The sequence below is a fragment of the Ostrea edulis genome, chromosome 6 (assembly GCF_947568905.1).
Source record: "Ostrea edulis chromosome 6, xbOstEdul1.1, whole genome shotgun sequence".
In the NCBI taxonomy this organism is placed as follows: domain Eukaryota; kingdom Metazoa; phylum Mollusca; class Bivalvia; order Ostreida; family Ostreidae; genus Ostrea; species Ostrea edulis.
Window position 1 is genome coordinate 41,578,590 of NC_079169.1, and position 144,179 is coordinate 41,722,768.

General features: G+C 35.7%; 3 protein-coding genes and 2 long non-coding RNA genes across 5 annotated transcripts; 1 reads left to right on the forward strand and 4 right to left on the reverse strand.

Moving 5' to 3' along the window:
* Positions 1–14,434: 14,434 nt before the first annotated feature.
* Positions 14,435–114,313, reverse strand: LOC125683150 (mucin-5AC-like). Its single transcript, XM_048923987.2, has 8 exons — positions 114,122–114,313; positions 95,570–95,737; positions 95,294–95,464; positions 86,672–86,842; positions 38,533–38,673; positions 38,278–38,420; positions 38,032–38,134; positions 14,435–16,022 (listed from the first exon to the last, which is right to left on the reverse strand). Exons 1-8 carry the CDS (start codon positions 114,186–114,188, stop codon positions 14,671–14,673), a joined length of 2,316 nt encoding a protein of 771 aa, XP_048779944.1. The 5' UTR covers positions 114,189–114,313; the 3' UTR covers positions 14,435–14,670.
* On the reverse strand, positions 31,811–37,577 carry LOC130046785 (uncharacterized). The gene is made up of 2 exons (XR_008795789.1): positions 35,037–37,577; positions 31,811–34,177 (listed from the first exon to the last, which is right to left on the reverse strand). It is a non-coding gene; the product is annotated as an uncharacterized LOC130046785 (long non-coding RNA).
* Positions 47,148–48,092, reverse strand: LOC130046784 (uncharacterized). Its single transcript, XR_008795788.1, has 2 exons — positions 47,675–48,092; positions 47,148–47,448 (listed from the first exon to the last, which is right to left on the reverse strand). It is a non-coding gene; the product is annotated as an uncharacterized LOC130046784 (long non-coding RNA).
* On the forward strand, positions 95,873–109,800 carry LOC125683174 (uncharacterized). The gene is made up of 2 exons (XM_048924035.2): positions 95,873–96,865; positions 109,314–109,800. Exons 1-2 carry the CDS (start codon positions 96,611–96,613, stop codon positions 109,401–109,403), a joined length of 345 nt encoding a protein of 114 aa, XP_048779992.1. The 5' UTR covers positions 95,873–96,610; the 3' UTR covers positions 109,404–109,800.
* A 13,020-nt stretch (positions 114,314–127,333) lies between the features above and the next one.
* LOC125647163 (THAP domain-containing protein 10-like) lies at positions 127,334–128,979 on the reverse strand. Its single transcript, XM_048873848.1, has 2 exons — positions 128,599–128,979; positions 127,334–127,432 (listed from the first exon to the last, which is right to left on the reverse strand). The coding sequence occupies exons 1-2, from the start codon at positions 128,977–128,979 to the stop codon at positions 127,334–127,336; spliced, it is 480 nt and encodes a 159-aa protein (XP_048729805.1).
* Between the last annotated feature and the right edge of the window lie 15,200 nt (positions 128,980–144,179).

A 144,179-nucleotide genomic window follows, 5' to 3' on the forward strand; every position in this document is an offset into this window, starting at 1 on the left:
ATATCACGTTATTTCGTTAGTCAAAAGTACCATATTTGAGATATTACTTGCAAATATGACATTGTTTTTATGTTTCCACTTTAGTAAAACATTTCTTTCGACAGTATTTTGTATTTCCCACATTTACATATTAAAAGAGAAGCCGCTTTTAATGCATTGCATCGTCTTCTTTGCTGACTGTAGGTCTACTCTGTCCCACTTTAACATTCAAAGTTCCACTAAATGCACCTCCCACACAGAAGAGTTCGTATCTCGAATCTGGCGTATTAGGATGTGATTGAGTTCATGGGCCTGATTCTAACACTAATTAGGATGTGATTCAGTTCACGGGCCTGATTCTAACGCTAATTAAAATGTGATCGGGTTCATGGGCCTGATTCTAACACAAATTAGGATGTGATTGAGTTCACGGGCCTGATTCTAACACTAATTAGGATATGATCTTGTTCACGGGTCTGATTCTAACACTAATTAGGATATGATCCAGTTCACGGACCTCATTCTAAGACTAATCAGCATGTAATTGAGTTCACAGACCTGATTCTAACACTAATTAGGTTGTGATTCAGTTCATGGGCCTGATTCTAACACTAATTAGGATATGATCCAGTTCACGGGCCTGATTCTAACACTAATTAAAATGTGATTGAGTTCACGGGTCTGATTCTAACACTAATCAGCATGTGATTGAGTTCACGGGCCTGATTCTAACACTAAATAGCATATGATTGAGTTCACGGGCCTGATTGTAACACTAATTAGGATACGATCCAGTTCACGGGCCTGATTTTAACACTATTTAAAATGTGATTGAGTTCACGAACCTGATTCTAACACTAATTAGCATGTGATTGAGTTCACGGGCCTGATTCTAACACTAATCACCATGTGATTGAGTTCACGGGCCTGATTCTAACACTAATTAGGATGTGATTGAGTCACGGTCCTGACTCTAACACTTATTAGGATATGCTCCAGTTCACGCGGCTGACTCTAACACTAATTAGGATGTGATTAAGATAACGGGCCTCTAATTAGGGTTATAGCATTATTATTTATTTCCACAAATCACATTTTCATACAACTCTTTATAGTGAAATGTTGCACACTTCTATTTTAATTTAAATCGTATCATTGATCATTCATCCATAACTTAGACTTTTGAAATAGTTTATTTTAACAAGTTTTTTTTTTTTACAATAACTATCGGAAAAGACTCTAACAAAATTTATCTTCCTATCATGCATAAATCTAAATAAATCATTTATTTTGCAAAATCTGATGACATCACAGGTGGGTGGAATTACTTTAAGTCATGTTTAGTGCTGTGTGTATATAAACATGCACACATATACATAATTATATCTTCCCTCTTCCAGGGGGAGACATATTGTATTTGTACTTTCTGTCCGTCCTTCGTTCTGTTACAAAATCTTGTGAACGCTTCTCCATCTATATGGCTTATCAGATAGACTGTTAGTCCCCGAGGGTCTCTACAGCCCAGTAGCTAAGTACTTCGTTACTAGCTTGAAAATACGGATGTATATTTAATTGCTGTTATAAAATTTAGAAATTCATTTCAAAATTAAGGATTATCTCCCTCATGCATAGCTCTTATCCTTGGACGAATTTGGCTCCACTTTTTTGGCACGCTGTTTTTGGCTATATTTAGCTCTAAAGCTTCATAGTAACTGTTATTTCGGATTTCAAACATTTCGGTTGAGCATCACTGAAGAGACATTATTTGTCGAAATGCGCATCTGGTGCATCAAAATTGGTACCGTATAAGTTTTACACTTGAAACTTTGTACAATGCTTCATTGTCATTTACAGATGTGAATATTGTTGGGACGGGAGGATCCAATTGTTTTCCTAAGAGTTATAGTGGATCTAAGAGGGGTGGAAGATGTAAAATAGTTTATGAACTCTTCTCCTCCCATATGGCTTATTGGATAGACTTGAAACTTTGTGCAATGCTTAATTGTCATTTGTAGATGTGCATATTGTCGGAATGGGAGGATCCAAAGTTTTTCCTAAAAGATATAGTGGATCTAAAAGGGGTGGAGGATGTTAAAATACCTTGTGAACACTTCTCCTATATGGCTTATCTGATAGACTTGAGAATTTGTACCATGCTTCAATGCCATTTGTAGATGTGCATGTTGTAGGGACAAGAGGATCCAATTGTTATCCTTAAAGTTAAAGTGGATCTGAAGGGTGTAGGATATAAAATAGTTTGTGAACGCTTCTCCTATATGGCTTATCAGAGTTCATGTCTATCTTCCTGCCCATGCTTTCTCCTCCATACTATTCAATACATTAAGGGGGATGTTTCCTATATTTTAAGAATTAATTGGTTGATTGACAACAAACTTGGTACACTGGTACAGCATATAGAAGGAGTAGATGACCCCTATTGATTCTTAGGTCACATGGTCAGTCCACTCTTGACATAGGAAGATATTGTCTGCTCAATATTTTGAATTGGTGATACTACTATCAATTAAATGAGGCACGGGTATAACCCTTTCAATGTTGCAACTTGGGGGGGGGGGGGGGGGCATATGTGTTTTAGAAACATCTCTTGTGTTGTATTATATGAATTACAGGTTTCAGTGTGCTCAGTTTAGAGAATAGCATAAAAGTATTTGATAATTAAATATCTTGCAGATTGACAGTTTACCCCATGCACTGACAGGAATGATAAACTGTGATATTCATAAATGGTGAGCATTTATATTTTTAGCTCACCTGAGCCAAGGCTCTAGTGAGCTTTTCTGATCAAAATTTGCCCGTTGTCTGTCGTCGTCGGTGTCATAAACTTTTTACATTATCGACTTCTCAAGAACCGCTGGGCCAATTTCAAGCAAACTTCCCACAAAGCATCCTTGAGTGAAGGGCTTTCACGTTTGTTCAAAAGAAGGGCCATGTCCCTTTCAAATGGGAGATAATCACAAAAATGCAAAAATAGGGTGGGGTCATTTAAAAATCTTCTAATCAAGAGCCACTGGGCCAGAAAAGCTGAAATTTACATGACAGCATCCTGACAAAGTACAAATTCAAGTTTATTAAAATCATGGCCCCTGGGGATTGGATGGGGCCACAATAGGGGATCAAAGTTTTACATACAAATATATCGGAAAAATCTTTAAAAATCTTCTCAAGAACCACTGAGCCAGAAAAGCCGAGATTTACATGAAAGCTTCCTGACATAATGCAGATTCAAGTTTGTTCAAATCATGGCCCCCAGGTGTTGGATGGTGCCACAATAGGGGATCAAAGTTTTACATACAAAGATATAAGAACCACTGAGCCAGAAAAGCTGATATTGACATGAAAGCTTCCTGACATATTTGAGATTTCAGTTTGTGAAAATTATGGCTCCCAGGGGTAGGATGGGGTCACATGGGGGATCAAAGTTTTGCATACAAATATATAGGGAAAATCTTTAGATATGAGCCATAGTGACTCAGGTGAGCGATGTGGCCCTTAGGCCTCTTGTTTATATGTGGCTGTGGTAGACAATTTTCAGTTCATCCTAGCTCCAAATTATTCAAATCTATTGGCCAGGGGTTGTGGGGAAACATGATTTACATCTACATCCTTACTTCTGAAAACAATGTCCACTTCAAAACCATGTATTAACAAGACAACAGTATTTTTTCAAGTGAGGAAGAAGACCATGAAAGACACCACCAGTTTATAAAAAAATCCGTTCAATAAATATATTTAACTTTACTGCTTTGGGGAAAGTATATTGATATATTGGTAAGAAAGTAATTTTCTAAAGAATCAGCAGCTCACATTTTGATTACTTTGATATGATAGGAATTAGTCAATATATATTTTGGGTATGGATCCAAAATACACATCTTTATGAAGTTGAATGAACATGTTTGCTCAATTTTTACACAAGTAGTGCATCATATAGCATATTAAAGCTTTCTAATCCGGCTCTTTTATTTTATTTTTAAGGAACTGGAACACGTTCTAAATATAATCAGGGACAGCAAGGCTCGTCATGGGTAAAGATACTCCCATTTAATATTGATACTTTTCATATCCAAGCATGTATATGGCTAGGTTGTATAATGTTTGCTATAATTATCTAAATTATGTCCTTCCTACCATCCATTGTTCTGTGTGTTGATTTCTCACCACTCTGCAAGAAAGGGCATCCATGTCTATATCATAGACGATCCTACATGTAGTTGCAATTGAATCATAAATTATTCCCAAAGAGTTCATGATTTCATCATATGTTTTGAATGTAATCTTTTTTCAATATTTATTTCAGATCAATCATTACCAAATACAGAACACTGCAAGGCTTGCAAAATGAAGACCTCAGTAAAAAAATTTCTAAATTATCCACTGTAAGGCTACTTATATCCAGAATTTAAACATATCATCCTTGAAACAATAAAAACTAATTTAATATAGTATATTTATGTATGTTATGCTTTTTCAACCTTTAATTTTTCTAAAGACAGTATAGATTATTATGAATGCACAATATTTAAAGTTTAAATTTTCATAGGATTTTGTTTGTTTTCCAGAATGGCAGCTCACTACCTGCCCCTAGTGATGTTAAAAGAGGCTGTTGTTCTCATTTGTTCCAAAACGGGAATGCCATATGAGGAGGCCAAAAGAATATCCACCTCCACTGAGTGTGCACTCACAAAACGAATAAATTATTATTATTTCTTTTGTTTGTAATTGTCTTATCACTTCCGGTGACGACCGGAAGTAACGGCCGACGTTCTTAACCCCCAACTGCACGCCTACAAAGTGAGATCTATCAACTCTGAAAATTTGGTGACTCTATCTTTTACCGTTTCTGAGAAAAACGCTGGACAAAATCTCTTCTAAAAAAACGGAAATTGGACATATGTAAAGACCGGAAGTAAATTTTGAAAAATTGAAAACAAACACCTGGGGGTATTTTCATTCTCTATCATCCCTGAAAATTTCAAGAAAATCCATCCAGCCATCTCTGAGAAATCGTGCCGACAAAAACAGGGGAAAAAATAATAACGAGCTATAACTGTGTTGGGATGCCAACACAAATGTCTCCGAACACCTCCCCATGTCAGAAATGCTTTTTGATGTCAGATATGTACTCAGGATTCTCAAAAAACCTTAAAAACTGAATTTGGTTGAAATCCGACGGACTTGATGTTTGGTCGCCATTTTCTTCAATGGCGGCCATTTTGAAACATTTGAAAATTGATTGGAAGGAAATACTGATGCTAGAAATGAATTGTGGACCCTCCATTTACCCCAGAACCCAAATATTGTAGAGATTGTAACACTTTGAAATATTTCGGTATATGGCGGCCAGTTTGAAAATGGCGGCTCAAAAGAAAAATTTGATGGTGGAAATGGACTCGGGGTGACCATATTACAGTACCCGCAACGTTATTCTTGACATTCCTATCGTGCTCTATCGTGCGTGTATCCTATCGTATCGTGCGTGTATCCTATCGTATCGTGCGTGTATCCTATCCTATCGTGTATCAGGTTTTCCGTTTTCTATCGTGTTTTGCGTTTATCAGGTCTATCGTGTATCGTGTTTTGCGTGTATCAGGTTTTCCGTTTATCGTGAAAATCGTTTATCGTGTAGCTTCGGAAACTATCGGGATCGTATATAAAATCTAATGAAAAAGTACGATACTTTCCGAAACCTTTATTCGTTTTGTTAAAGAAGCTATTTTTAGGAATCGAGGAAAGACGGTATATTTGAAGGAGAACATAAAGTTGTCGATTTTAAGGCAGAAGAAGATATATTTGTCTGTCCAGAGAGAGAGTGAAAATTTATCACAATTTAATTCTAAGTAGTCTGGAAAGTAGGACAGTAAACCGAGCACAGTAAATCTGAAAGCTCCTTCTGAAGTTCATAAACATTTGTTTGTCTAGAAACAGTTATTTGTAATTAACACTAACAGAAAAATAGGGAGTTCCGATTTGAAAGGAAAAATCAGTAAATTACATTGTTTATCACATACATGTATATTTTAATAATGGTTCTTTTTCTTCCGATTTTTTTCCCACGTGTATGCTACTTATATAGCAACTGCTGAACTTGTGCGCGTTCTTATATCTGATTTTGTGTATCACCCGTGTTTTGACAGCTAACATTCTCAGGGACATTGTATTTCACACATTTAGAAGATTAAGTTTTAAAAGGGTGCAAGGGTGTTGCATCCCCCAAAATTCTGCTCAACTGGGCACGATTCCGCTGTCATCGTTGTTTTTGTTTTTTTTTATATACCTTGTACATGTACACATGTACCAATACTCGTACGTGTAGATACTGGAAATTTATGTTGGTTTTGATGATTATTTGAATTTTTTTTACACACTAAGCGTTTCAAAATTGCGAATTTAAAACAAGCCGGGTTTTGTTTATGTTTTTTAAACAGTATATTTATGTTTTGTTAACAAAATATCAATTCAAATAAATATGTTCCAATTACTTATGACTATCAATTATCAATCATAGTGTAAAAATATCTAACAGGTGTAGTGCGGTTGATTTTTTTTAAAGCGGTCGTTATGAAAATAACTTGAGATGTTGAATGAGCCGTGAACTTAGAGCTTGATGCAAAATAACCCCCTCCTCGCTACACGCACAATATTACTTGGTTTTATTTCATACTCAAGGTAATATACATTAGCATAAGAGAGCTACTGAAGCATGATATCACTACATTATACAATGTATTACATTTAGTTAATTCCCTGTATAATCTATATATTAAACATTAGGTGACAATATTAGTTTTAAAATCATTGGCTGATAAAATTCATATAGATATCAAATAATGAATTCAATGCCGTATATATTTTATTATTTTTTTTAAATTTTAGCTGTGATGGCATTAAAAAAAAAAAAACAAAAAACGTATGACCGTGGATTAAAGAAATTATATGGTACAAAACCGATCAATATTTTAAACAAATGTTACCGCGACGGGGACAGGTAGCTGATAGTCATCCCGCGATGAGAACGCGGTTTTCCTGAGTTACCTATAGATTACCGCGTTAGATTTTTTTCCATCGCGAGAACGCGGGAAACAAGAAATCCGCTTTGTCCGTAATGTAGGTATATAATGAACATTGAAATCCTTCAATATTATTATCAACATAATGTAAACATAATGTAATTATGTTGTAGGTATCAAAATTTCGTTCCGTCTAAACCGTTCCTAAATTTATAACATTTCTATCAGGTTTTCCGTTTATCGTGAAGATCGTTTATCGTGTTTTGCGTTTATCAGGTCTATCGTGAAGATCGTTTATCAGGTTCTGCGTTTATCAGGTTTATCGTGTATCCTATCGTATCGTGCGTGTATCCTATCGTATCGTGCGTGTATCCTATCCTATCGTGCGTGTATCGTGTTCTATCGTTTATCATGTCAAGAATAACGTTGCGGGTACTGTACCCTAGAAATCGAATTTGGTTGAAATCCGACAACCTTGAGTTTTTGACGTTTTTTGGCCGCCATCTTGAGACGGCGGCCATTTTGAAAATTTGAAAAGTTGAATGCACCCCTCCTAGTGACCTACTATCAGCTCACAAAGTTTGAAGTGGATCTGTCGAAGCACTTTCACAAAATCGGTCGGACAAATTTCTCACTAAAGAAGAGGAAAAATAAGCAGAAAAGAATAATTAGAATAACGAGCTATAACTGTGTTGGGATGCCACACAAATGTCTCCGAACACCTCCCCATGTCAGAAATCCTTTTTGATGCCAGATCATGATTCTCAAAAAACCATAAAAACTAAATTTGGTTAAAATCCGACGGACTTGATTTTTTGGCCGTCATTTGTATATGGTGGCCATTTTGGAAATGGCGGCTCAAAAAAAATATTGATGGTGGAAATGGACTCCGGGTCATCAAAATACCCTAGAAATAGAATTTGGTTGAAATCCGACAACCTTCACTTTTTGACGTTTTTTGGCCGCCATTTTGAAACGGCGGCCATTTTGGAAATTTGAAAAGTTGATTGCACCCCTCCTAATGACCCTTTATCAGCTCACAAAGTTTGAAGTGGATCAGTCAAAGCATGTTCATAAAATCGCGCGGACAAATTTCTCACTAAAGATGAGGAAAAATAAGAAGAAAATAATAATAATAACGAGCTATAACTGTGTTGGGATGCCAACACAAATGTCTCCGAACACCTCCCCATGTCAGAAATGTTTTTTGATGCCAGATCAGGATTCTCAAAAAACCCTAGAAACTAAATTTGGTTGAAATCCGACGGATTTGATTTTTTGGCCGCCATTTTCTTCAATGGCGGCCATTTTGGAAAATCTGAAAATAGATTGAAAGGAAATACTGATGCTAGAAATGAATTGTGGACCCTCCATTTACCCCAGAACCCAAATGTTGTACAGATTTTAACACTTTCAAATATTTCAGTATATGGCGGCCATTTTGAAAATGGCGGCTCAAAATTCTTTTTGATGGTGGAAATCGACTCTGGGCCACTAAAGTACCCTAGAAATCGAATTTGGTTGAAATCCGACAACCTTGAGTTTTTGACGTTTTTTGGCCGCCATCTTGAAACGGCGGCCATTTTGAAAATTTGAAAAGTTGATTGCACCCCTCCTAATGACCCTTTATCAGCTCACAAAGTTTGAAGTGGATCAGTGGAAGCATGTTCATAAAATCGAGCGGACAAATTTCTCACTAAAGAAGAGGAAAAATAAGAAGAAAATAATAACTAGACACTCATTACTAGTAATGAGTAGGTCTTCCGTTAGACCACTTCCGGTTAAGAGCTTTCTATTCCTACAAAAACCATTTAAATGTATCAGAAAATGTGCCTTAACAATGAATGAGAAATGTATTATCGAAATTTTTACTCCTTTCTCGTAACTTCCGGTGACGACCGGAAGTACTATTCAGATGCGTTTTCCTATAAATGAGAGCGACTCTTTACTGTTGATATTCCCTGAGAATTTCACGTCTCTATCTGAAAGAGTTCTCAACAAAAAGAAGTAGACTAAAGAAAGAAAAAGTAGTAGGTTACTACCGACCGGAAGTCAATTTTGAAAAACAAAATTATCAAAACTTTAGAAGTTGATACTTTTATTAAGACATGTGAAAATGATATGGAAGACTTCAAATATAAGCGAGATTTATGGGGACAAAGAGACGAAAAGTAAAAAGTCATTTTATCAAGAAACCGGAAGTAGTCGATTTGACTACCGACAGAGTCAATATTCTTTTGACACTTTGAAAGAGACTTAATAAACTAGTATAGGTTTCAATTTAAAAGAAAAAGTTTGAAATTTACGATTATTTCAATCACTTCCGGTGACGACAGGAAGTGGCGGTCAACACCCTATTGCATGCTTACAAACAGAGATTGATCATCCCTGAATATTTGATGAACCTATCTTTTACCCTTTCCAAGAAAAATGCTGGACAAAATCTCGTTTGAGAAACAGAAAATCGGCCATATTTTCCTACCGGAAGTGAATTTTGGAAAAACAAAAATAACCACAGGAAAGTCATTTCATATGACATTATTCCTGAAAATTTCAAGAAAATCTATCCAGCCATCTCTGAGAAATCACTCGAAGAAATCGGAAAATCGTCATTTTTTTCAAATACTTCCGGTATAGACCGGAAGTGACGGACGAAAAAATTGAAAGTATGTGTACAATGGCCTAACGCTAGTTGATAAAGCCTATAAGTTTCAAGCGTCTATATATTTTCGTTATTAAGAAACTGAAAAAACAAAGTTTGAATTTGTCCACCCCCTATCTCACGACCTGAAGTGAATTTTCGAAAAATATTTGACTTTACTTTAGATATTTATAGTGTCTACAATATATGTTAAATACAAGTCAAAACACTTGTTTAGTAAACGAGATTTAAGGCATTGAAAAAGGAGAATTTGAAAAGTTTTTCCTTAATTACCGGAAGTGGACGTTTCGACTTCTGGTTGGGTCAACGGTTTTCAATACTCCTAAAGTCACCTGATAAAGTGGTATAGGTTTCGATTCAACAGCTACAACTTTAATTTTTCGATTCTTTTTATCACTTCCGGTGACGAACAGAAGTGACGGCCGATATTCTGAACCCCCAACTGCACGCCTACAAAGTGAGATCTATCAACTCTGAAAATTTGGTGACTCTATCTTCTACCGCTTCTGAGAAAAACGCTGGACAACGAAAACAGCTAATAAGCCGTATTTGCCGAACGGAAGTGAATTTTGAAAAAATGAAAAAAAGATGTCCGAGATATTTTCATTCTCTATCATCCCTGAAAATTTCAAGAAAATCCATCCAGCTATCTCTGAGAAATCGAGGGGAAAAATAATAATAATAATAATAATAAACAGTACAATCACTAGAAGGTCTTCCGTTGGAAACTGAAGACCTTAATAAGAAACAGTAGAAGCACTATAAGGTCTTCCGTTCTTCACGGAAGACCTTAATAATAATAATAATAAGAAACAGTAGAATCACTATAAGGTCTTCCGTGAAGAACGGAAGACCTTAATAAGAAACAGTAGAATCACTATAAGGTCTTACGTGAAGAACGGAAGACCTTAATAATAGAGGAAAAGAAACATAAGAATCACTATAAGGTCTTCCGTTGAGACGGAAGACCTTAATAAGAAAAGTGAAAAATCAACAATAGAATAATAGAAGGGTCTTCCGCTGAAGACGGAAGACCCTAATAATAAGAAAAGTGAAAAATCGACAATAGAATAATAGAAGGGTCTTCCGCTGAAGACGGAAGACCCTAATAATAAACAGTAGAATCACTAGAAGGTCTTCCGTTGGTAACGGAAGACCTTAATAAACAGTAGAATCACTATAAGGTCTTCCGTCTGGAACGGAAGACCTTAATAATAAGAAACGGAGCAAAAACAATATGTCTCCGACACTTTGTGTTCGGAGACATAATAATAAGAAACGGAGCAAAAACAATATGTCTCCGACACTTTGTGTTCGGAGACATAATAAGAAACGGAGCAAAAACAATATGTCTCCGACACTTTGTGTTCGGAGACATAATAAGAATAATAAGAAGCGGAGCAAAAACAATATGTCTCCGACACTTTGTGTTCGGAGACATAATAATAACAAAGTACATGTACTAACTCAGCTAAGGTGAACAATAAACAATGCCCGTGCCGAGCTGAATCTGTATACAAAATAAATTGCGAATCGGCTCTTAATTTCCAATGAAATTCCTAAATTCTAGTCCCAGTTATTGAATAATCCAAAATGCCAAAAGTGCTTGTCTAACCAGAGCTTAACATCGTCTAAATTCACATTGTATTCATAATCAGAATTAATTTTCTGGTACATTCTTAAAAGACACAGTTCGTCATCTTTCTACTACGTGATAAACATCGAACTCTAGAGCAATCTAGGTCACAGGTGTCACTGAAGTGCAGGTATATCACAACAATAGGATACTTTATATAGTTTATAAGATATCTTATAAAATTATAAGATATCTTATAAAGTTTAAGAAATATTTTATAAAACATATAAGGTATCTTATATGTTTTACAAGATATCTTATAAAATCTATAAAATATATGAGATATATTATAAAATTTCTTCTATAAGATACCTTATAAAAGATATAAAATATCTTATAAGAGTTAATGAGATATCTGAAATAAAAAACGTTAATAAGACATCTTATAAAGTTTACGAGATATATTATATACTATATAAGATATCTCGTGTAAAAACATATTAGGATATTTCATATCTTTTATAAGATGTCTTATAGGATTTATGAGATATCTTTGAAGAGGAATAAATGTAAAATCGGTGTGCCATAAGGATGGTATGTAAGAGTATTGTGTTGCTAAAATGTTGCGACTCGCGTGTTTGCAAAATAAATTCACATCAAATTCCATTTAGAAATGCCCAGGTTTTTTGTTTGTTGGCTTTGATTCGTACTTGACTTGTGTCACAAATCAGGGCCGTAAATTAACCTTCAATTTGGAGGAGGCAGGAAATTTAGGCGGGGGTCTGGGGGCCGCCCAGGCCCCCAGACGCTGAGCACATTTTGTGCACACTGAACACGTTTCGTGCAAAATCCTTGGTTCTAGGGCCTTCTAAGATGTTACTTGACTAACTCATTCTAAAAGAAAGATTTGGAATGCTTTTTAAGGGAGGTATCATGTTCTTAGTTATTGGAAACAACATAAATTCTAATGAACTTTAAATTTTAATTTTTTTTGGCTCAAAAGTTGGAGGAGGCAGCTGCCTCCACCGCCTCCATGTAATTTACGGCCCTGCAAATGTGTACACGTATGTGCACGTGTAATGCAAAACAAACTTTATTACACGTGAATGCATACACATACGCACGCATATACACACATGCATGTATATACACATGTATGCACATGCATGCACGCATACACACGCGCACACACCGTCACTCAAATACACACAAACACGTATGAAGAAACACACAAGTGAAAACAGACCCTTTGTTGCAAAACAAAAGCAAAGTTGGGGTTTGGGACAGGGGGCTTGGGTGGCGACCATTCGTGCTCGGATATGGTCTAAAATTGACGACCATTCGTGTCTACCCTAACGGCACATTCGGTCGCCGGGCGACGATACGTGTGGCATGTTTGGTCGCTGGCGACGAAACGTGCGGCACGAATGGTCGTCGGCGACCAAACGTGGCGCACGTATAGTCGCCGGGCGACCGAACGTGGCATGGCGACCAAACGTGCCGTAACAGCTCTATACCTCTATCCAAGATTGCGCCTTTATCTTATTCGTAGTATTAAGTCTTTTCATTGTCAACTGAAGAGTGAATTCCTTGAAAATAAATCATTGGCATTTGGGTTTAAATAAAAATGAAATAATTACTATGGATTAGAAAGTTCAATTTTAAACTTATGCAGGAGATCTTGCTCCAACATTTTCTCCTTCTGTAATCTGCATTTCATCTTATATTTATGAACAGAAAAACTTACAAAGGGTATTAGAATATTGAGAGAGATTGTTTTTTCGCTGATTGCATTATGATATCCCAGTACAATAGTTTTCCATGTAATACAAGACTTCATGAATGTGCTAATTTTCTCTATAATAATTAACAATTTTGCATTCATACAAAAGATGTTTTATGTTTTCATCTACATCTCAGCTTCACAGCTACAGCTTCACACGATGGAGACACATCTTTGTTCCGTTTACTTACATGTACATTATTGTTCAAAGTACCATTAAGTAGTTTATAGTTAAATTCTTATATTCAGTATTGGCAAGAATAAAAGCGACTTTTACAAGAATGTAAGAATGATACTTTTAACAGCAAAAAAAAAAAAAAAAAAAAAAAAAAAAAACAATTTTCAAAATTACCTTCATATTGCTTTATTAACTATTTTTGTTTTCATGGGAAATATAAGTGCATAACCATTTCATCTATTAATTATCATCTAAAAAATCTTTCTAATTTCGAGTATGATGTTTTATTTGTGGAGATGTGGTGCAGATTCTTCTTTATATCACCTCATTATTCATTTCATGTGAAGAATTGTATGTATCCTTATGTGCAATGTATTAGAATAATTGTTCATTTTCCCTGGATTGGGGGTTGCCATCTTAATGCAAAGGATGTACAACCTGAGACAGATCATCCCAGTAAAGTAGCAGAAGATGGTTCAGTATAGGGCATCTTGTAATGTGTACAACCAAAGACAGACCCCTTTGTATGGTAGTGCCAGGCTCCATATGATAGCTGTGTATTATATTTTCTGATACATGAGGAAGAGCGTACTACTCACTATAAGATACCGTGTTATTCAGCTTGACGTACATTCTTACAATGGTCGTTTCGTTGGTTCATTGGTGGTAAATTAATCTGGTAGCGAAGCATGGGAAGTGTACATACCAACGACAGATCACATTTCTATGATTATTTATGTACAGTATATAATTATATAATAGATTTTATATCTAAGGGTTGTATAAAGTTTTTTTCTTATCTAGACCCAATCATATTGAATGGAGAATCTTCACACGGACACCTAACTTTTTCAAGCGTTTTTGAAAATGAAAATATTTTACTTTCTTTTCCAGATTCACCAAATTAAATTACAAACATTTTAAAAGACAACAAAGAAACAAAACATAAAATAAATAGATGATTTCTTTAAAAGGGGGGGGGGGGTAAAAAGACATACACCCCCCAAACCAAGAGAAAAAACTCCCAAGGAAATCAAAGATCATGAATTCTGATTAACTATCAATCAGAGATGGAATTAATTACTGGTGCAATATGTCACCTCGCTCAAATACTTTCTCCAAATAAAATACTAATAATCGGGATCGAGATGCCGTAAATCGTCAATAACTTAAACGTTTTCCGGTCAAAATATCACTTAAAAGCAAGTACTTGTGACAAATATTGCAATATTATTTTATAATCATGTTTATTTAAGCAGTATACACACAAATACACACTTAAATTGCATTAGATGTGGAAATTTTACCAGCGTACTCTAAAGTACTCTATTTAGTAGCACCCTTTCTATCCTGACTTTTTACATCAAAACACCAGTTTATGTGACGTTCTGTCTAAAATACATCCAAAGACGAACATGGGTGCTATAGGGTTATAAAGAATCAAGTATCTAGAACTGAGATCATTCACCACTCTTGAGAACCCGTTCCAGTGATTGGCATCATTTCGTCACACTCCTGTTCCTTTCTGCGTCTTCTTCTGACCCACAGATAACTTCCCACAATAACAATCACGAGTCCTATCGCTACCCCCACCCCAAGTCCAATCATTAGTGGTCTGACGGGTGGATCGTCAGAGGCAGATTGTTGACCAATAACTATTACGTTAGGTATATCAGTGCTGTTTGTCGAGTGCGTGGTAATTATTACTTCATTTATAGTGTTGTTAGAATTAAAACCTTGTCGTGCTGTCAAAGAGAAGGATGTGCTGAATGCATTGTAGTCTATTGTTGTTTTTGACATTGAAGTACGAATCGTTTGAGGAGTTACCATAGCATATGTTGTTTTGTCTTTATTTGTTTTTTCAGTCAAAACATGTTTTGGACTCATTGTGGTTATTTCAGCGATGGACAGATTTGTCGTTTTGATTGGGGATTTCATGGTAAATGTTGATAAAGATGTTGCGATGGAGGTTTTCTGTTTCATTGTAGAGTTCGATGACGTTGATTCTGAAACTGTTGATCTTGTGGTAGAATTTGAATACGTTGATGTTGTGGTTATTGGTGTCGTAATAGAGTTTGATGACGTTGAGGTTGTGAATGTTGCTGACGTGGTAGAGCTTAATGACGTTGATGCTATGGTTGAAGTCATATAAGATAATGCTTGATTTATAGTAGTACTACTACTGGTTTGTTTTTCTGTGTGTAATATTGTAGTGTCGGTTACGACAGACTGATTTGTTGTTGTCTTTTTCTTTGGTAGTATCGTATGGGATTCTGTGGTTAGTATCGGTTTAGTTATTTTATTAGATTTCGTCACTTTATTCTGACCTGAGTTTTGTGTTGAATGACTATATGCAGTGGTAGCTCCAGAAGAAACATATGTCAAATTTGTAGGGACTGCTGTTCGTTCCGGAATACGGCTAGTCAGCAGTGAATATTTGCTTGTTTCAACATGATATTCTTTAGTAACGCTAGATATCCTAGCAATCGTTTCGCTGTGAGATGTAGACCGCTTTTTTGTGCTAATTGTTCTCGATAATGGTGTATAAGTGAGAAGGTCCTCTGAAGTTTTATGTATAGTAATTTTTCCATTCATATCTGTTGTTGTGACATGAGATGGGCTTCTATAATCAGTTATGGGTTTGCTAGTTACATGAACAGTTTTCTCCTCCTCAGAGGATCCCAATGAACTAGCTTCAGTTGTGTCGTCTATTGGTTGTTCGGCTTGATTTGTTCGGGAATTTAATGATGATTTGGTATTAGTTCTGACGTCCATCCAAGTCGTTGTAACTGCTGTTGATTCATTTGCAGTGGTATCTGTAAATTGAATTAGTCAAATAAAACATAGTAAATCTCAACTAACATATTCAGTTATGATGAAATCTCAATTATAAGAATCCAGTGTGGATCCAGGTTAGAATAGGTCCTCAGTACCTATTTGCTTGTCGTAAGAGGCGACTAAATGGGATGAAAACACAACAATGGAGGCCCAGTGTCACAGCAAGTGTGGCACGATAAAGATCTCTCCCTGCTCAAAGGCCTAAGCGCCGAACGTAGACCTAAATTTGTTCACCGGCAATGGTGACGTCTCCATATGAGTGAAAAATTCTCAAGAGAGATGTTAAACAATATAGAATCAATTGATCAATCAATTATGAGGAATAATTGAAAAGTAAGAAAAACCAGCTATAAGGATCTCGGTTAGGAGGAACTCGGTATCCCTCTCCCTCTCATGACAAAATGTCTTTACCGCACATGTATTTACACATAATACAGCGTACTTACAGCGAGGGGTGGGTTACGTATCCAGCAGCGATCATTCATGATCTTATTAAGTTAACGTGTCTTGTATTGATTCATTGTTATTCAACTAACAGAGATTTGGTGACCACAGCACTACTATCCTAAATAGATTTAGAGAGATAATAATGAGATGACCTTTACATGTAAATCCATTCAGTTAGTTATTTCATATAGATGAAATGAATCTGGTAATTCCTCTTACTAGGACTATGAACTTCACCTTAGTTTTCATTGGTCCTGTTTCAATCTTTACCCCCCCCCTACCCCCCCCCTACCCCCCCCCCCCCACACACACACCTGTATCTCTTCGGTTTCAACACATATCTGTAGGATACCAGTACATGTACTAACTTTCATTTTCTATAAATCAGTCCCAAATGAGACAAGCCTTTTAATCACACCGGACTCGTTCGCTCTATAATTTGATGTGATACATAAATGTATACTATACCAGGTGTAGAACTAAAATAAAATTCAATTATCATAAGAATACCTAGTTCGATTAAAAGCAAGTTCGATTTAAAAATGCTATGCTTGGGAAAACTGTTGAAGAAAATATTTTATCCCTTTGGTCCCCCGCCGCAACGCGGAAGGGGACATAGACATACCGGTGTCTGTCCCACTTGACTTTTTGGACGCAACTCCTCCAAAACCGCTCAACGAATTTTGTTCAAAATTTGTAGGATTGTTAGTCACCATAAGTAGTTCATCACATTGCGCTGCCATTTTTATTCGACAAATTTTACAGGAGTTGTGGAACTTTTGTGGTTCAACTTTTTTGCGGCGGCGGGGGAGATATGGCTACGCGTAGCAATCTTGTTATATGTTGGGGTTTTTTTTTTGGGGGGGGGGGGGTCTTATTCATTGGATAGGCTCATTACATCTTTTCGTATAGCCATAACAAAGTAGGGGGAGTAATAAAATTTGAAAAGGATTAAATCATAATTAAAGTCTTCTTAAATTGTTTAACGTCCCTCTCGAGAATATTTCACCCACATGGAGATCTCACCATTGCCGGTAAAGGGCTTCAAAATTTAGGCTTATGCTCGGCGCTTACGATCTTTCAGCAGGGAGGGATCTTTATCGTGCTACACCTGCTGTGACACGGGAGCTCAGTTTTTGCGGTCTCATCCGAAGGACCGCCCCATTTAGTTGCCTCTTACGACAAACAGGGGGTGCTGAGGACCTATTCTAACCCGGATCCCCACGGGATCGGGAGGGGGTAAGACAATGACAATGCCGGGAAAAGGGGGTGGTACCCATAGGCACTTGTTTAATATTTTTCATAAGTTACATTGGTTTTAGATTACATAGATGTATGATTTAGTATGTTCAAAGTATATGAAACGGTGCATTCTTCTCGTTTTCTACGTAATTTCTGCTTCCTTTGGTTCACAATATACAACATGCTGATCTCCTCATAACATTATTGCATATAATATTTTCCGTACCGCGTTTTAGCAACACCCCGTACCAACTGCTTATGTGTGATTTAGATTCTCTCATGAAAGGCAAAGATGTTTGATGATGTTTGGCGCCCATTCAATTTTTTTTCACTCATATTGAGACGTCACCGCCTGTAGGTGAAGTACTTTAGCCCTATGCTTAACACTCATGGCCATACCAGATACAGGTAGTTTATTGCCAAATAATGGGCCACTAGGGGCATAAACATTTTAAACATTGCAATTAAGTACAATATGTTTGAACGACAACTAAAGGTGACAAGGGACGATGCATAGGGAACATACTGTTATATAGATAAAAATATTGTTATTGTATCTATATCCATTCGCATACACCTTTCAATCATAAAAATGTAAATCACAAAAAGGTAAACAGATTTGCTCCACCTCGTACCAAAAGTTGGGTTTCAAGAATATTCATACATTTGTAAAACCTTAATGCACATGTAATACATATACCTGTACATACTAAGATAAGTTTATTCCAATTTTGGGCCCAGAGGGCATAACAGTAAGACAGTTTATAAAGAAGGAAATTCAAAAAAGAAAGAAAGTTTACAACATTAACTACAGGTTACATAGACTGCAAACTGCTCTCGTACATGAACTATTCACAATACATGTACAAGTTTATTAATTTGGAAACAAACACAAGGATTCTTGGATTTTCATTATTCATTAACCATATAAAAAAGTCTTGTAGACAACTGAAATTAGAACATTCTTCATTTATTGTCTTTAACATCGCTAGTCTTTCAAAATTAAACTTATCAAAACACAATAGAAAATGCATTTCGTCACCCACAGCACCTTAATGCTGTTTAGGTTCTTGAAATGAGAATACCAGGTTGTAGGGTCCATATGTTGTTGACATATTTGCTTTCATCTTCTTGAAGATCATTAATTAGTTTCCAGTATTGTTTTGGGTCATTGTTATGAAGGTTTTCTATTTGATTTAAAATTGACTGCCTGTAATCTTTTCGAGTCTTTCTTAATGTTTTTGTGTAAATTCTATACAGTTTGTAGTAGTGGTTTTTAACTAGGATATGAAGAATAAACTTTACCATAGTTAATAAGATTGTGCTTCAAAGATCTAAGGTCCTTATTAAACCACTTTTTATTTTTTGGGTTGTTGTGTGATTTTGCTTTTTTTTTCTGATCAGAGATTGAGAAGAGGTACTTATCAAAATGTCCGAAAAATTGTTAGCTATTCTATCAACCATTTCCTGTGATTTGGTAGGAGTATTGCATGTTTGATAGAATTCACGTAATCGGGATTGAATTTCAGAAGTGTTCAAAGCATTTGAAAAAATTCTGGTGAATCATTAGTCGAATGAAAATTTGGCAATAAAGTATGTGTATTCATCCGGTCAGAACTCTTTTCAATTTTAAATCTAGCTGCTATAGCCCAAGACAATTTGCAATGGGTGTCAGATAATGTAGGTATAAACTCAAACACTATAAAATACAAAATATTCAGTATCTGTTAAGATACTATTGCAATATCAACAGTACTGGATACAGTTGGAGTAAAACAAGTGAAATTTCCAAACATGTCATCAAAAATTCTTCCATTTAAAAATCTTAATTGATGTCCAATACACATATAAATTACATCTCTACCTCTTCATACCATTGGCTGTTGTTTATAGTGCCAACGCCTTCGAGACACAAACTTCATTTTCAAGGTCATAACCGAAAGACCCCGTAATACTCACTTCTAAATGGCGAGCGTTTGGCGATGGAGCAATCATAACTTATGTTTACGTTAAGCTCGACAAGGAGAAATACGGAATATTGGAACCATTATTTCGTCTCCGATTCCGTCCCGCTTTTAATATTGAGTATGTCCAACGAGATCACGTTCAGTAAGCAAGCTGTTACTTACTTACTATCAGATATAGTGAGTTCAGGCACATTTTAGCGTTGTTTCTGAAAGTTGAGGGCTGGGGAACAAACGGAGAGAGAAAAGGGTGCCGTTATATGAAAAATACGTAAGGGGGGGGGGGGGTAGCTTCAGTACATGGATGAGTTCAATTCATCGATTAAACCTTGCATTCCCACTACCATTCACTGTTACTATATTTTAAAGTAAATTGATCTTTGCATGTACTAATAACAAATGTTGTATGTGATAATTTATTTTAAAGTGATGTCAAGAAAACGGGGAGGAGGTCGCATTTACACGTAAGGTCAAATACATTTCATGTAAATGATGTTCTTATTATGTTACACATTTTAAATGTTGCACAAAATTCAATCTCATGAAATAATCATTCTGTCCATGTTCAGGGATGAGGTTAAATTTATATATTACTATAATGTATCTATTTTAACTTCAGTAATTCTACAAGATCCCTCAAATATTTAGATAGCTTTCATAGTTATGGATTTTTAAATCGTATGTACAATACCCCCAAAGAAATCCTTAAGATTGTTTCATCTACAAGATATTGAAGGTAGCTGACTACTCCAAGGCTTATACCTTTTATGACACAACGTCACTAGTTAGCAATTTGAGTGTTTTGTGAAATTGTTTTTATCGATCGATTTGGGTGTCTATCATCATGGCTCAGTGAATAAAACATTTGTCTGGTGAACCATAGATCCTGAGTTCAAATCCGCCATAGGCTGATTTTCATATTTAATGAAATAAATTGTTTTAAAACCATGGTATTTTTTATCTAAAATTGCATATTGTTTGCCTTTTTGACATATACACTTATGATATATCATCATATCCTTCATGATTAAATAATTGTGCTGATTTGAAAAACTCTTTCAAGTTATAGTGAGCCACCTCCTTGAAAGAAGATGGGCGTATTGCTTTGCACATATTGGTCAGTTGGTTCATAGACAAACATGATGTTAGAAAACACTTTTCTTTATTCTTCCCAAGGAAGGCCAATGTATCTTAGTACATAACCCCTATTCAATTCACTTGGTAAAAGGGGTTAGAGTAGCATAAATGTCTTTTATAAACTTTTTTTTTCTTATGAGAGACTTGTAGTCAGAAACTTGTGATGATGAGTACTTATTGTTTCTTAGTAAATACATATATACAAATGTAACTTCCCAATTGTCAATCTCCAAAATCATTGCTTATGAACTGTATAATAATTTTTAAGATACACATTTTTATCTACTACATGATTTAACGATCAGGGGATCAGATTCATGTGGTCAAATGTGTGGATTATTTCAAAATTGTGCATTTTAGTATAGTTTTGGTGTATAATTACTATGATTTGTATAAGATACTTTGAATTACCAATTTCAAAATTTGTATTTATCAAAATTATTTTAAAATGATAATTTTTCCCTTTGGTATTGATATAATTGTTGGTATGGTATATGAAATGCATTATGTAATGGATTTCATCGACTTAGTCAGATTTCCTAATGATAGTCTCCTCGCATCCCTTGTCGAAATAGACAGTATTACTTGCCGAGCTCAATATTTTTATGAGTTGGTCATATATGACAGGACTTTTACTAAAGGAACACAAACCCCTCAAACTTGGCCTACCTTGGAAGACTGGTGGCTCTCAACATAGTAAATATCCTGAATCAGCTATTTTCTTAGGGGTACCCATGATAAAAGCATCGGTACTCGATCATGATAAAATATGTTCACCTCATTTTTAGTTTGATTTATAGCATAGAAGAGGTACTTTTTTAGTCTGTCCAGAATTGGACTGCCTATCTCAGTTATCTAGATTTCGGGTATCGAAAATAGCTGAAAAAGCTGTATTTTGGCTTGATAATGGAGACCAATATGCCTGGAATAGGTGACGATGTATAAAAAGAACATGGATGGATATTTCATTGAAATATTTTGTAAATGGAGATAGCACCAATAGGTGATTCTCTATGCGAAATATCACAAGGATTGGTTAGATGTGATTCTGGACTGTTTTGCATGGTTTTATCGGAGACAAGCACTTAAATGCTGATAGTCAATGGGTCGAATGAATATGAGTTACCGTACCTATACTGGATTCCTAAACTACATAAAAACCCTTACAAACAAAGATACATTGCTGGATCCAGTAAGTGCTCTACCAAGCCCCTATCTTTGCTCCTCACGAAAATGTTAACAGCTGTGAAGGAGAAACTTCAAACTTACTGTGCGACTACATATGCCAGAAGTGGTGTTAATCAAATGTGGATTCTAAAAAATTCTAAAGAACTTTTAGTAAACTTGAAATCACAGAATTTCCCCCAAATCAATAGCATTAAAACCTATGACTTTTCAACACTATACACGACCATTCCTCACGATAAATTAAAGACTAGACTTTTTGACATCATAGACAGTTGCTTCTTCAACAAAAACGGAAAACGGAAATATTCATATCTAGTGATCAGTCATTCAAAAACTTGCTTTGTTAAACACCACTCTGATTCCACGCACAAGTACTCTGAAGTTGAAATAAAAAATATGCTAGAGTTCCTCATGGACAATATCTTCGTGGTCTTTGGTGATCAGGTCTTCCAACAATCTGTTGGAATTCCCATGGGCACGAATTGTGCTCCTTTGTTAGCTGACCTGTTTTTATATTCATATGAAGCAGAATTTATTCAAAAACTTCTACGTGAGAAGAAAAAATCTCTCGCTGTGACCTTCAATTCGACTTTTAGATATATCGATGACGTTTTGTCTATTAACAATGATAGCTTTCATTCATATGTCGATTTGATATATCCCTGTGAGCTCGAAATAAAGGACACCACAGAGTCGTCCACTTCTGCTTCATACTTAGATATTTTATTGAAAGTAGACATTAACGGCAAACTGACAACTCAACTGTATGACAAACGGGATGATTTCAGCTTCTCCATCGTCAACTTCCCACATTTATGTAGCAATATTCCATTATCACCTGCATATGGTGTTTATATATCTCAACTGATTCGATATGCAAGAACTTGTTCTGGGTATAGTCAGTTTTTAAATCGAGGTAAGCTACTGACAAACAAGTTGATGGTACAGGGATTTCAACAGTCTCGATTGAAGTCAGCATTTCGCAAATTCTATGGTGGTTATAACGATCTAGTTCGTCAATACAACCTCGCATTGGGTCAAATGCTGTCTGACGTGTTTCATACCGATTGTTAAGCCGTTCTTGGCACACTGATTTTGACTGCGGATAACTCCGTTTACCTGATCAGGATATGGGGCTCACGGCGGGTGTGACCGGTCAACAGGGGATGCTTACTCCTCCTAGGCACCTGATCCCACCTCTGGTGTGTCCAGGGGTCCGTGTTTGCCCAACTATCTATTTTGTATTGCTTGTAGGAGTTATGAGATTGATCACTGTTCGTTATCTTCACCTTGCATTGTAACTCGAATCAAAATGTATAAGTTCAGTAGATGATTTACTTAAGCGAAATATCTGAAAATTGATGGCAATATCCCTCTGTCATACCTATAGTCGTAAATTCGTTAGATATCTAACACAAACACAGAGTTCCTTATAGTATTCACACAAATGTGGAAATTTGAGGGTATCTTTAATCAAAATATAAATGTAGCTGATATAAAAATGGATGGTATATCCAATGAATGAAGGTCTGAATTCAATCCATTTCATTTTCAAAAGAAACACTTTGCCGGAAAAGTTTATTCATATTTTGCATTGCAAAGTTAAGTAATTGGGGAAAATTGAGCATGAAGTTTGGAATTTCATTCGACTCCTCGCCATCTTTAGAAATAAGCCCGATAGATAAATAAGTAGCTGTCTACTAGTAGTAAGCTTTTCTCTTTTTAAGTAGCCAGTTATTTGTAGCTGGTTACTAGTAGCTAACTATACCTATTTAAAATATGAACTTGATATCTTGAATAGATTCCGAGAACAGTCGGGGACAAACTGACACACTAAAATCGGAAAAAAAATCCAATATCTTACGTAATAAGTGACGTAATTAAATTCGAAAAAAAACAAGTTCATGTAAATATCTATCATCCCTAAAATTTTCACGAAAATCGGCCGACGGATATCCGAGATTTTACTTAAGGTTAATTAAGGTTTCATTTCTCATTCAGGAAAGTCTTTAATTCTCTTCATCAGACTCTATCTCATAGTCGACTGCATTTCCGGTGAAGGGGTCTCCGTGGCCGAGTGGTTAGAGCATCGCGTTCAAATTCGCACGGTCTCTCACCTCTGGTCGGCGCGGGTTTGAATTCTGTTCGTGCCGGTAAGTGAGAAAGTTTCCTAATTTACTTCTCTCTCCTCTGGTCGGCGCGGGTTCGAATCCTGTTCGTGCCGATAAGTTCTCTCACCTCTGGTCGGCGCGGGTTCGAATCCTGTTCGTGCCGGTAAGTGAGAAAGTTTCCTAATTTACTTCTCGGAAGGTCGGTGGAGGCCAGGTACATTGTATCTGGGTTCCCTCTTCCACCAATAAAAACTGGGCGCTACCAGATAACTGAAAAATTGTTGAGGGTGGCGGAAAACAACAAAAATCAAACAAACAAACATTTCCGGTGATGTTTGGTTTTTGGTCGTCATACAGTAGTTCTTGATCCTTCCAATGTTTGTCTTTTATATTCTTGAAGATGTTGACTCTTGGTGCGTTGACTATCGACTCGGGTAAGTTATTCCATGTTTTTGCAACTCTTATGGTGAACGAGTTTTCCCACAGTTCTGTTTTTGCTCTTTGTTTGTCAAGATGTTTTCCCATACCCCTCTTATAGTTGACATATATTTCCATAGTTTTACGAACGGTGTTGTCTCTCGATCATATTTCCCATTGTAAAGTTCGATCATATATCTGCGTACTCTCATGAAGCTAAGTGTTGGAAATTTCAGTAACCCGGTAATTGTTTTGTGGCTCTTCTTTGTATATTTTCAATCATATACAGGTGCTTTATCTTATATGGATGCAAAACCCAGCTTGCAAATTCCAAGTGTGTTGTTGATATTCCTGGCTTACGACTCAGAATGTACATTTTCTCCATCTTATATAGTTTTTCTACGAATTTTCCCCAGTTCTTGTTTATTTGGTCATGTGGATGAGTACTGTAGTCTAGTCGTTGTTTGGTATCATTGTTGAAGTCAGAGTAGTTTCCTTTGCCGTAGCACATTATTGTCCTTTTGTTAATTTTCAGTTTCGCATAACATTTGTAATTAAAGTGCATGACACAATGATCAATCTTTCCCAATGGGTTCAGGTATTCAAGGTCACTGACCATGTTTGCATCATTTGTTAATATAAGATTAAGTACGTGCGGCGTATCAGATCCTCACCATCGTGGTTTTTTTACGTGTTGATGTAAGAAATTGTCTTCAACACATTGTAGGAATTTGTATCGGTCAGATTCGGTGTTGCCACTATTTGTATTGCATGCTCTCCAGTCTATATCTGGGTAGTTTATATCTCCCATCAGTAAAATGTGTGTGAACTGTTTCTTTGTAACATCGACTTGTTTGCCAATAGCCTACCTCGATTTGGAAACTGATCATACGCAGAACAAGCTCTTGCGTATCGAATCAGTTGAGAGATATAAATACCATATGCAGGGGATAATGGACTATCTATGTTTATGTTAAAATTTATTCATGTTGATATGTTATATTCGTTTGTCATGTCCAGCATTGTCACATACCATGAGAATGTTTCTTTTAGACACGTCATGTAAAGTAAACACTCTACATTTTTTTACTAATAAAATATGTTGCATTTATTGGTTTGTTTCAGTACTCTCCAAAAGAAGGAAATAAAGATTAAATGAATGAATGAAAATGGATAGGAGCCACAGATCGGGTGGACTCCGTTGGGTTGGGCGTTTGAAATTTAAGGAAACTTTCTAGTTTTGGAATGGGCAAGAATGGTATTTATTAACTAGTCGTTTTAATAGATTGTATTAATCCATTTTAACGAATTAAAATCCGAGTTAGAGAACTCTAAACTGTATGATTTCAAACTATTTAAAATTCTCCAATTCGTTATACTAAATTAAATACTAATTTGATATGATAAGATTTATAGACTTAAAGGGAAAGGCAACCCTAACCACATAGTTGCTTTTATGAATAAAGTATCACTTACTGATATCGTAATTAACAGTCTTTAGCAACAAAAATCCTTACTTAACAATTAAATCAATATTAATCTATCATGTATTTTAAATTACCCGTCGCTAAGAGAGTGGCCATTGAAGTTTGAGTTATGACGTAACACTGTCTATTCCGGTTTATTTCATCAGCAGCACTGTAAACATGACAAGTCACGAACAGTTAAGTTTGGAGCCGTATAGATTTGAGCCCGTTCTTTCGCAAGAAGAAATTGATAAAAGAAGTCGTTCAGTCGAGCCGCAGACAAGGCAGACGGTAAACGTTCTTCATACAAATGTCATGATCCTCAACTTGTCATTACGCAAATGATGGATCCACAGTTTACGTAGTCTTTTCTTTTTAAATGACTTGGTCATAACCTTTTTTCACATCTCCCCTTCGCATTAGTGTAATTAACTGCTTGCCAGGAAGGCATCAACCTATTTATTCGTAAGATCTACCACATGCACATCTTTGATGATCTCACAGGTGTTTGGGTTCAGTATAAGCTACATGAGTTGATTTAATTAATTTTTTATTGAAAATATTTCTAATGCATGTCAACGCCTTGCAAACCCATAAGTTCAAAATACATGTAATTAAAAATAAGCCCTTTTGAAAAAAAAAATACCCTCACTGGTTAAAATCGCGGGAATTTCAATTTTTGACGTTTTCAAATTAGTACTGAAGCTTATCTAGGCCATATATCAACAGAATTGTACGACAAATCTTTATCATATGATTAATCCTATCATTTATCATGTAAAAATCTTTAAGGTTGCCTTTCCCTTTAACTATAAATCCATTTATTTTAGCCAGACTTGGATATATTTTATTTCTGGGGATTTTTTTCGGAAACACTATTCCAGAATCCTACCGGAAATAAGTTGGCAAATACAATAACATTTCCTTTTATGACGAGGCAATTTCGGGAGAAAGGTTAGAGAAAAGTCGAGACAAAATTTTAATTTTTTATAAGATTCAGAAGCTACGGAAAATAAGTTAAATTGTAGAAAAACATGCCAAAAGAAAAATCAACAAGGGCGAAAAAGAAGAAGGGAGCTGAAGTTATGAGAAAGGGACGGACGAATAAAAATGTGGAAGGAACAGTTGAAGTTCAAGAGCAGACGACAATGGAGACATCAACAATTAATGGATTTGAGGGAGAATTAGATGTATCACCCAGAGATGAACCATCGGGATTCCGCATGGAGAATTCCAGGTAAACTATTCGAGGTACACAGGGCATAGATATACCAAATATGGTCAACAGTTACAACAATGTCATTGGACTTAATGTTTCACAAGAACTAAAAACAAAATAGTCAGTGGTCAGTATGTAGAATTGGCAAAACTGTTGATTAATTCTAATGAGCCACAAAAACAAACAATTGTAATGGTGAATGGGGAATTACAAACATCCGAAACATTTTTTTTTTTTTTAAATCAACAACATTGAACAATGGACGGATGCATTTATAATTTTTTGCAGTAATTATTTGGAAGCACATCCGGCAAAAACTTCAGAAATTTTGAAATACATGAATGATGTTGGGTTAGCAGCATCAAGGTAAGGAAATCTTGGATTTAAAGAGTATGACCAACAATTCAGATTAAAAATGGCAAAGAACCCTACAAAACCATGGGATGAGGTTGATTCAGAATTATGGTTGATGTTTGTTTTACCTGCTGTTAAAACAGAGTCAGAGTATACAATGCTACAATTACAACTACCAAGGTTCATGCTTCAGATCACCCTGTGCATATTTACGTGTATGTATCAAGTGTGGGGGTCAACATCCTAGCAACATTTGTCAATCAAAAAACATCAGCACACAAGGGAAACGTTTTAGTAATTTTCGTGGACAGGGAAATTACAGATTTTCAAGGGGTCAGTACCAAAATACAAGAGGAAGAGGGGGGTATCAATTCAGAGGTCAAAGGGGAGCTTTCTAATGTATGGAAGCTTGGGACCACCCCTATAAAGATAAACAATTTAGAATCATTGTTACACAGTTATCTTCAAAAACATATAGCTTTAGAACTTTTGCAAGGATTTAAATTTGGATTCAGATTAGAGTACAAAGGACCAAGAATAGGGAGTGAATCAGATAATCTTACATCAGTCAAAAAACACCCTGAGAGAGTAAACGAAAAAATAGATAATGAAGTGGAAAAAGAAAGGATAGGGGGGTCATATTCAAATAAACCAATATCAAATTTAAAAATATCGCCAATAGGCATTGTGCCAAAAAAGAGGGAATGTGGCGATTAATTACACATTTATCTTTTCCAGAAAATAATGGTGTTGATCATTACATAGATCCCAAAGAATGTACAGTAGCTTGTACATCTTTAGATCAGGTTTTAGAAACAGTAGCTAGGTTGGGACCAGGAACATTGTTGGCTAAGATGGATATCAAATCTGCATTTAGACTATTGATAATCCATCCTGGTGATTTTGATTTGCTACGTTTCAAATTTCAAGGAAAATATTACATTGACAAATGTTTACCAATGGATTGTGCAATGTCATGTAAGCTGTTTGAAAAGTTTTCAACATTTTTACACTGGCAACTCCAGAAACAGACAGGTATTGGCACGATTTATCATTATTTGGATGATTTCTTATTTATATTGAAGAGTAGGTACTCAAGAATGTTCACATTTAATAGAAGAGTTTCAGAATTTGTGCAGTTTGGTGGGTGTATCGTTAGCAAATGAAAAAACAGTAGGGCCATCTACCAGCATTATATTTTTAGGTTTAGAAATAAACACGGTTGATATGGTTGTAAAAATTCCTCTAGAAAAGGTAAAACAGTTGAAATCTATGCTAAATATGGCCCTCATTAAAAATTCATTACAGTTACAAGAGGTACAAAGCATAGTTGGAAGCTTAACTTTTTTCAGCAAAGGTGTGCCAAATCCAAGAGGATTCAACAGGAGGTTTTATGATGCTACTTGTAAAATTTATACGGTACCAATTTTGATGCACCAGATGCGCATTTCGACAAATAATGTCTCTTCAGTGATGCTCAACCGAAATGTTTGAAATCCGAAATAACAATGAAGTTTTAGAGCTATTATAGCCAAAACCAGCGTGCCAAAAAAGGTGGAGTCAAATTCGTCTAAGGATAAGAGCTATGCATGAGGGAGATAATCCTTAATTTTGAAATGAATTTCTAAATTTTATAACCGCAATTAAATATATTTTCAAGCTAGTAACGAAGTACTTATCTACTGGACTGTAGAGACCCTCGGGGTTGTGGGATGACCAAAGCTCATCATTATATAAAAATCACAAATGAGTTTAGGGAAGATGTTAAAACTTGGTTACTTTTTTTTTTTTTTTTTTTTTTTTAGAACAGTTCAATGGTGTTGGACTCTTGCATGAGAGTGAGTGGCTGAGTAATGAAAATATGGAATTGTTTACAGATAGTACAGGCAATCCAGATTTGGGATGTGGTGCATACTGGGAAGGTAGATGGGTTTTCTGGCCTTGGCCAACAGAACGGGAATTAGATATGTTTAAATAAATGTCATTTTTGGAGCTGGTGCCCACTGTATTAGCTATTTACATATGGGGCGAAATGCTCTTTAAGAACAAGAGGATCATAATGTACATTGACAACAATACACTGGTGTCAATTATTACCAAACAAACATCAAAATAAAAAAGAATCATGTTTTTGATAAGAAAGTTGGTCCTTATACTGTTAAAAAACATAGTGTTCAAAGCAAAACATATAGCAGGTACACAAAATAGTATCACAGATACACTGTCACGTAAACAATTTAAAACATTTCAGGAATTGGCTCCACAAGCAAACAAGATACCAGAAAAAATATCAGTAGAATTCAGCAGTTGATGTTAGAAATGAAGTAAACAACTTGTTACATTTAGCAACAGCCCAAAATACTCAGGAAACATACAATCAGGGACTAATATGCTTTGAGGATTTCCAGGATTCCCTAAACCTTAGCAAAATATTGGCCCCTACATTAGAGCAAATAGTTCTATTTATAGGTTATATGTCAGCAAAACAGCTCTAAGTGGCAACAGCTACAACTTACATTTCAGCCATTTCTTACAAACTAAAAATTCAAAACGATAGAGATGAAACTCAAAGCTTTCTGGTTAAGAAACTCTTAGAAGGATTAAGAAGAAAGGTCAAGAAAATGACGCAGACTGCCAATCACATCAAATATATTAAATCAAATACTACAAAGTTTGTACTTGGTTTGTACAAACTACCATGAATGCAAACTGTTTCAAGCCGCCTACACTTTAGCATTTTTTGGTTTCTTTAGAGTTGGAGAAATGACAGTAAAAAACCAAAAAGATCTGGGCCATGCGATTGATAATGAAGACATAACAATGTTTACAGAAGAAAATAAAATGCAAATAAAACTAAAGCATTCCAACGTGGATCAAATAGGGGAAGGAGAAACAATTACTATTCAAAATAGCCAATTTGGGTCTCAAATAGAACCAATTAAGATTATTCAAGAACATATAGCAATACGACCTTCAGTGCAGGGGAAGTTGTTCGGTCATTTTAGTGGACAACCACTAACTAGATACCAATTTACGGCAGTTTTAAATAAAGTTTTGTCGATAATAGGGTTAGAAGGTAAAATATACAAGTCTCATTCATTTAGAATTGGGGCAGCAACCAGTGCAGTAATGTGTGGCATGTCAGAGGAAGAAATCGGTAAAGCAGGAAGATGGGAATCTAAAGCATACAAAACTTATGTTAGGATGTAATCATAATATGAATGTAGGTGTGATCCTTAAGACTGTCATATGTTTATATGAAAATGATTTCAAGTCATATAATTATATAATCTTATCATGTCTTTATATATATAGAACAACAGGTATGGGTAGTGGGTCATCAATAGTCAAAAGAGCATTTTTAGCAGCTAGAATCAGACCAGGTGGAATTAACTTGGGACTAATGGATGTATTAAATGTGTCTATTTGGTGGCAAGGAAAAGGGGGTATAGGATGGTATGAAATGTACATCAAGATCAAAACATTGTTGAAAGTTGCTGACCCTCCTGATTACATTATTTTACATTGTGGTGGTAATAATATTGGGTACACACCAGTCAAACAACTTATACAAGATATGAAAGGTACAATTGACAACATTTGGAAACTTTTCCCCAATACAAACCCTTACCAAAATATAAGCCCTCTGGCACACAGTTGCTGCAAATTTGCAGCGCATTTGCGGCAAGTTTGCTGCAACTAGTTGCGGCACATTTGCCGCAAGTATACTTTTCGTATGCAAATTTTTCCTCTGGCACACAGTTTGTGGCACAGTTGCGGCACACACTTGCTGCACACTTCTGGCACAGTGTGCGGCATATTTGCCGCAAGTATACTTTTCGTATGCAAATTTTCCTCTGGCACACAGTTTGCAGCAAACTTGCGGCAAACACTTGCTGCACACTTCTGGCACACAGTGTGCGGCATATTTGCCGCAAGTATACTTTTCGTATGCAAATTTTCCTCTGGCACACAGTTTGCAGCAAACTTGCGGCACACACTTGCTGCACACTTCTGGCACAAAGTGTGCGGCATATTTGCCGCAAGTATACTTTTCGCATGCAAATTTTTCCTCTGGCACACAGTTTGCGGCAAACTTGCGGCACACTCTTGCTGCAGACTTCTGGCACAGTTTGCGGCAAACTTGCGACACACTTCTGGCACTGTCTGCTCGAAATTAAGGGATGTTATATAAACTGTCATTACAAAACAAAAACACAATAACAATTCAATTAATATAATTTCAAGAACAATGACATATCAAGTAATTAACATATTCAAAAATACTAATTAAAAAAAAATTATTCAAAAACAAAAATGACTGGGTTCTTGTAAAATATGTTCTCCATCATAGGAACAACAGTAGAAACATATACTGGGGAAATGACAAATTAAAGGTAGAATTTTTCAACAACAAAAAAGAGAAAAAAAAAAAGAGAAGCATTTTTAAAATGTTACATGAATATCTTCAATGTTTTTAAAACATCTATAATGTACAGGGTCTGGAAAATGTTAAGTAAAAGCTGAGTTGGTTACATAAAGTACCATGCTTAAAAAATGACTAAGTTCAACTTCACCATGCACATGTAAATTTTTCAAAGAATGCCTGATCACTTCCGAAAAGACACATGCACATTTACAATGCTTCCATAACAGCTGTTCAAGGTCTGAAGAATGTCAAATAAATGCTGTAAGAGGAGTTGATTACAAAAAATAAGTACCATCTATTCAGGAAATGCTTAAAAAATGACAAAGTTCAACTAAATGTAATTTTTTTGAAAAAAGTCTGATCACTTTCAAAAAGACACATGCACATCTTCAATGTGTCCATAACTACTGTACAAAGTTTGAGGAATATCAATTTAGATGTGCACGAGTTGATCACACAAAATAGGTACCATCTATTCAAGAAATGCATAAAAATGACCAAGTTCAACTACACATAATTTTTTTTTTAAAAAGTCTAATCATTTTCAAAAAGATGCATGCACATCTTCAATGTGTTCATAACAACTGTACAAAGTTTAAGGAATGTCAAGTTAGAGGTGCATGAAGATTTGATTACACAAAATAGTCACCATCTATTCAAGAAATGCTTAAAAATGACTAAGTTCAACTACATATACATTTTTTTTTAAATGTCTGATCACTTTCAAAAACACACATGCACATTTCCAATGTGTTCAAAACAAATGTACACAGTTTGAGGAATGTCAAGTTAGAGGTATACGAGGAGTTGATTACACAAAATAGGTACTGTCGATTAAAGAAATGCTTAAAAATGACGAAGTTCAACTACATGTAAATTTTTCAAAAAATGTCTGATCACTTTCAAAAAGGCACATGCACATCTTCAATGTATCCCTAACAACTGTACAAAGTTTAAGGAACATCAAGTCAGAGGTGTGAAAGGAGTTGATTACACAAAGTAGGTACTATTACAGGGACGCTACTGTCGCTTGCCCACCACTGAGTAATTCACCATTTTATAAACTGTTTGCACATTGTGCAACCCAACCAAAAATATAAAATATAATTATAACAAGATGTGAGAGAAAACTTAAAGAAACTGCAACAACTTCTAATCTACAAATATTGCATTGTGCAATGTTAAAAAGTTCTCGGTGAAGTCCCACCCTGGCCATGAGAGTACATTTTATTTGGAAACTGCTGCATAAAGAATTTCTTTCAAGATCCAAGAGAAAAATATCAACCCACAGTGGCACTTTTCTGACATAAGGTCAGGTTGTGATTTAAATAGATTTGTGAATTTTGGCCGTTTTAGATCAATCATGTCAAATGAAAGCTTTTAGAAAATAAAATCCTTCTTAAACTAGCAAGTGCTATATAAATGATGCTATAAATGCTAGAATTGTGTATACAATTAAGACAAAGGAGTTGACATGATCTTCTGTACATGTAATTAAGAAGGTCTATCATTTGCATAACATGACTGTGCATCAATAACAACAGGTTTCGGCAACATTTGCAGACAAGAATGAAATATATTCAAAATTCACACATGTAAACTATGCACTTTTCCTCAGAAAAATCTGGAGACACTCTACATTAATTTTAAAATCAGTACTGTGAAGGACTTTATATTCTGATAAATTAATACAGACTTGTGGGCATTTAATTATTAGGGAGAACACTAAACATTTACACAAGTTTCTCCATCATAGATGAATGAGAGAATAATAGGACTATCTCCATGCTGTGTGCACCTTAGAATAAAAAACATGATTGAATTCTGGACCTTCTTCTAATCTTCCACTTGTTCAGTACTTGGTCATCACAATCACATATTGTCCGCAACAGCTCTACTGTCCCATCCATTTGTTGTGATAAACTGTAAATAGTTTTTTGGTTAAGACAGAGTACCTTTACTCACAAATACATGTAGCAGTCTCATCAGATTCACTTGGCAAGTGTGTATAAATCGAAATGTCATTCTTTTTTTCATTAGTGATTTATACACATTAATCCAGGCCTGCATGTTGGAACTCTAAGATATGGCAAGTTGAAGACAGCCTATCAACACACCATCACAACTTCTGAATCTGCATGACTATCATGAAATATATTCTGAAAAAGATATAAAATTTTAAATAATTACGAGATACCATTGGTCCTCCTATATATAAGTTTGCAAGGCATCTAACATAGGAGGAATCATTCTGGGGTGTGTACATGTAATTACCGTCACCCGACACCTGGGGCCACCGATTTTCAAAGCCGAGCAATAATCAATGTTGCGTTACAGCCCATTGGGCTAATAAATGCAATATCTGATGTACAACTGTTAATATCATGCTGACCCAACTTTACGTACAAATTAACTTTATTGCCAAGACGAGACCTTCAATCCATTTTAATAACGTATTAAATGCATTGATGTAGAGACAAAATTGAGATTCCGGAGGTCACATCCCTGATCATAATGCAGTTTAATTTTTCTAACTGGACATCTGGGTTCAAATCATAAGCATTTGAATAAAAAAAAAATCAACCATTCATTAAAAAACACCATTTACTTAATAAACTAATTAAATTTTGCAAATATCACCCGAGTAGAAAGTAAACAAAAAATAGCATAAGTATTACGGAAATAGGCCTAATTATTTGTTTGTTTTCCGGCCTTCCCCCCCTCTCTCCGTTTTTTTTAAAGTGCCTATATGGTCCTGTCCAAATGTATAAGAAAAAAATCCGCGAGGGCTACGATAATGCAACTAGAAGGAGTCGAATCTCATACAAAGGAAATTTAAAAAAAAAAAAAAAAATTCCACATAATTTCAAAGAATTGAATGAAGCATGTAAATTTATGAACGTAAACACCGACTTGCAAGATTTGACGCAACAACATACAATATGAGCGATGGTCAGTTTCGTTTTGAACAATATATTAGAGAGTTTATAACTATAAGATACACAGTAATTCACTTACTCAATGACTGGAAGATTCTCCTCAGAATATCTGCATCAACTGATTCAACTCCTGTTCTCGATTCATGTTCAAAATGTTGTTTACCGGTATAACATTATGGCGCCTGTCAATATCAACTTTCGCGCTCAGCATATATTGTGTGAATCCCACACCCGACGCATTGAACCCGATCTCTATTTACGATGCATAGAGCCGTAAAGCCCCATGAAGACCTACTTTGGTATACAGCTTAGATTATTCTAACTTAGTATAAATTAGCATTCCACAAACCAGAATAACGTACCTGGATAAAATCCTGATATGTAAATTATACATATAAAGGTGGATTTTTACCACTCTCATTTGATTAATTTCAACTCACAAACCCAGTATCTGAACTGTAATCAACAGATATACATGTAAATAAAGAAAAGAAATCTCTCTCTCTCTCTCTCTCTCTCTCTCTCTCTCTCTCTCTCTCTCTCTCCATTTATTTAGATATAAAAAAAAAAAATTCTTCACATTTTTTTTCTAATTAACTATTACCCTTTGAACATCTACAATTCACACGATGCTATATCAAAGGAAAACCATTGTAAAGTACTATGCAACCCTGTCAATGTAGTTCATGCTAGAAGGTTTTTTAATTTTTACATGAATGTTTTGAATTCCGCACCAAAAGTAGAGTGCTATAACTACATTTAATTTTTACATGAATGTTTTGAATTGCGCACCAAAAGTAGAGTGCTATAACTACATTTAATTTATGTAATATGCAATACTAAATTGTATACATAGTCTAATATCACAGGTACATATCAAATATATACTTGTATTTACATATATGTAAATGAACTGTTAGTAATTAGTTTATTGTCATTATATATCTCATATTGTGTAACATGATTGTATGCCAACATGCTTGGTGAATCAATAAATAATTGAAATAATTAGATTAAAATTCAGATACCTGTGCACTTACATCTTACTTTAAAGGGGCATTAGCTGTGAAAGTGATGGCAACTATTTTTTTCTCAAAATCTCTCGATGATATTGAAATACATATTGATGACTAATAAGAACATTTATTTTTTATTATGTACAAAAACAAGAAAATTAATCCTAATAAAACTATGTTAGATAACCGCTTTTAATGTAAAGAAATATATATACGGAAGAAGTATTCACTGCACCCCAATTAAATCATTTCTCAAATATAAACAAAATTAACAAATATGCAAAGGTAACTAGAGAATAATTATACTGTGTCGCAAGACAATAATATTCAATCACCAAAATCACATATTCTTTTTCAAGATGTTAAAAGGTGTTTGAAATAATTAAATACAAGTGTAATTATTACTTTAATATATAATATCTATTATAGGGCAACTTTCATTGAATTCAATATTTGGTGACAAAATGACCGCTAATTCCCATTAAGACAAGAAGATCGATTGAAGGGGGTGCGAGAAATGTTGCATATGTTCTATTATAGAAAATGTTGTGATGGATATATTGATATGGCTCTTTTATTCTAAATATTCAAGAAAAAGTCGTGAACTTTGGTACCCTTACTGTTTCAGTTCTAAAATTTTAAGAAAAAAGTTGTGAACTTCTGGCACACGATTCTGAAAACCAAAGAAAAAGTTGTGGTGCACTTCTGGCACACAGTTTTGATTCTGAATACCAAAGAAAAAGTTGTGGTGCACTTCTGGCACACTGTTTCATTTAGGAAAAGTTGTGGTGCACTTTTGGCACACTGTGCCACTAGTGGCACACTGTGTACTGCTAGTGGCACACTGTATGCCGCTAGCGGCATTAGCTGCACACTTCTGGCAAACAGCTCTGGCACACTGATTTGTTTGCCGCAAACTTGCAGCAAACTTGCGGCAAATTTGCAGCAAACTTTACATTTTGGTAAGGGAAGCTAGTATGGTCATAAATATTGCCTAGAAAGATCAAATAGCATAGAAAAAATGAATAATTCTGCTAAAAAAATCAACAGTTCAGTGTTGGCTTATATAGTAAGGAATGTGGGATGTTATATCAAGTATTTGGGTATCAAACATGTAAACACAAAGCTTTTTGAGGCAGATGGGGTCCATATATGAAATATAGGCAATGAAATTTTTCTCAACAATATTAGTGCAGGGTTAGAACAATTTACAACGAATGGATGGCAAGTGTATCCAAAGTTATACTAGAACTTTTGGACGGGGTATTTTGTGGCAAGGTCTTGGCTCCAGGAATTAGCCCCCCCCCCCCCGCCCTTGGTGGCGGTGGCTTCAATGGTTAATATTGTAACCATTTCTGCCATGTGGAAGAATGTTCGTCTGGTTCCTGTGAATGGACATTGAATGATTTGATTGGACAATATTGTATGTATTGAATTATTTGGTGACAATTTTGTCACACATATATATATGATAGACTTTGATTGCCGCTCACCGGAATCATAGTCATATGGTTTTTTGTTTAATTGAAAATTTACATTTTAATGATTGATGTTTGGGGGTGATTGCAAATCGTCTCATTGCCGTCAACTGGAATGAGAAGATCTGCTAAATTTGTTACTTGATTTTATGATATAACATTAGGCAATGATATGTTTTTGGATAATACCATTTGGGTGTCAATACACAGGTGTAATTTTCATGGTAAAATTTTAATGTAAAACTTTAAAATTGTACTCTAAACTGTATGATTTCAAACTATTTAAAATTCTGCAATTCGTTATACTAAATTATATACTAATTTGATATAACAGATTTTATATACTCTTTTTTCGAGATTGACCATTGGATATAACCATTTCTAAAATTTGGGATTTATTTTTAACAAATTCAACAGATTTGATACATTTTAACGGACTTACAATTTTAATATAACAAATTGAGTTTGTAATAACGAATTCTGGAAGTCGTTATTTTAAATTCAAAAATATTTTTGATAGAGTGTAGGTCCTAAAGGGCTTCCGTACTTACACATGAAGTTGTGTGAAAGTAATAATTACCGTCGGTGCAGTTGTCGGTGCAGTCGGTGCAGTTGTTGATGGAGAGGTCGTCAATTGCTATGTCCCCACGGAAGTCCTCCCCTCTAGTTCCAGTTATGACTATCTGAAATAGTTAATAGTCAGTCCTATACTGTATATTTTGTTATTTATCAAGCCAATACGAATGTAACAATAATAAATCGAAAAAGTGTACAGAATCACGCCCAGAAAAATGAAATAATTGAATAGAAAAAAGACTAAAATAACCTGGAAAAAGGAAATCCTCTTTCCGATTGGTAGTGACCCCTTATGCCAAAAATCTCCTTGGTTTCCAGCAATGTTCCACATATTGATAGGGTTCACAATGTTATCACCAGAATCATCGATTCCAATAGTAAGTGTCCCAACATCTAAAACGTGATTATTAAATGATAGCTTTACTACAAGTTCTAAAACATTCACAAACTACTATTCTTCTACCTGGACAAAGCATGAGCTTTAATATATAGATATCTTAGTTACTTTTTTCTCCATCTGGTCCATGCATGTGATACCAAAATTCTAGGCAAAGACCGTCTCGTGCTGGTGCATAGTAAGGCGACAGTAGACGGGTAAAATTCCCACGCTGTCTAGGCTTAGACGCTTCCATAAACAGATAGTGACCTATGGTAAAGAGAAATATCTTAAAGCTGACATGAAGTCTTAGATATAGTAGAATTTTGGGTGTCCGTCACATTTCTCTGCTTATCCGTTATATTAGATATTAATAGTTTATTAATATATGCAACAGGGATCGCATGGTATATAAAGGGATGAGTCTTGCTACGCTTCAATTCGCGTTAGTTTTCCGATTTACCTGTGCGAATAGCTATAGGTATAGGGTGAATATATCAAGAACGATTGACATCCCGTCTTAGAACCCTATGCACCGCTCAAAATTACAATAAAAATATCGTACATTAGTAAAGTATTCCAAACGTTTTGGATAAATCAATGTAAAGTAAAAACCTTTCTTTACATGCATGTACGTATAGTTGTAGTAAACATGTGAAAATTATACAATAAACTTAGAGAAATATTTTATTTATGGAATGGAATAAGAAAAGGGCATGGAATTTACACAATTCATTATTCACACTCACTTCAAGCAAAGGGGAATACACTAGTACTATTTAAGAAATTAGATATCATTTTTAGTGTTATTGGGATATGGCATGAAGTTGGTCAAGTGATCAAATCCTACAACACTCAAAAATGATATTTTATTTCTTATATCTATATTTGATTTGTGTTCTTACCGAGCTACCATGCTTATGTAGCAGATGACCGAAATAACGATCGTACAACACAAAATATAGTTCATTAGAGTTTTATCGAATAAATAATTAGGAACAATATCTAAGAGAATATAAGATATAGGTATTTAATTTCGAAGGTTAAAAAAGAGGAACCAGGTGTAAAATAAAGGTAATATAGAGCGTAAAGTAAACTGAATTGAAGACGAGAAGAGCGGAATAAACTACATGTACATCCGTGATGTGATTTGGTCGTGTTCAGCGATGGAGAAACTGAGGCGGTGGTCTACTTGAAGTTGAAAATAATTAATTTTTCGAGTCTCAAAATCAGCCTCGCTCATGCCAAGTCATGGCCGTTCACGAATGCTGTTGCCTGGAAACAACAGGTTATCATCATCATAAAATCCTATAAATACAACTTGTCTCAATTTCTTCGCTTCCAATATCAACTTCATCGTATGAATTCGCAGAAGTCGCAGTTTTAGACCTAGTTCTAGTAATTGCAGACATTATTTAAAATGAAACAACTGAACGGTTTGCTTAATGTTTCTGTTTTATTAATAGATGAAATTCTTGTTTTGTTTACAAAATAAACTCTGTATAAATATTCTGATGCGGTTTTTAAAATGTGTTTCTGTTATGAATGTCATTGCAGTGGCGGATCCAGGATTTCCGAATGGAGGGGGCGGGGTGTGTTTGGAAGTAGAGTAATTAGCCATAATACTCAGCCATTTGTGGGTGTCAATTTGAACCTTTACTCACACTATTTATTTTTGTTTAATTTGTGGTGAAAGGGGGGGGGGCTGTAAATCCCCCACTGCAGAGGTCAGGTGAAAGTACCTGACTTGTATTCATACGAAAGAAAAGACTGATCACGTGACACACATGTTACAAGAAATTGAATGTCAATTTCATTAATATTGTCAGACAAGGAAGTGCATTGGCAAATGTAAATATTGAAAATCATGCCCATGACATGCACGCTCGCCATGAAAACTTGTCGATTGCGGACGACTATCACCCTGGATCTGCTCGCAATATCTGTAAAGGACCGCAGACGTACGTGTACACTTGTTGAAAATACCTTCAGTAGTATCAAAATTCGCTTTATCATGATTATGACTGTTAGTCCCCAAGGGCCTCTACAGCCCAGTAGCTAAGTACTTCGTCACTAGCTTGAAAATACGGATGTATATTTAATTGCTGGGATAAAATTTAGAAATTCATTTCAAAATTAAGGATTATCTCCCTCATGCATAGTCCTTGGACGAATTTGGCTCCACTTTTTGGCACTCTGGTTTTCCTTTTAGCTCTTACAATTTTATTGTTATTTCGAATTTCCAAAATGAAGAGAATTATTTGTCGAAATGCGCATCTGGTGCCTCAAAATTGGTACCGTATAAGTTTTATATGAAACAAAACTTCATTTGTATTCCTACAGTAAACACGTTGTCACTTCGTTTTACAGACTATGACACACTTAGCCCGTGTCGATCAACTGTCTTCAATCAGGGGAGATATCAGAGTAGACGATTTACAGGATTGCACATGGATCCTTACTTTCTGATTTACTGGTCAGAAATGCAAAGAATCTGAGAGAATTGATGGAGGATAGATGGGTCAAGTTAACGTTAAGCTCTTAGTCAGGTTTTTGCAAGTTTTGGAAGGAATCAACGGCATGTTCATAGGTAGGACTCATGGTTGTTGCCATGTAGGAGATTCTCCGAGACAATAGGGCGAATTTAGAAGAATTGCAGATAGGATGCTTCTTTTTATTACCTTCATTGTGTGTAAGAGAAAATAAATACGAACTGACAGATAGTTTTTGTAGAATTTTAATGAAGACTCGCAGTGGTACCCTGACATGAACATAATTTTTCGAGCCTCTAAACCAGCTTTGTTCATGCCGAGTCATTGCCGTGATGACAGTTGCCCGGATACAACAGATTGTCATCATCCTAACGTACATAGGCATATAACTCTGCTTCCAGTTTTTCGATTCCAATATCAAAGTTATCTTATGAATTCGCCATGTTGCAGAAGATGCACTTTAGGCATAGTTGTAGACGGTATTTGAAACTGTTTAAAATGAAACAACTGAACGGTATGTTTAATGTTTCTGTTTTATCAATTGATGAAATTCTTGTCTGTTTATAAACTAAACTCTGTATAAATATCCTGATGCGTTTGTTTCTGTGATGATGTCATTGCAGTGGCGGATCCAGGATTTTCGAAAAAAGGGGGGTTACTTGTGAAAGTAAGATATTAGCCAAAATACTCAGCCATTTTGGGTGCCAATCTGGAATTTTACTCGCGCTATTTCTATTTTTTAAATTTGTGGCGAAAAGGGGTTGGGCCTTTAAATCCCCCACTGCATTGCATAAGAAAGAAACCAGGTGAAAGTCCCTGACATTTGAAGAGGTGATTGTATTCATACGCAAGAAAAGACTGATCACGTGACCAACTACATGTTACAAGGAATTGAAAGTAATTTCCATTAGTACTGTCATATAAGAGAGAGAGAGAGAGAGAGAGAGAGAGAGAGTGTGTGTGTGTATTTATATATATATATATATATATATATATATATATAAAGCACTAAATAATCACAACTAGGTACTGAAAATTTTCGCCCCAGCCCGGGGTCGAACCAGCGACCTGCGGCACCCACCGCCTAGCAAGACTGTCAAACCAGTGCGTAAGTCCACTCGGCCACAACGACTTCCCTAGAAGGGGTAAACCTAAGGTTGGGTGTTATAATTGTTTGTTTGTGCTTATATATATATATATATATATATATATATATATATATATATATATATATATATATATATATGTGTGTGTGTGTGTGTGTGTGTGTGTTATGTTATTTGTATGAATTAGACGAGCACATGGTAACAACACAGAGCGGCCATTGTGAACCACTTTTATTGCAGACAGACAGTATTCATACGCGGTTAACAGTCATAACGAAACCAAATAATGAACATAATAAATTTCAGGATATAACATTTTCTCCCCTCTTAAGATTGATATGGAAACATTTATGGATCAATAACATTTCAAACTTCATACTGGCCAAAAATATCCAACGTTAAAGTGTCACTGATTCAGTCCTCAGTATGTTTTTTAAAACACATATCACTAAAAAGAGTACATTATATCTACACAGGCAAATAAAAAGTAACAAAGCCCAATGTATGACTAGAAATTAAAATAAAACAGCCCCTAAACATAGTACAAGTTATATTTACACGTACATCAGGTATTGGTCTTCTGAAAACCAAGGTATAAAAATCTTCAAAGATTTTTGGCTTTCGGATACGAACGGGGTATCGTTTCTCCTATGCAACAGTTGTAGCTTTTCATGGTGTACGCGCAACTTTAGGCGTTTTCATAGGTGCAACATCGTATTTAACAGGTTGTGATGATATGTACTCTGGTACATCTGTCTCGCGATAGTCATTATCCACGTAAGAAGCACTTGAATTACTCGACTGAGTTGACTGTGAAATTTCAATATTTGGCGTCATCATCTGAACTTGCGATTCAATGATCTGGTCCGCATGTCTCCTCCAATGAATCATTGGGTCGACTTGTACACGATACGACACTGGCCCAGATCTTTGTGCGATAATTCCAGGAATCCATTTGTCCTTTCTGCGATAATCTCTCATCATTCACGATTGTCCAGGTTCAAATTCTCTATTATGTGTACTTCTCTGCGCACACATCTCCTGTTGCTTCTGTTTAACATGCGACTCGACATTTGGTCTCATCAGCTGAATTTTTGTTCTCAATTCTCTCCCCATCATTGGTTTAGCCGGAGTTTCGTTTGTCGTACAATGTGGAGTATTCCTTTAAGCTAACAAAAAGTATGCCAGTTTTTTCTTTATGCTGCCTAAGTCATTTCTGCTGCACTTCATGGGTTGTTTGAATGTTTGTACGAAGCGTTCTGCAAGTCCATTGCTGGATGGGTGGTATGGTGAAGTCTTGATATGCATGGGATCAATTCCATTGGCATTCACAAAATCTTCGAACTCCTTTGGTGTGAACTGTGGTCCATTGTCACTCACAAGCGTTGCCGGAAGTCCGTTTCTTGAGAAAAGTGTTCTCAGAATGTAAATAATGAGCGCTGATGTGGTAGTACTCATTTTGATCATCTCTGGCCACTTAGAATGTGCATCCACCATTATCAGGAACATAGCTCCCAGGATAGGTCCAGCAAAATTTATATGCACCCTATCCCAGGGTTTAGTTGGCCATTCCCATGCATTCAACAGTGCTCCTTTTCGTGTATTCAGATTCTGATGGCATCCATGACACTTCTTGGCCACATTCTCAATGTCCCAATCGATTCCTGGCCACCAACAATAACTTCTGGCCAGAGTTTTCATCTTAACGACACCAAGATGTCCTTCATGTATTTGAGATAATACTTGCTCTCTGGGTTTGGTAGGTATTATCACTCTCACACCCCACATCACACAACCATGATGTATTGACAGTTTATTTAGACGTAGATATAATGGTGCTAAGTTCCCCCTTTATCTGTCGAGGTCCAATCACTCTTCACACATCACATGACACGTCCTAGAATTGCCTCATTCCGAGTTTCCTGTTGGATACTTTTACTGAACACCGGTAAACACTCAATCTGCGTAAAGTGAAATGCGTCAACGAAGTAAATGGTTAAGTCAGACTCTGTACTTTTCAAAGGTCATCTCGACATTGAATCTGCATCAGCGTGTTTGGAGGTTTTCCTATATTCAATGTCATAGGTGTACGCAGACAAAAACAGTGAATAACGTTGCCATCTTGATAAAGCCGTGACTGGTACACCTTTCTGCGGATTGAAAATATGAATCAATGGCTGGTGATCTGTAATCAGTTTAGATTTTCTTCCAACTAGGTAAGAGTGAAACTTCTTGATTCCCCAGATAATTCCATGGGCTTCTTTATCAATTTGGGAGCAGTTTTTCTCTGCTGGCGCAAGATTACGAGAGGCCAATGCGATTGGCTTCTCAGTTCCATCTGGTAACTCATGCGAAATAACTGCACGAAGTCCATATGGTGATGCATCACAAGCTAATGAAATGGGTAGACATGGACTGTAATATGTCAACACCACATCTGAAGCAACCAAGTCATTGACCTTGTTGAAAGACTCCTCAGAGGCTTCAGTACATTCCCATCGATAATCCTTCTGCAACAACTTGTATAAGGGTTCAAGTATAGTTGCCAAATCAGGTAGGAATTTTCCATGATAATTCACCAATCCTAGAAAAGATCTAAGCTGTGACACGTTTGAGGGCGACGGTGCCTTAACAATAGCGTCGATCGTCTCTGGTGTCTTGTGTAGACCATGTCTATCAATGATGTGTCCACAGAATGGGATGTTTTCTTTAAAGAATTCACACTTCTTTAAGTTCGCACGCAACCCGTATTCACTAAGTTTTGTAGATGCTCTTCATTAGATTTTCCTGTGATCAGGATACATTGCGTTCCAGGAACCCCCTACAGAATCTGCTCAATCGTTCATTGTCAGATTGCTGGTGCTGATGAATTTCCGAAAGCTATCCGGTTATAGCGATATAACCCACGGTGCGTGTTGAAGGTCAATAGTTCTTTGCATTCTTCGTCCATTGGAAGTTGTAGGTATACCAGCTTCAAGTCCATCTTAGAGAAATATCATCCTCCATTCATATTGTCGTCAATTTTTGGTAGTGGGTGTTGGTCAACATTCAGTACTGGGTTCAATGTCACTTTGAAATCGCGGCAGATTCTTACACTTCCGTTTTTCTTCAATACGGGTACGATTGGGGTTGCCCACTCACTTTGTTGAATTTTCGTAAAAGTTCCTTCTGTTTCTAACCTATCGAGTTCTTCCTCAACTTTCGCTCGTAATGAAAATGGTACAGTCCTAGTTTTGATGTACTTTGGTTTGTTTTCTTTGAGCGACAAATTTGCTGTGATACCCTTTACAGTTCGAACATCATCATTGAACACATACTTGTATTTGTCCAGAATTTTTTTGATGTTCGTCACCTTAAAAGAGTGCATGGCGTGTGTCTTTTTAATCACTTCATTCCAGTGGAATTTTTTTTAGCCAATCTCTGCCAAGAAAAGCTGGTCCTCCTTTTTGAATCACGTACAATGGTAATGTAAACGAGCTATAACTGTGTTGGGATGCCAACACAAATGTCTCCGAACACCTCCCCATGTCAGAAATGCTTTTTCATGCCAGATATGCACTCAGGATTCTCCAAAAATCCTAGAAACTAAATTTGATTGAAATCCGACGGACTTGTTTTTTGGCCGTCATTTTCTTCAATGGCGGCCATTTTGAAACATTTCAAAAATTCATTGGAAGGAAATACTGATGCTAGAAATGAACTGTGGAACCTCAATTTACCCCAGAACCCAAATGTTGTACAGATTTTAACACTTTCAAATATTTCGGTATATAGCGGCCATTTTGAAAATGGCGGCTCAAAAAAAAATTTGATGGTGGAAATGGACTCGGGGTCACCAAATTACCCCAAAAATAGAATTTGGTTGAAATCTGACAACCTTGAATTTTGACGTTTTTTGGCCGCCATCTTGAAACGGCGGCCATTTTGAAAATTTGAAAAGATGATTGCACCCCTCCTAGTGACCCCCTATCAGGTCACAAAGTTTGAAGTGGATCTGTCGAAGCACTTTCACAAAATCGGTCGGACAAATTTCTCACTAAAGAAGAGGAATAATAAGAATAAGAAAAAGAAAACTAGAAACTTGTTGCCATGGCAACAAGAAGGTCTTCCGTTCCTTTCGTGTCCAGTAGATAACCTTAAATTCTTCATTTGTTATCAAGTGGGAAAAAAATATTCGAGTAATCTGGGGGATTGAACCCGGGTCGCCCGCATGAAAATCCACTACACTAACCATTAGACTAGTGAGGACCTCGCTTCAAAATGAAAATTACAAATATCTAAAGTTTGGTTTGATCAATTTAAAAACAAATATCATATTCAGCATTCTATAAAGAGTCTCTATTTATCTTACCTTTATCAAAGAAAAACATGAAAAAACAAAAACGTTGAAAAAATCCATTTTTTAAATTCCCTTCCGGTAGCGACCGGAAGTGATGACGACGTACGAAATAGTGATTCTGCAAATTTATAAGTCATGTTCTATCATCTCTAATAAGTCTCCAGTTCAAATCTTTAGCCGTTCCTGAGATCACTCGCGGACAAAGTTCCATTTGAAAATCAGGAAATTGTCCATAACTTGAAACCGAAATGGAATTTTCCCTATTTTTTTGGTGATAAACAAAGTTCATAATAAAGCGCATTTTTCCTGAAAGTTTCACTGAAAACCACTGTATAGTTTTCGAGAAAACTCATGCACAAAATTTGGTCAAAAAAAATAAATAATAATAATAACTAGAAACTCATTACTAGTAATGAGTAGGTCTTCCGTCTGTTCACTTCCGGTAAAGAGTTTTCTGATCCTACAAAAACCATTCAAATATATCAGAGAATGTACTTTAACAATAAATGAGAAGTGTATTATCGAATTTTTTTACTCATTTCTTGTAACTTCCGGTGACGACCGGAAGTACTATTCAGATGTGTTTTCCTATGAATGACAGCATACATGCCAACTTTTAAAAATCCCCATGGGGGATATTGCGCGCGACGACCTTTTTTCAAAGCTCAAAATTCACGACATTTTAGCATGAAAATAAATATTTGTCCTTTCAAATAAAATATCAATCAAATCATTGTTAATGTATCATATATTAACACAACATCAAATGTGTTTGACCATTAACTATATAAAAAAAACTTTGAAAGATATACATTAATATTTTATTAAAATCATCTATTCAGCAAAAAATCTTCTCCAACAAGTCACATACATAATATCAAATAATATTTAAGGTTGCATCCTTTTACACCATACAATAAACATTGGCCGGTCTATATATCAAAATTTAAATTAAAGCACATGCATTTAGGTACGACTGCAAAGGCGATCTTGCTTGTCTGTAAACATGGGCTTGCAGAGACTGGTGGAATAATCTGCATTGCAACCAAAAAAGGAGTCATCTACCCTGGTATGAAGTTTGCGAACAAAACCTTTGCACCCATGACATCTGAAATAATTACCAGGAAAAAAAACCACATCAAAATATTCCGTTTTACTTATAAATTAAGGCTACTTGCTAAATAAAAAATTCAGTACAGACTTGTGTGAATTACGCATCACAAAGTATATTTAATGAATACTACACTATATAGACTATATAATACATCGCTATAGACGGATAGATTTGGATAGCTTATATTATTATAGTTGGAAAAAATATATACTTGACGTACCTTATTGCAAATTTTGGATGCTGTCAGCGAGAGGCGGAATGTCCGATTGTTTTGGTGGTGACACTAGCATCGTTGTCATTCACGTTGGTGTAAAGGTTAGGTCAATTTGAAATCCGTCTTCCCGATTAATTACTATCAAAACATGCTTCGTACTGTCCAATAAACACCCCGACACAGTCAGACCAACCCGACACCATGCGACACAGGTAAACAGCAATGGCTGACTATTGTCCCGATTTCTGATTGGCCAGTTCAGAAATGACGCGGGATTTCCAATTCTGGTCACGAGATTTCACGATTATCCCGCTTTCAAACTCGTTTTCAATCGTGAAATTGGAAATTTTGGTCGGAAAAAATTTCAAATCGGGATTTTAGGTTAATTTTGCTTTCCCGATCGGGAAAGCGGGACCGGAGGGTAAAATCGGGAAGATCCCGCCTAAATCGGGAAAGTTGGCATGTATGTGACAGTGACTCTTTACTGTCTATATTCCCTGAAAATTTCACGTCTTTATCTGAAGAGTTCTCAACAAAAAGAAGTAGACTAAAGAAAGAAAAAGTAGTAGGTAACTACCGACCGGAAGTCAATTTTGAAAAACGAAATTGTCAAAACTCTAGAAGTTGATACTATTCTTAAGACATGTGAAAATCATATCAAACACTTCAAATATAAGCGAGATTTGTGGGGACAAAGAGACGAAAAGTAAAAAAGTATTTTATCAAGAAACCGGAAGTAGTCGTTTTGACTACCGACGGGGTCAATATTCTTTTGACATTTTGAAAGAGATTTAATAAACTAGTATAAGTTTCAATTTAAAAGAAAAAGTTTGAAATTTACGATTATTTCAATCACTTCCGGTGACGACAGGAAGTGACGGTCGACATGCTCAACACCCTATTGCATGCTTACTAATAGAGATTGATCATCCCTGAATATTTGATGAACCTATCTTTTACCCTTTCCAAGAAAAATGCTGGACAAAATCTCGTTTGAGAAACAGAAAATCAGTCATATTTTCCTACCGGAAGGGAATTTTGTAAAAACAAAAAGAACCGCAGGAAAGTCATTTCATTAGACATTATTCCTGAAAATTTCAAGAAAATCTATCCAGCCATCTCTGAGAAATCACTCGAAGAAATCGGAAAATCGTCATTTTTTTCAAGTACTTCCGGTATACAGCGGAAGTGACGGACGAAGAAATTGAAAGTATGTGTACAATGACCTATGCTAGTTGATCAACCCTACAAGTTTCAAGCGTCTATATATTTTCGTTATTGAGAAACTGAAAAAACAAAGTTTGAATTTGTCCACCCCCTATCTCACGACCGGAAGTGAATTTTCGAAAAATATTTGACGTTACTTTAGACATTTATAGTGTCTACAATATATGTTAAATACAAGTCAAACACTTGTTTTGTAAACAAGATTTAAGGCATTGAAAAAGGAGAATTTGAAATGTTTTTCCTTAATTACCGGAAGTCGACGTTTCCACTTCCGGTGGGGTCAACGGTTTTCAATACTCCAAAAGATACATGATAAAATGGTATAGGTTTCGATTCAACAACTACAACTTTAATTTTTCGATTCTTCTTATCACTTCCAGTGACGACCGGAAGTGACGGCCGACATTTTTAACCCCCAACTGCACGCCTACAAACTGAGATCTATCAACTCTGAAAATTTGGTGACTCTATCTTTTACCGTTTCTGAGAAAAACGATGGACAAAATCTCTTCTTAAAAAAAGGAAATTGGACATATCTAACGACCGGAAGTGAATTTTGAAAAAATGAAAAACATGCCTGGGGGTATTTTCATTCTCTATCATCCCTGAAAATTTCAAGAAAATCCATCTAGCCATCTCTGATAAATCGTGTCGACAAAAAAAGGGGAAAATAATAATAATGATAATAATAATAACGAGCTATAACTGTGTTGGGATGCCAACACAAATGTCTCCGAACACCTCCTCATGTCAGAAATGCTTTTTGATGTCAGATATGCACTAAGGATTCTTAAAAAACCCTAAAAACTAAATTTGGTTGAAATCCGACGGACTTGATTTTTGGCCGCCATTTCCTTCAATGGCAGCCATTTTGAAACATTTGAAAATTGATTGGAAGGAAATACTGATGCTAGAAATGAATTGTGGACCCTCCATTTACCCCAGAACCCAAATGTTGTACAGATTTTAACACTTTCAAATATTTCGGTATATGGCGGCCATTTTGAAAATGGCGGCTCAAAAAAAAAAAATTGATGGTGGAAATGGACTTGGGGTCACTAAATTACCCTAGAAATAGAAGTTGGTTGAAATCCGACAACCTTGAGTTTTTGACGTTTTTTGGCCGCCATCTTGAAACGGCGGCCATTTTGAAAATTTGAAAAGTTGAATGCACCCCTCCTAGTGACCCCCTATCAGCTCACAAAGTTTGAAATGGATCTGTCGAAGCACTTTCACAAAATCGGTCGGACAAATTTCTCACTAAAGAAGAGGAATAATAAGAATAAGAAGAAAATAATAATAAGAAGAATAACGAGCTATAACTGTGTTGGGATGCCAACACAAATGTCTCCGAACACCTCCCCATGTCAGAAATGGTTTTTGATGCCAGATATGCACTAAGGATCCTCAAAGAACTCTAGAAACTAAATTTGGTTGAAATCCGACGGACTTGATTTTTGGCCGCCATTTTCTTCCATGGCGGCAATTTGAAAGATTTGAAAATTGATTGGAAGGAAATAATGATGCTAGAAATGAATCGTGGACCCTCAATTTACCCCAGAACCCAAATGTTATACAGATTTTAACACTTTCAAATATTTCGGTATATGGCGGCCATTTTGAAAATGGCGGCTCAAAAAACATTTTTGATGGTGGAAATGGACTTGGGCTCACCAAATTACCCTAGAAATCGAATTTGGTTGAAATCCGACAACCTTGAGTTTTTGACGTTTTTTGGCCGCCATCTTGAAACGGCGGCCATTTTGAAAATTTGAAAAGTTGAATGCACCCCTCCTAGTGACCCCCTATCAGCTCACAAAGTTTGAAATGGATCTGTCGAAGCACTTTCACAAAATCGGTCGGACAAATTTCTCACTAAAGAAGAGGAATAATAAGAATAAGAAGAAAAATAATAATAAGAAGAACTAGATGCGATCTCGTTGCGAGCAACGAGTGGGTCTTCCGTCCAATTTTAGATGTGATGAGATAAGAATTTGACTGAGATTTTCATTCATAAATAATGATACAAATATATTGTCTAGACGTACAATTTAGCTTCGGTAATGTTTTACAAATATTGATCATTTAAGTGCTATAAATTAAAGAATCTCTGCCGCTCTCGGCCACTAATTAAAGGGGTCAGCCTTTTTTTCGACAAAAAAGTTAATAATGTTATTTACTGCGATACAAATTCGAGACTGATCAGGCGAGTCATGTCGCCCAGAGGCCTATTTTTTTTTTTATATCATTCTAGATACATCTCGCAAAACTGAACAAATTTTGTTGTACATGTCCTATTAAAATTGTCTTGAGAAAAAAGTTATTGATTGCGACATATATCAGACTGTTAAGGCGAGTCATAAGGCCCGTGGGCCTTTTTCTTGATATCGTTTGAAAAATCTTGAAAAATGAACAACTTTTGTTCTACATGTCTTATCAAAAGTTTTTCGAGAAAAAAGTTATTGATTGTGACACTAATCAAACTGTAGGCGAGCCAAGAGGCCCGTTAGCCTTTTTCATGATGTTGTTTGAAACATCTTGCAAAACTGAACAACTTTTGCTCTAGATGTCTCATTAAAAGTTTCTTGACTAAAATGTTATAGATTGCAACAATAACCCAACTGTTCAGGTGAGCCATAAGACTCACAGGCCTTATTCTTAACATCGTTAGTTAACGCTTGCGAATCTGAGCAACTTTTGTTCTACAAGTCTTATCAAAAGTTTCTCGAGAAAAAAGTTATTAATGTTATTAACTGTGATACAAATTCGACTGTTCAGGCGAGCAATGACGCCCGTAGGCCTATTTTTTTTATATCATTAGATAGATCTTGCAAAACTGAACAACTTTTATTCTACATGTTTTATCAGAGTTTCGTGAGGAAAAAGTTAATCATTGTAACAGAAACTCAATAGTTCAGGCGATCCATGAGGCCCATGGGCCCATTTCTTGATACGGCACGAAAGATTTCAATAAACTGTACAACTTTTGTTATATATGTCTAAACAAAATATTTACGAGTATAACGTTATGCGACATTTATCACTGTTAAGGCGAGTCATAAGGCCCGTGGACCTTTTTCTTGATATCGTTTGAAAGATCTTGCAAAACTGAACAACTTTTGTTCTACATGTCTTATCAAAAGATTCTCGAGAAAAAAGTTAGTAATTGTGACACTGATGAAACTGTTCAGGCGAGCCATGAGGCCCGTTGGCCTTTTTCATGATGTTGTTCGAAACATCTTGCAAAACTGAAATACTTTTGTTCAAGATGTCTTATTAAAAGTTTCTTGACAAAAATGTTATAGATTGCAACAATAACCCAACTGTTCAGGTGAGCCATGAGACCCGCAGGCCTATTTATTAACATCGTTAGTTAACCCTTGCGAAACTGAACAACTTTTGTTCAACATGTCTTCTCAAAAGTTTCTCGAGAAAAACGTTATTAATGTTATTAATTGTGATACAAATTCGACTGTTCAGGCGAGCCATGACGCCCTGAGGTCTATTTTTTGATATCATTAGATAGATCTTGCAAACTTGAACAACTTTTATTCTACATGTCTTATCAAAAGTTTCGTGAGAAAAAAGTTAATCATTGTAACAGAAACTCAATGGTTCAGGCGAGCCATGAGGCCTATGGGCCCATTTCTTGATATGACACGAAAGATCTCAATAAACTGTACAACTTTTGTTATATATGTCTAAGCAAAATATTTACGAGTAAAAAGTTATGATTTAAAACGTGGAGAAAAATGAGACACTTTTTAAAACTCCATTTTCGACCCCTACCGAGCTTCCATACTAGGCACTTCCTGAAATTTTTAAAACCCAGGTGCACAACTACAACATGTCGTCTAACATCACTGAAAATTTCAACACTCTAGCTTTTATCGTTTTTGAGTTTTTGTCTGGACAAAATGGTCATCTGAAAATCGATAAAAGGGGGATAACTTCCAACCGGAAGTGATTTTTCAAAAATTGAAACGGCGGTACAAACTTCAATTGGCAACGCATCAATCCTGAATATTTGAAGCAAATTGATCCAGCCATCTCCGAGAAATCTTCTGCACAAAAATCAGAAAGGAGAAAAAAAAAAGAATAATAATAATAATAATAAGAAAAGTGAAAAATCAACAATAGAATAATAGAAGGGTCTTCCGCTGAAGACGGAAGACCCTAATAACGAGCTATAACTGTGTTGGGATGCCAACACAAATGTCTCCGAACACCTCCCCATGTCAGAAATGGTTTTTGATGCCAGATATGCACTAAGGATCCTCAAAGAACTTTAGAAACTAAATTTGGTTGAAATCCGACGGACTTGATTTTTGGACGCCATTTTCTTCCATGACGGCCATTTTGAAAGATTTGAAAATTGATTGGAAGGAAATACTGATGCTAGAAATGAATTGTGGACCCTCCATTTACCCCAGAACCCAAATATTGTAGAGATTTTAACACTTTGAAATATTTTGGTATATAACGGCCATTTTGAAAATGGCGGCTCAAAAACATTTTTGATGGTGGAAATGGACTCGGGGTGACCATATTACCCTAGAAATCGAATTTGGTTGAAATCTGACAACCTTGAGTTTTTGACGTTTTTTGGCCGCCATCTTGAAACAGCGGCCATTTTGAAAATTTGAAAACTTGAATGCACCCCTCCTAGTGACCCCCTATCAGCTCAAAAAGTTTGAAATCGATCTCTCGAAGCACTTTCACAAAATCGGTCGGACAAATTTCTCACTAAAGAAGAGGAAAAATAAGAAGAAAAGAATAATAAGAATAACTAGACACTCATTACTAGTAATGAGTAGGTCATCCATTAGAACACTTCCGGTAAAGAGCTTTCTATTCCTACGAAAACCATTTAAATGTATCAGAAAATGTGCCTTAACAGTGAATGAGAAATGTATTATCGAATTTTTTACTCCTTTCTCGTAACTTCCGGTGACGACCGGAAGTACTATTCAGATGCGTTGTCCTATAAATGACAGCGACTCCTTACTGTCTATATTCCCTGAAAATTTCACGTCTCTATCTGAAAGAGTTCTCAACAAAAAGAAGTAGACTAAAGAAAGAAAAAGTAGTAGGTTACTACCGACCGGAAGTCCAATTTTGAAAAACAAAATTATCAGAACTTTAGAAGTTGATACTTTTATTAAGACATGTGAAAATCATATGAAAGACTTCAAATATAAGCGAGATTCATGGGGACAAAGAGACGAAAAGTAAAAAGGTATTTTATCAAGAAACCGGAAGTAGTCGTTTTGTCTACCGACATACTCAATATTCTTTTGACACTTTGAAAGAGAGTTAATAAACTAGTATAGGTTTCAATTTAAAAGAAAAAGATTGAAATTTGCGATTCCTTCCATCACTTCCGGTGACGACAGGAAGTGACGGTTGACATGTTCAACCCACTACTGCACGCCTACAAACGGAGATTGATCATCCATGAATGTTTGATGAACCTATATTTTACCTTTTCCAAGAAAAATGCTGGACAAAATTCCTTTTGAGAAACAGAAAATCGGCCATATTTTCCGACCGGAAGAGAATTTTGTAAAAACAAAAATAGTTATAGGAAGGTCCTTTCATAAGACATTATTCCTGAAAATTTCAGCCATCTCTGAGAAATCACTCGAAGAAATCGGAAAATCGACATTTTTTCAAATACTTCCGGTGGAGACCGGAAGTGACGCACAAAAAAATTGAATGTATGTGTACAATGGACTAATGTCAGTTGATCAACTCTACAAGTTTCAAGCGTCTATCTATATTCATTATTGATAAACTGAAAAAACAAGATTTGAATATGTCCACCCCATATCTCACGACCGGAAGTGAATTTTTTCAAAAATATTTAAATTTACTTTAGACATTTATAGTGTCTATAACATATGTAAAATTCAAATCATTAACTTGTTTTATGAACAAGATTTATGGCACTGAAAAATGAGAAAATGAATAGTCTTTCTTTCATATAACCGGAAGTTGTAGATTCAACTTCCGGTGGGGTCAATAGTTTTTGAGAATTAGAACGAGACCTAATAAACCGATATAGGTTTCAATTTGAAAGAAAAAAGTTTGAAATATATGATTTATTAATCACTTCCGGTGACGACCGGAAGTGACCACCGACATTTTTACCCCCCTACTGCACCCCTACAAAGTGAGATCTATTAACTCTGAAATTTTGGTGACTCTATCTTTTACCGTTTCTGAGAAAAACGATTGACAACGAAAACAGCTCATAAGCCGTATTTGCCGACCGGAAGTGAATTTTACAAAAATAGTTGACGTTACTCTAGACATTTATAGTGACTATGATATATGTAAAACTCAACTCATTAACTAGTTTCATGACCGAGATTTATGGCACTGAAAAATGAGAGAATGAATAGTCTTTCTTTGATATAACCGGAAGTTGGAGATTCAACTTCCGGTGGGGTCAACATTTTTTGAGAATTAGAACGAGATATAGTAAACCAAAGTAGGTTTCAATTTGAAAGAAAAAAGTTTGAAATTGATGATTTATTTGATCACTCCCGGTGACGACCGGAAGTGACGACGACAAAAAATATTACGTGCATGCACCATAGAGAAAATAGATCTATCATCCCTGAAAGTTTCATTCGATTATCTTTAGTGGTTTTCAAGTTTACCCAATGACAAAGTTTCTTTCAAAAACCGGTAAATCGGACGTATCTGACGAACGGAAGTGAATTTTGAAAAAATGAAAAAAATGCCTCGAGGTACCATCGTTCCCTATAACCTGTGAAAGTTTCAGGAAAATCCATCCAACGGTCTCGGAGACGAAAGGGGAAAAAAAAAAATAATAATAACTAGACACTCATTACTAGTAATGAGTAGGTCTTCCGTTAGACCACTTCCGGTTAAGAGCTTTCTGTTCCTACAAAAACCATTTAAATGTATCAGAAAATGTGCCTTAACAATGAATGAGAAATGTATTATCGAAATTTTTACTCCTTTCTCGTAACTTCCGGTGAAGACCGGAAGTACTATTCAGATGCGTTTTCCTATAAATGAGAGCGACTCTTTACTGTTGATATTCCCTGAGAATTTCACGTCTCTATCTGAAAGAATTCTCAACAAAAAGAAGTAGACTAAAGAAAGAAAAAGTAGTAGGTTACTATCGACCGGAAGTCAATTTTGAAAAACAAAATTATCAAAACTTTAGAAGTTGATACTTTTATTAAGACATGTGAAAATGATATGAAAGACTTCAAATATACGCGAGATTTATGGTGACAAAGAGACGAAAAGTAAAAAGGTATTTTATCAAGAAACCGGAAGTAGTCGTTTTGACTACCGACAGAGTCAATATTCTTTTGACACTTTGAAAGAGACTTAATAAACTAGTATAGGTTTCAATTTAAAGGAAAAAGTTTGAAATTTGCGATTCTTTCCCTCACTTCCGGTGACGACAGGAAGTGAGGGTCGACATATTCAACCCCCTACTGCACTCTTACAAACGGAGATTGATCATCCCTGAATATTTGATGAACCTATATTTTACCTTTTCGAAGTAAAATGCTGGACAAAATTCCTTTTGAAAAACAGAAAATCGGCCATATATTCCGACCGGAAGTGAATTTTGTAAAAACAAAAATAATTATAGCAAGGTCATTTCATCAGACATTATTCCTGAAAATATCAAGAAAATATATCCAGACTCGAAGAAATCGGAAAATCGACATTTTTTCAAATACTTCCAGTAGAGACCGGAAGTGACGGATGAAAAAATTGAATGTATGTGTACATTGGACTAATGTTAGTTGATCAACTCTACAAGTTTCAAGCGTCTATCTATATTCATTATTGAGAAAGTGAAAAGACAAGGTTTGAATATGTCCACCCCATATCTCACGACCGGAAATGAATTTTACAAAAATATTTAAATATACTCTAGACATTTATAGTATCTATAACATATATAAAATTCAAATCATTAACTTGTTTCATGACCGAGATTTATGGCACTGAAAAATGAGAGAATGAATAGTCTTTCTTTGATATAACCGGAAGTTGGAAACTCAACTTCCGGTGGGGTCAACATTTTTTGAGAATTAGAACGAGACCTAATAAACCGATATAGGTTTCAATTTGAAAAAAAAAAGTTTGAAATTTATGATTTATTAATCACTTCCGGTGACGACCGGAAGTGACGGCCGACATTCTTACCCCCCTAATGCACCCCTACAAAGTGAGATCTATGAACTCTGAAATTTTGGTGACTCTATCTTTTACCGTTTCTGAGAAAAACGATTGACAACGAAAACAGCTCATAAGCCGTATTTGCCGACCGGAAGTGAATTCTACAAAAATAGTTGACGTTACTCTAGACATTTATAGTGACTATAATATATGTAAAACTCAACTCATTAACTAGTTTCATGACCAAGATTTATGGCACTGAAAAATGAGAGAATGAATAGTCTTTCTTTGATATAACCGGAAGTTGGAGATTCAACTTCCGGTGGGGTCAACATTTTTTGAGAATTAAAACGAGATATAGTAAACCAAAGTAGGTTTCAATTTGAAAGAAAAAAGTTTGAAATTGATGATTTATTTGATCACTTCCGGTGACGACCGGAAGTGACGGCGACAAAAAATATTACGTGCATGTACCATAGAGAAAATAGATCTATCATCCCTGAAAGTTTCATTCGATTATCTTTAGTGGTTTTCAAGTTTACCACCGGACAAAGTTTCTTTCAAAAACCGGAAAATCGGACGTATCTGACGAACTGAAGTGAATTTTGAAAAAATGAAAAAAATGCCTCGAGGTACCATCGTTGTCTATAACCTGTGAAAGTTTCAGGAAAATCCATCCAACGGTCTCGGAGACGAAAGTGAAATAATAATAATAATAATAATAATAATAACTAGACACTCATTACTAGTAATGAGTAGGTCTTCCGTTAGACCACTTCCGGTAAAGAGCTTTCTGTTCCTATGAAAACCATTTAAATGTATCAGAAAATGTGCCTTAAGAATGAATGAGAAATGTATTATCGACTTTTTTACTCCTTTCTCGTAACTTCCGGTGACGACCGGAAGTACTATTCAGATGCGTTGTCCTATAAATGACAGCGACTCCTTACTGTCTATATTCCCTGAAAATTTCACGTCTCTATCTGAAAGAGTTCTCAAAAAAAGAAGTAAACCTAAGAAAGAAAAAGTAGTAGGTTACTACCGACCGGAAGTCAATTTTGAAAAACAAAATTATTAAAACTTTAGAAGTTGATACTTTTATTAAGACATGTGAAAATCATATGAAAGACTTCAAATATAAGCGAGATTTATGGGGACAAAGAGACGAAAAGTAAAAATGTATTTTATCAAGAAACCGGAAGTAGTTGTTTTGACTACCAACGGAATCAATATTCTTTTGACACTTTCAAAGAGACTTAATAAACTAGTATAGGTTTCAATTTACAAGAAAAAGTTTGAAATTTGCGATTCTTTCAATCACTTCCGGTGACGACAGGAAGTGACGGTCGACATGTTCAACCCTCTACTGCACGACTGCAAACGGAGATTTATAATTCCTGAATAATTGATGAACCTATATTTTACCTTTTCCAAGAAAAATGCTGGACAAAATTCCTTTTGAGAAACAGAAAATCGCCCATATTTTCCGACCGGAAGAGAATTTTGTAAAAACAAAAATAGTTATAGGAAGGTCCTTTCATAAGACATTATTCCTGAAAATTTCAAGAAAATCTATCCACCATCTCTAAGAAATCACTCGAAGAAATCGGAAAATCGACATTTTTCAAATACTTCCGGTATAGACCGGAAGTGACGGAGGAAAAAATTGAATGTATGTGTACAATGGACTAATGTTAGTTGATCAACTCTACAAGTTTCAAGCGTCTATCTATATTCATTATTGAGAAACTGAAAAAACAAGGTTTGAATATGTCCACCCCATATCTCACGACCGGAAGTGAATTTTACAAAAATATTTAAATTTACACTAGACATTTATAATGTCTATAACATATGTAAAATTCAAATCATTAACTTGTTTTATGACCGAGATTTATGGCACTGAAAAATGAGAAAATGAATAGTTTTTCCTTCATATAACCGGAAGTTGGAAATTCAACTTCCGGTGGGGTCAATAGTTTTTGAGAATTAGAACGAGACCTAATAAAACGATATAGGTTTCAATTTTAAAGAAAAAAGTTTGAAATTTATGATTTATTAATCACTTCCGGTGACGACCGGAAGTGACGACCGACATTTTGACCTTCCTATTGCACCCCTACAAAGTGAGATCTATTAACTCTGAAATTTTGGTGACTCTATCTTTTACCGTTTCTGAGAAAAACGATTGACAACGAAAACAGCTCATAAGCCGTATTTGCCGACCGGAAGTGAATTTTACAAAAATATTTGACGTTACTCTAGACATTTATAGTGACTATAATATCTGTAAAACTCAACTCATTAACTAGTTTCATGACCGAGATTTATGGCACTGAAAAATGAAAGAATGAATAGTCTTTCTTTGATATAACCGGAAGTTGGAGATTCAACTTTCGGTGGGGTCAACATTTTTTGAGAATTAGAACGAGATATAGTAAACCAAAGTAGGTTTCAATTTGAAAGAAAAAAGTTTGAAATTGATGATTTATTTGATCACTTCCGGTGACGACCGGAAGTGACGGCGACAAAAAATATTACGTGCATGCACCATAGAGAAAATAGATCTATCATCCCTGAAAGTTTCATTCGATTATCTTTAGTGGTTTTCAAGTTTACCCCCGGACAAAGTTTCTTTCAAAAACCGGAAAATCGGACGTATCTGACGAACGGAAGTGAATTTTGAAAAAATGAAAAAAATGCCTCGAGGTACCATCGTTCCCTATAACCTGTGAAAGTTTCAGGAAAATCCATCCAACGGTCTCGGAGACGAAATAAAGGGTCAAATCTGAGCATGTTTCGAGATGTCGAAAAGGATGGTCTACATTGATTTTCGATAAGTCTTAAGACGTCAAAAGCTTCTCGCGGCGGAAAGAAAAGAAGACAAATAATAATAATAATAATAACTAGACACGATCTCGTTGCGAGCAACGAGTAGATCTTCCGTCCGATTTGTTGATGCACTTGGAGTTAAAAAAAAAAAAGACAAATGAGTCCCAATTTAGTTTCCGACTTTAAGACACTTTAGATATAATCAATTTTTCATATCATAAGCTTCTGAAGCAAAGTTGCGGTGAAATTCGTTTGAAATTCGACTCTCCAGGCGAGCCATAAGGCCCGCGGGCCTATTTCTTGATGTCATTTGTTAGCCCTCTATAGACTCAACAACTTTAGTTCTATATGTCTTTACAAAATATTTACCTGTAAAAAGTTATTGAGATCGACCGATATCGATAAAAAATCGACTCTACAGGCGACCCATTAGGACCATAGGCCTATTTCTTGATATCAATCGATAGATCTCGATAAACTGAACAACTTTTGTTCAATATGTCCTTACAAAATATTTACCAGTTACAAGTTTTGGAAATCGACTGATATCGACAAAAATCGACTCTACAGGCGAGCCATGAGGCCCACAGACCCATTTTTTGATATTGATCGATAGGTTATGACACATTGAACAACTTTTGTTCAATAATGTTTTTCAAAAAATATGTCGTTTTAAAGATATGAGGCGTCAAATATTTACGATTTTGGCCCTTAAAATCTCTAATTACGTAACATATGACCTACTTTTTGATTTGATAAGATCAAGCTCGTTGAGATGAACATTTCCGCTTCTACAACTTATTATAAAATATTAATAGTTTCTGAGATATTCTCAAAAACATTTGGACCCTTCTGAACCCCTAATTTAAAGGGCCAGCCCGTTTTGCTTGATATCGTAAGAAAGGCCTTGTCATTTGAAACATTTTTTGCTCAACAAGTATTTAGAAATTCTTTACCGTTCTCGAGTTATCTCTACAAGAAATATTTAGGGGCCAAACTGTAGCTCCCTAACGGGGCCACATAGGGAAAAAACGAACTGTACATATTGTTTAGATTATCATTCTGAACAACTTTTGTTCAATAATGCTTTTCAAAATATTTGTCGTTTTCAAGATATGAGGCGTCAATTATTTATGATTTTGGCCCTTAAAATCCCTTATTACGTAACATATGACCTACTTTTTGATTTGATAAGAACAAGCTCGTTTAGATGAACATTTCCGCTTCAATGACTTATTACAAAATATTAATAGTTTCTGAGATATTCTCATAAACCTTTGGACCCTTCTGGGCCCCTAATTTAAAGGGTCAGCCCCTTTTGCTTGATATCGTAAGAAAGGTCATGACATTTCAAACATTTTTTGTTCAACAAGTATTTAGAAATTCTTTACCGTTCTCGAGTTATTTCTAGAAGTAATTTTTAGGGGCCAAACTGTAGCTCCCTAACGGGGCCACATAGGGTAAAAACGAAATATGCATATTGTTCAGATCATCATTCTGAACAACTTTTGTTCTTTATTGCTTTTCAAAATATTTGTCGTTTTCGAGATACAAGGGGTAAAAAATTTATGGTTTTGGCCCTTAAAATCCTTTATTACGTAACATATGACCTATATTTTTATATGAATAGATTTGGATTGTTGAGATGAACATTTTTTGTTCTTTGACTTATACCAAAATATTAACGATTTTTGAGATATTTGATCTAGACTTTGAGCCCTTCTAGATCCCTAATTTAAGGGGCTAGCCCCTAAATCTTGATATTTTCGAAAAAATCTCGTAAATGTGCACAACTTTTGTTCTATATGTCTTAACAAAATATTTGCAAGAAAAAAGATATTGGAGATCAAAGGTCAAAAATCGCCGAAATCGGCGAACAATTTTGGCATCCATTTTTTCAAGTCCAGGCGAGCGTTTAGGCAAATCGCCTCCGGTAAAATCGAATCCCCCACAAATCTTCTAAAATGTTTACTCTATCTTGTGTAGAAATTTCAAGACTCTAGCTTCAAAACTAACGGAGGAGATGTGTGGACAACAAGGCCCTTCAAAAAGTCACTAAAAGAGAGATAACTCCTGACCGGAAGTGACGTCAAGCACGAAATTTCGCAAGCAAAGTCTCGTCACCAAAAGACATCTTTCCTGAAAATTTCGTGAAAATCGATCGAGAAATGGCTGAGAAAAACGCGTGTACTACCAAGGAAAATAATAATAATAATGAAGAAGAAGAACGCGAACAATAATAGTAAGGTCTTCCGCAGGAGACGGAAGACCTTAATAATAATAAACAGTAGAATCACTAGAAGGTCTTCCGTTGAAGACGGAAGACCTTAATAACTAATTCTAATTGTAACGGGGACCGTTACAGATGTTCCCCAAATCTCCCCCAATTAAAAAGTGATGTCCTTGTGAATCTATAGGAAAAAATCATTTTATTTTAGCCTTTAATTACATGTAGTACATTCAATATGCTCATTTCAGTACCAAGACATGAAAGAAAGCGTTGCACGTGCATACACGCGCACGCGTGTATGATTCCGAATTTTTGTTGATGTTGTTCAACAGGCATTTGTATCATATACCCACAGTATGAATTTCATAACGTTTCCACCAAATATAAGGAAGTTATTGCGATTTTAAAATCGTCCAATCAGAAATCAGCACACGTGCATGCACGTGCTGAGCAGTCTTTCTAACCACAGCAATTTGTAAGGAGTACCAAGATACATCTAAACCCCTAATATGAATAGAATTTGATGAAAAACAAAAACGTTATCGTCCTTTAAAAATTGAACATTTAAAAAACGTTGCACGCGCATGCGAGTGTGCGTTGGCATTTTTTGTTACACCAACGTATAGATACACATATTGTCTACATATGCTGTGAATATCATCTCATTCGCTTCATAAATAAGATAGTTACAAACGTTTTAGCATTATCCAATCAAAATGAAGCGCACGTGCATGCGCGTGCAAATTGGTAATTTTGACCATGTAAATCAGTTAAGGGTCTCAATATCTACCTATGATATGAATTTCAAGCCATTTCAATGAACAACAAAAAAGTTAGACTGATTCCAAAGTTAGCGTACAAATTTTGTAATGCGCGTGCACGCGCATGCGTGCGCGTGCTGGCAAAATAACTATTATTTTTCATATGTACAAATAATATACTATCATCCTATTTAGGTTTTATATCGCTTCCTTCAATATTCTGATTTTCCATTTTTTGTACCAAAATTGCAATGCACGTGCGCGCGCGTGCATGCACGTGCAAACAAAATGACTATCACTATGCACATCTACAAACGCTATACTATCATCCTGGAAAGTTTCATATCGATCCCTTTTGTAGTTTCTGAGAACACTACCGGACAAAAAGGTACCAGAGAAAAAGAATAATAATAATAACTAGTTCTAATTGTAACGGGGACCGTTACAGATGTTCCCCAAACCTCCCCCAATTAAAAAGTGATGTCCTTGTGAATCTATAGGAAAAAATCATTTTATTTTAGCCTTTAATTACATGTAGTACGTTCAATATGGTCATTTCAGTACCAAGAAATGAAAGAAAGCGTTGCACGTGCATACACGCGCACGCGTGTATGATTCCGAATTTTTGTTGATGTCGTTCAACAGGCATTTGTATCATTTACCCACAGTATGAATTTCATAACGTTTCCACCAAATATAAGGAAGTTATAGCGATTTTAAAATCGTCCAATCAGAAATCATCACACGTGCATGCACGTGCTGAGCAGTAATTCTAACCACAGCAATTTGTAAAGAGTACCAAGATACATCTAAACCCCTAATATCAATAGAATGTGATGAAAAACAAAAACGTTATCGTCCTTTAAAAATTGAACATTTGAAAAACGTTGCACGCGCATGCGCGTGTGCGTTGGCATTTGTTGTTACACCGACGTAGAGATACACATATTGTCTACATATGCTGTGAATATCATCTCATTCGCTTCATAAATAAGATAGTTACAAACGTTTTAGCATTATCCAATCAAAATGAAGCGTACGTGCATGCGCGTGCAAATTGGTAATTTTGACCATGTAAATCAGTTAAGGGTCTCAATATCTACCTATGATATGAATTTCAAGCCATTTCAATGAACAACAAAAAAGTTAGACTGATTCCAAAGTTAGCGAACAAATTTTGTAATGCGCGTGCACGCGCATGCGTGCGCGTGATGGCAAAATAACTATTATTTTTCATATGTACAAATGATATACTATCATCCTATTTAGGTTTTATATCGTTTACTTCAATATTCTGATTTTCCATTTTTTGTACCAAAATTGCAATGCACGTGCGCTCGCGTGCATGCACGTGTAAACAAAATGACTATCACTATGTACATCTACAAACGCTATACTATCATCCTGGAAAGTTTCATATCGATCCCTTTTGTAGTTTCTGAGAACACTACCGGACAAAAAAGTACCGGAGAAAAAGAATAATAACTAGAAACTCATTACTAGTAATGAGTAGGTCTTCCGTTTGTCCACTTCCGGTAAAGAGTTTTCTGATCCTACAAAAACCATTCAAATATATCAGAGAATGTACTTTAACAATAAATGAGAAGTGTATTATCGAATTTTTTACTCGTTTCTAGCAACTTCCGGTGATGACCGGAAGTACTATTCAGATGTGTTTTCCTATGAATGACAGTGTTTTTTTACTGTCTATATTCCCTGAAAATTTCACGTCTCTATCTGAAGAGTTCTCAACAAAAAGAAGTAAACTAAAGAAAGAAAAAGTAGTAGGTAACTACCGACCGGAAGTCAATTTTGAAAAACGAAATTGTCAAAACTCTAGAAGTTGATACTATTCTTAAGACATGTGAAAATCATATCAAACACTTCAAATATAAGCGAGATTTATGGGGACAAAGAGACGAAAAGTAAAAAAAGTATTTTATCAAGAAACCGGAAGTAGTCGTTTTGATAACCGACGGGGTCAATATTCTTTTGACATTTTGAAAGAGACTTAATAAACTAGTATAAGTTTCAATTTAAAAGAAAAAGTTTGAAATTTACGATTATTTCAATCACTTCCGGTGACGACAGGAAGTGACGGTCGACATGCTCAACACCCTATTGCATGCTTACAAACAGAGATTGATCATCCCTGAATATTTGATGAACCTATCTTTTACCCTTTCCAAGAAAAATGCTGGACAAAATCTCGTTTGAGAAACAGAAAATCGGCTATATTTTCCGACCGGAAGTGAATTTTGGAAAAACAAAAATAACCACAACAAAGTCATTTCATAAGACATTATTCCTGAAAATTTCAAGAAAATCTATCCTGCCATTTCTGAGAAATCACTCCAAGAAATCGGAAAATCGTCATTTTTTTCAAATACTTCCGGTATAGAGCGGAAGTGACGGACGAAAATATTGAAAGTATGTGTACAATGGCCTAATGCTAGTTGATCAACTCTACAAGTTTCAAGAGTCTATATATTTTTGTTATTGGAAAACTGAAAAAACAAGGTTTGAATATGTCCACCCCATATCTCACGACCGGAAGTGAATTTTACAAAAAACTATTTAAATTTACTCTAGACATATATAGTGTCTATAACATATGTAAAATTCAAATCATTAAATTCTTTCATGACCGAGATTTATGGCACTTAAAAATGAGAGAATGAATAGTCTTTCTTTGATATAACCGGAAGTTGGAGATTCAACTTCCGGTGGGGTCAATAGTTTTTGAGAATTAGAACGAGACCTAATAAACCGAGATAGGTTTCAATTTGAAAGAAAAAAGTTTGAAATTCATGATTTATTAATCACTTCCGGTGACGACCGGAAGTGACGGCCGACATTCTTATCCCCCTACTGCACGCCTACAAAGTGAGATCTATTAACTCTGAAATTTTGGTGACTCTATCTTTTACCGTTTCTGAGAAAAACGCTGGACAACGAAAACAGCTAATAAGCCGTATTTGCCGACCGGAAGAGAATTTTACAAAAATATTAGACGTTTCTCTAGACATTTATAGTGACTATTATATATGTAAAACTCAACTCATTAACTAGTTTCATGACCGAGATTTATGGCACTGAAAAATGAAAGAATGAATAGGCTTTCTTTGATATAACCGGAAGTTGAAGATTCAACTTCCGGTGGGGCCAACATTTTTTGAGAATTAGAACGAGATATAGTAAACTGAAATAGATTTCAATTTGAAAGAAAAAAGTTTGAAATTCATGTTTCCTTTACTCACTTCCGGTGACGACCAGAAGTGACGGCCGACATTCTTAACCCCCTACTGCACGCCTACAAAGTAAGATCTATTAACTCTGAAAATTTGGTGACTCTATCTTTTACCGTTTCTGAGAAAAACGCTGGACAAAATATCTTGTAAAAAGACGAAAATTGGACATATCTTGCGACCGGAAGTGAATTTTGAAAAAATGAAAAAAAATGCCTCGAGGTACCATCGTTCTCTATAACCTGTGAAAGTTTCAGGAAAATCCATCCAACGGTTTCGGAGACGAAAGGGAAAAAAAAAAAAATAATAACTAGACACTCATTACTAGTAATGAGTAGGTCTTCCGTTAGACCACTTCCGGTAAAGAACTTTCTGTTCCTACAAAAACCATTTAAATATATCAGAAAATGTGTCTTACCAATGAATGAGAAATGTATTATCGAATTTTTTACTCCTTTCTCGTAACTTCCGGTGACGACCGGAAGTACTATTCAGATGCGTTTTCCTATAAATGACAGCAACTCTTTACTGTCTATATTCCCTGAAAATTTCACGTCTCTATCTGAAAGAGTTCTCAAAAAAAGAAGTAAACCTAAGAAAGAAAAAGTAGTAGGTTACTACCGACCGGAAGTCAATTTTGAAAAACAAAATTATCAAACCTTTGGAAGTTTATACTTTTATTAAGACATGTGAAAATCATATGAAAGACTTCAAATATAAGCGAGATTTATGGGGACAAAGAGACGAAAATTAAAAAGGTATTTTATCAAGAAACCGGAAGTAGTCGTTTTGACTACCGACAGAGTCAATATTCTTTTGACACTTTGAAAGATACTTAATAAACTAGTATAGGTTTCAATTTAAAAGAAAAAGTTTGAAATTTTCGATTCTTTCCATCACTTCCGGTGACGACAGGAAGTGACGGTCGACATGTTCAACCCACTACTGCACGCCTACAAACGGAGATTGATCATCCCTGAATAATTGATGAACCTATATTTTACTTTTTCCAAGAAAAATGCTGGACAAAATTCCTTTTGAGAAACAAAAAATCGGCCATATTTTCCGACCGGAAGTGAATTTTGTAAAAACAAAAAGAATTATAGCAAGGTCATTTCATAAGACATTATTCCTGAAAATTTCAGCCATTTCTGAGAAATCACTCGAAGAAATCGGAAAATCGACAATTATTCAAATACTTCCGGTATAGACCGGAAGTGACGGACAAAAAAATTGAATGTATGTGTACAATGGACTAATGTCAGTTGATCAACTCTACAAGTTTCAAGCGTCTATCTATATTCATTATTGAGAAACTGAAAAAACAAGGTTTGAATATGTCCACCCTATATCTCACGACCGGAAGTGAATTTTTTCAAAAATATTTAAATTTACTTTAGACATTTATAGTGTCTATAACATATGTAAAATTCAAATCATTAACTTGTTTTATGACCGAGATTTATGGCACTTAAAAATGAGATAATGAATAGTCTTTCTTTAATATAACCGGAAGTTGGAGTTTCAACTTCCGGTGGGGTCAAATTTTTTTTGAGAATTAGAACCAGACCTAGTAAACGGATATAGGTTTCAGTTTGAAAGAAAAAAGTTTGAAATATATGATTCATTTAATCACTTCCGGTGACGACCGGAAGTGACGGCCGACATTCTTAACCCCCCTACTGCACGCCTACAAAGTGAGATCTATTAACTCTGAAAATTTGGTGACTCTATCTTTTACCATTTCTGAGAAAAACGCTGGACAACGAAAACAGCTAATAAGCCGTATTTGCCGATCGGAAGTAAATTTTACAAAAATATTTGACGTTACTCTAGACATTTATAGTGACTATTATATATTTAAAACTCAACTCATTAACTAGTTTCATGACCGAGATTTATGGCACTGAAAAATGAGAGAATGAATAGGCTTTATTTGATATAACCGGAAGTTGAAGATTCAACTTCCGGTGGGGTCAACATTTTTTGAGAATTAGAACGAGATATAGTAAACCGAAATAGGTTTCAATTTGAAAGAAAAAAGTTTGAAATTCATGTTTCCTTTAATCACTTCCGGTGACGACCGGAAGTGACGGCCGACATTCTTAACCCCCTACTGCACGCCTACAAAGTGAGATCTATTAACTCTGAAATTTTGGTGACTCTATCTTTTACCGTTTCTGAGAAAAACGCTGGACAAAATATCTTGTAAAAAGACGAAAATTGGACATATCTTGCGACCGGAAGTGAATTTTGAAAAAATGAAAAAGATGCCTCGAGGTACCATCGTTCTCTATAACCTGTGAAAGTTTCAGGAAAATCCATCCAACGGTCTCGGAGACGAAAGGGAAAAAAAAAAAAAATAATAATAATAATAACTAGTACTTATTGTAACGGGGACCGTTACACATGTTCCCCAAACATTCCCCCATTTAGCAAGCGGTGCCATTTATTTTAGTACAAATGCTTTTGACCATGGCAAACTGTGTAGCATGTGAATATATAACTATTTCATAACGTACAGTCCATTTCATGCTAGTACATATCAGTTATAAAGATCTGAGAATTTTGTCCACGTGCACGTACATGCATGCACGTGCTGATAAGTAATTTGACCATCTCGATACATTAGAAGTCTTACCATATGAGTACAAAAGAAGTTTCACAACAGTTCAATGAAAATCGAGAAATTAACAACAACTCAAAACTACAAAGACCGAGATCAATGCACGTGCATACACGTGCGCGTGAGTACCACACAACAATTTTGTTGATGCTATTCAATAGACATTTGAACAATATACTTACTATATGAATTTGGTATCGATCGCTTCACTTTTAAGAAAGTTATTGGGATTTCAAAATCGTCCAATCAGAATTAAGCACACGTGCATGCGCGTGCAGGGAAGTGACTTTGAGACTATTAATAAATTGAGAGGCCCAAAACATACCTGCAACCTAATTTTCAAACCTATTCATTGCAATCTCAAAATGTTATAGATCAATACTCAAATTTAGATGTCAAAAATTACAATGCACGCGCATTCACGCGCACGCGATTTTGATAATGGAAAATTTGTTGACACCATTTCACAGATATTCATATCATAGATCCTCAGGGTAAATTTGAATTCATTTCAGTTTTTAATTCAATAGTTATGACCATTTTAGTACCCGAAAAATGAAAGAAAAGCTATGCACGTGCATACACGGGCACGTGAGTATGACTCAGCATCAGTGTTGATGTCATTCAATAGACATTTGATAGATATACCTACAGTATAAATTTCATATTGTTTCCATCATTTATAAGAAAGTTATGGCGATTTGAAAATCGTCCAATCACAATTTAGCACACGTGCATGCACGTGCCGGATGGTAATTATGACTATACACTTTTGTTAAGAATATCAAGATACATATACAATACAAGTTTGAAAAGATTTTGACAAAAAACAAAAAAGTTAGGGTCATTGAAAGAATTGAACCTTCAAAAGACAATGCACGTGCGTGCGCATGCGCGTTTGCAATTTTTATTACATCGATCTGTAGATATTTGACATGTCTACCTATCCTGTAAATCTCATTAAATTTCCTTGATTGGCATGAATGATATAAACGGTTTTGTATTATCCAATCAAATTGAAGCACACGTGCATGCGCGTGCAGAATTGAAATTTTGACGATGCCAAACAGTTAAGGGTCCCTTGTTATACATACGATATAAAAAGCAAACGATTTCATTGAAAAATAAAAAAGTTAGACTGATTCCAAAGTTGGTAAACAAAAAATCCAATGCACGTGCATGCACATGCATGCATTTTCAGACAAAATGACATTCGTTCCGCACATCTACATATGCTATACTATCATCCTAAAAAGGTTTTAGATTGATCCCTTTAGTAGTTTCTGAGAACACTCGTGGACAAAAAAGTCCCAAGAAGAAAGAAAGAATAATAATAATAATAATAAGAAACAGAGTAAAACCAATATGTTCCCAAACTTCGTTTGGGGAACATAATAATAATAAACAGTAGAATCACTAGAAGGTCTTCCGTTAGAAACGGAAGACCTTAATAATAATAAACAGTAGAATCACTAGAAGGTCTTCCGTTGGAAACGGAAGACCTTAATAATAACTAGACACTCATTACTAGTAATGAGTAGGTCTTCCGTTAGATCACTTCCGGTAAAGAGCTTTCTGTTCCTGCAAAAACCATTTAAATGTATCAGAAAATGTGCCTTAACAATGAATGAGAAATGTATTATTGAATTTTTTACTCCTTTCTCGTAACTTCCGGTGACGACCGGAAGTACTATTCAGATGCGTTTTCCTATAAATGACAGCGACTCTTTACTGTCTATATTCCCTGAAAATTTCACGTCTCTATCTGAAAGAGTTCTCAAAAAAAGAAGTAAACCTAAGGAAGAAAAAGTAGTAGGTCACTACCGACCGGAAGTCAATTTTGAAAAACAAAATAATCAAAACTTTAGAAGTAGATACTTTTATTAAGACATGTGAAAATCATATGAAAGACTTCAAATATAAGCGAGATTTATGGGGACAAAGAGATGAAAATTAAAAAGGTATTTTATCAAGAAACCGGAAGTAGTCGTTTTAACTACCGACAGAGTCAATATTCTTTTGACACTTTGAAAGAGAGTTAATAAACTAGTATAGGTTTCAATTTAAAGGAAAAAGTTTGAAATTTGCGATTCTTTCCATCACTTCCGGTGACGACAGGAAGTGACGGTCGACATGTTCAACCCACTACTGCACGCCTACAAACGGAGATTGATCATCCCTGAATGTTTGATGAATCTATATTTTACCTTTACAAAAAAAATGCTGGACAAAATTCCTTTTTAGAAACAGAAAATCGGCCCTATTTTCCGACCGGAAGTGAATTTTGTAAAACAAAAATACCTATAGCAAGGTCATTTTATAAGACATTATTCCTGAAAATTTCAAGAAAATATATCCAGCCATCTCTGAGAAATCACTCGAAGAAATTGGAAAATCGACATTTTTTCCAATACTTCCGTTAGAGACCGGATGAGACGGACGAAAAAATTGAATGCATGTGTACAATGGACTAATGTTAGTTGATCAACTCTAGAAGTTTCAAACGTCTATCTACATTCATTATTGAGAAACTGAGAAAACAAGGTTTGAATATGTCCACCCCATATCTCACGACCGGAAGTGAATTTTACAAAAATATTTAAATTTTCTATACACAATTATAGTGTCTATAACATACGTAAAATTTAAATCATTAACTTGTTTTATGACCGAGATTTATGGCACTTAAAAATGAGAGAATGAATAGTCTTTTTTTTTATATAACCGGAAGTTGGAGTTTCAACTTCCGGTGGGGTCAACATTTTTTGAAAATTACAACAAGACCTAGTAAACCGATATAGGTTTCAATTTTAAAGAAAAAAGTTTGAAATTTATGATTCATCAATCACTTCCGGTGACGACCGGAAGTGACGGTAAACATTCTTAACCCCCTATTGCATGCCTGCAAAGTGAGATCTATTAACTCTGAAAATTTGGTGACTCTATCTTTTACCGTTTTTGAGAAAAACGCTGGACAACGAAAACAGCTAATAAGCTGTATTTGCCGACCGGAAGTAAATTTTACAAAAATATTTGACGTTACCCTAGACATTTATAGTGACTATAATATATGTAAAACTCAAGTCATTAACTAGTTTCATGACCGAGATTTATGGCACTGAAAAATGAGAGAATGAATAGTCTTTATTTGATATAACCGGAAGTTGAAGATTCAACTTCCGGTGGGGTCAACATTTTTTGAGAATTAGAACGAGATATAGTAAACCGAAATAGGTTTCAATTTGAAAGAAAAAAGTTTCAAATTCATGATTCCTTTAATCACTTCCGGTGACGACCGGAAGTGACGGCCGACATTCTTAACCCCCGACTGCACGCCTACGAAGTGAGATCTATTAACTCTGAAAATTTGGTGACTCTATCCTTTACCGTTTTTGAGAAAAACGCTGGACAAGATATCTTGTAAAAAGACGGAAATTGGACATATCTTGCGACCGGAAGTGAATTTTGAAAAATTTTGAAAAATTCTTATCTCATCACATCTAAAATTGGGCGGAAGACCCACTCGTTGCTCGCAACGAGATCGCATCTAGTTATTATTCTTTTTTTTTTTCTCCTTACCGATTTCTGTGCAGAATATTTCTCGGAGATGGCTTGATCGATTTGCCTCAATTTTTCAGGATTGATGCGTTGCCATTTGAAGTTTGTACCGCCGTTTCAATTTTCGAAAAATCACTTCCGGTTGGAAGTTATCCCCCTTTTATCGATTTTCAGATGACCATTTTGTCCAGACAAAAACTCAAAAACGATAAAAGCTAGAGTGCTGAAATTTTCAGTGATGTTAGACGACATGTTTTAGTTGTGCACCTGGGTTTTCAAAATTTCCGGAAGGGCCTAGTATGGAAGCTCGGTAGGGGTCGAAAATGGAGTTTTAAAAAGTGTCCAATTTTTTTCCACGTTTTAAATCAGAACTTTTTACTCGTAAATATTTTGTTTAGATATATATAACAAAAGTTGTACAGGTTATTGAGATCTTTCGTGCCATATCAAGAAATAGGCCCATGGGCCTCATGGCTCGCCTGAACCATTGAATTTCTGTTACAATGATTAACTTTTTTCTCACGAAACTTTTGATAAAACATGTAGAATAAAAGTTGTTCAATTTTGCAAGATCTATCTAAGGATATCAAAAAATAGGCCCCCAGACATCATGGCTCGCCTGAACAGTCAAATTTGTATCACAATTAATAACATTAATAACTTTTTTCGCGAGAAACTTTTGACAAGACATGTAGAACAAAAGTTGTTCAGTTTCGCAAGCGTTAACTAACGATGTTAAGAAATAGGCCTGCGGGTCTCATGGCTCACCTGAACAGTTGGGTTATTGTTGCAGTCTATAACATTTTTGTCAAAAAACATTTAATAAGACATGTAGAACAAAAGTTGTTCAGTTTTGCAAGATTTTTCGAACAACATCATGAAAAAGCCGAACGGGCTTCATGGCTCGCCTGGAGAGTTTGATTAGTTTCACAATCAATAACTTTTTTCTCGAGAAACTTTTGATAAGACATGTAGAACGAAAGTTGTTCAGTTTAGCAAGCGTTAACTAACGATGTTAAGAAATAGGCCTGCGGATCTCATGGTTCACCTGAACAGTTGGGTTATTGTTGCAATCTATAACATTTTTGTCAAGAAACTTTTAATAAGACATCTAGAACAAAAGTTGTTCAGTTTTGCAAGATCTTTCGAAAAACATCATGAAAAAGGCGAAAGGGCCTCATGGCTCGCCTGAAGAGTTTGATTAGTGTCACAATCAATAGCTTTTTTCTCGAGAAACTTTTGATAAGACATGTAAAACAAAAGTTGTTCAGTTTTGCAAGATCTTTCAAACGATATCAAGAAAAAGGCCCTCGGGCCTTATGACTCGCCTTTACAGTCTGATAAATGTCGCAATCAATAATTTTTTTCTCAAGAAAATTTTGATAAGACATGTAGATCAAAATTTGTTCAGTTTTGCGAGATATATTTAGAATTATATCAAAAAATAGGCCTCCGGGCGACATGACTCGCCTGATCAGTCGAATTTGTATCGCAGCAAATAACATTATTAACTTTTTTCTCGAAAAAAGGCTGACCCCTTTAAATAGTGGCCGAGAGTTGCAGAGAGTCTTTAATTTATAACACTTAAATGATCAATATTTGTAAAACATTACGGAAGCTAAATTGTACGTCTAGATAATATATTTGTATCATTATTTATGAACGAAAATCTCAGTCAAATTCTTATCTCATCACATCTAAAATTGGGCGGAAGACCCACTCGTTGCTCGCAACGAGATCGCATCTAGTTATTATTCTTTTTTTTTTTCTCCTTACCGATTTTTGTGCAGAATATTTCTCGGAGATGGCTTGATCGATTTGCCTCAATTTTTCAGGATTGATGCGTTGCCATTTGAAGTTTGTACCGCCGTTTCAATTTTCGAAAAATCACTTCCGGTTGGAAGTTATCCCCCTTTTATCGATTTTCAGATGACCATTTTGTCCAGACAAAAACTCAAAAACGATAAAAGCTAGAGTGCTGAAATTTTCAGTGATGTTAGACGACATGTTTTAGTTGTGCACCTGGGTTTTCAAAATTTCCGGAAGGGCCTAGTATGGAAGCTCGGTAGGGGTCGAAAATGGAGTTTTAAAAAGTGTCCAATTTTTTTCCACGTTTTGAATCATAACATTTTACTCGTAAATATTTTGTTTAGACATATATAACAAAAGTTGTACAGTTTATTGAGATCTTTCGTGCCATATCAAGAAATGGGCCCATCGGCCTCATGGCTCGCCTGAACAATTGAATTTCTGTTACAATGATTAACTTTTTTCTCACGAAACTTTTGATAAGACATGTAGAATAAAAGTTGTTCAGTTTTCCAAGTTCTATCTAATGATATCTAAAAATAGGCCTCCGGGCGTCATGGCTTGCCTGAACAGTGGAATTTGTATCACAATTAATAACATTAATAACTTTTTCCTCGAGAAACTTTTGACAAGACATGTAGAACAAAAGTTGTTCAGTTTCGCAAGGGTTAACTAACGATGTTAAGAAATAGGCCTGCGGGTCTCATGGCTCACCTGAACAGACGGGTTATTGTTGCAATCTATAACATTTTTGTCAAGAAACTTTTAATAAGACATCAAGAACAAAAGTTGTTCAGATTTGCAAGATCTTTCGAACAACATTATGAAAAAGGCCAACGGGCCTCAAGGCTCGCCTGAAGAGTTTGATTAGTGTCACAATCAATAACTTTTTTCTGGAGAAACTTTTGATAAGACATGTAGAACAAAAGTTGTTCAGTTTCGCAAGCGTTAACTAACGATGTTAAGAAATAGGCCTGCGGGTCTCATGGCTCACCTGAACAGTTGGGTTATTGTTGCAATATATAACATTTTTGTCAAAAAACTTTTAATAAGACATCTAGAACAAAAGTTGTTCAGTTTTGCAAGATCTTTCCAACAACATCATGAAAAAGGCCAACGGACCTCATGGCTCGCCTGAACAGTTAGTTAGTGTCACAATTACTAACTTTTTTCTCGAGAATCTTTTGATAAGACATGTGGAACAAAAGTTGTTTAGTTTTGCAAGATCTTTCAAACGATATCAAGAAAAAGGCCCACGGGCCTTATGACTCGCCTTAACAGTCTGATAAATGTCGCATAACTTTATACTCGTAAATATTTTGTTTAGAGATATATAACAAAAGTTGTACAGTTTATTGAGGTCTTTCGTGCCGTATCCAGAAATGGGCCAAAGGGCCTCATGGCTCGCCTGAACCATTGAATTTCTGTTACAATGATTAACTTTTTCCTCACGAAACTTTGATAAAACATGTAGAATAAAAGTTGTTCAGTTTTGCAAGTTCTATCTAATGATATAAAAAAAGGCCTCCGTGCGTCATGGCTCGCCTGAACAGTGGAATTTGTATCACAATTAATAACATTAATAACTTTTTTCTCGACAAACTTTTGACAAGACATGTAGAACAAAAGTTGTTCAGTTTCGCAAGTGTTAACTAACGATGTTAAGAAATAGGCCTGCGGGTCTCATGGCTCACCTGAACAGTTGGGTTATTGTTGCAATCTATAACATTTTAGTCAAGAAACTTTTAATGAGACATCAAGAAAAAGGCCCACTGGCCTTATGACTCGCCTTAACAATCTGATAAATGTCGCAATCAATAACTTTTTTCTCAAGAAAATTTTGATAGGAGATGTAGAGCAAAATTTGTTCAGTTTTGCGAGATATATCTAGAATGATATTTAAAAAAATAGGCCTCCGCGCGACATGACTCGCCTGATCAGTCGACTTTGTATCGCAGTAAATAACATTATTAACTTTTTTCTCGAAAAAAGGCTGACCTCTTTAATTAGTGGCCGAGAGGGGCAGAGAGTCTTTAATTTATAACACTTAAATGATTAATATTTATAAAACATTACTGAAGCTAAATTGTACGTTTAGACAATATATTTGTATCATTATTTATGAATGAAAATCAAATTCTTATCTCATCACATCTAAAATTGGACGGAAGACCCACTCGTTGCTCGCAACGAGATCGCATCTAGTTCTTATTCTTTTCTTCTTATTTTTCCTCTTCTTTAGTGAGAAATTTGTCCGACCGATTTTGTGAAAGTGCTTTGACAGATCTACTTCAAACTTTGTGAGCTGATAGGGGGTCACTAGGAAGGGTGCATTCAACTTTTCAAATTTTCAAAATGGCCGCCGTTTCAAGATGGCGGCCAAAAAACGTCAAAAACTCAAGGTTGTCGGATTTCAACCAAATTCCATTTCTAGGGTAATATGGGCACCCCGAGTCCATTTCCACCATCAAATTTTTTTTTTGAGCCCCCATTTTCAAAATGGCCGCCATATACCGAAATATTTCAAAGTGTTAAAATCTCTACAATATTTGGGTTCTGGGGTAAATGGAGGGTCCACAATTCATTTTTAGCATCAGTATTTCCTTCCAATCAATTTTCAAATGTTTCAAAATGGCCGCCGTTTCAAGATGGCGGCCAAAAAACGTCAAAAACTCAATGTTGTCGGATTTCAACCAAATTCTATCTCTAGGGTATTTTGGTGACCCCGAGTCCATTTCCACTATCAAAAAAAATTTTGGAGCCGCCATTTTCAAAATGGCCGCCATATACTGAAATATTTGAAAGTGTTAAAATCTGTACAACATTTGGGTTCTGGGGTAAATGGAGGGTCCACAATTCATTTCTAGCATCAGTATTTCCTTCCAATCTATTTTCAGATTTTTCAAAATGGCCGCCATTGAAGAAAATGGCGGCCAAAAAAATGAAGTCCCTCGGATTTCAACCAAATTTAGTTTCTAGGGTTTTTTGAGGATCCTGAGTGCATATCTGGCATCATAAAGCATTTCTTACATGGGGATGTGTTCGGAGACATTTGTGTTGGCATCCCAACACAGTTATAGCTCGTTATTATTTTTTTTTTCACTGAAGATTTCTCAGAGATGGCTGGATGGATTTTCTTGAAATTTTCAGGGATGATAGAGAATATAAATACCTCCAGAGGTTTTTTTCATTTTTTTGAAATTCACTTCCGTTCGTCAGATATGTCCGATTTCCGGTTTTTTAGAAGAGATTTTGTCCGCGTGAGATCTTAGAAACGGTATAAGATTAAGATACCAAACTTACAGGAGTGATAGACCTTAAGGAGTAGGCGAGCCGAATTGGGTTAAGCACGTCCACCGTCATTTCCTGTCGTCACCGGAAGTGATAAAAAAATCGAAAAATTAAAGTTGTAGTTGTTGAATCGAAACGTATAGCACTTTATCAGGTATCTTTTGGAGTATTGAAAACCGTTGACCCCACCGGAAGTGGAAACGTCGACTTCCGGTAATTAAGGAAAAACTTTTCAAATTCTCCTTTTTCAATGCCTTAAATCTCGTTTACTAAACAAGTGTTTGACTTGTATTTAACATATATTGTAGACACTATAAATGTCTAGAGAAACGTAAAATATTTTTCGAAAATTCACTTCCGGTCGTGAGGTAGGGGGTGGACAAATTCAAACTTTGTTTTTTCAGTTTCTCAATAACGAAAATATATAGACGCTTGAAACTTGTAGGGTTGATCAACTAGCGTTAGGCCATTGTACACATACTTTCAATTTTTTCGTCCGTCACTTCCGCTCTATACTGGAAGTATTTGAAAAAAATGACGATTTTCCGATTTCTTCGAGTGATTTCTCAGAGATGGCTGGATAGATTTTCTTGAAATTTTCAGGAATAATGTCTTATGAAATGACTTTGTTGTGGTTATTTTTGTTTTTCCAAAATTCACTTCCGGTCGGAAAATATGGCCGATTTTCTGTTTCTCAAACGAAATTTTGTCCAGCATTTTTCTTGGAAAGGGTAAAAGATAGGTTCATCAAATATTCAGGGATGATCAATCTCTGTTTGTAAGCATGCAATAGGGTGTTGACCGCCACTTCCTGTCGTCACCGGAAGTGATTGAAATAATCGTAAATTTCAAACTTTTTCTTTTAAATTGAAACTTATACTAGTTTATTAAGTCTCTTTCAAAATGTCAAAAGAATATTGACCCCGTCGGTAGTCAAAACGACTACTTCCGGTTTCTTGATAAAATACTTTTTTACTTTTCGTCTCTTTGTCCCCACAAATCTCGCTTATATTTGAAGTGTTTGATATGATTTTCACATGTCTTAAGAATAGTATCAACTTCTAGAGTTTTGACAATTTCGTTTTTCAAAATTGACTTCCGGTCGGTAGTTACCTACTCCTTTTTCTTTCTTTAGTCTACTACTTTTTGTTCAGAACTCTTCAGATAGAGACGTGAAATTTTCAGGGAATATAGACAGTAAAGAGTCACTGTCATTCATAGGAAAACGTATGTGAAGAGTACTTCCGGTCGTCACTGGAAGTTACAAGAAATGAGTAAAAAATTCGATAATACACTTCTCATTTATTGTTAAAGTACATTCTCTGATATATTTGAATGGTTTTTGTAGGATCAGAAAACTCTTTACCGGAACTGAACAAACGGAAGACCTACTCATTACTAGTAATGAGTTTCTAGTTATTATTCTTTTTATTATTATTCTTCTTTTTTTTCACTGAAGATTTCTCAGAGATGGTTGAATGGATTTTCTTGAAATGTTTAGGGATGATGGAGAATATAAATACCTCCAGACAATTTTTTCATTTTTTTGAAATTTACTTCCGTTCGTCAGATATGTCCGATTTCCGTTTTTTTCAAAAATATTTTGTCCGCGCGAGATCTCAGAAACGGTAAAAGATTTAGATATCAAACTTACAGGAGTGATAGACCTTCAGGAGTAGGCGAGCCGAATTGGGTTAAGCACTTCCGCCGTCACTTCCTGTCGTCACCGGAAGTGATAAAAAAAATCAAAAATTTCAACTTTTCCTTTTTTTATCAAAACTTGCATCACTTTATTGCATCTCTTTTGCAGTTTCAAAATATGTAAGTCCCACAGGAAACAAAAACGACAACTTCCGGTTATAAGAGAAAATCGAAATAAATTGAACGTTTTTATTTCGCATAAATCTCGCTTGTGAATGAAGTATTTGAAATACTTTTCAAATATGTTGCCTACACCGACAATATCTAAAGTAACGTCAAATATCTTTGTAAAATCTACTTCCGGTCGCGCGATTTCCTGTCCTCAAAATGAGATTTTGTTTACGAAATTGCTCAGCAACAGTTAAAGATTAAGGCACTACACTTTCAGGAATGATAGATCATGACAAGTAGGTTTGTCGAATATGGTTAACTTCGTCAACCGTCACTTCCGGACCTCACCGGAAGTGATCAAAGAAATCGACAATTTCAGATTTTTTCTTTTGATGCAGAACGAACATTAGCTTATTGTTTCATTCTTGTTCTTTTGAAATATGTTGACCCTACCGAAAGCAAAAACGGCAACTTACGGTTTTGCGAGAAAAAGTGGAAAAATTGAGTTTTTGACTTTGTCTTAAATCTCGCTTGTATATGGAGTATTACAAATGATTTTCTTGTATGTTATTGACATTGCAAAACATTGCAAATGTCTAGAGTAACGTAAAGTATTTTGGTGAAATCTACTTCCGGTCGCGAGATTTGCAGTCTTCAAAATGAGAATTTGTTCAAGCTAATATTCTGCAAATGTGAACGACTGTAGTCTCAAATTTTCAAGACTGATAGTCAGTCATCAGTGTGTTTGTATCATGTGAGAATCGTACGTAACCGTCACTTCCGGTCGTGACAGGAAGCGATATAAAAAATATAATTTTTTGAAGGTTTTTTTTTTGGACAGATATTGGGGCTATTATGGATGATGATTAGGTCTTGTTCATGTAAAATATGTCCACCGGAAGTGCCGACCGAAAAAACGGAAGTTGTCTCAAACATGTGTATTTTTGTCGAAAGCTAAAAGTATGATTAGTTGAGAATTATTAAGATGTAGAATAAAATATTTATTCAATTGGAGGTCTTCCGGTATTGACCGAAAGTGAATATAGACAACAGGAATCATAACGTGTTTTTTTTCGTAAGGCGCAACGGTACATTTTGTGGAATATATTTTTGAAAATTCCAATGCATTTCACAAATTGGAACCGAATTTGACTAAAGCAATCTGAACTGCAGTTTGTTTCCAACACTGATAACCTTAATATCAACGGATAATGTGTGAATAAAATAAAATTCAATTGTAATGAATGGGTTTTGAACTTCCAATCACGACAGGAAGTAGTATAACGGAAGACCTACTCATTACTAGTAATGAGTTTCTAGTTCTTATTATTCCTCTTCTTTCCTGAGAAATTTGTCCGCTCGATTGTATGAAAGTGGTTCGACAGATCCACTTCAAACTTTGTGAACTGATAGGGGGTCATGAGGAGGGGTGCAATCAACTTTTCAAATTTTCAAAATGGCCGTCGTTTCAAAATGGCGGCCAAAAATGTCAAAAAGTCAAGGTTGTCGGATTTCAACCAAATTCTATTTCTAGGGTAATTTAGTGACCCCAAGTCCATTTCCACCATCAATTTTTGTCTTTGAGCCGCCATTTTCAAAATGGCCGCCATATACTGAAATATTTGAAAATGTTAAAATCTCTACAACATTTGGGTTCTGGGGTCAATTGAGCGTCCACAGTTCATTTCTAGCATCAGTATTTCCTTCCAATCAATTTTCAAATGTTTCAAAATGGCCGCCATTGAAGAAAATGGCGGCCAAACTTCAAGTCCGTCGGATTTCAACCTAATTTACTCTCTAGGTTTGATGGAGGATTCTGAGTCCATTTCTGGCATCAAAAACCATTTCTGACATGGGGAGGTGTTCGGAGACACTTGTGTTGGCATCCCAACACAGTTATAGCTCGTTATTATTATTATTTTCTTCTTATTATTCTTCTTATTCCTCTTCTTTAGTGAGAAATTTGTCCGCGCGATTTTGTGAAAGTGCTTCAACAGATCCACTTCAAACTTTGTGAGCTGATAGGGGGTCACTAGGAGGGGTGCATTCAACTTTTCAAAATGGCCGTCGATTCAAGATGGCGGCCAAAAAACGTCATAAACTCAAGGTTGTCGGATTTCAACCAAATTCTATTTCTAGGGTAATTTAGTGACCCCGAGTTCATTTCTACCATTTTTTTCTTTGAGCCGCCATTTTCAAAATGGCCGCCATATACCGAAATATTTGAAAGTGTTAAAATCTCTACAACATTTGGGTTCTGGGGTAAATTGAGGGTCCACAATTCATTTCTAGCATCAGTATTTCCTTCCAATCAATTTCGAAATGCTTCAAAATGGCCGCCATTGAAGAAAATGGCGGCCAAAAATCAAGTCCGTCGGATTTCAACCAAATTTAGTTCCTAGGGTTTTTTGGATCCTGAGTGCATATCTGGCATCAAGAACCATTTCTGACATGGGGAGGTGTTCCAAGACATTTGTGTTGGCATCCCAACACAGTTATAGCTCGTTATTCTTATTTTCTTCTTAATTTTCCTCTTCTTTAGTGAGAAATTTGTCCGCGCGATTTTGTGAAAGTGCTTCGACTAATCCACTTCAAACTTTGTGAGCTGATAGGGGGTCACTAGGAGGGGTGCAATCAATTTTTCAAATTTTCAAAATGACCGCCCTTTTAAAATGGCGGCCAAAAAACGTCAAACAATCAATGTTGTCGGATTTCAACCAAATTCTATTTGTAAGGTAATTTGGTGACCTCGAGTCCATTTCCACCATCAAAAATGTTTTTTGAGCCGCCATTTTCAAAATGGCCGCCATATACCGAAATTTTTGAAAGTGTTAAAATATCTACAACATTAGGGTTCTGGGGTCAATTGAGGGTCCACAATTCATTTCTAGCATCAGTATTTCCTTCCAATCAATTTTCAAATGTTTCAAAATGGCCGCCATTGAAGAAAATGGCGGCCAAGAATCAAGTCCGTCGGATTTCAACCAAATTTAGTTTCTAGGGTTCTTTGAGGATCATGAGTGCATATCTGGCATCAAAAATCATATCTGACATGGGGAGGTGTTCGGAGACATTTGTGTTGGCATCCCAACACAGTTATAGCTCGTTATTATTGTTTTATTCATTTATAAAGCGCAAAATTACATATAGTTTCTATGAGCTGTACAATGTTTGTGCGAATAATCAATGATAATATACTAATAAAAGACCAGCAAGAGCTATAAAGGCAATGATAACACAATAGAAAGAATTTAAATAAAATATAGCAGTAAAATGACAAAGTGGTTTACTTTGACTTGACAAGATACAATTGGCATACAGGTATTCGTATGCTGGATCAAAATTCAGTTTGCAAGAGCTTGCATATAGAATCCTTGATATTGCACTGAATTTTACATTCACAGGGCATATTCACGCTTGAACAAGAGTGTTTTTAGGTTCTTGCGGAATTTTCCATGGGCTTGAAAGCTCTCAAAGTTCCAGTGGCAGTTTTTTCTACAATTGTGTACCTAGTGTTTTTATGGTTCTTGCACCGTCCGTATTTGTTTGATGATTTCTTCACTACCAGTTTCCATTGGTCGGATGATGATCTCAAGGTCCTATGTGGCTGGTAATCAGGACATAACTCTCTCATGTATGTTGGTGCTGAGAAAGAGTGTAGTGACTTATGTATGGTTGTCAGCACTATAAACACAACACGTTGCTTTACAGGCAGCCAGTGTAGTTGTTGAAGTACCGGCGAAATATGTTGTCTGTAGCATGTTCTTGTGAGACAACGTGCAGCGTTGTTCTGAGCCACTTGTAGTCGGTGCATGGGGCGATCGGTCGTGACAAGCAGGAGGGCATTGTGATAGTCAAGGTGGGGTATGACTGTTGCATTGATGACCTTCGTACACGCTTCCTGGGTGAGATGGTGTTTCACCTTGGATATTCTCCTGATGTTGAAGTACATCTTCCTTACATGTACCACGGAGCTGACTTGTATTTCCATTGATAAGGTGGCGTCAAGGGCAGCACCAAGGTTTTTAATAGTAGACGTAGGTGTCAATCCAATTGTATCCGACTGTATCCAATTCCATCTTTGATTTAATGTCATTCAATTTAATGTGAATCCAGATGATATCCTTACTAGATAAATTGTCAAGTTCTAGACTTGCAATGCAATCTCCACTGTCATCCTGGTGAGCATCACCTACGTGCTTAACAGGTTTCTCACCAATAGGTTACGTCGGATTTCACCGACTTGCTTTTCCACGTTTGTTACAATTATGACATACCGTATCTTTAAATCGGCCGTCTTGTGCTGTGTGTCCACTTCCGTTACACCGATAATATCGCACAGTGTCTCTTGAACGTCTAGAATAGTTTGACTTAAAATGTCCTTTCCTGGGAGTTGCACATGTGTGAAGTTTGTTCACTGACCCAGTCTCCGATTTGTTCATCGACTGTAATTCTGTAGCGTCCTTAGCTGAAGATTACATAGCAAGACTAATTTCAACTGTTTTTGCAAAAGACAAGTCTTTCTCTGATAGTAAGCGCTTTCGGGGTGTGCGCATGCCTCCTGCCACACAGTAATCTGTCTCTTAGTTTCTCAATGAGGGTGTTGTTGAAATTACAATGAATTGCAAGTTTCTTTAATTGAGCTATATACTCAGCTATTGTCTCCCCTCCTTCTGGTCACGTTTATCGAAACGGAAGCGCTCTGCTGTGCTAAGGGGTTTCGGGGACAAGTGGTTATTCAGTAGAGTTATAAGTTCTTCATAGGATTTTGCTACAGGTTTGTCAGGAAAAGTTAGGTCACGCAACAAAGAATACAATTTCCACCAATAAGACATACCAGGTAGTAATGATGGCACCTTCTTTTCAGCATCTATTTCGTTGACTTTTAAATATTGTTCAAATCGTTCGACGTAGCTTTCCCACGGTTCAATTGTCTCATCGAAGGGGTCGATTTTTCCAATTAATCCTAATGCCGCCATCCTTGGGACTTATCAACACAGATCCGATTTCATAGAACGAGTGGAATGCCAGACAAGAACGGAACGTTTTATGCATGTAAATGTTTTTACCTTGCCGCCAATTTGTTATGCTCTTTGTATGAATTAGACGAGAGAGAGAGAGAGAGAGAGGGGGGAGAGAGAGAAAACGTTGATCCTGATTGGCTTATATTGTTTTTCATTTATTAATTTCTCAGCTACTTTTCAATAGAATGTTTTGTTTTGTCTTTTATGTAGGGATGAGATGATTGCCACTGCTATGTATACGTAGAATATATATAGAATTAAAAAATAATTCCAAAAATAAATAAACTACTTCATCTTTCTTTCGCATCTAAGATTATATCCAAAAATACATCATTCGTAGAATACTTGACTGTACATTTATACAAGATGGCACTGGGATGAAAAAAAAATATAATCGACGGAATTTTCATATTCAGTGTCTATGAATTTCCCAAACGATATTCTACGTGTACCACTTGATATAAAAAGAAAATATTTCTTAGTAAAACAGATAAAAAATCAACGATCGTTATATCATTTATGTTATTCTATACATATACCTATAAGAAGGCCATATAGCAACGCATAATGTAATAAGAAAATGTGATAAACTCAATTATTATTATTATATTTTGCGCTATTACATTTTACGTTGATCTTGACATAAAAAGTAGTAACCGTAATTTATTTTTATCTATAATAATGAGTACTATGTACCCATTGAAACTCCAGAAATATATTAAGAGACTTCATAACCATAATTTTCGTGTTTACTTCATTCTGCATCATTACATTCTGCGTTGAGCTTGACGCAAAATATACTGATGCGAAATGTAATAATTGAATTTATCATATTTTGCGTCGTTATCAGGAACGTAGAATCGGGGGGGGGGGGGGGGCACCCCCCCCCCCCCCCGCCCACCACTATTTTAACAGTAGACCTGAATAATAAGAATGTAAGCTTGAAAGTTCTGAGACCCCTCCCATACGAGTTAAGAAATTGAAATTTTGATAAAAAAAATTTAAGAGAGACTCATAGTAAGGAACTCTAACTAAATTTACATGTCTTAAACTTGGATAATATATATTTCCACACAATTCAAACTTGAATTTCATTTACAAAATTTGTTGCGAAATTTGATTTACTACATTGCATATTTAGAGAATGTAAAACAGGGTTGATGAACACCTTCTATGAAACAATTCATATATTAGATTCATGATGTATGTTACTGAATTGGTATCATGTATCATTCCATGGGAAAAAAAATGCTTTTTACGATACTGTTAGTTTAGCAATCATAGATGTATTTCGTGATGCACATTTTTCATTATAATGGGAGTGAAGTACATGTATGCGCAAGAGAAACAAATGAATAAACATTTAATTTACACCTCTGAAACGAAGCCAATGAATAATGGCTTTAGTCAAGGTGCTCATGACTTTATCTTTTTTATTAAATTCAAGATCTCTGTAAAGAGGATAAGTGTTCTAAATACAAATCAAAACACGCGTGTACAAAGTTTATCATTATTATCATTTTGAATCTTATTTTACTTCCTATTCAATAGTTTTTCGCTCACTTAGAGACGTCATCAGCTTGAGGTAATGTGCCACAAATTTTGACTTATGCATTACGCTTACGGCAGAAGCAGTGAGAGCCTCCCGACGCGTACCGTGGAACGACACCTCCGTTTTTAAGGTCATATCCAAAACCGTGACTATTTTATTTCTAACATCAGAAGCTTGGCGAAGAAATAACCACTCCCAATATTAAACATCTTTGATTTGACGCCACGTGGGATCAAGGATCAAGAATAGAACCATTGGACCCTCAGTTGCAATACCAGCGCTTGGCTGCAAAACATTATGCGACACCGGTCGTATGTGCAAAGCAATCTTCCTCAAGAGATCGTTTATGTCCATGCATAAGGACTTCCTTTTGTAAACAGCAAAATTCTTGACCAACTTGGACATATACGCCCTTAATTATGCTGCGAAATGCAGGCTAGGTTCGAATAATTTTGGTGTTAATTGAAACTGTGTGATGTAAACTTGGGAAGTCTTTCCTAAATGTATTTATTAAAGCGTCATAATTTCATATTTTGAGAGATTGTTTTCACGTATAATATATTGTTTCACCATGTATATATTCAATTAAAATTGTAATGTGTATTATTCCAAAATTGCAATCGTATTTATAAGGTTTGAATGGTACAGGGAGTGCGGGAAAAGGAGTTGTGAATCCTATTCTCGTCCTTCCACAGCCCATCTAGTCATAATTTTTTCCATTTGAATTACCTAAATTGAGTATGTTTTACAATATATAACATTATACATTTTAAAAATAGCTTTAACAGAAACAAAAATCGAAATGAAACACCATTATATTGTTGTAATGATTGTGAAGATCGGTTGTCAGACCTGTCTCTTTGTCTGGGAAGGTGTGATCTGAAGTTGGTCCAGTCCCTTGACTATGTGTCATCTCAGCAGCCGTTGTTCGTGTCCAGTCAAAGTAAGAACTGTCCGAATCATCTTGCATCCAACCACACAAATCCGCTGTTTCGAAGTCACATGATTTCTTTGATTCCTTGTCTGTAATGTTGATTGTAGTAAGTGCGTGCTTTAATATCACATGCATGCGTTGGATACGAGTCTGTATTTTTCATTTTTAGCTTTTACATTATATATATCATGATGATCCGAAGAGAACATCTACATTTTCATCGAATAACACTATTGCGTCGCAACATTATGAATCACTACTAAGCTGAAGCTAGCAGCCACTAACCAGCAGCCACTAAGGCCCTAGAAGCTATTGTAATGTGTTTACCTAACAAAATATCAGAATAATTATTTGAGTTCGCTTCGGTTTCCTTCCTAAGAAATTAAGTTTAACAATAATACACTTACAGTCATTACTATCTTCGCAGCAGGGGAACAGGAACAATACCATTAACGTTAATAAATAAACCAGGATAGGCTAACTGGCTAAAACCCGTAATGATATTTTCACTGGTCCTATTTGGGTGTTTATTAAACAAATCACGAACTAATATTAAAAATAATAATAAGACGATTCAATACGACAAACCACAAATATAACTTAAGTAGTTACAGATTGAGTGGCATAACTTAAAAATTTTGTTGTTTCCCGACACAATCTACCTAATCGGAACTCTTTCTACCGTCCTATCTTCTGGGGAAAGTCATCGATACACTATCCCTGATACAAGAAACCAAGACAAAATACTGGTGTCACAAAGACAAAATTAATCAAACTAATGAGCTGAGTGGCTTAGCTAACACTTCTGTTGCTTTCCAACACATCTCATTACATGGGAAAGTCAGCGATACACTATCCCTGATACAAGTCACCAAGACGCATTCTAAAGTCACAAAGGACCAAGCGTAGGAGGTGAGTGGGCTCGCTAACAATTATGTTGCTTTTCGACACAACCTCAAGCTTCTTATGAATACCAACTCAATATTACCAGTCAAATGACCTCAATCGAGTTAGAGTACCAACGGACTAACTGAAGATGACAGGACGGCTCTATTTATACCCTCTGGATTCTGGTGGATCAACACTAATTGGCTACTTATACTAATATTATGATTGGATGGCTATACAATGCTGATTGGATAAGAATTACACCATCTTATTGGCCTATCATAAAATATGTTTCAATCCACTCTACACTAACTTCTTCACACTAGCAGCCAATAAGAAATGTCATCAAAGTACTGAGAGCACTCAGATGGAATACTAAATAGTGAAAAATGATGTATCAAGATTTGTAATTTTTCAAACAATTAATAAACATCTTCTTAATTATCAAGTTTCATACTTAAAGGCAATTGAGCTCATCTGAAAGTCCCTAAAGTTACACCACATAGTTAGGCCACTTTTCAGATCTCTGTAATACTAATGGATGAAGAAAAACCCTAATATACGGATAGAGAGCAATGACTTTAAACATATAAAACCCTTAAAAGGGGTCATCAAGGCCTTCACTTACAATTAAGCCCACCTGAAAGTTCCTAATTTCACATCATGTAGGATCATATTGAGGGCTAATAACAATTTAATCTTTAAAGAGTCCTTAAAAGGAGTATGCAGGCAAGGAAGGGGACCCCTAGGATTATAATTTTTCATCCTTAGTTTGGGGCTGTAGGGGTAGCACCTAATAACAATTTAATCTTTGAAGAGTCTTCAAAAAGATTTTACATGGAAGGAAACCTAGAACTATCATTTTCCGCCCTCATTTGGGCCACTTTTCAGACATCTCTGATAATTAACTATAGGGTGCTGAAATTAAACAAAACTGATAAAGGGCTACAGAACAATGAAGTCAAATATATGAATACCTTATAAGGGGTCACATAGGCCTTTAAGGTTGATCAATCCTCATGTGATGTCCATAAGGTTTTTGCAAAAATCTTTATTAAATTAGACTTCGTGTATGATAGAAATATATATTTCAGAAGAATTTTATTCACTGCATAAAATAACAAATTTGGCAAACTATTGATGCTGAAAAAGTTTATGATATCACTTGAAACATTCTGTTTGACTCTATTATGGTCATGTGAAAACGAAACAAATAAAATTGCATACTTTTAAACTACTTCCGGTGGACGACGAATACGTCAGTTAAAAAATTGAAACACGTATGTCACATTTACACAGCACCATTTATAATCCCTAAAAGTTTCAAGACTCAATCTTCAAATGATTATGAGAAAACGCCCGGAGAAAATATCTTTGACAAAACGGAAATTGGTCATATCTCACGAACGGAAGTGAACTTTTAAAAAAAAGTATTTGACGATTAATCTAGAGATGGATAATGTCATTAATATACAGTATGTGATAACCATATTAAAAACTGGGTTTATAAGGATATACATGTATGAGGACATATAAAGACCAATTTTTCGGAGTTTTCCCTTAAAACCGGAAGTTGCTATTCTAACTTCTGGTAAGTCTAACATTTTCTGAAACTGCGAAAGAGACTCACTTATCCAATACAAGTTTTGTTTTAAAAGCATAAATTTGAAATTTGACGTTTCTTTCGTTCACTTCCGGTGACAGCCGGAAGTAACGGATGACAGTGATAAACATCGTAACAGAGCTATAAGTCACCATCTATCATCCCTGAAAGTTTCAAGACTCAATCTTTGACCGTTTAAAATGAAACGCCCGGACAAAATGTCATTTGAAAAACAGAATTTCGGCCATAACTCGTGACCGGACGTGAATTTCGAAAATGTGTTTGAAGGTACCATATATATTTGTAATATCAATGAAATCTGTGAAAATCCTATTAAAATTTTAACATATAAGCGAAATATACGAGAACAAAGAAAAACCAATTTTTCGAGGTTTTTTCTACAAACAAAAAAAAAAAAAAAAAAACAAAAAAACAAAAAACAAAAAAAAACCGAAGCTCCTGTTTAATCTTCCGGAAAATCTAACATTTTCTGAAATTCCAAAAGAGACCTAATTATACCAAACAAGTTTTGTTTCAACAGCATACATTTGAAATTTGACGTTTCTTTCGTTCACGTCCGGTGACAGCCGGAAATGACGGATGACAGTGATGAACCTTATTACAGAGCTACAAGTCACCATCTATCATTCCTGAAAGTTTCAAGACTCAATATTTGACCGTTTATTGGAAAACGACCGGACAAAATGTCTTTTGAAAAACAGAATTTCAGCCGTAACTCGTGACCGGAAGTAAACTTTGAAATGTGTATGAGGGTACCGTAAATATAAGTAATGTGAATAATATCTGAGAAAATCGTATCAAAAACGTGATATATAAGCAATTTATGCGAGGACAAAGAAAGACTCATTTTTCAAAGATTTTCTCTAAAAACCGGAATTTCCTGTTTAGATTTCCGGAAAGTCTAACATTTTCTGAAACTCCGACAGGGACCTAATTATCCCATACAAGTTTTGTTTCAAAAGCATAAATCTGAAATTAGACGTTTCTTTTGTTCACTTCCAGTGACGTCCGAAAGTGACGTATGGCAATGATAAACCTTATTACATAGCTACAAGTCACCATCTATCATTCCTGAAAGTTTCAAGACTTAATCTTTGACCGTTTACGAATAAACGCCCGGACAAAATGTCATTTGAAAAACAGAAATTGGGCCCTAATTCGCGACCGAAGGTGAATTTGGCAAAAATATAAAACTCTGTTTTAAATCTTTCTATGCGACATCTCTCCTGAAAGTTTCATGAAAATCTATCCAGCCGTTTTTTAGAAATCGCGTGCACAAAATCGGTAAGAAAAAGAACAAAACTAGAAATGATGTCGTTGCGAGCAACGAATAGGTCTTCCGTCCAATTTCTGACGAGATAGGATCTTGACTGGGAGAATTCAATTAGTGATGAACGACTATACATGAAAGGAATAAACACCTATTTTAAAAATTTTTTTGATAAACATATACATGTAAGACTTGATGTATCAATTACAAACAATTTCGGTTTTGTTTTATTCACTTTCGAGTATTTTGGGAGTCCATAAAACGACTAAAAATTCCACATTGACCGTGTAGGAACTCACACAAAAAATTTCCATGAAAAATGCTGAGTTTTCGGACAACTTCCAGTTTCGAACAACCAACTTCGGGTGGAAATGGTATGACTTATTACACTCTATTAAATAATTTTACGAGAATTAGAATTTTGAAAAATGAAAAATTACATATTTTTAAGGTATTTCCGGTGAATGACGGAAGTGACGGCAACAAAATTGAAACACGTATTTCACATGTAGAAGTCACCATCTAACTTTCCTCAAAGTTTCAAAACTCAATTTTTGATTATTTATGAGAAAACACGTGGAGAATCGCAGATAGTTAACAAACGGAAGTGAATTTTGAAGGAAAAAAATTCACTATAATCTGAAGATAGATAATGTTAATTATATATGTGAAAATCACATCAAACACTTGATTTATAAGCGAGAGATATGATAGCAAAGAAAGAACAATTTTTGAAGTTTTTCTCTAAAAACCGGAAGTTGTTTCTTAAACTTCCGGTAAAATGTATATTGAACAGCTTTATTTATAAGATCTACGTCAGAAAAAAATTACTTTAAAAATAATATTTGAACCATAAATATTTAAGAAAGCATATTCCAAGCATATTTTGTTTCGAAAGCGTAAATTTGATATTTGTTTAAACGTTTATGAGAAAACGCCCGGACAAAATGTCATTTGAAAAACGGAAATTCGGCCGTAACTTGCGACCGGAAGTAATTTTGAAATAGTATTAAAGGTTTCTCTGGAGATGGATAATGTCAATAACATCTGTAAATATCGTATTAAGAGGTTGATCAATAAGCGAGATATACGAGGACAAAGAAAGACCAATTTTAAAAGGGTATCCTAGAGATGGATAATGTCAATAATATCTCTAAACATCGTATTAAAAAGTTGATAGATAAGCGAGATATATGACAACAAAGCAAGGCCAATTTTTCGAAGTTTTTCTCTAAAAACCGGAAGTTGCTGGTGAAACTTCCGGTAAGTCTAGCATTTTCTGAAATGCCGAAAGAGACCTAATTAATCTATGCAAGTTTTGTTTCAAAAGCATAATATTGAAATTTGACGTTTCTTTTGTTCACTTTCGGTGACGGCTGCAAGGGACGGATGGCATTGATAAACCTTATTACAAAGCTACAAGTCACCATCTATTATCCCTGAAAGTTTCAAGACTCAATATTCAAACGTTTATGAGAAAACGCTCGGACCAAATGTCATTTGAAAAAAAGAAATTCGGCCGTAACTTGAGACCGGAAGTGATTTTGGCAAAACTAAAAAACAAAATTTCTAGACAATCCTATTTTACATCGTTCCTGAAAGTTTCATGAAAATCTATAAAGCCGTTTTTGAGAAATCTCGTGCACAAAATCGGTAAGAAAAAGAAAAATAACTAGAATTGATCTCGTTGCAAGCAACGAATAGGTCTTCCGTCCAATTTCTGACGAGATAGGATCTTGACTGGGATAATGCAATTAGTGAAGAACGACCATACATTAAAGGAATAAACACCTATTTAAAAAAAAATGAGTGATTAACATGTATGTATGCAAGACATGGTTTATCAATTATAAAGAATTTCGGTTTCGTTTTATTTACTTTCGAGTATCTCGGGAGTCCATAAAACGAATAAAAATTCCACATTGACGGTGTAGGAACCCACACTAAAAATTTCCATGAAAAATACTAAGTTTTCGGACAACTTCCGGTTTCGAACGACCAATTTCCTGTGGAAATTGTATGACTTATTACACTCTATTTAATAATGCTATGAGCATTAGAATTTTTTTTCAAAAATGAAAAATTACATAAATTTATGGTACTTCCAATGGATGACGGAAGTGACGGCAACAAAATTTAAACACGTATGTCACATCTACAAGTCACCAGCTAACATTCCTGAAAGTTTCAAGAAACCATAGGTCTTCAACGAACGGAAGTGAATTTTGAAAAAAAAATCACTATACTTTGAAGATGGATAACGTCAATTACATGTGAAAATCATATCAAACACTTGATTTCTAAGCGAGAGATATGATAGCAAAGAAAGAACAATTTTTAGAAGTTTTTGCTTTAAAAACCGGAAGTTGTTGTTTAAACTTCCGGTAAGTGCAACATTTTCTGAAACTCCAAAAGACACTTAATTATTCCAGGCACATTTTGTTTCAAAAGCATAAATTTGAAATTTGACGTTTCTTTCGTTCACTTCCGGTGACGGCCGAAAGTGACGGATCGCAATGATCAACCTTATTACACAGCTACAAGTCACCATCTATCATCCCTAAAAATTTCAAGACTTAATCTTTAACTGTTTATGAGAAAACGCCTGGACAAAATGTCATTTGAAAAACGGAAATTCGGCTGTAACTTGCGACCGGATGTGAAGTTTGAAATAGTATGCAAGGGTACTCTATAGAGGGATAATGTCAATAATATATGTAAATATCGTATTAAAAAGTTGATAGATAAGCGAGATATACGAGGACAAAGAAGGACCAATTTTCGAAGTTTTTCTCTAAAAACCGGAAGTTGTTGGTTAAACTTCCGGGACGTCTAACATTTTCTGAAACGACAAAAGAGATCTAATTGATCTATGCAAGTTTTGTTTGAAAAGCATAATTTTGAAATTTGACGTTTCTTTCGTTCACTTCTGGTGACGGCCAGAAGTGACGGATCGCAATGATAAACCTTATTACAGAGCTACAGGTCACCATCTATCATCCCTGAAAGTTTCAGGACTCAATTTTAAACCGTTTATGAGAAAACGCCCGGACAAAATGTCATTTGGAAAACAGAAATTCGGCTGTAACTTACGACCGGAAGTAAAATTTTCATAAAAGAAAAAAATTGAGTTTAGTTCAATTTACATTGCATTTTTCCTGAAAGTTTCATGATAATCTGTCTAGCGGTTTTCGAGAAATCGCGTGCACAAAATCGATAAGAAAAAGAATAATGATAATAAAGGAGGAAAAGAAACAACAGAATAACAAGAAGGTCTTCTGTCAGAAACGGAAGACCTTAATGATAGAGGAAAAGAAACATAAGAATCACTATAAGGTCTACCGTTGCGACGGAAGACCGTTGAGACGAAAGACCTTAACAAGACATGATCTCGTTGCGAGCAACGAATAGGTCTTCCGTCCGATTTCTGACGAGAAAAAAAATTTACTAGGATATGATATGATCTTCACTGGAACAATTCGATTGGTGAAAAACGACTAGAGATGAAACCAATAGGCACCTATTTTTGATAAAACAGAGAATGAAAAACACGCAAGATATGAAATCTGTTTAGATAACTTTCAGTTCAATTTCATTCAGTTCCCTTACATTGGATGTCCATAACACGACTTAAAATTCAACATTGATCTTAAAGGAATCATTCTTGAGAGTGTCAATAAAATATGCTCATTTTTGGAACAATTACCGGTTTGAAGAATCTACTTCCGGTGGAAATGGTATGATTTGAAACAACTTGATAGACTCTATTATGAACATCTAGAAATGGGAAAAGTAAAAAATTGATTGCATATTTTCAAATACTACCGGTGGAAGACACATACATGCAGGTCATATCTAAAAGTCAGTTATCACCCCATATTCAATTATTAGAGAGGTCTGAAAAGTGCCCCCACTCTCGTAAGGTCCCATTTGGTACCCCTACAGCCCCAAACTGAGGTCGGAAAATGATAGTACTAGGGGTATCTCTCCTTGTGTGCATACTTCTCTAGTCCTTTATCAATTTTGTTCTATTCCAATACCCATTGCGTGTTGGAATATATTATATTGGTCTGAAAAGTGGCCCCACCCTTGGGAGGCCCCATGTGGTACCCCTACAGCCCCAAACTAAGGATGAAAAATGATAGTCCTAAGGGTCCCCGTTCTTGCCAATATACTCCTTTTGCGGACTTTTCAATGATTAAATTGTTATCAGCCTTGATTATGACATTACATGATGTAAAATTAGGAACGCTCAGGTGAACTCATTTGTACTTAAAGGCCTATGTGATTCCTTTTAAGGATTCTATATGTTTGATTAATTGTTCTATATCCGTATATCAGTTTTGTTTTATTCCTACACTTTAAAGTCAATTACTAGAGAGGTCTGAAAAGTGGCCCCACTCTTGGGAGGCCCCATGTGGTACCCCTACAGCCCAAAATTGTTGGCGGAAAACGATAGTCCTAGAGGTCCACTTCCTTGCATGTATGCTCCTTATTAAAATTCATTATAATCCTGTGATGTAACGTTATGAACTTTCAGGTGAGCTCAATTGCCTTTAAGTATGACACTTGATAATTAAGAATATGTTTATTGATTATTTGAAAAATTATCAATTTTGATCTATTACTTTTTACTTTTTAGTATTCCGTCTGAGTACGCTCAGTACTTTAATAAAATTTCTTATTGGCTGCTAGCTTTTACGGCCTTAGTGGCTGCTAATTAGTGGCTGCTAGCTTCAGCCTCGTTGAATCACTTACAAATACACTGGGGCACTTTACTGCTCCACTTAGATCCATCACAATATAGAAGGTTCTTTCCTTCTAATGTCAAGCCGAACTTGCAGGAAAATTTTAGCAACCCGCCATTTAGTTGTTTGGAAATTAATAGACCATTTTGTTCTTCTACAGCTGAGCATTTTCTACCTGCCGCTATAAAAAAAAATTCAAAATAAGGTTACAAGACTTTAATCTATATCAATATGATGTCATCTTACGGAATTAACTTTAATTCAATTACTAGGTAACACAACTTACCGACACACACAGGCGTAGGAAAATTCCATTTATCAGTAACACAGAGAGCCACTTTTGCCCCATAAAGTTTGAATCGCTTTTTACAACGATACCTAACAAGGCGTCCTTTACTTCGTATTCGAGCTCTGCCATTTCTAAATGATGGTTTCTTACAGTTATATCTTCCTGCTGTAAACCAAATAGTTATGATAAGTTTTACAACAACAACAATTCTGATTTTATCTGGACGAATTCTGCCTTTCGGATTAAAAATGCCAAAATTTCATTAAAACAATCGCAATGTTGTAGAGACGAGGAGAAAATAGCTTAAACAGAGCCCACATTTTGTGTAATTCTTATATATAAAATGTAGCTTTTCATTAAAACAGAAACCAGGAAACAATAATAAAGGTTAAGGAAAACTGACATTGAAATTGACATAGCGACTAATGTGATGATTATTCACGTCATCAGCTGGAATATACTTTGTGACATATAGCTATTATGATATAAAGATAAACAAAACTCACCAAAACATAACTAAATTCTAAAAAAAAAAAAAAATAGTTATACGGATTTTTTTCAATTTCAAGGGACCACCGAGTAGATTCTCTGATTATTCTGACCCGGGTTAATTAGAACTTGTAAACGAGTGATTATTTACTAACTACAATAGAAGATTTTTCAAAAATATAATATCATCAGAAATCTGAGGGATTCGAAAAATATTTTTTCAAACGTCTGTCCAGTTGCACAAAATATATTAATGTTTAATGCTTAGTTTAAAGTTTAATGCTTAGTTAACTCAATCTAAATGTAAGAAGTAATGGCAAATTAATGTCATTTATCATTATTTAGATAAATGCCTTTAATCCATGGGCAGGCGCGACTACTCCTGCGACCTTGTCCAACTCCAAACGTTTTGGCGACCATATGCTTTATCATATTTTATAGCATGTAATAAAGCCTGTACTGACACTGATCATCTGCAGCATTGTCCGGCCATTTTACAATTTTTCTAACAGAAAATATTTGGAATAGAAATCCATCAACATCGACATTATGCCGCCCAAGAAACGACGCGGGGCTACTGTTAACAGCAAAACGAAGAGCCGTAAAACGCATGGTACAGGGGCTAAAACCCGAAACGGAGGTGAGATGGCGAGGTCAACAAAAACAAAGGCTGCGGGTCAAAATTTGACCCCCATAATGGTAGACCTTCATGATGAGCCCCCCGTGGTCACCAGTTTTCCGCCCAAACCATTTCCCCAGGGTATCGGTGCTGTATGTGAAGCTCAAGCGGGACAAGGTCAACAGGTAACCATGTTATCAACTTTGACAGTCATGATTCTATGTATCACTATGATCAGTCAGGCGAAAATCATGAAACAGTAACAGGCTTACTGTTTGGTGAACGGTTTTATGTCAGTCGGCCGAATGCCGAGTTAAGCATATCTGACTCAGTAGAATTCCATGTACCAGCCATTAAATCTAAAATTTGGGCAGGGCAGTACATTGATTTGCCCCTACTTTTAAAGCAAGTCCGCGACCTGCGCACTGACCCCTATGTTACTGGGGAGCTTGTTATCAAGGATGGGCAAATCATGATTGAAAAGCAACAGCTTAAAACTATAACCAACATTCATACTTGGACAACAGCTTTTATTATTTACATGTCTATTTATTTAGAGAAGTTTTCAGACAGGGGTCAGGAACTGTTAAAATACATGCACAACATTCGCGTCGCAGCTAGCAGAGTAGGCCATGCTGGTTGGTCCAAGTATGACGAGCAATATCGCCTTAAAAGAGAGGGGTAACCATCCTCATCATGGGGGGTTGTGGATTCAGAATTATGGGTCATGTACATATCAGCCCCACATCTTGAGACAGGGATCCGGTCAACAATGGGAATAATTTTCCCTTTCGTGGCAATTTTAGACAAAAACAACAAATCACACAGGGACATAACACCCAGGACGGGGGACAAGGGGCCAAATATAACCCAAGTCCCCAACAAAATTTCAAAGCCAATGGGTATCTGCTATGCCTTCAATAGGGGCTCCTGTTCTTTCAACCCCTGTAAGTTTCGACACCAATGCACGGCCTGTGGCGGACCACACCCTCAAGCAAACTGTCTCCAGTAGTGGAATTCATCCAAATTTGTACAGCTTGGCGTATACCCCCATCAAATATCTTGAGTTATGTAATGCACTTTCATCATACTCTGTTATACCAGATATAATTCAGATCATGGATGGTTTTAAATTTGGTTTTCCCCTGCATTATGCAGGCCCAAGGACACAGGGAAGCCAGAAATTTGAAGTCGGCACGCTTAGCACCTATATGGTAAAATAAAAGTTAGATAAGGAAGTAAGCTTGGGTAGAATGGCAGGCCCTTTTGAGGACATAACTTTTCCTACTTTAAGAGTTTCACCAGTCGGACTTGTACCCAAGAAAGATGGTGACCAACGTTTGATTCATCATCTATCATATCCACAATTCGAGTCTGTCAATTACTTTATTGACCCAGATATTTGTACTGTCAAATATAGTAATGTAGATGAAGCTGTTCTTATGATCCAAAATTTAGACCGGGGGCCGAAGCTGATCTGAAAAGTGCTTTCGGTTTACTGCCCATCAACCCAGGTGACTTCGATCTACTTGGCATTAAATGTAACGGTTAATATTATTATGACAAATCTTGCCATTTGGTTCGAAACTTTCTTGTGCTCTATTTAACAAATTTAGCACGTTTTTGCATTGGCTGCTGGCTAAGGCATCTGGTAACCATAACATAATACATTACTTTGACGATCTTTTATTTGGGGGACATCTCAAGATGACACATGTAGACACACTTTACAGGTATTTCATTAAGGAAGTGACCGGCTTGGTGTCCCTATCGCTCGAGACAAAACAGTTGAGCCAACTACTTGTTTAGTTTTTCTAGGTGTTGACTTGGACACCTTATCCATGCATATGCGATTGCCTCAAGATAAATTGACAGAGTTGGTGAAAATAATACAGGACTGCATTGGCGCTAAGAAAATTACCCTACGTGACCTGCAATCTATTATTGGGTCATTAAACTTTGCTTGTCAGGTTGTAGTCGCAGGTCGAGCTTTCATTAGGAGGCTGATAGATGCTACTATTAGAGTTAAGAGGCCTAATTTCAAAATTAGGGTATCTACTGCCATAAAGTTAGATTTGGAGATGTGGTTACAATTCCTTAGTCAGTACAATGGATTTACTATATTTCCTGATAGATTTTGGGTTGCTATTGAAACTAGTAATTTCAAGATTTTTTTTAATGACAAGTTCATACATTTTCAAATAGCTTATATAAAATGAAGAAGAAGACTACCATCTACAAATTTCTGTTGTCACAATGGGTATTTGTAATGTATTATCATGGTAACTGTTGCTATAGTTAACCAAGGATTTTCCAATGGGAAAACTTTAAGACCGGAACAGCAAACACGTTCAAAAAGTTTCATAATTAGATTAATAAATGACATGCTATTGAATAAGTTTTAATCAATATTTATTTTTAAAGTTTTGGTTGTTCTCGGGAAAAAAAACTATGTGAAGATAGTGAAAAATGGCGGATGTATAGATCTAACAATAAAACAATACACCAACTGTTGTATTTATTTCAGTGTTTCAACTTACAATTTATGAAAATACAAAAATTACCAAATTCATGACAAAACTTTGCTCCGTAGTTTTCACACCAAGACAAATCCTACAAGTTAGTTTGAACAGCCATTCCATAATTCCTCAAAACCGCATAACAGTCTACACCTGATAACTATAGAACTCATAATTAATAAATCTACATGAATTTATTTACACATTGATGGGTCCAACATTATTGAGCTATAACATACTAAACAAAATGTGGGTGCCGTTCCAAATAAACACACTTCAGGTGATATTAAACACAAATTAGTGGCCAACTATATTTCCGGAAAGTTTACAATATCGTTGACGATACACTCCCCCAACCAGTTTCTTAATCAGTCCACAACTAATCGCATTCATCAGTAGGTAGTATTACAAGTCGATGAACGGATCTACGAATGATAGTGTCAGTACATCCAGTATAGCTTGCGCGGAGACCTATCGCAGTGTAACGTCTCGAACCTTTCCGTCTGTTCCTGGCTCTGACTCAGCAACTTGGGCAAGCTTAAATTTTCCAGGAATGAAGTTTACGCTCCGAACTAAAACCAGATCAGATTCATCCTGTTTGTATGTCACTTCTGTCTGACAATCAGAGTTGGGAAATAATCCCTGGTCCATCTCTTCCAAGATGCATCAACCAGCTATTGAATAAACTTCCATCTGAGCCGTGGGTTGCAACGTTCATCTATTTGCATCTGAGAAACGCGTGCACTGGATCTAACTAATAACAAGTCATTTGGGCATAAATATATTCGATCACACACTTTGGTTCCAATGGGTCTCTCATTCACCAAAATTGCAACCTCAAAAAACACAGCTTGCAATTCCGAAAATGTCAAAATCGAATCACCAACAGCAACTTCAAGACACCTCTTCACGTATTTGATCAAGGATTCATTGCACCCATTTTCCCATGGTGCATCCGCAGATTTAATGACATTCCATTCTATTCCATACTTCTTTAGTTCTTTTCCCGCAACTTCTAGTTGTGTGCCTGCATCAGAAATCATTTGTTTCGGGTTGCCACGAAACAATACGAATCTCCTAAACACAAGGAAACTTCCCGTGTCGTAACCTTCAGCATGGTCAACATAAACACCTCTGCAGTTAAGGCAGCTAAACAATACACCATATGTCTTTCCGTGTGTCCGCTTCTTGACTGTGTCACGTATGGTATATATTGTCCGAACATTTCAACGGTACAGTTGTAGAATGGAGGTGCTGGGCTCAGTCTACAAGAAGGTAAGACACCCATCTGTTGTTGCACTAATACCTTATCCCGCTTTCTGCATATCACACAATTCTCCTTAACTCGTGTAATGATTTTGTGAACTCCAGGAATCCACTTCGTATCTTTGCGAATGTCACTTCCAATCCTGCATGATCTTCACTGTGAACACTGTGAACAACTAACTCGGTAAAATGTCTCTTTCTTGGAAACAAAACAAATTCTCTTTGATTCCATGATTGATCCACTCAGCCATTCGTTTTCCAACGCACATAAATAAGGAATGGCCCAAGTCTTTGAAACTTCTTCATGTAGTCCTTTGGTAAATATTTCTGTGCGTGCTTCAACTAATGTCTTCAGAGTGATCTTGTCACAAATGCCCTTAAAGGTCTTCCTTTTAACTATGGATAAGACAATGCTGGTAACTCCAAGTAGTTTCTTCAAACTGGCGAACCAATCAATATCAATGGCAATGTCACAAAGGGTAGAGCAATTATCAGAAGTGATCGACATGGTTACTCCAACAACATCAGGTATCTGATCACTATCCAGGGTAGTTTCTTTACTTATTGGCCATAACTCGAATGGCATCTTTAAGAAATCTGGACCCCAATGCCATTTGGAGTCAGCCCCTAGAGCACTTGCTAATGGAACTCTTGTAGTCATGTCTGCAGGATTCTGATCTCCTTGAACTCACTCGGTAGGATCCGTTTTGCTTTGTATTTCCGCAACCCGTGTTGCCCGAAATGTTCCAAAACCATAGCTCTTTCATTGTATTTGTGCTCTGACAATCATTGAATCAACGATATGTACAATCTTGCTGAATCTAAAGTCCAGTTCTGTCACAAGTCTAGATGCAAGCACTGCTCCACACAATTCGAGACGAGGGGTTGACAACTGCTTCGCTGGAGCTATTCGATTTTTTTCCGATAGCTAGATTTGATTCATATGTGTTTTTGTTAGTCTGGCATCTAATGTAGGCACATGCACTGTAGGTTTGTTGACTTCCATCTGAGAATATGACAAGAATTGGATCACCTTCCGCGTTCTCTGGCATAATACATCTTTTGAATGTTATTGACTGTGATTCATACAATCCCTTAAAGAACTGGATCCATTTAACCCTCATTTCTTCACTCATAGGTTCATCCCATCCGTTCTGAATTTCTTTGGAACACGTGCTTCTCATGAGAATGTTCGCAGATAATACATATGGAGAAATAAGTCCTAGATGATGATAAATGCCTGCTACCTGACTAAGGACCATCATGTGAGTTAGATTATCAGGAATAAGATGCAATTGTTCTTCCTTGAGATCATCTTCTAAATGTATTCCACGTCTTTTCGATGAAAAGTTCAATGTTGCCTTGAATGTCCTAACGTCATCTTTGGGTAACCAACACATTCCAAGAATGTTTTCGTGTTCGGCACATAACACATTCATTCCTGTAAAATGCTCATTTTGATCACCAGAGATTATCCAATGTTTAACGCGAAATACTCCATGACTTAACATCATTTCAGTATCCTGAATTATTTCCTTGGCATCACAAACAGTATTCACTGAGATAAGTAAGTCATCCACATAACTGTTTTTAATGACCAATTCTGCTGTCTTTGGGTATTCAGTTTGATACATTTCTACTGTAATCCGCAAAGCAATAGTGGAAATTGCTCCGCTGGATCTGTCTCCAAATATCACTGGTGTTAATATATAATGATCAGGTAGTTTGTCTAACTGCAAGTCTCTCCATACAAATCTCTGTGTATGCTGATCTTTTTCAGACAGTTTGATTGCATTATACATCTTGGTGATATCTCCTGCAATAGCAATTTTTTGGGGTCTAAATCTGATGATGACCCCTACAAGGTCATTCAGAACATTTGGTCCCTTTGTCCGATATTCGTTCAATACATGACCCATATACGACAACGATCCGCACAGGTGTTGATTTGAAATTCAGTTTTAAGACCTTTTAGTGTGGAATGTAGTGAATAGGCCCATCGTGTGTATCCATCTCTTCATCAGTTAATTTTCTTGCCACGCTCCTTTCCACCATATCCATAATCTGATCACCATATGCTTTACTGTATTCTGGTCCTGCTCTTTTCAAACGTCTTTCTATGGATCTCAATCGATACATTGCTGCGTTCACATTGTTAGGTAGATACTTTGGATCTTTAAACCACGGACATGTAGTGGTCTAGTATTTACCTACTGCGTCATATTGAAGTCCATCCTTATATAAGGTGTAGCTCACGTTCTTCCTTCAGAGTGTAGCTTCCATTACCTGGCGGGCACTTCCCGCACCTGCAACTTTCACACTTTGGTACACAATCAGTTCCTGGACATTCTATGTCAAAAAAGTAATCAACAGCAGTCTAAAAGTTGCCTATGCTCAACCGAATAGGCTGAATTTTTCTTCAAGTAGTATGATGAATGCACACAAGATTTGATTCTGCTGTAACAGGTACTCGTAAATTGACATGACTTCCTCTAATACAATATCCAAATTGGTTCCGCATCAATTGGAGATTTCCAATCTGATCAGCTTTCTCTGGTAATAAAATGCAACAATCGACTCCTATAAGCAGATCCACTTTTCTTTTAGGTCTCAAGATGGCTCCCCCTTTGACCCCCTTAAAGAATTTCACTACTCCATGGATATCCACTTTTGAAATACCTGCTGTAATTTTGTTCATTCATTATACTTTAACTTGCCAGATCTTGCCGTTCATGCCTGTCAGTCGCAGCAAATATTCCTTACTTTGAACACACTCAGATGTGTTTCCCACCTTTGTTACTGACAATGTTACTTCACGTTCCTTCAGTCCAAGCTTTCTAACCGTTTCGTACGTCAGAAGTGATATATTAGCACCAGGATCCCATAATGTAGTTAGTGACATACTGTTGCTTTTTACTTTACTGATCATGAGAATGACTCCCTTCTTTCCTTGCTCTTCATTAACTATGTTCACGTTATGATGATGCGCACTTGCATTTAAGATTGCCCCATGTAAGAATGGGTGATGAAATCTACATTTTTGTCGACGAAAGTCTGTGATATCACAAGGTTTTCTGTTTGTACACCGTTTTGAAAGATGACAACTTTTCAAACAACTAAAACAAGCGCTATTTCTTCTTAGTAATTCCATCTTTGTTTCTCCATCCAGGCCAGAAAAGCCTATACAGTCTCCAATGCAGTGATTATATGTCTCATGATACCAGCATTTTTTCCTTAAAGGAGTATCATTTCTGGTAGTGTCATGTGTTACACCCTTTTTTGCCGCTAAGAAGAGCATCCATTACTTGTGCTAGTCCATCAATCACCTGTTGCATTCTCTGTTCATATTGTTGCATTTGACTTTGTTCAACTACATGTAATGCGTCATTTTTCTACTCTTGTGAATTTATCATGGTATGTATCCTCCCCTTACAGGAAACACTGCCATTTTCACTATCTCTAATATCTGAAGTCGTGTATTCAATTGTGGTCTTCTCGTCCAAAAGAAATCTCAAGAATTCGGAGAAGTCTGTAGACTTTAACTTACGGAAGCCGTAAGGCCCATTTTCTCTTCTGAATAGATGGTAATAACTTTTCAACCTCACTTATCATGGTAACAGTATCCATTTCTTTTTCCAAGCCCATACGCTTTAGAATTAGCCAACATCCCTCCACAGTTCCCACCATTTCGATAAACTACATACTGTCTCCTTCCGGAACTGTTTCCAGTGCTTTTATGTCAGTCAAAACAGTGTCCGATAACTTTTCTGGCCTTCCATATTTTAGATCAAGACGCTTAAACATCTCCTCAAAGTTATTGTGCACGCCCTTAATAATTTCCAAGGATTCTCCAGACAAAGAACTATTCAAAGCGAATGGATCTTCTCCATAAGTCGGAATCATATGGGTAACATAGTCCAATCTAAAGCTAGGATAGTCCCGTATCTTGACACTAAAATGTGGTGGATCCAATGTTTTCACCTTTAAGAATTGATTTTTAACGCACTTTTCTTTCAATGCATTCTTTTGTGTTGTTAATTTGAAACAGGGATCTAGCTTTACACAACTCTTCGTATAAAGTGTTCATATTGTGGTTCACTTCGCCCACTTTAGTTTTGTCGTCTTCACTGTCTGAATCAAAGTTCTCTAGATACTCACAATGCCGAACTTCCAAGTCCTTGTATGACTATTCTAGATCATCTAACATATGTTTATTTACTTCCGATTCTTCTTGATCTTGAATTTTCTCCAGAAGACGTCCGTATATTCTGTGGAATCTTCCCGTCGCGGTACTTTTTTTTCTGTAATCCTTTCCGAATTCCCCCCTGCCATCCGATGTGTTGAAATGTATAGGTCAACAATAAAACAATACACCATCTGTTGTAACCATTTATTCCAGTGTTTCAACCTACAATTATGAAAATACAAAAATTATCAAATTCACGACAAAACTTTGTTCCGTAGTTTTCACACCAAGACATATCCTACAAGTTAGTTTGAACAGCCATTCCATAGTTCCTCAAAATCGCATAACAGTCTACATCTGATAACTATAGAACTCATAATTAATAAATCTACATGAATTTACTTACACATTGATGGGTCCAACATTATTCAGCTATAACATACTAAGCAAAACGTGGGATTCCATGCGTGCCGTTCCAAATAAACACACTTCCGATGATATTATACACAAAATAGTGGCCAACTATAATATTTCTGGAAAGTTTACAATATCGTTTACAATACAGCGGGAAAATAATATATTTTCATGTTTTTGAATTTTCTTTTACTTGAAAACTATTCAAAAAGTACAGTTTAATGTCATGTTCTTTATATCTAACATTACCTTGTTTATGTGTTCACATCCCATATGTCTATGTAAATGTGAGAAACTATGCATAACAGTTTGGGTCGGGATTGAAAGTCCGTTTATTAACCTATTTTATTAAGATTTCCTCAGGTGCACCGTGTATTGTAAACAACTTATTAAACCGGGCCTTATTGGATATTTTGCACTGGATGGCAAGTTTAACTTGCAAGTATTTCTGGCTGGATAGTTTGGAGTGGGTGGGTAATTATTAGATTTTTTAAAAATGCCTGGTTGAGAATTATAATACATTTTGAAATTCACCTATCAACAACTCTACCTGGTGAGGATGGTCAACGACGTACGTTGTAGGTTGCTCGAGTGACAAAAGGTTGGCATTATAGTCCTGAGCATAAAGGAAATGAATGCCCATGCTCTTCTAAAACGTATATCTTCACTCAGAAAAACAAAACGTTTTCAACATGTTCAAGGAAATTCGTAAGATAAAAAAATGTAGAGAAAATTTATCAACTTTTGTGTTTTACCCTAGTATATATTTCATTGAAAATATCTTTCATTTGAAAAATCCCTTTGAACTAATTTCTGCTCTAATTAATATAAAAATCTAAAACATTTAATACAAAATATTTGGACATCTATTATTTTTAAAACATTGGCCAACAATAGCAGAAACATGATGACTTAAATTTTGATATAAACTTTTAGCAACTGATTTCCTTATAGATCCTTTGTAAGAGTGGAACAAAAACATTTAGTGTGATGTACCTTTTTACAATCGTATGATATGTATGGTTGTTCAGGAGGGGGGGGGGGGGAGGGGGTGAGAACAGAAACTGCAGACATTTATGTCATTAATATTGTAAAAGTTGGTTTATATTGACTTTAGATAATTTTATGAAAATAATGTAGAAATGGGATTGTTTTAACTGAATTATATTTTTAAAAAAGTATATGTTTATGACACAATCTTGTAACCTGATTACAGGTTGCATTTAGATAACAAAATTACAACTGTGTTTTACATAATCAATGTAGATACTAGTTTATGTAACGTTAATTGAAAATGAATGCTGAATTATTTCATCACTTTATTCCACTCTCTGTAAGATATTTTAACAGTAGCATCTTGGAAGTTTAGATCCTCTATAAACTGTATATATGTACACAGAAGAGTTCTCTGAAGCTTTGAAGCTTTTCCATCCATAAAGGGGTGGGTGAAGAGCCCAAAATGGCATAAAATAGACTATTTGAGCTATTCTATGATGTGTCACAATATACATGTATTTTTGCATGTCTCTACCAAGTTTGAGGTTTATAAAAACATGTCTTATGTTGTGTGTCAATGACTGACCTTCTTACCTCAAATCAGTAGGGGCCATTTCACGCAAGAGCTATAAGTGTACCGAGTGTGAATGTCTATCAATGAAAGGGTTCTTGAGATTATGTGTATTGAGCAGAGAAAAGTCCACTGACTGACAGACAGGTGCAAAACAATATATCCCTTTTTCTAAGACATGGGGGCGGGGGGGGGGGGGGGGTTGGGTTATAATTAATCAGACTTGCACTTTCATAAGAATGTGCACTGTAGATTGGTACATATGTGCTTCATGTATTTATTTATCACTGACACAGGTTTCAAATGCTTGTAGTGATGGTATGTTACACCCCAAATCGTCACCCGTCCCAAATCGTCGGCGGTGACAATTTGGGATGGGCGACGATTTGGGTTTTCTTATGTAACACCCCAAATAGTCATCTGTCCTAAATCGTCTCCGGTGACGATATGGACATAACCTCACATCCCTAATTGTCGTCCCCCTTGCTGCAACTATTTGGAAACACTATTTACATACAAACTGGCACTGTTTGTTAACTCCTTTCTCCTCCTCTTTCTTCTTCTTCTTGTTCTTCTTCTGTGGTCTATAAATGAGCGCAACAGGTTCTCTGGACCTTTTAAGCAAGACGTTTTAATCTTCTACTTCCTCTTTTCATTTTTAGTTGTATAATGTTTTAAAGATGTCCGACAAATCATTTTGCCTTTTGTTGTAGGGTCATTCTGCTGATCATTTGTTAGTTACCTCAGATTATATTAGATTACGCATGTTAGCCGCTGTTTGGACACTCGTGAAAACATCGAGAAACACCCATCCTTCCTCTTTATTTTTCAATATTTCCTTTTAGTTTGTTTAACTCGTTGCGCGCGCTCTCTCTCTCTCTCTCTATGTATCTATCAAATGAAACCTATGTGCTTAATCTCAATATAACCTACATACAAAATTTCAGCTCAATTGGTTCACAAACACCAGAGTGACAGTCGAGAATAGTTTGCTATGATTACAGCTCGCGGCGCTTTGAGGTCGCGATCAAGTGTACACACCTCGCGGCGCTTTAAGCTCTCATTCCACAATTCTCATTTTGGGGGAGGCATGTCAGACGGTCTATTGTAATCAACATACAAAATTTCAGCCCAATAGGTCGACAAACACCAGATATAATTATGGGCGCGGACAGACAAACAGAACAAGTGAAATATATGTACCCCCATATAAGAGGGGGTATAATAAAATAACTTCTGTGTAATCTATCCTAAAAACGACAATAAAATATTGGCGGGCGACGATTTAGGACGCCCCCTAATGATAGTGCAATCTTGTCCCAAATCGTCGCCGTGGTGACGATTTGGGATGGGGCAACAATTTAGTCCATGATGCTGGTATGAAAACTTTAAAGAAATATACATGAGCTAAATGACCTGCTCTTTGTGACAGTTTATTATTATTATTATTATTATTATTATTATTTGAAATATACATTCAATAACCCATGCAATGACCAGTCAAATTGAAGCAGACTTTAAATAGTATTATATATATCTAATAAAACATATCAAGAATACTCAAGTGGGCACTTAATCTTAATCATATGAAGATTTATAATTGACATTAAGAACTGTTTGAAAGTAAAATAAAATTCTTTAAAAAATATAGACCCAAAATATTTTCTTTGATATGTATATGCATGTAAATATATCTTAAGAATGAATTCTGATTTGTCAAGAGCTCGATGGTTACCACTCAAACAAATGATTTTGTGCACATGAAATATTTTTTTTAGAAACAATTGTATATATGAAATAACTTGAAGGAAAAAAATATGTACATCAAATTGAAAAAGATAATCAATGACTTTGAGATTTGAACCCGGTACCTTTTGTTTCTAAGACTAAATAGTTTTTTCTCTTTTTAAGACTAAATACTCTACCACAAGGCTATCAGTGAATTTAAAATAACGAGGAAGATATTATATTGTGAATATTGCATCTCACAAAAAGTCATATTGTGTCTTGCATTTGTATATGCAAATTCGACTGAAAACTACATGTAGTACATGAAACTCCACTCTTTTGAGGTGATATTTACTCCTACTGATCCTCAGTTAGACTCAATCTCAGCGAGATTCGTCGAGGCTGGATATTTGGACGGACGCCTCTTACGAATCTCATATCAATGTCACACAAAGTGATTCGGGAAATCTTGCCTGAACTTCGACCGCTTGTTGCGATTAAAATGGGTTAAACTGAATTTCTTGTCCGCCTTGACTTTTCGCCTTAGACATCCTATTAATTCCCTTTTTCATGACGATACATTACTTTATATTGTTGTCGATAATGCAGACACTTCAGCATCTCTACTTAATGATGATCTTGAAAAATCATAACAAATGATCAAAACAATGGCTTGAATCTTTTAATCCACTAAAACAGAATATCTAACTATATCTAATAAGGTCAAGAAACATTTCCATTCTTCATTGATAAGAGTATTTAATGATGTTTATCTGAAATAAGTCGAATCTCATAAACAATTAGGGGGCATTTCTAGTAGTAATTTATCTTGGAATGTGCAAGTACATATGTAGATCTAACAGTGAAAAAAGCCTTTTCACGCCTGAGTATGTTGCGAAGGGTCAATTTTATCTTAGATAGGAGAACTTTACAAAACTATTTTTCATTTGTAGGACTGGTCCAAGAATACGCTGAGATTATGGGACAATATAAAGGAATATCAAGTCAATAAAATTGAGAACAGACAGAAACAGCCGGATTAGTTACGGGGGGATTGACATCCATGCATCTTTTAAATAAAGAAACGGTTCCATTGTCAAAACTTAGAGAAAATCGTCGTTTTATCCAACTCCACAAGATGCACCGTACTATGACTCCCAATTGTCTGACCAACAACATCAAATCACAACAAATTTAAGGTCATACTTACAGCACAAGAGCATCGAATTCACTACAGGAAATCAACTCTATAACCAAGCGATATTCAAATTATTATTTTTTTCAGCTACAATAAGTAAGGGTTAATGTACTCGTATCGCTCCATTCCTTAAAAGTAATGGACCGAGGCCCCGAAGGAGCCGAGGTCCATTGCTTTTAAGGAATAGAGTGATACGAGTACATTGACCCACTTAAAATCCACCTTTGCTGGACCCAAATAAAAACTAAATTTTGTGCATTTTAATCATGTCTTACATTTTTCATTCTTTTGTTGCATGCATTTATATCTACTTGTACATGTATAAAGGTTGACCTACTTTCCGAACACTCCATTCCTGAAAAATAATGGATTGTTCGAACAAAAGAATGACGTCATAGGTGGATTTTAAGGAAATAGAATGCACTGTGGGAACGCAATTTGAATTTTTTTTCAAGTGCGTTAAATATGGGACCAAATCAACACACTTCGAAAAAAAAAATCAAAATGCGTTAAATTTGGGACCAAGTCATCGCTCTTTGACTTATTGATTGTATATTATTTAACGTCCCTCTCGACAATCTTTCTCTCATATGGAGACGTCACCATTGTCGGTGAAGGGCTGCAAAATTTAGGGCTATGCTCGGCGCTTATTGTCATTAAGCAGGAAGGGGTCTTTATCGTGGGACACCTGCTGTGACACGAGGCCTCGATTTTTGCTGTCTCCTCCGAAGGTTTAGTCGCCTCTTACGACAAGCAAGGGGGTACTGAGGAGCTATTCTAAACCGGATCCCCACGTGCACGGGTTGAAAAAAATTGCAAAGTGTGTTGTGAGTGTACATCGGCATTTTTTTATGGAGACACCTAACGCACATTGAATATATATATAAACACAAAAATTCTGGAACTTTGATTTTAACTAGTAGAGAGAGTGTTGTATTTCTTTCTCAAAATGAGAGGAATTGATCTACCGTTGTCGTAAACGGGGAAGGGAAAACCAAAGATACATACCAATCTTTATGAATTTTTACTGGTAAATCATTCAAATTGACTGCATGTAGACGGGCCCCACTCCCAATTTAATTAGAATTTGATTTTAGATTCGCATACTCGCTACACTAGCATCTAAAGTCTCGTCAGAGGTCAAACTCGAAATAGTGACCATCTCAAAGGATCTCACTTAAATTAGCAAAATTCATGTAAGATTGTTCTAAAATATTGTTTTCAGAGAGGACCATTCTGTACTCAGCAAAGATGTATGGGTGAAGTTTGAGTCTAGTAAAGCCAAGGGGAGAGAAATATGCTCCAAAAGAGGATTTTACACAAAATTCGCCTGTGACCTTGATCTAGAAAATTGGCTACTGCTCATCCTCCACCCATGGACACTCTATGGGTGAGGTTTGAGGCCGACTGTGACAAGGGTAGAGAAAATATGCTCGAGACAAAGATCTTACACAGGTTTATCTACAGTGACCTTTGATCTAGGAAATTGGATCAAGGTCACTGCACCCCTCCACAGTCTATGGGTAAAGCTTTGCCCAGACTTGGTCAAGGGAGAGGAATATTGTTCAAGACAAATGAAATCGAATGGACGGTTGGGGGGACGGACAGTCAAATCATCGTAGACAATTACTCAAATCCACAAAACATCTAAGTGACGTCATCGTCAAATTTTAATGTTCAAATGATTTTCTATCATTTTTGAAAGCTTCAAGAAATTCGACCGAACCCTTGAAAATATTGTTTTTTGCAAAGTACGTTAATATGGTCAATATCAACGCACTTGAATTTTTGTTTTCAAAGCCCGTTGACTTTGTCCCAAATTTAATGCACTTTGAATTTGAATGGCATGTCAAACGTTGCAATAATTGATCCCTCCCCATCTCCCTGTCATAATATCTTTATAGATATAATTAAAATCCCAAATTTTTTACCTAGGAACCAGGGCACTTATTCACAAAATATCTTACGACTAAGATGAAAAAAAGAATGCTGTCTGATAATGAAATACTGATCGCAAGGTCATAAGTATGTATTAAACTTTTATAAACCATGGATGTACTTTACATATTAATTAAGAAAGTCTACAAGAAATGTAAAATAAGGAAATTACAGTGTTTGTAAATTTTGATCTTAGTCGTAAGATATTTTGTGAATAGGTGCCCAGAATCGGACAAAATATCCATGCTAAATTAAGATTAGAATGCAGTGCTCTTAACCTTCATATGTTTCAAAGCAAAGTATGCAATTCACCACTTTTTTTGTGTGGAGAAGTTGAAAGTATTGATCATTTTCTTTTACGTTGTAATATATACTCCAGAGTTAGATTCAGTACAATTCTGACACTGCCATATTCACTTGAAGTTGAATTATTGCAATACGGTAAGGATAGTTTATCTGAAAGTGATACGGCAACATTTCTTATTTTAGTCCAGAAATTTCTTGTGGAAAGTAAAAGGTTCTTAGTCTATATGTGAAAGGTGTTCTACTATATCTATTACTGTTATATTGTATTGAATACGAGTATGTACACCAGAGTTGTAATAAATACAAAACCTGTGTTTACTTAAATTTTATATGGTGTAACTTTACAACCTGCTACTTCCACATATTAATTCGATCTCTGGCGACACTTGTTACATGTGTGTTATATTTGTTTCAATACTCAATTCCAGCTTTTTCTTTCTTTTCCCTTTTCTTTTTTCCCCCTGGTATTATTGTAGTAATTGATATATGATTTATTATCATACTTAAACTTGTTTCTGGTATTATTGTAGTAATTGATATATGATTTATTATCATACTTAAACTTGTTTCTGGTATTATTGTAGTAATTGGTATATGATTTATTATCATACTTAAACTTGTTTCTGGTATTATTGTAGTAATTGATATATGATTTATTATCATACTTAAACTTGTTTCTGGTATTATTGTAGTAATTGGTATATGATTTATTATCATACTTAAACTTCTTTCTGGTATTATTGTAGTAATTGGTATATGATTTATTATCATACTTAAACTTCTTTCTGGTATTATTGTAGTAATTGGTATATGATTTATTATCATACTTAAACTTCTTTCTGGTATTATTGTAGTAATTGATATATGATTTATTATCATACTTAAACTTCTTTCTGGTATTATTGTAGTAATTGATATATGATTTATTATCATACTTAAACTTCTTTGTGGTATTATTGTAGTAATTGGTATATGATTTATTATCATACTTAAACTTCTTTCTGGTATTATTGTAGTAATTGGTATATGATTTATTATCATACTTAAACTTCTTTCTGGTATTATTGTAGTAATTGGTATATGATTTATTATCATACTTAAACTTCTTTCTGGTATTATTGTAGTAATTGGTATATGATTTATTATCATACTTAAACTTCTTTCTGGTATTATTGTAGTAATTGGTATATGATTTATTATCATACTTAAACTTCTTTCTGGTATTATTGTAGTAATTGGTATATGATTTATTATCATACTTAAACTTCTTTCTGGTATTATTGTAGTAATTGGTATATGATTTATTATCATACTTAAACTTGTTTCTGGTATTATTGTAGTAATTGGTATATGATTTATTATCATACTTAAACTTGTTTCTGGTATTATTGTAGTAATTGGTATATGATTTATTATCATACTTAAACTTGTTTCTGGTATTATTGTAGTAATTGGTATATGATTTATTAGCATACTTAAACTTGTTTCTGGTATTATTGTAGTAATTGGTATATGATTTATTAGCATACTTAAACTTGTTTCTGGTATTATTGTAGTAATTGGTATATGATTTATTAGCATACTTAAACTTGTTTCTGGTATTATTGTAGTAATTGGTATATGATTTGTTATCATACTTAAACTTGTTTCTGGTATTATTGTAGTAATTGGTATATGATTTGTTATCATACTTAAACTTGTTTCTGGTATTATTGTAGTAATTGGTATATGATTTGTTATTATACTTAAACTTGTTTCTGGTATTATTGTAGTAATTGGTATATGATTTGTTATTATACTTAAACTTGTTTCTGGTATTATTGTAGTAATTGGTATATGATTTGTTATTATACTTAAACTTGTTTCTGGTATTATTGTAGTAATTGGTATATGATTTATTATCATACTTAAACTTGTTTCTGGTATTATTGTAGTAATTGGTATATGATTTGTTATCATACTTAAACTTCTTTGTGGTATTATTGTAGTAATTGGTATATGATTTGTTATCATACTTAAACTTGTTTGTGGTATTATTGTAGTAATTGGTATATGATTTATTATCATACTTAAACTTGTTTCTGGTATTATTGTAGTAATTGGTATATGATTTGTTATTATACTTAAACTTTTTAGTCACCCCTCACTTGTAACATGATGAGAACGAAATTGATATAAGCCTTTTAGCTTGGTTAGCAATCTTTTATAATGCATAGTTTGTGAACATGAATATCAACTTAATTTTAAATAGAATATTGTTTAAACTAAGAAACCCAAACGATTTATATACGCAGATAGGTCCTGATAAAAATAACTTACCTTCCGAGAATTCTGATGCAAGATAAATAGCCAATATAATCATAAAATACGGAATTTTCATATTCATACTGCAGAATTTGATTTCAGAGGAGTAAACGACATTAAAGTACAGAAAACCCTAAGTATATAACCGGAAGTATCCTCTTACGAAATTGTGGACCTATATGAGGATTCAGACTGTAAGTAGACAGCGTCTTAGCAAAGCTAATTAGGACCGCCTATCAAATTGCAACAGGAACGAGACCATCGAAAATACAAACATTGTTAGTGGTTCTGGCAAAACTAATCTGCCTTCTACTCATTTTTACAACAACTGTTGACCCGAAGTCAAGAGATAATAGATATGTACATGCACTGTGTCTGTGGTTGTGATTTCAATGTATGAATAGAAAGGCATACACATGTATACACTTGTTGTGCTACTTTGTTTGCAAATATTAACAATATGTAAAAGTTGTAAGATGATTAAAATCGGGGTTGTCTAATTGTTTGAACTACATTACAATTGCATATATAGTTATTTTTTGCACTTTGGAGAAACAACTGTGGTCATTATGTTCCGTAGTTTGGGAACATATTGGTGTTAATCTGTTTCTTATCATAATTATGTTCCCCAAACTGAGTTTTGGAACATAGATTTACTCTGTTTTTTATATTCTATATTATATATTGTTTTTGCTCAGTTTCTTATTATTCTTTTCTTCTTCTTATTCCTCTTCTTTATTGTCGATTTGTACACGCCATTTTATGAAATTGCTTCAACTGTCCAATTAAAACTTTCTGAGCTGATAAGGGGTCAGAAGGAGGGGTGCAATCACTTTTCAAAATTTTCAAAATGGCCGCCAATTCAAAACATAAAAATGTCAAGGTTGTTGGATTTCAACCAAATTTTATTTCAAAGGTAATTAGATGACCCCCGAGTCCATTTCCAGCATTCATTTTCTATGCCGCCATTTTGTAAATGACTAGCATATACAAAAATATTTCAAAGTGTTTTTAAAATTTATTATTGTTTTTTTTTTATACTGAAATGTTCATAATAGAGTCTGATAGAGTGTTTCAAGTCATACCATTTCCACTGGAAAACTGGAAAAAACTGGAAATTGTTCGAAAATGAGTATTTCTAAATAAAAACTCAGAACCGAAAGTTGTTTAAATTGATGGATTTCATCTCTTACACGTTTATGCTCACCTGAGCGGAAAGCTCAAATGAGCTTTTTGAATCATACGTTGTACGTCGTCCGTCTGTCCGTCTGTCAGACAATTTTTGACATTTTCATCTTCACCAGAACCACTGGACCAATTTTAATCAACCTTGGAAAACATCACGCGTAGGTAAAGAGGAATTTAAGTTTGTTCAAATGAAGGGTCATACCCCTTTCCAAAGGGAAATAATCACGAAAATGCAAAAATAGGGTGGGATCATTTAAAAATATTCTCAAGAAACACTGGGCCAGAAAAGTTCAAATTTACATTACAGCTTTTGACATAGTGCAGATTCAAGTTAATTCAAATCATAGCCCCCGGTGGTAGGATATGGCCACAATAGGGGGTCAACGTTTTACATGCAAACATATCTATTCTTAGACCGTTCGTGGCACACTGATTTTGACTACGGATAACTCAGTTTACCTGATCAAGATCTGGGGCTCACGGCGGGTGTGACCGATCGACAGGGATGTGTCCAGGGTTCCGTTTTCCCCCAACTCTTCATTTTGTATTGCTTATGGGATTTATAAGATGATCACTGTTCCTTATATTCACCTTTTATAGGGAAAATCTTTTCAAGAACCACTGAGCCAAAAAAGTTCAAATTAAGCTTCCTTACTACATAGAGTAGACCCAAAATTGTGCAATTCGTGGTCCCCAAGGGTGGGTGGGACCACAAAAAGGGGATTGAAGGGTTACATGCTGATATAGAGTTAAAATTTCGAAAAACATCGCTTGTACTATTCAAGCTCTTGGGTGTTCATGACCGTTGGTAAATACTGGAACGAAATTGCCGACCTTGAATGGGGTCAAGGTCAAGGTCACACACATCAAGGTGCGAGTCTCATTTCCCGTTATTGTCAACAATTGAACATAACACACACCTCAACATGACTTCCGGTCTCCCTACACGTTATACTAAAAACACTTTATCCATGCATAATCACCAATATTATACCTTCAAACACGCATATAAACAGCATTGAAACCCTTCAAATTCCATTATTTATTGTCTTTCAATCCTTCGGTATTTGAACAATGGAAACCATGGACATTTTATAATATAAATCACTTTTACTCCTTTGTTATTAAGCAAGGTGGTCTGATGTTGTGGTAGAGATTCTCTCCTATTTATGCAAGTTAAACTACTTTTATCACAAACAGTAATCAGATGAGTGGCTGAAGTGAATTTTTTGTTTTGATTTGGGTGTTGTTAAGTTAGGCGATAAAACTAAAGAAGTCTTGAAGATGAAAATTGCCAGGAAAAAGCAAGGAAAAGGTGGAAAGGCCTCTAATTGTTCGCAAACAATTAGGATTGATAGTTTGTACATACATTTTTACGGAAAGATCTTTCATGCGATGCAATGGTTTGTGACCTTGACCGGAAAGTTTTAGCTACTTTTAATAATAAACTGATATTTACGATATGTACTATTTGAGGTAGATCTTTCATTTCTTGTATATATATTTCTTATGGCAATACCTTTCATTTCCTGGCATGATCTTTAACATTGTAACCTTGAACTCGGAGTTTGACCTACTTTTAAGAAAACATAACCTATTAGATATATTCGGAACTATTTCAGGTGGACTTTCATATTTTTTTTTTATAGATTCTTTATGGCAAGACCTTGTAAACAATGGTGTTTGATTTTCTGACCTTGGAATTTGACAAACTATTTGTAAAGCTTGACATTGTGACCTTGACCTTAGAGTTGGACATACTTTTTAGTCTCTGACCTAGTCAATATCCTCTGAACTTTTTGAGGTATAGTTGTCATATTTTGTATATAGATTCTTTATGGTAAGACCTTGATAATTCGGTGTTTGATCCTGTGACCTTGATCTGGAAATTTTACCGACTCTGAATAAAAATCTTACCTATTCAACAAACCCCGAACTATTTAAGATATACCTTTCATATTCTGTACATAGATTTCTTATGGCAAGGTCTTCAAGAACTTTTCCCAGACAAACTGGAATGGGTTTATTGACTTTTGACCTTGAACAAAAGGTCAAGGTCAAAGATCAATGTCAAAATGGCCTTTGCGCAGCGTCTTCGACGTAAATGATAACCTTAATACACAACGTCGACATGCATAAGCATCGACTAACTGTTTTCAATGCATAACATTGCAACTCTGAACTTTGACCCTTCTCAGAGTTAATGTCACTTGCATCAAAACCAATGTTATTGGTGCTGCCGCCAAGCCATCGCTCACGGAGACAAGAAACCTAGAATTGAGAATTCGAGTAAGAGAAATGCTACGACCGAGAGAATCCGAGGTCCCCTTTGGGCAGTCGTCATCTCCTACGGTCATTGGTTTCTGGGTCCAAGATGACGAACTTGAATGACCTTGAACTAGGGTTTAGGTCACACTTTCTCTCATCTAAGGTTTTTGAGATTTGACCTTGAAAATGGGTAAAGGTCAAGGTCATAACTCAAGGTGCGTGTCTCCACGAGTAACGCAGTGCCACGTGTCACGTCTGTCGTCCCAAAGGAAAATTCACCCACCTATCAAGTGATCTGTATTTTAGCAGATGTTTACACCCTTAGGTAGTCGAGAGACTCTACGCATTCCCTAAAGAAACAGTATCTACGGGAAAGCTCGGTCAACGTCAAGGATGACCGCACGTAATCTTTTCTACAGAAAGCTGACACCGTGCACAAAATCACTCACATCCGAGACAATGCCCCAATGCCTAGCGACTCCATTGTACATTGTGGAAAATCACTGTTGACATAGTCCAACTACAGATCATTTTCATTAAAATGGCCAAATAGACCTTGTACGGCGAAAAACTCCTAGAATGATGACGTGTGATGGAAACAACCAATGCCGTTTTGACATGTCTACATGCCCAACAAATACTTAATTCTTAAGAAATACACTAGCTAATCTAACATACACAACTCTCAACTTCTTGACTGTCTTGTAAAACATTTCCATTTGCATTTATGCCTGCATCAACATAAAGACTAAATTCATTGTTAATCTGTACAAGAATGATGATGCAATTTTACTTGACAGTTGAACTCATTGACATTCCATCCTCTGTAATTGTAAACAAATAAACATTTACCTGCGATATTAATTCTCCGTTCAGATTCTATACTCAGAAACATTTTCTTTCAACCACAAACTGCCTTCAATATGCATCTTTGAATGAAATGACTGAAAGAAATCGTCTTTTTGAATTAGAACACATGATGATCAATCCTCAAGCAATTACAAAATTACACAATAAACAACACATACTATGGCGTGTAAAACGTTGCTACGAGATTCGATAATCTTATGATATATGTTCAATATCTTCTGTGGTATATTCTATATCTTGTGAAGTATGTTCGATAATCTTGTGATGTATATTTCATATCGTGATGTATATTCTGTAATCTTGTGATGTATGTTCAATATCTTGTGATGGATGTTCGAATTTGTGATGTATGTGCAAAAATGGCATTATGGGTAATGCAAGGTGAAGATAACAAACAGTGATCAATCTCATAACTCCTACAAGCAATACAAAATAGATAGTTGGGCAAACATGGACCCCTGGACACACCAGAGGTGGGATCAGGTGCCTAGGAGGAGTAAGCATGACCCGACAGCGTTCTATTACAGTAAGGACAATTTTCATTGGTTGGAAATAACGAAAGTATCCGGTAATGCAAGAGCAACGTTGTAAATGTCATGATTCTAGAGTAGGGCTTTTAAAATTGGTGCCAGGATGGGACCAAAATTGTCATAGTGATTAAATGTCTTTATCATTTGAAGGACTTCTTTAATTATTCTGATACTATATAAAATGAAGCAGAGACATATGAAACTTTGATAAAAGCTAAATTTATACATAAATAGGACAACAGAAAGGAATGAACCAAAATTTTGAGTTTGAATCCCAGTGTTCTGACTCTAGGGCCACAGGCACCTGAAGTATGGATACTACCCCTCCCCCTTTTTTTATATCTGATATGTGCCGGCTTTCTGACATCACCACTCCCGTGGTTTTTTTTTTTTATTTTACCGTATCATTTCCAACCAATGAACAACCATTTCCTGAATCTCCAACAATAAAAGTGGCAGATTTGAATGTTTTTCCTTTTCTTGTGATTGAACTGAAGAAATGATCAAAGTCAAAGGTCAGGAAAACTCAGAAAAGAGGTGTAAACACCTCGAATTGTTCGCGAACAATCAGGATTACTAGTTCTTATTATTTTTCAGAAATTTTGTTCGCACGATATCTAAAAAAAAAATCACAGATGATTGATATTGGTCTGAATTTATTTTGTTTTATTCAAATCTTTGATGACATCACTTGCGGTTCCGAGTTGTGACCCATTTTCTGATTTTAGGACCCTTTTGTGCAGTGACGTTCTCAGAAACTATAACAGATACCAATGTGAAATTTTCAGGACAGATAGATGATAAATTGAACTTATTCAAGATTGTTTTCATATACAAAATTCGCAAACCGGCAACGCTCGCTCGGCCCGAAAATGAAAATCGAATTAAAAACTTTCGACAAAATTTCTATCCTTCTTAATTCATGTTTTTTACTAAAAAAAATATTTTGTTAAGACATACATATACATGTATCTAACAAAATATGTACAAATTGATAAAATAAGATCTTCTATCCGATATCAAGAAATAGGTCCACGGGCCTAAGGCCTCACCCGAATATATGGTTTAGTGTCGCTAATAATAACTTTTTTCTTGAGAAATTTTTGATAGGACATATAGAACAAAAGTTGTTCGGTTTAGCAAGATCTGTCTAACAATTTTCAAAAATAGGGTAACTGGCCTTATGGCTCACCTGAACAGTGAATTAGTGTCCCAGGTAATAACTTGTTTTTGAGAACAAAAGTTGTTCAGTTTATTGAGATTTATCATATACGATCTCCAAAATTCAAAATGTAAGGCCTCAGAGCCTCATTGCTCACATGAACATCCAAATTAGTATATCAAATTACTTTTTTCGAGAAAAAAAAAAACTTTTGATATGACGTATTTAACAATAGTGTTCTACATCAAACAATGTCAAAAATAGGCCCACATGTTTCATGGCTCACCTGATCATTATTATTATTATTATTATCATCATTTTCTTATCGATTTTGTGCACGTCATTTCTCGAAATCGGCTCAATACATTTTCATGAAACCTTCAGAAAAGATGCATCATAACTTAATAGTAATTTCTTTTTGCGAATTTTACTTCTGCTCGCAATTTACAGCCGTATTTAAAACGTATTTTTTCCGTGACAATTGAGTCTTGAAACTTTTAGGGATGATAGTTGTAGACTTGTAAATATGACATACGTGTTACAATTTTGTTCCAATTCTGTTGTAGTTTAAAACTGTATTTTCCAAAACTTTTTCATTCTTAAATGTTCACAAAATAGTCTTTTGGAGTGTTTCAAGTGATACCATTTACACCGAAAGTTGGTTCTTCCCAACCGGAAGATGTCCAAAATTGAGTATTTTTCATTGACACTTTCAGGGATAATTCCGATACGCTCAATGTCGAATTTTCGATAGATCTCATCTCTTACTAGTAACTTAAATGAGCTATTAAAGGTACTGGGGGACCCCCTAGGGATTAAATGAGCTAGTAAAGGTAATGGGGGACCCCCTAGGAATTTTTGCAAACAAGTATTTCTTTAAAGTACATAGTTCCTTGATTATAAATCAGGTTGTTTGACATTTCTACGTGGGGGCGTTTACGAGATTTCGGGCAAAAATCATGAAATTTGTAAAAATAATAGCTGAAAACTGGAAAAACTCTTTAGATTCGATATATATGCCATTGACATTTGTAAACAAGTATTTTGTGAACGTATGCAACCCTTTCATTATATATCAAGTTGTTTGACATAGATATGTTGGGGCATTTACGAGGATTTTGGGCTAAAACATGATTTTTTCTTTAAAAATCGCCGAAAAATGGAAAACTTCTTCAGATCCTATATACATAATATGGACCTTTGGAAACAATTATTTTCGGAAAGTATGGAACCCTTTAACTATAAATCAGATTGTTTGCATGGAGACCTTTTCCAGTTTCGGGACAAAAACCTAAAATTTGTAAAAAATGATAGCCGAAAACTGGAAAAACTCTTCAGATCCGATTTCGATGTCATTGACATTTGTAAACACGTATTATTTGAACTTATGTAACCCTTTGATTGACAAGCTGTTTCAAATTTTCATTTGGGGACATTTACTAATTCTGGGTCTAAAACATGATTTTCTTTTCTTTGAAAATCGCCAAAAAATAGAAAACTTCTTCAGATCATATATAGATATCATAGACCTTTGAAAACAATTATTTTCTGAAAGTATGTAACCCTTTAATTGTAAATCAGATTGTTTGACATTAATGCATTGAGACTTTTTTCAAGTTTTAGGGCAAAAACATGAAATTTGTCATTAAAGTATTGCTAAAAAATGGAAAACTTCGAGAATCTTACAAACACAATATGGACATTTAGAAACATGTAATTTGCTTTAAAGAACGTAACCCCTTACAATTATATCAAGTTGTTTGGCATTAAAGCGAAGTGTATTTATGAATTACTGATGAAATATTTTTAAGAGATACTTCCTTGAAGACTTCTCTGCTGAGGGATGTGAATCATACACATTGTATCCTTTTTTTTTTAAAGCATTCATGCAGATTTAGCATTGTCAATGAATAGATAATAACATTCAATGACATTCATGAATGGTCCAATAAATGGATTCATTCCAAGTTATTAACTGATGGAAGTTTATAAGAACTATGATTTACTGATGTGTATGCACTTTCAAAATTTTAAAACAAATCTTATGAATTCACAGGTACTGGATACAAACTCATCACTGGAAGCTTATCAACCTTAAATATGCCCAAAGAGAGCATAGAAACACCTTGTTATCCAGCAAGACCAGATCCAGTAAAATAAACCTAACATAATTATCTCTCTTTTCTCTCTCTATACTGTTAGTCTACTCTTTATAAAACACACAAACACAATATATTATAAAAACAGCTATTATGAACCTGTAAACCTTTTCTTTTTTCTTTTATATACATGTATATATATAAATCACATATAGAAAGAAAAACCATCATTTCGGACCTATCGCTCAACCCCTACAGTTCCCGAGAGAGTAGTTTACAGAGGTTAGGAAATATTTTGGGGAAAAAAACCATAATGGAGATTGGATAAAAGAATGATGCACTGGTGCTAGGAAAGTATGACCAATCCTCAGGAACCATGGAAAAATTGGTGACAGTAAATGAGAATCTGGAGGTCACTGTCCATTTTGGTGGTATTGGTTTTCTTCATAACAATTTTTACACTGTTTAGAGGAATAATAATTCGGTAACATATGACGTCCTTGGGAAAATGCATATTGGACCAGATATAAGTACTCTGTGTGTGTGTGTGTGTGTGTGTGTGTGTGTGTGGGTATCTACGAAAGAAATACCAATGGTTTTACGGTTTTACATTAGAACCCTTAAAATTTTATCTTTGAATATTTTCAAATTTCAAGTCAACAAAACTAGAAAACATTTATTGCCATTGTGAGATCAGTTAAAAGGCACCTTGTGGTGTCATATACTTGTAGAGGGGGATATAGGCAGCATTATACAGTGTTAAATCACTCGGCCAATGACATTTCAAGATTTGTATCAGAGGCAGAATAAATAAATGAATTATACATGTACATTTTTGGGAATAATGTGTTAGTTAATAATTTTTTGCCATAACAGAGGTAGCGGTTCAAGGATTAAAGAAATCAGTAGAGAAGATTTGAATCAACAGATTCTTGGAAGCCTTGGAAAAGCTGTATAAATGCACCGGTGTTAAATATAGCTCAGATGTCAATATCAAATGCTCCCAGGGATACCGCTTTTTTTCTACTCACATAATCAATGGAAAACCATGCAACAAAAGTGTGATTCGTGCTAACAGTTGTTTAGGTGGTGTTCAGGAAGTGGTGATGTGTAGTGCATGTTCCAAGCTTCAAAGCTTAATGAAAGCGAAGGAAAATCCATCTCCTCATGAGCTTCATCCTAAAACCCATTTAAAACACGTACCCCAAACAGCACCAATAAAACAGTTCAGAATCATCAGAGAGGAAAACAGAAAACTTCAGAGTCTTGTAGATTCTTTGACCAAAGGCAATATAAAATCTGCAATGAAACTTTAAGTCAATACTTTTTGCAAATAACAGCAATTGGATACATTGTGGACCACATAGTCAAAATATTATTTATATCCACAACTATTTGAAAACTTGACCTATCTGACTTTAACGCAGCTTGTTTTGCATCTTCCTATCAGATGAACTTCTATACAATAGACAACATGAAATTAGACTGAGGTTTGGTAATTTATTCTCGAACAAATGACTTGAAAACAAAGTAAAGGCTGGAATAAGATTATGCAAGAACATGTAATATGACAAAAATTGCGTTACATAATTGCAAAATAGAGACGACTAGAAATGAAGTCTTATCCCAGCCAATGACACAATTATTGTATATATGTCACAATATTTACATAAATATGCAAAACGTTGGTCCATATTTCCTTTTTGCATGTATCATATGCATGTACAAATATACAAGTTATAAAGATTACACTTCAAACTAGCTAGTAGCAAGTATTACTTCATCTTGTCATATGGAATCGAAGGTGAGACAGCTCCTGCTGCTGATGATGTTGGAGAGGGTTTCTTTGCTACTCTTCAAAACCATAAACCAGGAAACACTCTCATGGACCTTTTCTGGAAGGAACAAAAGAAAGCTTTTACAACAAGTTTAAAAGGTTTAAAATTTTATTAGTATGTACACACATCACATGGATCATGATCTGCAATGTACATGTAGTCAAGAAATGAATAGCAATGTTAAAAAGTTCACTGGGATATGAACTTGGACTTCTCCGTGAATTTGACCAAGTTACAACCATGTTCATATCCATCCCTATGAACTTTTTAACATTGTTATTTCTTACATTTATGTTTGGGAAAGACAGACCATTTAAAATTATGAACCTATAACTGTTATTTTACATCCATGATAAAGCATAAAGGAACCATGAACTAGTGCGATGATCATTGTGACATCATAAATGTGACCTCTTGACCCCTAAAAAGTTCATAAAGAAATAAATGTTTCTGCCCTTCAGTGTTTATGTTCCTGCCCAGAATTTTTTCTCCACACCATGCAGTATATTACGGGAAGGAAGTTTCAGTTGAAGCACTTCCAATTTGAGGGATATCATGTGACGCAAATCATGGTAGACGTGTTTTACCTTGCTACTGTGTTTTTTCGGAACTTTGAACATTCTTTGCAAGAACATACTTTAAGAGATGTTCAATGTGAGTGTATATATGTGGTTTTTCTTTCTTTTTCCAAATTTGGATTTGTATATAATCTACTGGTCGTACGAAGTAAGTGATTATCGCCCGAGTTCACTTGTATCGTTTGTAAACTGCCCATCATACTTCAGCAGCTCGATAGAACGATCAAACTTTAAAGCTGACATGAATTAATAAATACGTATACCTTTCTCATCTTATCCGCCATATTTCTCTCAGGTAGCCTAATTTACTCTACCCGTATATACCCCAAATGTTATTGTTACACCTGAGTGATTTTTCTAGGTGAATTCGACCAGTGCACATCTCCGATAGTAATATATAGGGAATGAGAAAAAATAAAATCACATTTTAAAACATTATGCTTTGCTCAAAATTGCAAAATATTTGCAACATTCTGAAAGTTTAGATAATTTAGACAAAAATGCAAAAAAAAAAAAAAAGCTTTTCTTGCATACTTGAAAGTGCCCCGGAAGTCATGGGTGCAAAAATGGTAAATTGGTTCAGAAATACATTTGAAAATATAAGAATAAAAAATTATGATCATGCGCGCATTTAAATCCGAGATATTCCCCGTCAAAGTTAGCTATTTTGCATCTGCCCGAAACCAATCAACTGAACTTCCGGTTTTACTATATTTAGCCATAATGGCGTGTGACGTCACAACCCATCAGTCTCAAACAGGCCAGTATGACAAATGCGAGCGATACCTCCATTTATGTGGACGAAATCGACCTCCACATATCATTTGCAGCGTCTTCCTTTAAAGATTATCATAACGAAGACGTACAGGACATCGTCCCTTACCAATAAGAGCCAGCTGCAATGGATTCCGATTATTTCGACGAGTTAAATGGGGAGAATGCTGAACGTGAACAACTTGAACATCGCCTCGGAAGCACGGACTGGTAAGGCGCCGTTAGACTGTTTGTTTATAAAATAAATTTTGGGAAATATGAAATTGATCAATCATTTTTAACTGTACATCATTCTTAATTACATTAATGATAAAATTACAGATGTCTAATCACCATATTACGCCTGTCCGCGTCGTATTCACATGAATTTGTAATAACAATGTTAGTGGTCGCACTGGTGTGTACCACACCACCCCTTAGTAATAAGGGAGTGGTATGGTATATACCCTCAATTATCAATAGGCCTACTATTATTACAGACAAAATTATTTGTTCCTGTTGTGTATTTTCGCTCATTACTTCATTGGGAAAGAGCTGAAAAATAACATTGATTTTTCTATCCTCTCATGTGACACCCCCTTTATACTGTTATATTTGTACTTTATTATCATCTAGACGAGAATTGTCTTATCTTTTCCGCATTTTTGAGTTCTCTATTCTTTCACAAATTCACATGGTTTACAAATCATTTTAGGTGTCAATGTGGATTCTATTCCCATATGTCAGCTGCCAAGGAACTGTATGCTGCACCGAATTGCCAAGGATTGGTGAGAAGAAGGGAGTCATTCAACAAGGAACTGGCCTGCTTTACTGAACACCCTGGGTTTTCATCAGTGTGTTTAGATGTGCATGAGCTCGAGACGGCATAATACCAATACTGATCCCAGTATGGAGAAATGAGGGCAACAATTGAAGAGCAAGTCAATTTTTTTATTGATTTAATCAATACAAAATTCACATGACCATTGGGTCCTATTGCTAGTTTATCATTAGTGAATAATTCCAAACATTTCCTGGAATTACAGGCGTAACAGATACACAACACACAGGCAATTTGTTTGATGATGCTAAAGATACCTAGGGCACAAGGTGCGAGTCCCTCTACCCCCATGTGCTGTGACGAATTCCTTTGCCTCTGAGGAGTATCAAGGATCCAATACACCTCAGTGATGGTATGATTTAGTTGAAGCAACTTTTTTAAAACAAATGTACGATTCATACATGATGCATACAAAAAAATCCAAGCACAACATTCTCACAGAAATGGCCCAAAAATAATACATTTATGAACATAATGGTAGTACAAAATATCATAATTATAAATAAATACTGGCAAAACAGAATGCTACAAAATATCAATTTTCTAGAGAGCATCAGCTACACAAACAATATTTTAAATAAAATGTTTCTGCACCCAGGAACGGGACGAGGACCCTGCTTTCATGTTCCCATTAAAAAAAAAAGTTTTATCATTTTTTAACTCTTACAACTATTATATATACTAAGCTAATACTACATATACTATGCTAATATTTCATTCTATAAATTATTTGCAAAAATACAATGTTGCATGCAAGACCAAACAGATTGTTACCCAACGGTCAGACCCTATATCATCGTTGTTTCCAGTCTTTTTTTATTTGTAAAAAATAACAAAATTTGTTTTCACAACCTACTACTCTATATGACTTTGGTTCAGATTTAAACAAAACCAAAGATAAAGGTTTTTCACAATGATTTAACATTTTTAAACAAGATTAAAATAGAGCACATCTGTATGACCAACATATTTTTATCTGCTTTGCTAGAATGTCCAAATAGCTAGTATTACGTTTTATTCACATTCACACGGATCTCTCCTTCCGACTGAACCTCGATCTAAAATGTAGCACCGCTTCTTCTTTATCAGGATGGAAAAATTCACTGCACAGTGGAGGTGGTTGAGTTGGCAATGAGCATGGTAATGGTTCTGATGACCCTTGAAAGGTCAAATAAGTCTCCTTCATCAGGACTGATGGGCTGGAATATATGGACACTATTTAAAATTTTATGTATGCTTTCTATCCTTATAAATAAATTGCTCTTTACTATATGTATTGTATTTTGACAAATAATAAAAATTCTCATTAACTTTGTTATTGCTGTTTTAAACTTGATTGAAAGAAAAGTGACAAATGCAAAAATAGTAAAAATGCCATGCCAATTAATTTTGATATGAATTATGATAGTGGATTATCTTTAGAAGTACATTCTTACTAAATGTTGGATCAACAGGCTTCCTACGAACACTTGAACTTCGGGAAGCTGATTATAAATTGTTGGTCCCCCTCCATCGTTATGACATGCGGCCTTGAGGAATTCTCATTAAAATGTAGAGCAGCGATCATCAACCTTTCCCAATAAAAAAGGAAGTGTTATGATGGTGCAATATAATGTATTTACTGTAATTCTATTATTATTTTGAAATAAAATGTCCCCATGTAAATATTGAAATAATTTGCAGTGGGAGAATCCTGACCATCCAGGGGGGGGGGGGGTATCCTGAAGGTCGGAACCCTCCTCTTTCATCAGAAAATTTTGCTAAAAAACACCCACACAAATAGATGGTGGAACACCCCCCCCCCCTTTAACAACTAAAATTTAATAATGGTATAACCCCCTCCCTTTCCAAATTTCCTGGATCTGCCCATGATTTGTGTAAATTAAATTAGTGAAGAGGGGTTTCCATCATATGTCATTTTTGGAAATAATTTAATTTTCATTAACGTATAAATCCAAAGGTTGTACATGTAGGAGTTATAACAGGGGTTACAGGCCACCCACTCTACACCCCTCAGCCTTCACTTGATTGATCAGAATTGGTATCTTTGCAATGTTAACATTTAATCGTGTTGGAAAAATAATATTGCCCAATAAAAGAGTAATAGAAGTCTACGTATATTTAAATTATGCAAAGTTCTTGATCACATTACTAAGATAGGTCACTGGATCTATATGACAGAATATGTTTAAACGGCAATCTAATCCAGGGTCCTGATCAGATGGGGGCATGTAAGAAACTCGTTATATGGTATTGTAACTTATAAAGTGAAAAAAGCTAATCAACGTCACAGACTACAATAAAAACAAAAATTATCAACTTTCTTACCGATTGAATCTTCATTACAAAGTTACACACGACCTACCCTATTTTTCTCCAGCTTGACGGCAGCCTGGCGCTTGGGTTTAGGCTCGGGCGAAGAGAGGAGGGCAAGGTTGAGGTCGTCCACTTTCCTCTTAGGATAAAGCGATAGAATCGCACCAGGGTAGAGACGTTTTTTCGCAGGAATTACATATTCTCTCATCAGTGAAAACTGAGCCTCGAAACATCCGTCCATGAAATGCGCACTACAAACAACAGTATACTGGGACAATCTTGTCCAGTCTGCACGGGTCAGTCTCACAAATCTAGTCCATGCTGCTCTCTGTCGCTCGTCCTTTGGGAAAACATGAACGGAAACGGTGTCCGAGGGCCTGTTGTTGCATCCTGCAACTACACACATGCGTCCCTTACTCTTACTTGCCATTTCTCTTCAAATATTTTCTTCTCTTATACTCTCGTCTTGTTGTGAAGAAACCGCCAATGATGGGTTGTGACGTCAGATCCGGTATTACATTTTGAGTATCGTTTTCGGTATCGTAAAGGTGTGAATTTTTGCCCATTATATCGTTTATTGATTAAAAAAATAACTGAAAGAATTTTACTATCGGTATTTATTTTCAAAAATGCATAAGATAAACCAATATGTATATTTGACTTCCGGGACACTTGAAAGTGTATGCAAGTATTTGCAGTTTCTTATGAAATAAATGCGGAGAAATCATTTGCCAATTACATACTGATAGAATGGAATAAGCAAAGAGCATAAAATATATTATTTATATCAATTCTTGCAAAATACAGGTGCATACCATATGTATAATATGTAATGCACATGACTTACCCCCCCCCCCCCAAAAAAAAACCCGTATTAAATACGACGGGAAAGGCTATAAGTCCGTGAACTGATCCGATCGGAAATTCCGTGAACTCAAACACACACAAATTGCATACGTCATACGATATACTTTCGTTTTCCTATATGAATAACTTTGATACTGCTGTACTCTATATTCACGGGCCTGACTCTAACACTAATTAGCATGTGATTGAGTTCACCGGCCTGATTCTAACACTAATTAGGATGTGATTGAGTTCACGGGCCTGATTCTAACACTAATTAGCATGTGATTGAGTTCACAGGCCTGATTCTAACACTAATTAGGATATGATCCAGTTCACGGGCCTGATCCCAGATAGCATGACTACGTTGGGCCAACATTGGTAAACGGTTGTATGGTGGGCGTGGGGTAGAAAACGTCGGGCCAACATTGGGCCAATGTTACCATGCCAATCGTCTCAACTATGTGGGGATTTCTATGTTGTCCCAACGCTGATCCAACTTAAACTAACTTTATTTTCTGAGAATGTTGGGATTCTGAAATTGGCCCAATGTTGGTCCAATGTTGAAATGCATTTTTAACAAAGATGTTTAACACTAATTAAAATGTGATTGAGTTCATGGGCCTGATTCTAACACTAATCAGCATGTGATTGTGTTCACGGGCCTGATTCTAACACTAAACAGCATATGATTGAGTTCATGGGCCTGATTCTAATACTAATTAGGATGTGATCCAGTGCACGGGCCTGATTTTAACACTATTTAAAATGTGATTGAGTTCACGAGCCTGATTCTAACACTAATTAGCATGTGATTGAGTTCACGGGCCTGATTCTAACCCTAATCACCATGTGATTGAGTTCATGGGCCTGATTCTAACACTAATTAGGATGTGATTGAGTCACGGGCCTGACTCTAACACTGATTAGGATATGCTCCAGTTCACGCGGCTGACTCTAACACTAATTAGGATGTGATTAAGATAACGGGCTTCTAATTAGGATTATAGCATTATTATTTATTTCCACAAATCACATTTTCATACAACTCTTTATAGTGAAATGTTACACACTTCTATTTTAATTTAAATCGTATCATTGATTATTCATCTATAACTTAGACTTTTGAAATAGTTTATTTTAACAAGTTTTTTTTTTACAATAACTATCGGAAAAGACTCTAACAAAATTTATGTTCCTATCATGCATAAATCTAAATAAATCATTTATTTTGCAAAATCTGATGACATCACAGGTGGGTGGAATTACTTTAAGCCATGTTTAGTGCTGTGTGTATATAAACATGCACACATATACATAATTATATCTTCCCTCTTCCAGGGGGAGACATATTGTATTTGTACTTTCTGTCCGTCCTTCCTTCTGTTACAAAATCTTGTGAACGCTTCTCCATCTATATGGCTTATCAGATAGATTGTTAGTCCCCGAGGGTCTCTACAGCCCAGTAGCTAAGTACTTCGTTACTAGCTTGAAAATACGGATGTATATTTAATTGCTGTTATAAAATTTAGAAATTCATTTCAAAATTAAGGACTATCTCCCTCATGCATAGCTCTTATCCTTGGACGAATTTGGCTCCACTTTTTTGGCACGCTGTTTTGGGCTATATTTAGCTCTAAAACTTCATAGTAACTGTTATTTCGGATTTCAAACATTTCGGTTGAGCATCACTGAAGAGACATTATTTGTCGAAATGCGTATCTGGTGCATCAAAATTGGTACCGAATAAGTTTTACACTTGAAACTTTGTACAATGCTTCATTGTCATTTGCAGATGTGAATATTGTTGGGACGGGAGGATCCAATTGTTTTCCTAAGAGTTATAGTGGATCTAAGAGGGGTGGAAGATGTAAAATAGTTTATGAACTCTTCTCCTCCCATATGGCTTATTGGATAGACTTGAAACTTTGTGCAATGGTTAATTGTCATTTGTAGATGTGCATATTGTCGGAATGGAAGGATCCAAAGTTTTTCCTAAAAGATATAGTGGATCTAAAAGGGGTGGAGGATGTTAAAATACCTTGTGAACATTTCTCCTATATGGCTTATCTGATAGACTTGAGAATTTGTACCATGCTTCAATGCCATTTGTAGATGTGCATGTTGTAGGGACAGGAGGATCCAATTGTTATCCTTAAAGTTAAAGTGGATCTGAAGGGTGTAGGGTATAAAATAGTTTGTGAACGCTTCTCCTATATGGCTTATCAGAGTTCATGTCTATCTTCCTGCCCATGCTTTCTCCTCCATACTATTCAATACATTAAGGGGGATGTTTCCTATATTTTAAGAATTAATTGGTTGATTGACAACAAACTTGGTACACTGGTACAGCATATAGAAGGAGTAGATGACCCCTATTGATTCTTAGGTCACATGGTCAGTCCACTCTTGACATAGGAAGATATTGTCTGCTCAATATTTTGAATTGGTGATACTACTATCAATTAAATGAGGCACGGGTATAACCCTTTCAATGTTGCAACTTGGGGGGAGGGAGGGGGGGGGCATATGTGTTTTAGAAACATCTCTTGTGTTGCATTATATGAATTACAGGTTTCAGTGTGCTCAGTTTAGAGAATAGCATAAAAGTATTTGATAATTAAATATCTTGCAGATTGACAGTTTACTCCATGCACTGACAGGAATGATAAACTGTGATATTCATAAATGGTGAGCATTTATATTTTTAGCTCACCTGAGCCAAGGCTCTAGTGAGCTTTTCTGATCAAAATTTGCCCGTTGTCTGTCGTCGTCGGCGTCATAAACTTTTTACATTTTCGACTTCTCAAGAACCACTGGACCAATTTCAACCAAACTTCCCACAAAGCATCCTTGAGTGAAGGGCTTTCAAGTTTGTTCAAAAGAAGGGCCATGTCCCTTTCAAATGGGAGATAATCACAAAAATGCAAAAATAGGGTGGGGTCATTTAAAAATTTTCTTATCAAGAGCCACTAGGCCAGAAAAGCTGAAATTTACATGACAGCTTCCTGACATAGTACAAATTCAAGTTTATTAAAATCATGGCCCCTGGGGGTTGGATGGGGCCACAATAGGGGATCAAAGTTTTACATACAAATATATCGGAAAAATCTTTAGAAATCTTCTCAAGAACCACTGAGCCAGAAAAGCCGAGATTTACATGAAAGCTTCCTGACATAATACAGATTCAAGTTTGTTCAAATCATGGCCCCCAGGTATTGGATGGGGCCACAATAGGGGATCAAAGTTTTACATACAAATATATAAGGAAAATGTTTAAAAATCTTCTTCTAAAGAACCACTGATCCAGAAAAGCTGATATTTACATAAAAGCTTTCTGACATAATGCAGATTCAAGTTTGTTCAAATCATGGCCCCCGGGTGTTGGATGGGGCCACAATAGGGGATCAAAGTTTTACATACAAATATATAAGAAAAATGTTTAAAAATCTTTTTCTCAAGAACCACTGAGCCAGAAAAGCTGATATTGACATGAAAGCTTCCTGACATATTTCAGATTTCAGTTTGTGAAAATTATGGCTCCCAGGGGTAGGATGGGGTCACATGGGGGATCAAAGTTTTGCATACAAATATATAGGGAAAATCTTTAGATATGAGCCATAGTGACTCAGGTGAGCGATGTGGCCCTTGGGCCTCTTGTTTATATGTGGCTGTGGTAGACACTTTTCAGTTCATCCTAGCTCCAAATTATTCAAATCTATTGGCCAGGGGTTGTGGGGAAACATGATTTACATCTACATCCTTACTTCTGAAAACAATGTCCACTTCAAAACCATGTATTAACAAAACAACAGTATTTTTTCCAGTGAGGAAAAAGACCATGAAAGACACCACCAGTTTATAAAAAAAAATCCGTTCAATAAATATATTAAACTTTACTGCTTTGGGGAAAGTATATTGATATATTGGTAAGAAAGTAATTTTCTAAAGAATCAGCAGCTCACATTTTGATTACTTTGATATGATAGGAATTAGTCAATATATATTTTGGGTATGGATCCAACATACACATCTTTATGAAGTTGAATGAACATGTTTGCTCAATTTTTACACAAGTAGTGCATCATATAGCATATTAAAGCTTTCTAATCCGGCTCTTTTATTTTATTTTTAAGGAACTGGAACACGTTCTAAATATACTCAGGGACAGCAAGGCTCGTCATGGGTAAAGATACTCCCATTTAATATTGATACTTTTCATATCCAAGCATGTATATGGCTAGGTTGTATAATGTTTGCTATAATTATCTAAATTATGTCCTTCCTACCATCCATTGTTCTGTGTGTTGATTTCTCACCACTCTGCAAGAAAGGGCATCCATGTCTATATCATAGACGATCCTACATGTAGTTGCAAATGAATCATAAATTATTCCCAAAGAGTTCATGATTTCACCATATGTTTTGAATGTAATCTTTTTTCAATATTTATTTCAGATCAATCATTACCAAATACAGAACACTGCAAGGCTTGCAAAATGAAGACCTCAGTAAAAAAAATTCTAAATTATCCACTGTAAGGCTACTTATATCCAGAACTTAAACATATCATCCTTGAAACAATAAAAACTAATTTAATATAGTATATTTATGTATGTTATGCTTTTTCAACCTTTAATTTTTTTAAAGACAGTATAGATTATTATGATTGCACAATATTTAAAGTTTAAATTTTCATAGAATTTTGTTTGTTCTCCAGAATAGCAGCTCACTACCTGCCCCTAGTGATGTTAAAAGAGGCTGTTGTCCTCATTTGTTCCAAAACAGGGATGCCATATGAGGAGGCCAACAGAATATGCACCTCCACTGAGTGTGCACTCACAAAACGAATAAATTATTATCATTTCTTTTGTTTGTAATTGTATATTGTCAACAAGGTCAAAGGCACTTGATCCGATGCCAAACGTTTGCATTTCTTTTGCTTTGTGTTTTCTTTGGAGAGTATGTACACATGGATCATTTGTATATTAGAATTATAGCATTGTTTAATTCAACTCATTCTTATCATAGAGAGGTTATTATATACTGCAGGCAACGACTTGTAAAGGTTATACTGTTTTAACTCACATTGAAGGCAGTATCATGAAACTCTGTAGTTGATAAGGACATATATCACATATCGATATGCATATTTACAAGAAACTCTGATGTATTTTAAATCTGAACGTTAATTCAAAAGTGGGGAGAAATAGCATTGGATGAAAAAAGACACATATGAAGAAAATTACTCCATACGTAAATACTTTTAGCTCACCTGAGCTGAAAGCTCTAGTTAGCTTTTCTGATCGCCTGTTGGTCATTGTCTGTCTGTCTGTCCGTGATTAAACTTTTTATATTTTCGACTTCTTCTCCAGAAGCACTGGGCCAATAATAACCAAACTTAGCCAAAAGTATCCTTGGGTGAAGGGCTTTCGAGTTTGTTCAAATGAAGGGCCATGCCCTCTTCAAAGGGGAGATATCACAAAAATAGGGTGGGTCATTTAAATTTTTTATCAAGAACCACTGGGCCAGAAGAGCTGAAATGTACATGAAAGCTTCCTGACATAGTACAGATTCAAATTTATTGAAAGCATGGCCTCCAGGGGTTGTATGGGGCCACAATAGAGGATCAAAGTTTTACATACAATTATTTAGGAAAAATCTTTAAATATGAACCAAGGTGGCTCAGGTGAGCGATGTGGCCCATGGGCCTCTTGTTCAACATATAGAATAAATAGTTATGTTGTATTTCCCATGGAACATTGAAACGTTTAATGCGTTTACCAATTAATCACGGAAAGAAAGATAAAATTGTTGTTTCATATGTTTTATGAAAACTTAAAGATGTTTCATTTCTTTTCATGAAAGACCCCTTAATTATCCAGTAATATATAATAAATTCTTAACAGATTATGTAAATTTGATTTATATTAAGGATGTTTGATCTGATTACCCATCATTATCAATCTGTCTAACATAGCCATTATGTGTTACTATAAATTGCTATAGCAATCTTGGAGCATGAGGTAGAATGCGAGCCAGCTCTTTCATAAGTACATGTATCTGAAAAAATATTTCAATGTCAAAGGTTACAATAATGTGATAATGTAATCATTGTATGTCTAAGGTCTTGATAATAAAACTGTTATCTATTCAACTTTTTCTTCTTAAAATCAAAAGTACCAGAGGAAATTGTGGGGAAAAATGTCTGCCAAATACGTCAAGCTCTTACATGTAGTCGTTGCAGATTCAACTATTTATAGAGATAGTGAGTTATGATGCACACAAAAATGGGTCTGGCACAAAAATGTTGATTTAGCTCAAGATGACTGGTAAAGTCTATAACACAGAGAGACGGGTATTTATTCAATTGTGATTGATTGATTGAATATTGTTTAACGTCCCTCTCGAGAATATTTCATTCATATTGAGACGTCACCACTGCCGGTGAAGGGCTGTAAAATTTATGCCTATGCTCGGCGCTTATAGCCATTGAGCAGGGAGGGATCTTTATTGTCCAACACCTGCTGTGACATTGGACCTCTGTTTTTGCGGTCTCATCCGAAGGACCGCCCCATTTAATCGCCTCTTACGACAAGCAAGGGGTACTGAGGATCTATTCTAACCCGAATCCCCACGAGACTATTCAATTGTGCCTGATGATTAAACTAATAATAAACATGTATGGAAAATTTATTATCAGTGAAATACGATACTGTTGTACAGAGCCAAAGTTGCATTTTATAGGCTAAGACAGTGTAAGGCTCTACAGGGACTAGGTTAGGCTCTACAGGGACTAGTTTTGCTCTACAGGGACTAGGTTATACTCTACAGGGATTAGGTTATACTCTACAGGGACTAGGTTATACTCTACAGGGATTAGGTTATGCTCTACAGGGACTATAGGTTATACTCTACAGGGACTTTAGGTTATACTCTACAGGGACTGGGTTATACTCTACAGGGACTAGGTTATACTCTACAGGGACTGGGTTATACTCTACAGGGACTGGGTTATACTCTGCAGGGACTAGGTTATACTCTACAGGGACTAAGTTATACTCTACAGGGATTAGGTTATATTATACAGGGATTAGGTTATATTATACAGGGACTAGGTTATATTATACAGGGACTAGGTTATATTCTACAGGGACTAGGTTATGCTCTACAGGGACTGGGTTATACTCTACAGCGACTAGGTTATCCTCTATAGGGACTGGGTTATACTTTACAGGGACTAGGTTATCCTTTACAGTGACTAGGTTATACTCTACAGCGAATAGGTCATGCTCTTCAGGGACTGGGCTATGCTCTACAGGGACTGGGTTAGGGTTTACAAGGATTGGGTTAGATGCACGTGAACTGAATCATTTCCTAATTAGAGTTAGAGTCAGGCCCGTGAACTCAATCACATTTTAATTAGTGTTAGAATCAGGCCCGTGAACTTGATCATATCCTAATTAGTGTTAGAATCAGGCCCATGAACTGGATCATATTTTTAATTAGTGTTAGAATCAGGCCCATGAACTGGATCATATTTTTGATTAGTGTTAAAATCAGGCCCGTGAACTTGATCATATCCTAATTAGTGTTAGAACTAGGCCCATGAACTGGATCATATCCTAATTAGTGTTAGAATCAGGCCCGTGAACTCAATCACATTTTTGATTAGTGTTAGAATCAGGCCCGTGAACTGGATCATATCCTAATTTGTGTTAGAATCAGGCCCCTGAATTCAATGACATCCTAATTAGTGTTAGAATCAGGCCCGTGAATTCAATGACATCCTAATTAGTGTTAGAGTCAAGCCAATAAACTCAATCACATCCTCATTAGTGTTAGAATCAGGCCCGTGAACTGGATCACATTTTAATTAGTGTTAGAATCAGGCCCGTGAACTGGATCACATTTTAATTAGTGTTAGAATCAGCCCCGTGAACTCAATCATATCCTAGTTAGCGTAAGAGTTAGGCCCGTGAACTGGATCAGATTTTAATTAGTGTTAGAATCAAGCCCGTGAACTGAATCATATCCTAATTATTGTTAAAATCAGGTCCGTGAACTCAATCACATGCTAATTAATGTTAGAATCAGGCCCGTGAACTCAATCACATGCTAATTAGTGTTAGAATCAGGCCCGTAAAGTCAATAACATCGTAATTAGTGTTAGAGTCAGGCCCGTGAACTGGATCACATCCTAATAAATGTTAGAATCAGGCCCGTGAACTGGAACACATTTTAATTAGTGTTAGAATCAGGCCCATAAACTGGATCATATCCTAATTAGTGTTAGAATCAGGCCTGTAAACTGGATCACATTTTTGATTAGTGTTAAAATCAGGCCCGTGAACTCAATCATATCCTAATTAATGTTAGCATCAGGCCTGTGAACTGGATCCTCTCTTAATTAGTGTTAAAATCAGGCCAGTGAACTCAATCACATGCTAATTAGTATTAAAATTAGGCCCGTGAACTCAATCACTGTTTAATTAGTGTTAGAATCAGGCACGTGAAGTCAATCACATACTAATTAGTGTTAGAATCAGGCCCGTGAACTGGATCACATTTTAATTAGTGTTAGAATCAGGCCCGTAAACTGGATCATATCCTAATTAGCGTTAGAGTTAGGCCCTTGAACTGGATTACATTTTTGATTAGTGTTAGAATCAGACCCGTGAACTCAATCACATCCTAATAAGTGTTAAAATCAGGCCCGTGAACTGGATCACATTTTAATTAGTGTTAGAATCAGGTCGGTAAACTGGATCATATCCTAATTAGCGTTAGATTAAGGCCCGTAAACTCAATCACATGCTAATTAGTGTTAGAATCAAGCCCATGAACTGGATCATATCCTAATTATTGTTAAAATCAGGTCCGTGAACTCAATCACATGCTAATTAATATTAGAATCAGGCCCGTGAACTCAATCACATGCTAATTAGTATTAAAATCAGGCCCGTGAACTCAATCACATGCTAATTAGTGTAGAATCAGGCCCGTGAAGTCAATCACATCCCAATTAGTGTTAGAATCAGGCCCATGACCTTAATCACATCCTAATTAGTGTTAGAATCAGGCCTGTGAACTGGATCACATTTTAATTAACGTTAGAATCAGTCCCGTGAACTGGATCACATTTTAATTAGTGTTAGAATCAGGCCTGTGAACTGGATCATATCCTAATTAGTGTTAAAATCAGCTCCGTGAACTCAATCACATGCTAATTAGTATTAGATTCATTCCTGTGAACTCAATCACATGCTAATTTGTGTTAGAATTAAGCCCGTGAACTCAATCACATCCTAGTGAGTGTTAGAGTCAGGCCCGTGAACTCAATCACATCCTAATTAGTGTTAGAATCGGGCCCGTGAACTGGATCACATTTTAATTAGTGTTAGAATCAGGCCCGTAAACTGGATCATATCCTAATTAGCGTTAGAGTTAGGCCCTTGAACTGGATTACATTTTTGATTAGTGTTAGAATCAGACCCGTGAACTCAATCACATCCTAATAAGTGTTAAAATCAGGCCCGTGAACTGGATCACATTTTAATTAGTGTTAGAATCAGGTCGGTAAACTGGATCATATCCTAATTAGCGTTAGATTAAGGCCCGTAAACTCAATCACATGCTAATTAGTGTTAGAATCAAGCCCATGAACTGGATCATATCCTAATTATTGTTAAAATCAGGTCCGTGAACTCAATCACATGCTAATTAATATTAGAATCAGGCCCGTGAACTCAATCACATGCTAATTAGTATTAAAATCAGGCCCGTGAACTCAATCACATGCTAATTAGTGTAGAATCAGGCCCGTGAAGTCAATCACATCCCAATTAGTGTTAGAATCAGGCCCATGACCTTAATCACATCCTAATTAGTGTTAGAATCAGGCCTGTGAACTGGATCACATTTTAATTAACGTTAGAATCAGTCCCGTGAACTGGATCACATTTTAATTAGTGTTAGAATCAGGCCTGTGAACTGGATCATATCCTAATTAGTGTTAAAATCAGCTCCGTGAACTCAATCACATGCTAATTAGTATTAGATTCATTCCTGTGAACTCAATCACATGCTAATTTGTGTTAGAATTAAGCCCGTGAACTCAATCACATCCTAGTGAGTGTTAGAGTCAGGCCCGTGAACTCAATCACATCCTAATTAGTGTTAGAATCGGGCCCGTGAACTGGATCACATTTTAATTAGTGTTAGAATCAGGCCCGTAAACTGAATCATATCCTAATTAGTGTTAGAGTTAGGCCCGTGAACTGAATCACATTTTTGATTAGTGTTAGAATCAGGCCCGTGAACTCAATCATATCCTAATTAATGTTAATATCAGACCCGTGAACTGGATCATATCCTAATTAGTGTTAGAATCAGGCCCGTGAACTCAATTACATGCTAATTAGTATTAGAATTAGGACCGTGAACTAAATCACTGTTTAATTAGTGTTAGAATCAGGCCCGTGAAGTCAATCACATCCTAATTAATGTTAGAGTCAGGCCCATGAACTCAATCACATCCTAATTAGTGTTAGAATCAGGCCCGTGAACTGGATCACATTTTAATTAGTGTTAGAATCAGGTCCGTAAACTGGATCATATCCTAATTAGTGTTAGAATCAGGCCCGTGAACTCAGTCACATGCTAATTAGTGTTAGAATCAGGCCCGTGAACTCAATCACATCCTAATTAATGTTAGAATCAGGTCCATGAACTGGATCATATCCTAATTAGTATTAGAATCAGGCCCGTGAACTCAATCACATCCTAATTAATGTTAGAATCAGGTCCATGAACTAGATCATATCCTAATTAGTGTTAGAATCAGGCCCGTGAACTCAATCACATCCTAATTAATGTTAGAATCAGGTCCATGAATTGGATCATATCCTAATTAGTGTTAGAGTCAGGCCCGTGAACTCAATCACATCCTACTTAATGTTAGAGACAGGCCCGTGAAGTGGATCATATCCTAATTAGAGGCCCATGAACTCAATCACATCCTAATTAGATGCCTGTGAACTCAATCAAATCTTAATTAGTGTTGATTCTGTACCTCCACTTACAAAAGATTTTTAATATGCATCTCGGGTACGAATTAATATAGTAAAAACGAAAGTAAATTGTATGACGTATGCAATTTGTGTGTGTTTGAGTTCACGGAACTTCCGATTGTATCAGTTAACGGGCTTATAGACCCTGCCCTATTCAACAGGTATCGGAGATGTGCACTTACCGAAAATATTAGATTCTCTTTATTCTGATTAATCCACGAAACAAAATGATAAACTCCATTTGTATCTCGTTAGAACTTTACAACACGTTGACATTCCAATATGCAGACTGCGACACACTTCACCCGTGCCAAACAGAGTGTCTTCAATCAGGGGAGATGTCAGAGTCGAAAATTTTTCATGTATTGAATGCTTGTCTGGTCGAGGTTTTGCAGTTTATAGAAATCGGGAATCTAATCATATACATTGAGCATCTGGTTGGATATATTGCGTGCACAATTCAAAATTTTTCGATGATCATATACAAACTTGGATATACAAATAAGGGAATAATGATCGAAAATATACATCTGTGTGAAAATGCGGGTATTACATTTGCAATCCATAATATACAGTTGATTACACAAAGACACATATAAAAGGAAATGTATAAACGAAAATACAGTTTTATTGTCTCTTTCGGAACTACATACTTATTTACGGGCTCTGTATGTCCATATTCATTGATTGATTGATTGATAAAGAGAGAGAGAAAGAGCGTCCTAATTCGATGTACAATATATCATTTTACAGAAGGAAAGAAAATTAATCAATGATAGAAATGTAAGCTTACAAGCATTAAAATTTTCCAGCTATTTAAAAATTTGTGATTGACAATATATCGGAAACTTCCAGGAGTTGATACTTATAATTGAATTCATTGAAAAAAAAATTTTAAATAATTTTTGTTTGAACTGTGTATGTAGAAAATACTGACTTTGTATGTTAGAATAAGGAAAAAAGTAAATTGTCAAAAAGTGTGGAGAGCAGACCAGCCTCCCTGCCCACCCCAACCCCCTGTATACGTGCCCGAAACAACATATCAATTCGTGTTGAAAAAAAGGTGCATATCTGTATTTCATTAAATTCCAAAGGACCTCGAATATATATGTTCCCCTATTAATTATTTTGTATGCAAGATTCGTTCCCGAATTTAGAATCATGCTTTCAGTCAAAGCAGAAATGAATTCATTTTGAAGTACATCTAGTTTCCTTCTTTTAATTTCATCAGACTATTTAGAACCCCTCTCCCAAACTATGCAGCATTGTTTTTATTGATATCTTAATCAGTATATGAATCCGGATATAAATTATATTATGTTTTTTCGTGATAATATAGATATTGATAATAATAATGAAAAAAGAAAAGGTTTATACTCTTGCCTTTTGCAAATCCTACTTATGCATTATAATATATTGACACTGTATCATATCAAATAAAACCTCAACACGAATTTTAATGATTTATGAATACTACATGTAACATCTTATCGAATACATTTGAATTTGAAATTTCGACGTACAGCGGTATGTCTATTTTCAGTATATATCCATTGCGCCAGATCTACGAAATGAAAATATTTATGAATAAATTACACTCAAGTCTGAAAGTAATCATTATGGCATGTTACAGAAACGTTAAAACACACATATGCTATAGTCCTGCAATGCATGCATGCGATTTTTCTGAATACATGTATTTATGTATTCGTAAATGAAGTTCCTACGCTCGAAAATATCTTGGTCTTTATGCATTTTGTTTTGTGATTTTGGTTTACCATTCCTTACACTGTGTAAATGAAGGAAACTTGGTAAAGGGTTCAATTCTACACCATACATTTAGTATACATGCATGTGTTGCAAAGTAATTGCAAAATCTACATGTAATAACCAGACATGTATCGTCATTTTTCATGGGGGGGGGGGGGGTACAGCAGGAAGGGAAAAAATGGAAAATTGGTTTCTTCAAAATTGCTTGCCATTCAAAATAATAATTAAAAAAAGATGAACGAAAACATCAATAGAATAAAACAAAAAGCCCAAACAAACCAAGATGTTTTGTCCGATGTTCAAAGTCTTAATGTGGGTGTGAAGGGTTAAAGAGTCTTTTATTTTGACTGCCTCAATAATTCCCCCTACACTTCATTTTCTTCAATCGTTGAGGGTGGGATGGGGCGGTTAGAGTCCTCTACTATGAGCGCCTCATAATATCTTCGTTTTCTTAATTGGTGGTGGTGTGTGTCTTCTACTATTGTGATGAATCAGGTGATACCAATCAAAGAAACTCGGGTGGTATGGGGTTTTGTCATGGTGATAACCTGTTTTTCCTACAGTGAAATGGACTGGGCCAATGCTATATATACAGCGGTCGATCGCAGATCAGTCAGTCTGATCTCCGCAGCTGTGCGGAGAAGAACACCATAAGAGAGCTGAATAAGCCGATCTTTTGTAAGTAAAAGGCTATCCTGGGGCTGAATAAGCCTTATAGTGTAGGTTGGCTAGCTGATCAACCATCGTAGCTTTGCCACTTGGCAATAAAGGCTGAATAAGTCTGTACCCCAGTGTCAAAGTGAGCTGGAGACATCAGGTGGTAAGAAACTTCAGGTCGGTAGTCTGAACCATTGGTAAGGGCCAATTGTCCGGGGACATTGGATTTAGGGAAGTAAAGGGTTAGGTTAAATCCTTGCTGAATTATATCTTGATTTTGAAATACGAATCGTAGTAAATATATTGATTAGGTAAATTGGCTGAAACAATCATCGTAAATATATTGAATAAGTTCGTTTCTTACCTTGTAGACAACAGGCATTCCTGTAAATCATATGCACTGCAGAATCCCGGGTGTAACCGGGTACGTGTTCACAGATAAATAGTGACCGCTCGGCTGAACACACGTTACAGAATTTTGGTGGCAGCGGTGGGATTTTGCAGTGCAGGGAGTCGCTTGATTTGTTTATAATTTCTCTTGCTATGATAAAAGGTATAGTGTTTTAGTGTTCAGTGTGTATGATGACTACTGCTGACTTAGAGCGGGAGATGACAGTTCTCCATGAGGAAATAAGAGAGTAGGCAGCATGAAAGTGTTATGCATTCAACGCCAAGACCTCGCGAATCTGAAATTCAAGGCAAATACGACTCGGGGATTGCCAGTGGTCGACCTTTGATTACTCCCAGGAGTCCTTTGGCTGATCATTTTCCAGATATTAGACCCGATAGGCAATATGACAATGCTAATGCAAGAGTAAGGTTTCATGAGGAAATGGAGGTGAGAGATGAAACAAACAGAAAGGGCACTGGAGCTGGAGTAGATACAGGTAATATCACTGAGAGGCGTTATCGCAGACCAATTGTCCAAGGAAAAGAACCTGAGACTAGGAAACTAAACAGAAGGGAGGTCAAAGCCGCAACGTACGATGGGAGTTGTTCGTGGTTGGACTATAAGACACATTTTAATACAGTTTGCAAACTTAATGAGTGGACAGAAGAGGAGAAAAGTTTATTTCTCGCGGCATCTCTTCGTGGTCAGGCTCAAGCTGTCCTTGGAAATTTACCAGGTGATAACACCGATTTTTACTACCTTGTACAGGCTCTAGAAGAACGCTTTGCCCCACCCAATCAAACGGAGCTGTATAGAGTCCAATTAAGGGAGAGGCGGAAAAGAGCAACAGACACTATCCCAGAATTGGGACAAGCTGTCAGAAGATTAGCAAAT

What these genes read in the sequence shown, in the direction of transcription:
- LOC125683174 (XM_048924035.2), top strand. Translation starts at nt 96,611, where the DNA reads ATGCCGCCCAAGAAACGACGCGGGGCTACTGTTAACAGCAAAACGAAG. An exon ending in AAGCGGGACAAGGTCAACAG is followed by an intron (nt 96,866 to 109,313) that starts GTAACCATGTTA and finishes TTTCATTTGTAG; the next exon opens with GACTGGTCCAAGAATACGCT.
- LOC125683150 (XM_048923987.2), bottom strand. Translation starts at nt 114,188, where the DNA reads ATGAATATGAAAATTCCGTATTTTATGATTATATTGGCTATTTATCTT. An exon ending in CTTCCCAGACAAAGAGACAG is followed by an intron (nt 38,674 to 86,671) that starts GTCTGACAACCG and finishes TCTTTACCATAG; the next exon opens with GTCACTATCTGTTTATGGAA. An exon ending in CACCGACAACTGCACCGACG is followed by an intron (nt 16,023 to 38,031) that starts GTAATTATTACT and finishes TTCAATTTACAG; the next exon opens with ATACCACTGCAAATGAATCA.
- LOC125647163 (XM_048873848.1), bottom strand. Translation starts at nt 128,979, where the DNA reads ATGGCAAGTAAGAGTAAGGGACGCATGTGTGTAGTTGCAGGATGCAAC. An exon ending in TCAAGCTGGAGAAAAATAGG is followed by an intron (nt 127,433 to 128,598) that starts GTAGGTCGTGTG and finishes CATATATTCCAG; the next exon opens with CCCATCAGTCCTGATGAAGG.